This window comes from Trifolium pratense, linkage group LG7 (genome assembly GCF_020283565.1).
Source record: "Trifolium pratense cultivar HEN17-A07 linkage group LG7, ARS_RC_1.1, whole genome shotgun sequence".
Taxonomy (NCBI): Eukaryota; Viridiplantae; Streptophyta; class Magnoliopsida; order Fabales; family Fabaceae; genus Trifolium; species Trifolium pratense.
In genome coordinates this window covers 17587686-17692397 of record NC_060065.1, presented here as the reverse complement: position 1 = coordinate 17692397, position 104712 = coordinate 17587686, and the positions used below count along the sequence as shown (strand labels likewise).

Genomic DNA, 104712 nt, shown 5'->3' with positions numbered 1-104712 from the left:
TTGAGGTGTTCATTTGGTTCAAATTGACAAATCAATTTTGATCAACTATTAGTGACCAAGTCGTCAATGGTGCGAATCTAGGAGCATAAACATTACGGTCGCTTAGAGTTTATCATATTATAAGTAGGCAAAACTGTTTTGTGCTATTAAGTTAGATATTTGAGTTTGTAAGCATATTTATGTTTTTTTTTTATCTTTAGCAATGTAGAATTTGTGTTTATATTTGGTAGTAGCTCAGTGGCTAGATTCACACACTATAAGTATGGAGAAGTGAAATATTTAGAGTTTGAACTTCGTCCCCTCCAATAATGTCCCACTAGCTACTACTAACTTAGTCACCCTTATGGAAAAAATATCTTTTTATAGGATTAAATAAGTTTTTGGTCCCTGTCAATATTTCAAATTTCATTTTCAGTCCTATAAATTATTTTAGCAACTTTTGGTTCCTCAAATATTTCTGTCACGATTTTTGGTCCTTCAAATATTTTCTGTCACAATTTTTTGTCATGTTTTTCAGTCAACTCTTGTGTACTTTCAAATTTTTAAATGGTTTTTTGTATTTATGTTTATAATATTATAAGAACATTTTCCATAAAAATTTATGAATTTTTTAACAAAAGATAACTTATTTATAAATTTTTGAGTGCAAAAAATTTAAAATTTATATTTAATTCATCTCTTGATAAAAAAAATAATTGAATTTTCGCAAAAGACATTACGATAATGTACTAAACATTATCACAACAAAATTGAAAATTCCAAGGATTAAATTTTATTCGAAAAAATAATCAGTAGATGATTTGGTGTAAAATAATTACACTTTTAGTTCTTTATCTTTATTTTATGTTTCAAGTTGGTCCCTTATCTTTTATTTACTAAACAAATTTGATTAATTGTTGATAAGTGATTTGAATATGATTCTTTTAATGTTAATTTATGTGATATTATCAACGGTGTTGAAGTCATTTACCCAATTATGCCACTATAAAATGTTACCCACCGCGTAATCAATAAAGGCTATAGCTAGGTTAATTCAAAAACACGCGCAAACAGTCATCTAGTGTTGAAGTTTCATTTCACGTGTTTATGATCTTTCCAAGTTCTTAAGCTACACACTAGGTGGTAACACCGGTTGGGTAAAGCATTAATTGTGATGGTATTGTATTGCGATGCAAATGCAAAAGCCGTAAGTGGTATTTTGTGAAAGATCCTCGATATGATGCATCTTGCAAAAGTGTGGTAGTTTATGTAGAACATCTTACAAAAGAATTATTACCACTAGCTTTCCTGAATCCAAATATTCACGTTTGACATTAGGATTCAATTCGACTATATTGTCCCGCACACGAACACACGGTAAATCTCTAAAGCATACTCCCTGACATATAAACAAATCTGTGAAGCCCCGTAGTTGATACCGATACTCGTTCGATATTTTCCGATACACGTATCGGAAAAGTATCAACCAGTAATATTATTTTTCTTAAAAGTATATAACCGATACGTGTCGAATACTTCTCCGATACGCGTATCGGAAAACTATCGGGCAATTAATGATCTTTGATGATGGGAACGTAGGAAAGGAGACTGATACAATTTGTGTTTCCTCTTAAGTATTGAATATTACAGTATGACGTTACCAACTATGTCTTTTTTGGTTAGTACATAATTTTTTATAAACAAATTGTTAGTATATTATATTGTTATTTTAGTTTTTCTCCTTGCTAGGACTTGAACCTTGAATCTTCAACTCCTTAACCCTTAGCTCAACTAGCTTAACTAGTTGAGCTACCCATCTCACCCCCCTCCCCTAGGTAGTACTTAACTTAAGATATGTAATTGTCACTTGTTTGCTCAATTTGAGTAATTTGAATGTTAATTTTTTATCATTATCGATTTTAGTTATGTTTGTATATTGTGCATATATATATATATATATGAGTCAGGATCCGTTGACACCAACTAGTTTGACACCAAATGTTACACCTCTCAATAACGTTTTAACCGATATAAATTTTATAAAATCCACCGTTGGATTGAAAGTTTACATCATATAGATCATTTGTGTAAAATTTCAGACAAATCCAAAATCATTTGATATGCTATTGAGACACATAAAGATTAACGGCATTTAAAAAAATACAAAAACCGTTAATTTTGATGTATCTCAATAACATATCAAATGATTTTGGATTTATTTGAAATTTTACACAAATGATCTATATGATGTAAACTTTCAATCCAACGGTGGATTTTATAAAATTTATATCGGTTAAAACGTTATTGAGAGGTGTAACATTTGGTGTCAAACTAGTTGGTGTCAACGGATCCTGACTCTATATATATATATATATATATATATATATATATATATATATATATATATATATATATATATATATGTATAAATATAATTTTTAAATAACGTATCCTGGCTGTATCATATTGTATCGGGAATTTTGAAAATTTTCTCGTATCGTATCGGTAAAGTGTCATGTTTTAGGGCTTCGTAGTATACAATCATTGTTAAAAAATACTCCCTCCGTCCCAATTTGATTGACACAATTGACTGTTGCACACTATTCACATATGTTGCTTTGACCTTATGTTTCTACTAATAAACAAAAATAAATATTAGCGTATAAGATGTTGTTTAATTCGTTATAAGATGTTGTTCAATTCGTTTCAATGAGTATTTTCAAAATATCAAATTTTTATAATTTTTATTATTATCCAATTAAAAATATTAATCATCAAAGTTATGCATCGGCATGCGTGAAACAGTCAACTGTGTCAGACGGAGGAGTAATTCAAAAATGTTAACACACGCTCTAGTGGTTGACTTACACTATAATTACTACTATAATAAGTTGAACCATTTGAGTTTCAACAAAATCAATGTAACATGTTGGAAATACTTTTGATTCGAGATCGGGAGTTAGAGTCTAGTAGCATTTTCGTAGGTCGTGTTGATGTTGTCTTTGGTGGCCTGGAGACTGTGGAGTGCCCTCTAGCTATGGACCTCGTTTAGGTGGCGTGCTGTGGTTTATTTTGGTGTGTGGAGGCTTGTTATGGTGTGCCCTCTAGTTTTGGTGTTTTTGTGTGTTTCAGGAGGCTTGGTTCTAGCTCCTTATTTTTTATTTTGTCCCTTATGTATCATGTTCTCTCGCTTGGCATATTTCATGCATTGTTTGAGGTTTTCTAATAAAATTTGTTGTTTCAAAAAAAAAAAAAACAAATATATTTCCTTATAGTATCCGACACACGTTGATAATCATCAATAAGAACGATGATCATGAAGCAATTACTTTGAAGACTTCATCTCATTAGAAATACCCAAACATTTCTGCACATTTCTTAAATAAATCACAAATTGCTATTCACCAAAAAAAAAATCACAAATTGCTACTTTGGAGAGTAATTCATATGAAAAATTAAGTGTGCAAGAATTATCATATTTAGCCAGTTCAAAAAAAAATGTAATACAAAGCACTTGTATACATAAACAAAAGAGTTTAATTGTTGTGCACCGTCAGTGTAAAGATTTTTTACACATACATCCAATGACGCGTTGCCACATCATTTAATGAATATGACACATCATGTGTTTCTAATTACCATACATGATGTGTCGATATATTATTGGACGCATGTGTAAAATAACTTTACACTGACGGTGCATATAAATTAAATTCTAAACAAAATATTATATTACTGAAAAAATGCGGATAACATATACATCAAATTAATGAACATTCGATCTAAACCACGCTAATTTCATGTTAACAAATATTAGTTTTAGGGCTCGTTTGGTGCACAGGATAAGAGACAGGATAGGATAACTGTATCATATCATGTCTCAATCCAGTGTTTGGTGAGACAGCAGGATATGATAAATTAATCCTGAAGCTTATCCTATCATGTCTCTCTAGTTATAATTCTTATCCTGAATTTGAGCTGGGTTACCGGCAGGATAGGATAAGAAAAAAATATTACTGATTTATTTTATAAAATATATTTTAAAATACATAAAATAAAATTAATAAAATATAAATAATAAAATAATTAATTTTTAAATATATATGTGATTTTCTCATAGGGGTAATTTTGTAATTTATATATTCTAAAAAATCAAAATTTTACTAAAATTACAATATTTTAAAGTAAAATGATTATTAAAAAATTGACAAATAGGGATATTAATTTAAATTTTATAAAAAATTAAATATAATTCTTTTGCAATAGTAGTTTTATTATTTACGTATGAGATATATCATATATATTTATTTGGCTTATCTAACATGTATATATTATTGAGTTATTTATTTGATCATGATTCATAAAAAATTAAACTTGATTATTTTCTCATGATTTTTATTTTAAATTATATAAAGTTATTTGATTACTTATTTATATTTTTTATTTATAAAATTTAAAGTATTACAAAATAATTTTAAAAAAATAACAATTGTTTTACAATAGTAATTTTGTCAATTTAATATGTTATATATCTTATCATATTATTATGAGCAAGTATAATAGTTATCATGTTTGTTATCCTGTGTGCACCAAACACAGGATATGATAACTGAGTATAACTGTTATCCTGCTGTTATCATATCCTATCCTTATCCTGTTTTATATCCTATCCTGTCACTATGCTATCCTGCGCACCAAACGGGCCCTTAATAGAATTATATCAAAAGTCTTAACCAAAAAAAAAAGAATTATATCAAAAGTAATATTATAGCATAAGAACTTCTGGATAAATTATTTATTCAAAAAAATAAAATAAAGTCAAACTATTTTCATGTAACTGTAACTTATTTTCATAAGCTATCATGAAAAACTTACGAAAATAAGTTAAAAACAGCTTATGGACATGTCATAAACTTTTCATAAACTATCCCAAATAGTCTCAAAAGTACTTAAGTCCGGTAGATAAGATCAAATAAATCACATCACTCATATATGATACTTTCCTATGTATTCTCTTGTTATTGTAGGAATAGTTTTTAATTCATCTCTCATGGATAACTGATAATATTGTATTTTTTTTATTTTTTTCTAATTCAGGGAACTGATGTTCTTATTTTCCAACCAGATGAGGAAGACAACTCTTTAAAATATCTTATAATAAAAAGTTATGTTTTTTGACGCAATAATAAAAAGTTATGTTTAAAAAATGGTATACTCAACCTGTTTGAAATTTAAAAACTGTTGTTTTTTCAATACAAAATTTCTACATTTTATATGTTTAACGAGTGTCCTTGAACCACTTGTTAGTATAACCCCATCTTTAAATTGTTTGCTAGCATAACCCTATCTTTAAACCGTTTCAAGTTAGTCACTATTCAATGAGTACAATATAACTTCAAATCATTTGAATTGAATTAGTTTCCAAACTTAATTTAGTTTTTTCAGATAGCAATAAATAAACCTTGATAAACATAATAAGTTTGATAAAAGGAGATAATGCCATCAAGCTTGTTTACATTGGCTATCTATTATGTCAAAAGATACATCTACATAACTCATTATCTATTCTTCACAAGATGAGGTTGATTCAGCATGCCATGTTCTATGCATGTAAATTTTCTTCCAATAATTTGCCAAATTTGTTTACTACTTGTGAAACTTAAAAGATATCCAAAATTAATATAACCATGCATTAAAATTACAACCAAGACTAGAATGAGTAGCAATGTAGTTACTTGCAGTTCCAAAACACTAGGTTTGGATGCATAAAATCACTACATATGATTTTGATATACACAACAGGCCTAAAAGTACAACAAGTTAACATATCTTGTTACAAGAAAGATACAACAGCTTCAGAAAACATAGATAAACCGAATTAAACAAAAGGGACATTCTGAACCGAACCCTTTTTCTTCAGTCAACATAAGACAGCTAGTATATACCTGTTCTAAACTCAAAATGAGTTTTTAGCTAATCTAACCTCCTCCTCCCAAAGACTACAAGTTACCCTTCCTCGTCATAATCTTCATCATCCTCATCCATTCGCGTACCAAGCTGTGCAAGCTGCATTGAATCAATGGCCATCTTGTCAACCTCAGAAAGGGACCAGCCCGGAATTTCTTCATGATGCTTGATGTCTGTTGGAGGAGGTACAGACAATGGGGGATTAGCGGCTTCAGGATTAGTAGGTGTGAGATTAGCAACTGCACTAGCCTTTTTGTCATCATTTTCGTTCATATTGGCATTCAGATCAATATTAAGGAGTGAGTCGGAGTTATCAACAGGAAGAATAACAACACTCGGCTTTGGTAACTCATTTGACTCTGAGCCATCAAGTATAGCCACATTTGTATCTACACTATGTTGGCTAACTTGCTGAACAGAAGGACAAGGCTCAGACTCAGCGTCCTGATGATGTCCCTCTCTTGGTATAGCTCGTCCACGACCTCGACCACGTCCTCTACCTCTACCTCGGCCTCTTCCCCTACCAGTAGGGCTAGTGTGGCTCAACTCAAGCTGAAATAAAATAAGACACATGATTGTGTGATTGATGTTGACCATATTGTGCAGAGAAGTGCTTAAGAAATTAAAAGGGCTTTCATACAGATTTAAGAAAAAGTAAAATTACCATTTTGCCCCTCTTAGCTTCTTCATCGCTTTCATTACCATCGTCACCTGCAGCTTTCCTGGAAACATGGTTTAAATGCATTAATAACTACATGTAAATCAGAAAGGTAAAAAAAGACAAAATGAATACGAAGCTTTCGGACTTCAAACCTTCTTTTTGAAATGGTCTGATCATCAGCACCAGCATCAGTATGGCCATGACCATGGCCGTAGTCAGGAACCTTGCTGACTACATCCTTCAGAAAGTCAAAAACATTATAGCTTTGTACACAATGTTTTCTGCAGTTTACATTTGCCACTTGTTAGACTTGATTTTATAGCTTGTCTAAAGATAAAATGAGTTCGGAAGGAATGCACGTGAAAAACATAGTAGATCTTAATTGTATTCCATTTTCAGATGTTCAATAAAATAAATCAAATTGTCTAAAACGGAAATATTTAGAAGGAAAGACAGAATAAAGCATTATCATCCATCGTTGTAGATGTAATCTTACAAAATAATCACACTGAATGTTACTTTATCTATGCAATACAACAACGACCATTGGTTATAAAATGAGTTCATGGTCATAAAATGAGTTCACGGAGTTAATTATAGAACCTCGAAGAACTAGACAATTGAATGCAAGTGAAACCCTAACCATTGGGGATTCCATATAGGATTCCTCCACGCATTGAACTTTGTTATATTACTCTTGTTTACTTTCAATTAAATTACATATTTGTAACAAAAGTGAGTTTTAAATAATAGATAAAAACATTAAAACAAGTCCATTATAGAGATTTGAGACATTACTCTGATTTCTTGAGTTAGTTCTAACACATGAAAAGGAGAAATCGGAGAAAAGTAATAAAAAGCATACTATACTTACAAATGCAACGAGTTCATGGTTTTCGCTCCTCTTTGAAGAGTTATTTCATAAGTACGATCACAAAGATCTTGCAGAAATAGCTCTAGAGCTTTAGCTGTAACAATGAATTCAACAGCAATGTCAACAAAACAAATAAACGCCATCTTAAAATTAACAACATAGTAAATCAAATTCAAAGCAACTCACAAACTAAAACAGGCACAGCTAATGCTATCTTTCCAACATCCTCATCAGCTTGCATAATCTTCTTTATCCGAGCCTGCAAATTCATGTATACATCACATCAACTCACGCTCCTAACTTCGTTTACAAGAATCCACGACTCATAAAATAGGTTTAAGAGTACAAACATTTTAACAATGGCAACTAAAATTGAGAATTCAACATAAACCAAACATAATTCTCTCAAAACACTTCCAAAAAATCTCAACTAACGGCGGTGAGTTGGATAGCTCAACTGGTTTGAGCTAAGGGTTAAAAGAAGGTCCGGTGAAAAATACTTAACACTAACAACAATTACAAACTTTGGCCGTTTAAAAAAAAAAAAAACCTCAACTAATGCATACATCAAATAATTCAAAATCACAAAATCAAATCAATTCTAAACTAAGCTAAGCAGCTAAAAAAATTAAAAATTCACACAACTCAATAATATAATACCCACATCACTCAAAACCCATCAATTTCAACAATCAAACATCATAAAACAAAAAATTAAATTTCCATAAACTAGGTTAAATTTAATTAAGCTCAATTACCAAAAAAAAAAAAAAACAAAATCAGCAAAAATGTTACTTTGAATTGTAAAACAGCATAGAACAAGTAAAGTTAAAGATCAAAACTTTGGAGACAGAAATTGAAAATACTCACAGCAGGGAAACGGGTATCGAGCTTCTTCTTCATGGTAAGAGAAATTGAAGAGAAAAGAGTGAAAAGGAGATCAACTGAAGAATAAAAAAGAGAGCAAGAAGCTGAAATCGAAAGCTTTGAAGAGAAATATTGTTGCTAATGTCAACGCGATGAAATCAACAGAACCCATTTTCAGATCCAAAGGTACAAAACACACTTCATCGTATCTCTCTGTCTTTAGATTCGTTTCAACGTAAGATTGACACGGCTGTTACGGAAATTTGTGTGACGGCCCAATGGTTTCAGAACACCATATATATGTATATATAGTCAACAGAATATAAGAAAAATTCAATTTTTATGTTTTGATAAGCTTACTTTCTAAATTCATTGAATAATTAATGTATTTGGTCTATATTATAGACCATATTCATCAGTTATCAAATGAATCTGAAAAATTAACTTTCACTTATAATTAATACATTAATTAATTATACAATCAATTTAAAAAACAATTTTTGCTAATATTTTGTTACGAAAGAGTATATACTCCCTCGATCTTTAATACTCTCTCCGTGACAATATACAAGCAAAAATCAATTTTTTAGGTTCATTGCATATTTATTGTATTTGGTCTATATTATAGGACAGATACATTAAATATGCAATGAACTTAAAAAGTTAATTTTTGCTTATATATTGTCACAGGGGAGTATATAATAAGACAAAAAAATATTATTTTTAGATATATTGAAAGATTGGTGTATCGTCTATATTTATGTATTTAGGCAATATTATAAACTAGATACATCAATCTTTCAATGTATCTAAAAAGTACATTCTTTCTTACATTAAGGATTAAAGAATACTCTCTCTATCCTTAATTGTAAGCAAAAATGTACATTTTTAATTCATTTAAAAACGAATGTATTTGGTCTATAATATAGGCTAGATACATTAATTGTTCAATGAATCTGAAAATTTGATTGTTGCTTATAATTACGAATATGAAAGTAATTCAAAGTATTTTTTTTTTAAGAAAAATGCTAAAAAAAACTAATCTTATCTTGAAAGTTGCTACTATAAAATAATGATAAGAACATACTCCGAAAAAATGAATTTAACAAAATAAAAAATGAATTTAAAAAATCTAATATAAATACTTCAGCCCTAAAAAAATCGAAGCATTTATATATAGTTGGTTTAGTTATGTCAATTGGCTAAAGATAGAGTTGGCGATGAATCAGCCAACTTGAGTAGTATTCGAGACTCGATTCAAGAATGATTTGTTGATTTTTTGGTTCATGAATTAAATAAGCCGAATTTGCATGGAGAATCAAGTTTGTTAATTAAATGAGTTGAACTTGAGCTATATACATATGAGATAGATAAAATTTGTTGAAGTTTTTAAGGATTTTAAAAATAAATAGGCTCACGTCAGAATATATACGAAAAATGGAGAATAAGATTATCTATAATAAGAGCAACAAATGACAAATAAAGTAAAATGGAATTTCGAGGTTTCACATTAAAAATTGATATAAATTCCAATTTATTCGTGGATCTAATTTTATTTTTTTACTTTTGAGTTATGCGGTTTAAGCTAATTAACGAGCCAAACCGAGTTGTTCGTAAACTCAAATTGAGTCGAGTTTGAGCTAAAAAAATTTGTGTCGATCTCACAAGTCGAGTTACGAGAGAGAAAAATGAACAGTTGGAAAAAGAATTCGTGTCAAATTAGAATTCAAGCTCAGGGAGGTTCGTCTCGACTTGTTTCCAACCCCAAGTCGGGATATCTTATTATATACAGTATGTCGGAGTATGAGTTAGAACTCCGAACACTCTATTTATTCACTCTAAGGTGAAATTTTTAACTACTTGCTACTTAACCAAATAATAATAATAATAATAATAATAATAATAATAATAATAATAATAATAATAATAAGGCTTAAATGCAGTTTTGCCCCCTGTTTTGATTAAATCGGAATTTTACCCCCTGTTTTAAAATGCGGACTTTTACCCCCCCTGTTTTATAATTTTTTGGATTTTGCCCCACCTAAAATTCTGCTTTCGAGTCACAACTTCAAAGTTTCGCACACAACTCAAATTGGATCAATAATTCACCAAACGGATATCCAAATGACCGTAATCGAGTTATCTTTCCACAGAATCAAACCCCATTAAATTTGGAGTTACAAAGAGAGATTAATTACCGTTTTAGTGAAGGTATGTCCCCCAACAATTATGCACAAAATCTGCTTTCGAGCCACAACTTCAAAACTTCGCATAGAATTCCATTTGGATCCATAATTCACCAAACAGATATCGAAATGACCGTAATCGAGTTATATTTCCACAAAATCAAACTCCACTAAATTTGGAGTTACAAAGAGAGATTAATTATCATTTTAGTGAAAGTTTGTCCAAATCAATTATTGTATGGAACTACTACTGATATTTTTGTCATGTCTCTCACCCTGTAGCTCATTTTTCAATAGTATTTACATGTCCGGAAAGTTAACGAAATTACCCTTGTTTTCATTTAAATTTCGTCAAATTTGGAGTTACGATGTGTTTGGTAGACGATGTTGAATTTGAAGGTCATAAGTAGATTTCTGCAAAATTAGTAATTGGATAGATCTTCACTAAAACTGTAATTAATCTCTCTTTGTAACTCCAAATTTAGTGGGGTTTGATTATGTGGAAATCTAACTCGATTATGGTCATTTCGGTATCCGTTTGGTGAATTATTGTTCCAAATTGAGTTGTGTGTGAAGCTTTGAAGTCGTGACTCGAAAGCAGATTTTGTGCAAATTTTTGGGGGACATACCTTCACTAAAACGATAATTAATCTCTCTTTGTAACTCCAAATTTAGTGGGTTTTGATTCTGTGAAAAGATAACTCGAGTACAGTCATTTCGATGTCCGTTTGGTGAATTATTGATCCAAATTGAGTTGTGTGTGAAGTTTTGAAATTGTGACTCGAAAGCAGAATTTTAGGGGGGGGGGTAAAAGTCCGCATTTTAAAACAAGAGGAGTAAAATTCCGATTTAATCAAAACATAGGGGGCAAAACTGCATTTAAGTCAAGCCTAATACTAATACTAATAATAATAATGATAATGATAATAATAATAATAATAATAATAATAATAATAATAATAATAATAATAATAATAATAATAATAAGCAAGTAAGAAAATAAATAATGAGATATTTTTTTTTGTTAAAAATTAAATCTTTTGTAAGAAAAAAAAAAAACTAAACATTTATTTTATTTGTAATAAAAATATTTCGTGCGAATCTCTCAAGTCGAGTTTCAAGCTAAAAACTGAACTGAACCTAAAGATTCTAACCGAACTGCTCGTGAACTTTAAACAAGCCAATCTCGAGTTGAAAATAGAATATCGTATTATATATGTTGTAGTTCGAGTTCGAACTCTGAACACTCTATTTATTTATCTTTAGGTGAAATTTCTAAGTTCTAACTACTTGTTACTTGACCAAAAAATAATATTATAATACTCCCTCCGTTTTTTATAAGTGTCTAGTTAGAAAGATAACACAAAATTAATTAAGTGTATTTTTGCATTTTATCTTCCTATTATACATTCATCTTAATTTACCAATAAATTCATATTTTTTTGCACTCTTTCAAATAAATTTATTGTTATACAAAAAATATTATATTGGTAACAAATTCTGTTTAAATCTGAATATAACGATGAATGAACAAATTTTCCTATCATAAAAAAACTCTGTTTAAAAAAAACAAACTTTAGTACTCAAACCACTAAATATTTTTTCAAAAATAGACTAAAAAAATATGATAAAGAAAAAAGAGACTAATTTTGAGAGAAATAAAATATTATTTTTGAGAGAAATAAATTGGACTAAAATATTATTTTTTTCTTTATTTAAAAAAATATTGTTGAGAGAAATAAATTGAAAAATTAGACAGTTAATTAGAAATACTAAATATGATAAAACTGAACACTTATAAAAAAAATGCAGGGAGTATGATAAATTTTTTATTTGCAATAATAATAATAATAATAATCAGCCAATAAAAAAAAAAAGCCGGTAAGAAAATAAATAATGAGATTTTTTTGTTAACAATTAGTAAATCTTTTTTAAAGAAAAAAAAAAATTAAACATTTACTGCATGTATTGATGAATTGCCAGGTAATATTAGATATTTTTACGGAAGATTAGATTAAACATTTATTGCATTTATTAAAGAAAAATTAGATTAGATTTTTTTTTTTTTTTACGGAAGAGATTAGATATTTTTTATTCTTGAGGATTTCACATTTAATGAATTGCCAGCTAATATTATGTGAGATACTTGCTTGAAGTTCACGCATCATATAACGGTCATAAAATCCCATTCTATAAATAATCAATCAATAATAATAATTCTCTCATCACTCTTCTATCTCTCTATCTCTCTATCTCTCAATATTCCACACTTCTCTGTATCTATCTCAATTTCTCTGTCTACACTGTGAGTTCAATTTTTGCAAGAATGAATCAAGTGATTAGGGGTTTGAATGTCAGAGGCAGTACTATGATGCAGCGTTCAACAATGGTTGATGATGTTTTGATCCTTGATTCTTTTGTCGGCAACAACATCATGTCTTCTTCACGATCATCAACAACAAGGGTCAATCATCCATTGATGGTCAACAATCATGTTCCCGCTCCTGTTATGCCGCCATGGTCGATGCTTGATCACACCATTGTTTTTCATTCTAACTCTATCGCTAATATGGGTCACCACCACCAACAACAACAAAACCCTAATGTTACTCGAGTGATGAATCGTGGTGTCAATCCTCGTCAAAATTTTCAACAACTTTTAATACCCATTGATGATGATGAACCAAAGACAACAACAGGGTCTTCTGCAGATTCCGATTCAACATGTTCCATATGTCTTACCGAGTTATCCACGGTTCCTCGACTACCGTTCGGATGCCTAAACACTGTTGTTCCCATTTATTTCATCTTGATTGCATTCAAGAGTGGCTGAATGTTAAATCGACATGTCCTTTGTGTCGCCGCGATGTTTAATAGTTACAATATTTTCTATGTAGGTTGATTGATTTAGTTTAGGTGAAAATATTCATGTGTTGTGATGATAGCTTTTCTAAACACATTATTCTAAATTTTTCGATGCATTTATCTCTTTTCCTTTATTGAATGGGAAATGTAATGTGTGAGAATTAAGGCCATGTCATCAGATTTAGCATATTTTATCTTTCAATGATGTTTCAAACAGATTATTGTTCCTTAATACTCAAATATCATTTGTCTCTTTAATCATGTCATGTCTGCATAGTTTTCAGTATTTGATTTTATTCTTCCAAACCTTATAACATATGGGTATAGACCATTGTACACACACTACTAAGAAAAACCAACAAAAAACAGAACAAATATGGTAACAAAAATTCAGAGAGTAAATGTAGAAACCTTAAGAATGTAGAATCTATTTTCTTGTCACAATTACAGATTCTCTAGACTTTACTTCGATTTTTGAATTGACAAGAATAAGTAAAATATGGTAACTATTAAAATAGTGCAAACAATGTCATGTTTTATTGTTTCTTAACTGCAAACCAGAATGTTCTGTTTTCTTTGGTAAAACATCCACACATAAGCACAAAAATTAGAATAAAAAAAAGTCTACATTAGAAAAGGACTAAGAAAGTGACACCCATGGTGCTGATGTTGGTTAACCAAGTAGGAGGATGGGGTAATTATGTCATCGGTGAAATTTCGAATGCTGGTTTTTGTTTACATTGACGATGGCAAAAGCCAGGTGAAATTTCAAATGTTGGGGCGAGGAGGCAGAGGAGGCGCTGATCACGGCTAGAGTGGTTGTTGATTCAGCCATTGACAGAGGTTGAAAGCAGAAGGTGGTGTGAAGGAAGGATCTAAAACCAAGCTGATACCAATACCATATAAGAAAATAACTTAATGAATATTATTGAATAATTTGTGTTCCTAATATACAACAATGGCTATCTTCACAAACATCACCAATGAATATCAAGTCAATAAAAATTATTATTTTCTAAATATATAATTCCTTGAAGTCTTGAAATCAAACTAATTGAAGACCTTTTGTGAAGATGTATACAATTTCATAGCGCGATGGGACATGTATAACGGGTCGGGTCCAAGAGCCTCTTTTTCGCAAACAAAATGAATGTTCATTTCAATAATATGCTTCGTGGGTTGGTGCTTAACTGATTCTGCAGAGAGGTATATCGCACTAACATTATATCCAATAGACTTATATACTAATGTAGCCTTGTGGAGAGGACAATGTAACTCTAAAGGAGAGGCTTTTTCAAAAAAAAAAAAAAAAACTCCAAAAGAGAGGATTATAACTATAGGCCAAGACAATGGTCCACAAAAAATTGTATTTTGATCAAATTTATTTATTTTGCGCAAGTCAACCAAATTTTAACAAAACTTTCAAAATTTAAATGTAACATTTTTATTATTTTAGGAAAAAAAAACTGTATATTTCAATTAGGGGTATTCAAACCGATCCAAAATAACCGAAACCGTAAAAAATCAATTTTTTTATGTGTTGGGATGTCCTTTTGTGAAAACCGTTGGATCGAGTTTTTGATTGATTTTTCAAAACCTACTCAAACCAATTTATTTTTCTAAAAATTGTGATTTTTGACGTCATAAAATGTGATTTATTGTCGCTAACATTAAATCTAAAGATAAAATATTACTCAAAATTTACCTTTTTTGGCATTAAAAGTTGTCATTTTTAAGGAGAAAAAATTGATTTAAGATCAAAATTCAATAAATGTAATATAGAGGGACCAAAATGTTCAATTTTAAATTTTTGTGAGTTTATTTATTTATTTATTTATTTATTTATCATTTTACGGTTGAATTGTGTTAAGAATAATGGTGATTAGTTAGTAGTTTCTATTAGTTAGTTAGAGTTTATATGAGTTTGTTATAGTTTGTTATTAGGTGGTTAGTTAGTTAGTTAACCCCTAAATTGCTCTATATAAGAGCCATCATTGTACTATTTTCATCATCTTTTATCAAATATGAATCCTTATGATTTTTACTATCTTGAAGACTTTCTGAAGTTTTCTCCATTTTCTCCAAACCATGAAAATCTTAACATGGTATCATCGCCTCGGTTTCGATCACCGAGAATCCATCCCGCTTCCGCCATTGTACCGGTACCGAAGAATTCCTCCATTGCTTATCACAAAGAAGTTTACACTGTACTTTTTGATCCACCTTCATTTCTAATGGTTCACTCCATTTTTTGTCACCTATGGAAGAAATCAAAGATGGAAAAGAAGTTTTCGCCATTGCCGCCACTTCTTAAGCCACTGCAACAACTTCCGATGAATTTTGCAATTACTCACTACTACAAAAAATGCATTTTATAGCGCTTATTTTGAGCTTTTATAGCGTTTAAAAGCGCTATAGATGTTGGCGCTATTATATTATCTGCTGCCTATTATAGCGCTTTCAGAAAACGCTATTGTAAGTAATAAAACGCTATAATATATGTGATTAAGGCGCCTTGGCAACATTATTTAATATCGGTTTAAGGAAGAAGCGCTATTAAAGGTTCCAGCTTTAATAGCGCCCGTGAATAAAACGCTATTATATGTTATAAAGTTCAAAAGCTTCTATAGCGCCCGCGTGCAAAGCGCTATTGTAAATATGTTTTCTTCCAAACCTTTTACAGCGGTTTATTAAGAAACGCTATTGTAAGTCTTACGTTTTTTTTTAATTCAAACCTGGAGGTTTTTTTTTTATTATTCAACCTGGAGCTTTTTTTTTTAATATGTAAACATAGAGTTATTTTTTAATATGTAAACCTAGAGTTAATTTCAAATTTAAAAACTAGTAAATAACATCAACTAAATTTATAGAGAATAAAAAGTAATTTTTCAATATAACATGAAAAATATACTAGATTTGGTCTAAAACAATATTTGAGTACATCTAACCAACAAAACAAACTTATGCTAATACAAAGGTCCTTATGATCCTCAACCTTAATCAGATTAAAACAACCAACCACAAGACAACAAAATTGATTTACTACAAGCTCCCAACAGTCCATTTCCTGCAACCGGTTGATGATCGTCAGAACACCACAGCAAACAAATTAAATTTAACCTAAGCATTCCTCTGCCATTTTACAACCAAGCCAGCTCCTCTCTCATGTTTTCAAGAAGTCGCTGAAAAATTAAAAATATACTCAATATAGTCAATATGTTGTGTTCATGAGAGATTGATCCAAATTTTGTTTCAAATTAATATTATACTAAAGAGAAAATGAGTATAACATCATATGCAAATCAAGATGCAAGAAAAAGTTAACCAAGACCACGACACCTAACTCACTTAAAGCACAACCAGTTTAACACTAAAACAAAACACCAACCTATGTCTTGCATAAAGCACACCTCACAATTATAACACCACCATAAGAGCAACCACTCAAAACTATATATAAAGAGTAAAAAATAGGTCCTGCGACTAGACCAAACACAATAGCAAAGAAGAGAAGGCTGGAAGCCACTCAACACAAACAATTGTAGCAGCTTTGTGCACAAACACAATACAAATTTAAAAAATAAAAATAGCAACTGCACACTTCATGTAACTTATCCACTTTTGTTTCCTACCTTAAACTTTTTGCCTCAGGAACAATATTTGTGACCATATAATCTTTCCATTCCTCCTTCACTTCATGCAACTTATCCTTAGAGAATAAAAACTAACATAACATCAAATACTTTATAGAGAATAAAAAGTACTTTTCCAAACACATTTAATCTTGACAGAAGCATAAGGCATGTAGTATTTCAGTTGAGCAACGCACCAATAAAAAATTAAACAAACTTAGTTCAGAAGTATAGTATCTCAACTCAGCAACAAAAAATAATCCAACAACACTCGAGTTCTTCAATTAATTATAGTCAGCAGAACTATGTATGGCATATTGGTATTCATTTCTCTAGTCAAAATTACATTGTCTCTAAACTAAAGTTGCAACGTGCAATTAGTGTTATTCCTATAATCCTATAACAGACTACACTTCCATTTCAACCTACCTATGTGATTCAACTTTCAGTAACAAGTATGCTAAACTAGAAAGATAATAACTATTAAAAGTTACATATACATTTAGCCTATAGTTTCATTCAACTAGTAAAAGAAAGAAATAAACAACTCACATACCTAAGCCACTAGACCAAGAGTTGTTTTTGACTGATAAATAACTCTCATTGACAATAATCTTTGCCAATTAGTTCTTCGATAAGCCAAAAGTAAGATGAAGTAAATAAATACCACAAAAAAAAAAGAAGGAAGGCGAGGAAGAGAAGATCTGCCATCATCTTCTTTCTTCCCTCAATAGGCAAAACATTGGTAGTTTTATTACTTAGTCAAGACAATAGGCATAATGTATGAACTCATGAATATTCCAAATAGACAATTCACAAACTTAATATTGCACAGAGTATGGGAACTTACTTGATGACGTCGACGAGGATGCAAGTGATCTCTTTTTGTGGCAACAACTTCTAGCAATGTACACAACTGCATGAAAAACGGGAAAAACCAAAAAGAGATGTAAGAATTTAGAGAGAAAAAATGAAGAAAACGGAAAATCAATCAAACATTTCCAACATGAGCTACACCCAAAAACAAACACCTAATAATCATACACCACTACACACCACAATATTACCAACAAACCAAACCAGCATTACTACTCAAAGCAAACTGCAAAGTTTCGCTAGTGATGCACCTTTGATCTAAATCATGTAGAAATTTGACAAAGTGAAATTATTATTCTTTTTGACAAAAAAAAAAAAGTAAATATGATAATTACATGTCATGCCCCTGTCTAACCTTATAAAGATAGATTGGCAAAAATATGTGTAGAATATAGATACTAAGTTTTCCCTAGATATACTGAAGGTTCTTTATAATTTTAGGAGTCATTGATCTCCCACATTTCCTAATGTGGAATCTTCCTACCCAACTACTCCTCAATTCTATTTCGGTAACCAATCATTTAGCATTTGTAAAGCAAAATACGAAATGAGTCACTCAAACTGAATCACAAATTGATATCATTAAAATCTTGCTATCTTTCTACAACTATAGTTTGGCTTGAATGAGCATAAATGATCAAAAAATAAAAAAGATCAAGTGAATCAACACATCTATCTCATTGGAAGTCTCCTATATTCTCACCCTTTTCCTATCAGTAAATTTTCTCTACATTCTTTATAAAATACACCACCTCATTCTAGGCACTTGAAAGTCCCTTAGAGGAGCTCGGGTCGAAACTATTGTCCTCTTTACCACTCTTTTTACATATACAAGCCTTCCAATCTCTGATATAGGTAATTCCCTTAACCTGCAGATGTGTAAGTTCAATGGTGAGCAAAATTGATTTTCAATGAGATACAAACACAGGCACGCGCGCGCGCACACACACACAAAATCACAACTTCAAGGCCTCCAATTTCGATTAAAAATATGTTAAACTAAAATGAATGAAACACGAACGAAAATTAGAAAGGAAATGGATATACCTGACTTCAGCACCATAACAAAACACTTATAGGCATTTTGTAAATAAGGTTCAGGCAATGATCAATGTCGGCTATATTAAATAAGCAAAGAATTTCTAAACCAGAACACACAGAGTATAAGGAATATCTAAATAAGCAAAGAAAACTATATTCAATAATAAGGCATATGGAATGCTTAAACCAGAACACAGTCAATAAATATCCCAATATACAAAAGCAAACTTGAAGAAAACTACTTCACCCCAATACAAATCTATCTCCCTATGATAGAAGCAAAATCCTCCCTCTACTCCTAAAGATAGCATCTCCATAAGACAAATAAGATAAGCATTTGAGCTTCAGAATTCAGTTATCTAAGATAAGTATAATAGACAGAACCACTCTGAACATTGCCACAAAAGTGAATTTAGCATTTGATTTGTAATTACCAGCCACAAAAGTGAATTTAGCATTTGATTTGTAATTACCATGAGTAGCATATTTCTCACAGATTCATATGCTTTGGAACCTGATGGACAAAACCAAAATGACCAAAACAAGTAATGATTACACTTAATAATTCCTTATTAATTTAATCAATTATTATTCAACTGGGATGATAGATCAAGACCTGGAGCATATGCACAAAATATATTCAATTTCAATTGTAAAAATAAGTACCAAACCATATATTGTGATATAGAACTAGTTAATTTTTTAACACATGTATCTAATGGCTCTATTCCTAAAGCATGTCACAATGAAAAGGATACACATAATATTAAGATTTAAAAACATATAATTTATGACCAATTATTATATTATAATCATAAAAAACAACACAAAACTATGCATCTTACCAATGGTATCTTAGCTTTTGTGCATTAGAAAGTTCTCCAATGGTAGATACAGCCCCCGTGGGATGGTCTAAAACAAAAACTATGCATCTTACAAAAAAACCAGGAAAAAAAAACCTAAAAAAGCAACATGAAATTAATACAGAGCAAAATTGAAATTACCTTGAGCTCATGTAAAGCAACAAGTATTTCCCTAAAACCTTTCAGGTATGCCTTTCTTATAATAACCTAAAATAAGTAAAAGAAGGGCGTGAGGTGTTGAAAGCAATAATTTAGGGTTTGATAATCACGAGGATTAGGGTTCAATTGCTGGGTCGGGAGAGAAATCACGAGATTTAGGGTTCGATGATGGAGGTGTTGGGTCGAAACGAAAGAACTAGGATTGACGGAGATGGAGGTGAGGTGCTAAGTTGAAACCAAGGAACTTGATAAGGATAAAGATGGAGGTTTGATGAGATGGAAAGTAGAAGAACCAAGGGTTCGACGGTGAGTGATCAAAGAGGAACGACAGATAGTGAGAAACGAATTAGGAAAGTAAGGGATAGCAAGGACTGTTCTATTTTTGCTATATATATTTTTTAATTTATTAATCAACAACTAAGGGGTCAAAGGTTCGACACCCGGCAACCACAAATTTCTTTTATTAATTTTGACTACTATAGCGCTTGTGTCAAAAGCGTTATTATATAGTATCGGATTTAATAGCGCTTTCCTTAGAAGTGCTATTATAGTGATCCGCGTGCGCACCTTTTAATGGCGTTTTATCGAAAAGCGCTATTATATTGTCACTGCGTTTGATGTTTTAATAGCGCTTTCCATATAAGCGCTGTTAAATGGGCTCCGTTTCAGGTTTTAATAGTGCTTTTAAATAAGCGCTATTAAATGTGCGCTATAAAAGCTAATTTTTGTAGTAGTGACTTCAACCATGGATGAGGATCTTGATTCTGAAATCTTGGAGAAGAACAATTCTGAGTTCACCTTTGACAGCTTCAGTTTCGGCAATTTTTGTTCTGAAATTGTTCCGATCAAGTCGATTAAGCCCGTTAAACCAAGATTCAATGGATGCATAATCAAGATCGGGGAGATATCTTGTTTCTTGAACAACTGCACACCAGAAAAACATCATGATTCCGCATCATCATTTTCGTTCCCAATTTCAGAGATCAAAGATGAATTGATGAAATTTCCAAATGCGAGTAACGCTTCTTCAACTACAAATCTTGAATCCGTGTTCGTTGTTTCTGAATCCGTCACGGAATTGAACGGGTCTTTTCAAGAATCAATGGATCTAGTGGTGCAGAATCCTCATCGCGGTTATTTTGGAATCGCCGTGAAAAATCACTCTATCTCCTCCTTCGCTGGTCACCTTCTAGAAGGTACAGTTCTCCTTGATCTAGATTTGGTTTCGATACAAATGTGTAGCTTGCTTCACCGCATCAACAACACCATTTTCGCCGTCGAAACTGTTTTCGATCCCGGCGGTGTAGTCAAGCCTCTCCCCGACATGATAACCTTGATATCGTTCTCACCGTCAACTTTTTGTTTGATCATGGTGTTCGTTGTTGAATTTTTGGGTGAATTCGCCGTCATTGTGTTTGATCCTGGCGGGAATCGTCACCACTCGCAGTTGAAGTCTCTAACTGCCATCTTTATTTCAGAAGAAAAGCACACAAAGGTCAAGGATTCAAAATCTTCTTTGTTCATCATTGACTCTGAACTCAATTTGGCCTCTGAACACAACTTACCTTCTGAACTCAATCTGGCTTCTGGTACAAATTCTGATACATCCTTGTTCCTCATACAACTTCACACCTTTGCATCTATCTCATGTGTTATTGGATTTTATTGTAGTCTTGAGTTTGGAATTTCATCCATCATTTTGGAGTTTTTTGGGAGCAACTCTAAGAATTGAAATAGTTGATGATATTTGTTGAAGTTGATTAATCAGTTTTGGTTTTGTTTTCCAAACTCATACTAAAAATTCTCTTACTATGAGTTTGAGGGAGGCTATTACAATATAGAAGCCAATTCTACAATACTGTTCTTCAATGCTGCTTGTATGAAGATTGATGAGAGAATTTGGTTTCAATTACTTGCCATGAAGTAACTTGTGAAGGTTACTGAGATATACCCATACCTTGTTACTGCTATTTGGTGCCTATCGACTGAAGGCCTTAGTAGTTAGTGCAATTTGCTTCCTACAAGTATTGAAATTTGGTCTTGTGGGTGTCTGGAGCATGAAAATTAGCTTATGTCAATGATTGATCTAGTTGTGTTTGATACTCATTGGTCACTGAAGGTTTCGGAGAAGGCTTAAGCTTGAATTCTTTTCTTGTTTTAGCCCTGGATCGCATGCTTGTATTCCTATTGGACTTGGGCCACATGTTATTTGCTGCAATGCAATTTTAGATTGCATTTTTTTTCACAATAAATGTTGAGAATCATTGTAATTCAAACTCAAATTGGAAAATTTTCCAATGTTGGGTTTGAGGGAGGATGTTAAGAATAATGGTGATTAGTTAGTAGTTTCTATTAGTTAGTTAGAGTTTATATGAGTTTGTTATAGTTTGTTATTAGGTGGTTAGTTAGTTAGTTAACCCCTAAATTGCTCTATATAAGAGCCATCATTGTACTATTTTCATCATCTTTTATCAAATATGAATCCTTATGATTTTTACTATCTTGAAGACTTTCTGAAGTTTTCTCCATTTTCTCCAAACCATGGAAATCTTAACAAATTGGAAGGATTTTCACGGATCTTCCTTCTCAAAGCACAATGCAATAATTACCTCGCGGCTGAACTCTGGACTACTAGAATCCCTTTCCCCCAGGAAACAGAGAGTTATAAACAAAAAAAACTCAATGCAATAAAAAGCTTTTATTATATTTTTTTAAATTGAAACTTACAAATGTTTACAAAAGTGGAGATTGATGATTACATGAGCATTGAGGTCATATTTATAGTCTAAAGTTATTGTTTTTCGCAATGTTTTAAAACCCGGACCGGTGATCGACCCGGTCAAAGCACTGGGTCACTGGTTCACTGGTCAGACCAGTGGATCACTGGTCAGACCGCATGACTATTGACCCGGCTTTTATAACAAATTTAAATATATTAACTTGAATTTCATAACAATAAAATTTAATAAAAAAAACTTCTTTCAAACTTTTTTCAATAAAATTTCATATATTTAAAAAAAAAACACACAAAAGCTTTTCATTTCATCATTATTTATATTTTGATTCACATATCTATCCGTATAATATTATAATTTAGTCAATAAAAGTATTATCATATCATAATTTTTAATTAGAACAACATAAATTATAAGTCCAAAAAAAATAATACATAATTTAATATTTTATATTAAAATAAAACAGTGAATATATATTAAATTAAAAATAATAAGGAAAAAAATGATCAATGTATTTATTAATACATGCCATGATGTTTTATAACTAATATAGTAGTATAGTAGTATTAAATATATTTCAGTTATTTAGAATATCCCATAAATGTGAGTGGCCTAGTGGTAGTAGTGATGCTCCTAAATCCAAATGACCTGAGTTCAACTCTCATATACAACATATTTACAATTTTTTTGAAATAATTGATTTCCTCTTCAAACCGGTCCGGTTCACGCGTGCGGGTTAACCCGGTTCCCGGTTCAACCATCAACTCGGCCGGGTCACAGCGGTTTTCGGCGGTTTTAAAGCAGAACCGGTTCTGCATGCTAACCGAGCCGGTCACCCCACCGGTTCCCGGTCCAACCGGTCAGACCGGCCGGTCCGGTCTGGTTTTTAAAACTATGGTTTTTCGTCCAACTTAATGGTTAGTGGAATTTTTATTACGAGTCTGTTTGGTAAGACAAATAAGCTAGCTTATAGGTTATGTCTAACTTATAAGCTAAAAGACTTGTTTGGTAAAAGTCTTTTCGTAACGAGCTTATAGCTTATTTTATTGACTTATAACTTATTTTTCATACGTTATTTCAAGTAGCTTATGAGCTTATAGCTGATAACTTATATTTTTTCTTTCATTTTTACCCTTATTATTTTAACTAAAATCCTTTTTTACCTTTTATAATTTAATTTATTTTAAAAATACATAACTCTAATTTTCTTCCTTCGCATTTTTCATTGTTGCTCTAAGTTCTTTTTTTCATTGGCTGCAATTTGTGGCTTTGATGATTTCAATTTGATAACAGGGTTGAGTGTGTGTATCCGTAGCTTTCAACTCGTTTAATGTTTCAAATTTTCTTTAGGTAATATAAAAAAATAAATTTGTGACTAATCCAACTGTTGCTTCCTAATCCAAGTTTCTGAATCAAACTATTCTATCAATCAGGTCTACGTGTTGGATTTTAATTTGTACTATATGTATTCTTAAATATTATTCTATATTCTATGTTTGCAATTTTTCATTGTTAAAATATAGCGTAAATTTTCAAGTATCGTAAGTTGGCTGGTGTACGTAATGAACATTTAAAAGTGAAATGGAAAGGTAAAAAACCGCCCTGCCTTTGCTAGGTCTGCCACGAGCCCACAAGTGTGGCTAATTCCACACGAGCAGTTGCAGATCATTGAAATCATAATGTCAGCTTTTGTTTGCCCCGACACAACCATGGCTAAATCCCACAGAGTCGTGGCCTGGTTTCTAAAGGCAAAATTTTGACTTTTCAATTCCTTGATTTTTACTAACGATTTTCTTTAGTTTTTGACTATGAGTAATACTTTTGAACGATAATACTTTTTTTTTGAAGAAGTTTGAACGATAATACTTTAACGGAGTTAAATAAAAAATGATATAACAATACAAAACAAACAGATCTTTTTTATTATCTAAAAAACATTTAAAGTACCGATCTTTTACAAATTTTCTTTTTACAAAAATCTTTTACAAACTTAAAATAGGCATCTTCAACACCTCTCAAATTTTTAATTCCTATTTCATTAATAATTGGTTTTCAATGGTCGCAACTTGCATCCACCGTCAATGTTAAAGTGAGACAACACGAAACAGAGTTTTCCAATTCATGATGACGTTAGACGTAAGTCATTTTCATAGCATGGCATCCAATTCAAGTGCATTATTAAAATATAATAATAAATAAAATTGTAACAACATAGAGTTTAATCATAAATTACAAAAATACTTTCACTCTTCAACATATATGCTCCATATATATATTTTAGTCCAATATCCTGGTTAAAGAATTTCCTATTTTATTACTTCATGTAAACAAGTTTAAAATATTCTACCAAAAAAAGTTTAAAATACACTTAAATAAATTATAAAAAAACACTTAAATAAATAGTTAAGTGCATGTGCATGTCCTTTATATCAATAATAATATTAAACATAAAACTTTTCAATACTCATTTTATGATTAAAATTTATACATTTAATGTCATACTACTCATACTTGATTTTCGAATCAGATTAACAGATTTATTGAACCATATGCTGATGATGAAAACTAAAAAAAAATTATACAAAAATTATGAATAATATGTGCAATTTACATAATTTAGTTATTGATAATTGAATTTTGTTGCATAATAGACAATCTATAAAAAATTATTGATAAAATCTAACTTCCTATTTAAAAAGTAGTAGAAGATATATAAAATATCAGAAGTAACTACTAACATTTTCCATAAAAATAAAAGAATATTTATTATTTTTTCAGTAATTAGATAAGCAAAAAATTTGGATCTCAAAATCCTACTTATAATTATTATTTGATTTAATATTTTTCTAGAATTGTCGATAAAGACACAAGAAAGTGCCACGTGGACAAAAAGATAGAAGGAAAAAAAAAACAAAACTTTTTGTTGTTAAAAAAAGGTGAAACAACTTTATATTATTAGAAAATACACAGCAAAATCACAGACAAGAAAATAGAAAGAGAAAATAACAGAAGAAGCAGAACAATAAGGAGAAACAAGTTCACACATAATCGCGATTCATCATCTTCACGGTCTCTGTTCTTATTCTTAGGTTAGTTTCTTTGATCCATTTTTTCCCTTTATGCATCAATTGGTGTTCATTTTTGAAAAATTTTCATAATTGGATCTGTTTTGTTTTTTATTTTTTATTTTTTTTTGTCTTTGATCTGAATCTTTGTTGTATTGGGGGGGTTTAGTTTGATGAGTTTATGATAAAGTTTGAATTTTTGGGATGAAATTTTGGTGGGTTTTGAACCATTTATTCTGAAAATGTTATCCACTTCATGATTGATGGATATTTTCTTGTGGGGTGGGAATAGGAATTTTGTGTGAATTTCCTCAATTTTTTAATTTTTAGGGGTTTTGAATTGTTAGATTAGAAAATCTTGGCTTCAATTATTTTACCTGATTGATTTGATTTGATTAGTGCTTGGTTTCATTATGGGATTTTTTTTCTTTTCATGTTGGTGAATTAGGTCAATTTAAAATGGATTCAATTTCTATGATGTCAATCACATCTTGAAAAAATATTTATTTTTTTATTTATTGTTGTTGGTGAGGTTTCTTTTTTTGATGTGAAAGCCAGATAGAAATGGCTTCTGATCTTAATTCTGTTTCTTTTTTTGGAGATTCTTGTTAGTTTTGACCTATTTGTAGATCCATGAATTAATTTTGATTAGTGATCCTTTATGGTTTTTATTAATTAATTATATTTCTCATGGTGTCAGATTTGTGTGCTAAGGATCTTCAGTTTTCTTAATTTTATATATTTTCATCATATCTCAAATTATGAGTAAAATGATTGTTTTTGAAAAATTATTATTGTCAGTAGGAACTAGGAAGTTCTCTATATGATGTCTAATTTATGACCAAGACTAATTTTTCGATTGTACATTCATTTTTTTCAGTTTCGAGATTAAATGCATTGCAATTTATCCATTTATTTTTATTTTTATATATTTAAACTAGTTCAATTAGATAATATTTTGCTTGATAGCTTGACACTACCAATGTTAGACAATGACTGTTTTCAATTAAGATACCAATTTCATCGGGTTACAATTGTAGTGAACCTTTATAGTCGTAAATTTTGGTTATAATTTATGGAAAAAGCTAACAAGTGCCCTATGAGCATTTCTTAAGGATTCAAATATAGAAATATTATCTTGAAATTTGTGTATTCAACTTTTTGAAAATTTAGAAAAGGTTCTTTCAACACAAGATTGGTTCTAAATCATTTTTGTAAATATATATGCAGGATAAATATCGCAACAAATAGAATGTCTCCATCAATGAAATCAAAATCCAAGTCCAAGGATAAGGCTTCTGCAAAGGTTGTTAAGGAACAACACAAGACTTCTCCAAAGAATTCTGGATCTACTAATGATGAGAGTGGCATTCCTGCTAGTGTGTGTGATCCTATCACGGAAACAGTTCAAACTCTAGAAACGTCGTTGGCTGATTCTTTCGCAAAAATAAACGATACAGATGATCATTCTAGTAGTCCTCAGGGAACAGTGTCTGAGTACGATTCAGTTTCTAATAACGGAAGCTGTTCTGGTGAATCAGAAGACACTAAAGAGAAAGCTGCAAGCTCCTCTACGCGGTTGGATATTATACCTGGTTGTGATAATGACAGAAGGGATAAGATCCGACTGAAAAATGAGAGGAAGCATCAAAGGCAGAGGGAAAGGAGAGCTCATGAATTGCACGAGCGATGTGGTATGTATCTTATGTCGAGGAAGCTAGAAAAACTTTCAGAGAAGTTAGTGGCGATGGGATTCTCTTCTGAGCGAGCAACACTAGCTTTGAAGTTAAATGAAGGCAAATTAGAAGAATCAATATCTTGGTTGTTTGAAGGAAGCGAAGCGAAAGATAATACCAAGCTTGCAAGTGAAAGTAATTTGAAAATTGACATAAGTGAAGAGCTTCAACAGATTTACGCCATGGAAGTGAAGTACAATTGTTCAAAGCAAGAAGTTGAAAGAGTGGTTGTTGCCTGTGAAGGTGATCTTCAAAAGGCAGATGACACATTAAAATCTCAGAAGCAAGAATCTCCTGTGAATCAGTCAGAAGATTCTGCTCAAAATAATAGTTTGACGAGATCTCATGGATTACAACCAGCTTCAGTTTCAATACAGCAGAGAGGGAATGAAAGTGATTTCAACTATTACAATGTATGTGGTGCTGATTCCATGTTTCAAGATACTGAAAATAGGAATCCACAATCTTTACACATGAATCATCAAAATGAACCGACACAGAAAAGATGGGGTGTTAGTGTTACAGCATCAAATCCTTCTAATATGTTACAATCCATGCAAGCAATGTCACCATTTGTTAACATGGAGGCGCAGCCGAGTGCTGCCTTTAGGAACGAAGGAAGAATGATTCATCAAGGAGTAGGAAGGGAACCGGTAGTCATGATGCAGCATCCTCAATTTGCCGATGCCAAACAAAATTATCTGAATTCTATGAATGCCGCCATACCTTCAGCAACATCTGGTTGGTATGTAAACAATGTTCCGGCGTATGAAAATACAAGGTTGAATGGGAATTTACTACTACAAAATCACGGTATGGGGGGAACTGCCGGCACAGATCGCTTGCAGCAACTTTGTCAAGCTCCCTATAAAGAATATTCCCATGGATTTGGGCCGGTAGACTCATCAATCTCATCAGGTGGAATGGGAGGTTTCTATAAACCGATGGCATCGTCGCCTTCACCTGCAATGCCTTCTCACTCTCAACATCATGGTTCATGGAACACCGCCGCATCTTCACCTGCACTTACAGTTCCACCTTCACTTGGATTATTTTGTGGTCATCAGAATCCATCGGCCAGATCATTCAGCTCACATTCGCATGTGGATTGGAATACCGGGGGCATGGTGCAAGAATTCGACTACAACAATATAGATTGGAGTTTAGATTGCCCGTCGTCAACCAAATCAGGTGATGTTTGGCTAGGGTTCTCATCGTCATTGAGAAACAGTGCCGGGAATAGGATGGCTAGTTCTTACATGACAGGATCGCGAAATGTCGGCACGGCGAGGGAAACTTCGTCGTCTGCTGGCTTGCGAGATTGGACCTCGCCTTTTGCTGGGAAGGACATATTCAGTGTTCCCAGGAAGATTGTTACCTTTCCTCCTATGTAGTTATGGAAACATAAAGTGATGTCTTGATATGGTTGTTTCTGGTTTTCAGTGAAATTCATCTTTTGATTTGTGGTTTATGATTGTTTTTTCACTTGCATGTGTTTTTTAATTGAAGTTCTTTTCTAATGCTCTGGTTGTGCCTGATACTATATCAATGGCGTCCTAACTAGTTGGTGAGTTTTAATCAGGGGGTTTCAAACCTTAAAAAACCAAAAATAACCATTAATTTACTAAATTTATCCAGTAAAAAATAGAAATCGATGGCTTAAGCTTCTTAACTTTCTTAAAAGTTATTATTGTGTTGAAATTCGAAACCCTTTTTATTAATATATATTTGGGACTAAATCATCTATAACAATAATATTCTTAGTAGTTAATACAAAATAAAAAAGTCAGACCTTAATACCGAAATTTAAAAATGTAAAAAATGTCAGACCTTGATAATTAAGGGTAAAATATTGATGTAGTTGCTTCTAATCCTAAATGCAACTAAATAAACAGTAAACTTCAAAGTTGACTTTTATCCTATTTAGTCTTTTATTTATGAATTCATTTCAGTTTCTTTTATCCTTCACAAAAACAAAGGACCCAACATCCAAGTCCAAGTATGAAAAAGCAGATTGAAAAGAGAACTTCATCAAAATGCTAAAACTTGGTGAAAAGTTAAACAAAATACAACTTAAGTTGAATATAAAATTCAAGAAATTTACTTGTAACTAGAGACTCAAGATTCTCCACCAATCCCTGTCAAGTGACTATTTTCTATCTATCTTTGGAATCTATATACATTATCCTTAAAACATAATCAGTAAGTATTGAAATAAACTGAGAACACCCTTTCAACAGGGTCCCAAGATATTCGATACACCAAAATGTTCAATACACTTGGTCGCCAACACCGTCAACTCCACCACCAGAACTGTCTAAACAGATATATCTTTCAGAACTGTCTAAACAGATATATCTTTCGCATCCTAGTATTGTAAGTCAAGAAGGCTCTCGCTTTGATAGGATCAGCATTGAAATATTCAAATGCATACATCTGTTTACTCTCTTCCAACCCATCTATCTCCATCACAGCCTGTAATAGTTCTGAAGTATCAACTGAACATTTGCTTTGCTCGATCGAATCAGCCAATCGTTGGATGCTTGATGCCACTGTCATCAATGCATCCTGAAGTTCATCTGAGCTACGAGATCGTTTTAGAGGTTGCCTTAGAGGTGGGACCACTGGAGGCTCATCATAGCCATCAGGAATCTGGCCATACTCTGGAGGCCCATTGTATGACTCAGTTCCATCTGTATCACTGATGTTTTCTGAACTACGAGATGCAAAGGAGGCTGACTCATCATAATTCTTTATGTCCACCACTTGACCATTACCATCCTTCATCTTCTTTGCCCAACGACTTGCTGCTTGATTATTTCCGCAAACAATTTTAAGTTGTTCATACATCTCTATTGGTTTTCCACGAAATCCTTTTGCATTTGGGTGTGCCTATCAAATGAATTAGAGAACATTAAAATGGTGTTTTGATTTAATTTTTAGCATTCAAGATGTGAGAAAGATTAAAGATACTCACCACAACATATCTCTTCCAAAGCTCATCATGATCACACTCAATCATCTTTGTATTTGGATTCCACCTGAAACCATCCTGACTCAGAATATCTTTTAATACTCTATACCTCTTTTTAAGTGTCTTCAGACGGTTGATAACTTTCTGATTATTCAAGTTTAAGTTGAAACATGTATTTACAGCTATACAAGCTGCAGTATATGCATTTTCATTGAAACATCTTTCAATTTTGTTTCCACTTTTTGCTTGAATAACCAGAGCTTCAATTAGACACTTATCCATTGCTTTTGACCACACAACATTTCTACCCTTATTTTTCATATCCCTTCTTTGTCCTTGCAGATCACAGTGCTCCATTTCTACATGCAAACAACACAAGAATGAACACACTGTTCAATTTAATATAATATTGCAATACATATTTAATATTGCTACTCTCATTTACTTAAACATGAAGAAAAGTCTTGGCGCAGCAGTTAAAGTTGGTACGTGTGACTAGGATTTCATAGGATTGAGACTTGGAGTTGGTCTCTCTCAAATGTAAGATAAAACTACCTATAATAAAGTCCAGTTGCCATTACAGGAGCTTCAGAGCACCAGGATTCCTTATTGTCATTTTCTTATCAAAACATAAAATTAAAAGGGGAAAAAATGGTTTGAAATTTGAAGTTACAAAATTCCACCGCTGGTGTGTGCTTATTTGTGTACAAATGCATAATACTCCTCAAAGGTTGCATCAGAAATCAACAACAATTAGATTCCATCAATACAATATTTTACCTAAAAGAAAAAGAATTAAGGTTTCATAAGGGTAGTATTTTGTATGAAAATCACTGATATTCCAGAAATACTTTTTTCACTGAACAAGAAAAAAATGTTGCAATTAAAATCATATGCTAATGTGTTCTTCATCAATTGTGAACAAATAAAGCATTTTGATAGTGACGTGCAAGGTTCCAGGACCAGAATTTTATTCATAATGTTCATCGATTACTTCAAAACCAGTCAATAAAGGTACAACTCAAGGTTTTCAAACTCGTTAATATGAACTAACAAAGGGACTGAGAGGGTATACAGGTTAAGCGTGAGATCATATGTCATATAACACAACAAGAGATTCAACTAGTTTTAAAGAAATGTACATATATAAAAATAATTGAATACTTTTAAAGTCTAACTCTAGTTAGAAGTATCGATGAGCTGCCTGTAAAATATTTAAACCTGCCAATAAAACAGGCCATATACATTTAAATTTAATTTCATAAGCTCTGAATCTATCCATATATTTAATTTCATTAGATGGATGAAGTGTGAAAGAACATCATTTAAGTAGAAAAGTTGTACAGAGCAAATATAAGCATTTAATCATATTAATAATTTAATATTATAGTCAATCCTTTCCGACAATATACAAATCACAGCCACACCTCACAACGCACCTAAGGTACCCATAATTAATAACACCTTAGCACTGTTCAGGACATACAGACACAGACTCAATCTAGAAGTATATATTAGAGCCTAATGCTAACATCTTTAAGGATGATACCTATGCAATCCATAGGTGAATTTAGATACATCATAATGCTCACATATTTCAGAGTGGTTCTTTCAACCCTAAACTTGTTACAGATTTTGATTATGTTGATGAAAGTAGTGTATTATTTATTTATTTTTTTTAATGAAAAGAGACTAAGCAGCCTCCCAGTCTTATTGATCATTTTTCCTACTTTATGATATGTCAGAAATTTTCTATTTTAGAATTGGTGGCATTGTGGCTGCAGATGTGAATGCAGTCAAGGTTAAAGCCACTTAAATTGTGGGCATTGTGAATGTTGTGATACGTACTACGGCTGTTGCTACATGAAATTTTCTATATTGGCTCAAATTCATGTTTTATGCACTATCCATCATTATTATCATAAAATATCCCTAACCTTCAAAATTCCTTTTATACCTACTGTGATGACTTTAAGTCCATTGCACTTACTGTGTTGAGCCGTTAAATTGCATATTTTCTCATGAATTTCAAAAACATTAAAAATGCAGCCTGGCATTGTCATGGACACTGCTGTAATTGCAATAATGTGACCACATCAAATGCAATCTGCAATTCGAAACTATGAATCTACTCCCTAATTTTTGTATTTCCTCTTCTCTCTAATAGAATATATTATAATCAGCATAAAAAGAAGGGGGAAAACCACAAAGAAGTTTCTAAAGTTTGTAACAACGCCACAAATATACTACAGAAATCAAATATTGATTACACAGACACATCATAGGTACTCCCCTCAGGTCTCATATATAAACAAATTTTCATTTTTAGGTTCATTCAATAATTAATGTATCTGGTTCATATTTCTTAGAAGGGAAATTAAAAGCTTCGTTCGCATTCTATTAAATGAAGTAAAACATGTCCACGTGAGCTTAGCTCAGTTGGTAGGGACATCACATTATATATGCAGGATCGGGGGTTCGAACCCAATAGACTCACTTATTCACCTTGAGGGTGGAACTTCCAACCACTAGGCTACTTGACCAAAAAAAAAAATGAAGTAAAACATGCTACTCCTTTCATATTTAGTAGATTAAAAGAAGAACTACAACTACCACAAACAACAATAACACATTCCAACACTTCACAATCACATTAACCTAAATAAAACCCAAAACGGGTAAGCTGAAAATTCACTATCAACAACTTGCAACAACAAGTGTACTATACGGATTTACATTTTACAAAAACAACATAAAAAGCTAAATATAAAGTTTGAATCTGAATATCACCAACAAATTCCATTTTTAAACTCAAACTCATGAATCAAACTGAAGCATGTATGTAGGGAAAACTGAAAACAAGAACTAGTGAATGGGAGAATGTTGGGAACGGTTACCTGATTAGGAGAAATGGATCGTGGAGAGAAGCATTAGCGGCGTCAATGAAGTGAATGAGAGCGGTTGCAAAAGGTTAGATAGATATAGCAAAGGGTTTTTCATGGGAAAATATGATGGGAAAATTTCGTTTGTATTTTCTCAAACAAAGAAAAAAGAAAAAGTGGATAGGTTCACCGTGGTAAAAGATATTGATTGAAGGACCTATAATTGAAAGTCATGGGTACTATAAAAATTAAAAATAGAATGCCTCATGACATTGAGTTTAGCTTTAGCGACATCATATTATACATGTAGAATAAAAATTCGAATCTTATACATTTTACTTATTCAAATCATATTTTCTCGGAAAAATATGATGGGAAAATTTAGTTTGTATTTTCTCAAACAAAGGCTAACAAAACAAAACTACAAAAGAAAAAAAAAAATGAATCAGGTTCATCGTGATGAAAGATGTTGATTGAAGACCTATAATTGAGAGCCATGTATACCATAAAAATTTAAATAAGATGCCTAATTACAAGACACTGAGTTTAGTTTTAGCGACATCACATTATACATGTAGAATATGAGTTCAAATATGAGACACTCTACTTATTTACATCATATTTTCTCGAAAAAAATATGACGGGAAAATTTAGTTTGTATTTTCCCAAACAAAGGCTGACAAAACTACAAAAGAAGAAAGAAAAAGTGGATCAGGTTCACCGCGGTGAAAGATGTTGATTGAAGGACCTATAATTGAGAGCCACATTCTAACGCAGTGTTCTTCCTCCTCCTCCTCCATATAGTTGAGAACCAAGGTTTGGTTTGGGCACCATCTTCGTTGTTATTATTTAGCAAAGGTAACATCTAAATCATTTTTGTTGTAGGTATATTGGGCAAGTAAAGTTAGTTATTTTTTTCACCGGTAGAGTTTTCTATGTAGTAACTTTTTGTGTGTTAACCCTCCGTTTCTCGGAAAAGTAGTTATGGTACGAGAGCAGCCTTTTCTCCTTTTCTTTTCCTAGATTTAAGACATTTGGGTCTCGAGGGGTTAAGAGGGTCAAGTCAACTAAAGTCCCATGGCTTAGATAACACTTAACAAAGATATTTATATATTACCCACTAACAAGGCCTCACATCGAAAACTAGATTCAAACTCATGACATTGTGAGATTTTGGTTCATACTTTACCAACTAGACCAATCTACGTACGTTTGCGACTAACACTACTAAAATGTCTTTTACTCTTTTACCGTATGTTATAGTTGTGTTATAGTTATAGAATGCACTTGCTATTAGAGAATGCACGTACTTTTTAAACAAATACATTTGGATTGTTGTTTCTTTTTCCCAACATGATAGGGGATCCTGAAAGTGCGAGGAGAATGTCTACCGATGAAGGATATGATTTTGCGGAGAAAGTAGGTGTTGGGGGCATGACAAAGGAAGAAGAAAGTGACAGCTTTTATAATTACCATTCTGAAGAACTTAAGACTCCTATATGTTTGTCGGATGACGAAGAAGTAGATGGACCTAAACAACCTGTGTTCCCTCGATTCTGCGAAGTGGCAAAGTTTGGTTTTCTCTGTCTTGAGCTAGAGATGTTGTTCACTAACCTATCAAGTTTTAAGACAGCTGTGAAGGATTACACTATCCATTTGCAAAGGGAGATAAAATGGGTCAAAAATGACAAGACTAGAGCTAGGGCAAAATGCAAGCAACAAGATTGCAAGTGGGAGATCTTTTGTAGCTGGAGTGAGTTCTGTCAAAGTTTTCAAATTAAGACATTTGTTTCGAAACACACATGTAATGGAACAGGATTTAAAAATAAACAAGCTAATAGTAAATGGGCTGTTAAGAAACTAGAGGACAAAATCAGAACCGAACCTAGCCTTAGTCGCTGTGAAGCACGTGCCTATTTAAAGCGCGAGTTTGGGGTGCATGTAGATGATTCAAAGATTTATAGAGCTATGAAACGGGTTAGGGAATTGGTTGAAGCGAGTGAAGATACGTCACAATCTGCCACAGCTTCACAACCAGTTCAACCACAACAAGATATACCTGCAAATGTTAGTATGCTTTTGTGTTTATAGTTTCTGGTTTAATAGTCTACATTTGTTTTTATAATGACTTTTAATGCCTGCTTTAATGGCTCCAAATGCAGACTTTGGTCTAGATTTAGGAGGATTGTGGTTTGGATTTTGGTTTGATGCTTTTATTTTGCCTTATGTGATTTATAGTTTTGATTATGTCTTCTTATCTGTAGGAACTTGCTTACGCGAGTGTTGGTGATAATGTACCTGCAACTCCTTCTGAGTAATAGCACCTGTCACAGCATTGATCAAGGTTCTGAGATTCTATTTTCTGATATTAAGGGCAATTTTTTTGGATTGTATTTTCTGATTTTGATTGTGCGAAAGGTGCAAACTATGTTCAGATTTTATATCCAAACCAAACCCTCATGATGTAAATGCACATAGTAGTTGCAAAATCTTGATATGGTAGATTCCATTGGAATTTGAATTACTGTTATTTGAGTCATATAGAAGGTTGTAGCTGGTTGAAACCTGTTTGGTTTTGCCAAACCTGGTGCACTGGACCAAGGAACCAGTTTGGTTTGGGGTTGTTAAATAGTTTGATTCGTGTTCAGTTTTATTGCTTAACTGAATCATGTCCATGCCTAACTGATTTGGTAGAGTCTGTCAAATATTTTACAATAACAAGATCTTGCACAATACAACAATACCAACAGAGCCTTTTCCCACTTAATAGTGCCAGCTACATGGATAATTGACAACATGAATGCTGTTCATTTAGTATTTCCAAAACCAACATAGAGTATATGATTTTCTGCAATTTCAGAAATCCAGAGTCTTCATTGCCCTTCCTTGGCATTTGATCTTCCTGTTCGTTTACAACAAAGGAAATAGGCATTTATCCCGATACCCTTACCTTGGTAAAATGTTTGAGATAGTTACATCATTAATGGATAGAGTCTTGGAGGTCATTCTTCCAATTGAAAATGCAGGTTGTTTGGGTTTTGGAAGGGTCATTGTGTCACTAGCCAACATTACAACAACAGTTGACATGGTTCAGGTCTATCTGCCGCGTCTTCTTGAACACACAATATACCAATGTTTATGCACCTCACAACTTCATTATCTATACAGGATTTTCCTAACATTTTCCTTCACACCATTTTTTCCATGTCTGCAAGTTATTGTGAATATTATTAAGCTCAAAGCTAACACTATTGTATAAATTCTTGATCAGATAAAAATGAAAAACTCACATATAAAAGAAGACTTTGACCATGTTCTGACATATAGAATCCAGTATTCTTTTTCCCAGTAATGATTTCTAAAACTAGTACTCCAAAGCCGAATACATCAGATTTAACGGAAAATACTCCTTCCATTGCATATTTTGGTGCCATGTGTCCACTATTGGAAATCAATAGTAGTTTGTTATTTTTCTTACATCGTGGAATTTAATTAATTTTCAACTATTAGTTTGTCACTAGGTGCCCATTATTTGTCTTGTATTTGCCTGGTTTTGGCCTATTTCAAATGCCCTTGCCAATCCATAATCTGATATTTTGGGATTCATTTCATGATCTAATAGAACATTGCTAGCCTTGAGATCTCTATGAATTACCCTTAGTCTAGAGTCCTCATGGAGGTATAAAAGACCTTTTACAATTCCATTGATAATGCTCAAACTTAGTTTCCAATTGAGTTCCTTTCTTTTTTCATCATCTGACAACAAAAAGACAGAACAGATCTCAACAAAATATCCATATAGAAAACTGTAACAAAAAAAGTATCCATATAGAAAACTGGAGTTCATGTTTAATTTGAGAAATATGTTTTTATTTAGTTACAAAACTATCACTTTGTTTTCAACACGTCTCTTGTTTCCAAAATCTACATGAAAACAAATTCCCCCTTCCCCGATGTGGCTAACTGAAAACATACCAAACAGGTGAAAGTTGAGACTTGCATTCAGCATAAACTCATACACAAGTAGCTTTTCATTTCCTTCCAAGCAGCATCCCAAAAGTCTTACAAGGTTGCGATGTTGCAGTTTAGCTATAAACATTACTTCATTCTTGAACTCCTCTGAGACTTGACCAGAATTTTTGAGAGCCTTTTTACTGCTATTTGTCTTCCATCTGGCAGAATTCCCTATAGAAGTGTGAAACTAAACTAAAATACTTAATAACCTATATTAAAAATTCCGAATCATTAATACCTTGTTAACATATCCCAATCCACCTTCCCCTAATTTAGATGTCTCTGAAAAGTTATCAGTAGAATGTTGAATTGTGATAAATGGAACTGTAGGCCTAGAAAGGTCTGCATTAAGTGTTTCTTCATATGCAGGCATCTGACAATCTACAAAAAATGTTTGTTTTTATACTTGAACTAAATGACTATTTGAATGTGTGAAGTAAGCTAATATAGTAGCAGACACTCTATTGGGGCAAAGGTCAAGAACTTCTCTGGCAGCAGCAGAGACACAAAGTTGACATAAGTATCCAACTACATCGCCGCGGCAATCATAGAGACCATACACTGCATCTCCTTTGGTTGTGTTGTCCCCTATGCGGTGTAGTTATAACCTTTGCTTGTGGCTTCATCAGCTGATACATATGAGATGATGGTATTGAGATTTTTTTGGTATGCATTGCTAAGACGCTGTTATGTTGAGTAATCACGGTCATCTCTCACATAAGTGGGATATTGAGCCTTTTTAATGATTTGTTTGAAGCTTAGATATAGTTGGAAAGCAAAAACTATTGATGTCAAATTTAGTTGTGTTACTTCCATATTGAGTACAATGACCCTTCCTTGGCTCCAAAAATTTATAAGCCCCGGTGGTCTAAAATATTGGCAGTTCCATGAGCACCGCACCCACGACACAGGATTATCTACAGTTCAAAAGCGTTGTGAAAGACGCTGTCTGCAGGGGAAAAATGTTACCCTACATCCCTGAAGAAAGACTAACCGTTGCCGGAATGAACATCCATCCCAGGAAGGCCAACTCCCCATAGTGACTGTCATCATAGCATGTATCCCTACAAAGGGGCAGGATTCATACAAATCCATCAAAAGAAAAAAGAAGTCTTTCATGTGTTTCTGTTAGTATTGTTTTTCTTCGTTTCGTGTGTTTCTATTAATATGACAGAAAAATTATTTAAAATTTGTATAGGCTTAGCACAGTATCTTAGTCGTAAGGAAGAAGAAAAAGCCAGAGAGTATATATGGCTACAAGGAGTAAGAAAGTGAATAATGAGCGAGCCTATTACACTGATAAACTCAAACTTTTAATTAGTTTATGAGTATATTACTCAGAACTCATTGGATAAGTGTATTTGTTTTTTGTTTGTTAATGTTAATATATGTATCTTTCAATTTGTTAGTTAGCAGAAATTATTAGCCACTAGGTTTGGTCTAGTGATGAGGGGTTTGGTTAGTACGTTATAGGTCCTGGTCTCGATCCTCAACTCATTGTAAACCAAAAAAAAGAAAAAAGAAATCATAGACGGATGCAAGTGAAAGTAACCAATGGTATAACTTTGTTATTTTTCGCAAAACTATTGCTGGTTATAAACAGATAGAAAGATACGAAAGTTAAAACCTAAATATAGTAGAATGAAAATTTTGTATTCACCGAGAAATAGAAGAAACAAAAATAAAAATCCAGATATAATACTAGCTAGAAAGAAAATTTTACACTCACCAAGATATAAAAGAAACAAAGATTAAAACTTGTAAAGAAACTAAACTATGTGATCTAAGTCAACATATGTACAAGCATTGTTGTCAAAATTACGTTTTAACTTGTAAAATTATCCAATTTTACGTTTTTATAGGTATAGAAGAAAACATGTTAAATCGGATGCAAACTCGTTTTTTGGTAAACTAGGAAAAAAATGATTTTACATCTAGTTAACTCGGTCAAACCCGTTGAAATCGTGTAAACTCGCACGAATTTACTTGTGTTTACGAATTTAGCTTTGAAGACCCAATTTACGAGTCGAGTGTACATGTCGAGTATACCTAAGCATAACGAAACATATATAGTTGAACTCGTCAACTCGTAGAGTTTACCTCATATTAAATTAAAATAAACATATGAGTTAAGATCGATTGACACCAAATACGTCAAATTTAATTTAATTAACACCAAATTTAAACCATCTAAAGGTTTTGACTTTATCCCCAATGTCACGTGATAATAAAGATTCTGATTTTCATCAATAAATGGTCTCTATTTTCTCATTAATTTGTTTCCAAATGTAAATCCAACTTCGAAAGGCAATAGCAAAGTTTTTTTTGTTATACTAATCTTAAAAAAAAACGAGGTTTTGGAGACCCATTGGATCGAGTAAAAAAATTACTCATTGAATCTGCCATAGCACCATTTTTATGTTTTGTTTGTTCTGTTGCATGCAATTGCACCACTCATTGAAAGTTTTAGGATTTTTTATACAAAATATTAAGAGTTGTTAATTAGGAACATGTTAATTAACATAGTAGCCCTATTTTTCAGGTCCAATGATAAGAGAAAGAGAGCTTGGTGATTCAATGGCAAACTGTTTTTAATGAAATGGGTATGGCTATCATTGAAAGAGTGATATCAGGCGAGAGAATGTGAGATTTAGCAACAAATTAACGAAAAAGTTAGAGTATATTGTAAAGTAGAGAGTACATGATAATTTTTTTTATAGAGAGAGTACTTGATAATTTATAGAGTTTAATTGATATGCACCGACGGTGTAAAATAGTTTTATACGATCGTCCAATAAACAACCATCATTTTGTCATTTCATATCAATAAAGAGGGGTGAAATAAGGTGATGTGGTGGAAAACATGGTTGATATTGGTTGATAGTGTAAAATTATTTTACATCGTCGATGCATATCAATTAAATCCTAATTTATAAGTGATAATTTATAAGAGAATGATTCCGAGCCTTTGATTAAATTAAATTGGAGGGAATTTTTTCTTTTTAAGTAAAATTGAAAATATAGAAGTATAGAAGTAATATAATGATCATTTGGTGTCAAATTTAATTTGACACCAAAATTTGGTGTCAAATTTAATTTGACATCTTGGTGTCAATTGATCTTAACCGAACATATATAATATATTTTTATTTATTTATTTAATTTTGAACGTAATATGAAATTAATAATTTTATTCTTAGTTTAGAAATTTAAGTGTTATGAATAATAATTAAAGAAAATGTGACAAAATTAATACTCACTCCGTCCCACAATATAAGTAAAAATGAGTCAAGAAACTTGATATATTTGGACTAAATACATTCACTTTTATTGACCAACTTTTGCTTATATTTTGGGACGGAGGGAATATATTATTAATTTAAAAATAAATTTTAAATGTGGAATCTAGGGTTCGAACCCCGGCCCTTTAATAATGTCTTTGGTAGCTACCATTTGAGCTACATTTAAATGTGTGAGTCTAAACACTAGGCTACTTGACAAAAAAAAAATTAAATATTAGATAATTCACACTTAATTGATTTTATTTTATTTTATTTTTTATAAAAACTCAATTGATTTTATTTCATTCTCATTAGGTAAATGTGACTATAGTCATACATTTCAATAACAAATAACACAACAAATATATGTACATCAATATATTTTGTAAATAAATAATAACTCTCATTCTTTTTAATGTATTAAATACGACTCTTTTTGAATCATACATGTCAGAGATTTAATATTATATATTATTGAAATACACAATATATTTAACACCTATTGATTTATTTTATTTTGTGCAACCCCTGTTATATATCTTTTTTTAACAATATTTATGTACCTATTTTTTTTACAAGAATATTTATGTATCTATTATATATCAAAATTTTTTTTTGGAAGGAATATCAAATTACTTATTATCTTTAAATGTTCACAAATATATTTAATTGTCCACAAAACTTAGCTTAACTAAGAGAAATGTAGAAATTGCTAGGCCAAACGTCATTTCGTCTATCTACCAAATTTTATTTTATTTATATTTAAATTAATAATCGCATAAAGTTTTGCAATATTATATTATTTTATCAAAATATAATTACTTATTTGTTTGTTTTCATCTATTCTTTTTGTATTGTTTTTTTTTTTTTATTATTATTTTTTCCTGCACACGTAATAAAAATAGGAGACTTTGTTAAAAACATTACTAAAAATGTACTCCTTCTATTCCTCCATTCCCTTTTATAAGCAAAAATTGATGTTTTTTTGTCTATAATATAAACAAGATAATCAATTATTCAACCATGAATTTTTGTTTATAAAAAAGAATAGACATTTCTTCAAAAAAATTAATAAAATAGACATAGTCTACTATTATAAAAGTTTAAGTATTTCTCTAGATATGATATTATATTTATTACTAATACGTCAAGTGATTTTATTGATTTTATAGGAGTTAAATCATATAAACTCGTTTTAACTTCCGATTTTACTCAAATGATTTTTGCGATTTTAACTCAGATTTAACACAAAAATCATACCTAAAAACATAAAATTGATAGAGTTTACGATTTAAAACGAGATTATTTTAACAACCTGATTTTAACAACCCACAAAGGGCATGTGTTCGACCTATCTAACCAACTCATAATACAATCGTCGTGATAGAAGCGAACAACACAATTTAATTACTTTCGACCCAACCAAAAACTACTCCACAGATAAACAGAACACATGGCTTCAGACTCCATTCTTTCTGCTCTAAAAACCTCATACTCTGATGCGATCACCACTGTTATTGCGATTAGTGCTGGTGTAACAATGCCTAGAGAAAACGCATACCACCCATAGTAGATTTGAGCTAAGGAGACCATGATTATCCCATTCAAGAAAAGCACAAGAATGTTGAATAGCAAAGCTTCACGTTTTAAGATAAAAGGTAGAGAGGATTGTTCTTGATTGCTCTTGTACAAAGTTATGTTACTCAATTGCTCTCATGGTAAAAGTAATAATAATAAAGGATATCAAAGAATTAAGATAAGAATAGGTTTGATGTAACATAAAATTGTTTTTTATAAAAATACAAGCATAAAATTAGACACAACCCAAAAAATCATTAAATCAATAAATCAAATACCGTACAAATTACAACCAATTTATCAAATCAAATCAGTTACACAAAATTCGTCTTAAAATAGGTCTTTAATGTCCCGTGAATTTAACTCAGTTGGTCTTTAATTATTTTTTTTGCTAATTGAAAAATAAAAATAATGCTTCTGCTGTAGAATAATTAATTGCAGCAGGTTTATCCTGCAAAATTCAGAAAACGAATGATCCTATGCAAACAACTAGAGTAGAATAATTAATGGCAAAAAATGTACAGTAAAGGGTTTATGTCGCTAATTATAGCTTCCAATACTTTACCATAGAACCTGATGCTAATGTACATAATCAACTCCATATATAATCTGTCAACATATTATCCCATCCTCATTATATTTAAGCAAGTTTTTGTGTTGTGTGAAAGGAAGTGTTAGTGATTCATTCATATCAGCTAGAATTAGGTTTGCTTTAAGAAATATTATAGGACTTAATTGATAATCATTCAGTTATATATGGTTAATATTATTAAAATACTTACAGGACTAAGTAGTAGTAGTAGTTTATAGAGCTATAAACAAGAGCAACAATTTGGAACAGAAAGTTTGAATTTTAAAACTGGACAATTATAGATTTAAATCATTCACATGTCTTGTATCTGATAATCTGCAGGATAGATAGTACGAGTTATGCAGTACTATTTATTATTGAAGTTCAATACGATGAAAGGTCAAGACAATGGAAACTATTTTTTAACCGTGGTGAATGCCATATACAAGATAGCACCACCTTGGTCTATGTAAACTTTAAAGTTCTTACTCGATCCTCGACTAACTTGTATAGTTTACACGAAATGTTCTTCGAAAATAAAGTAATTACATAGAAATAAATTATCACACTCATAAAACAAAGATCGGAGAGTTTACGAACAAGACATGTTGAATCTCTTCCATTCCTATTAGCCAATTTTTTCATTCCTCTTGCTTTACAGCCTGAAGTGTTCCAGTGCAGAATTACCATCTAGCCCTTTCCCATAGTAGTGTGAAACCAATCCTTTAACCGACGTTTCCTTGTAAACTGGAGGATTCTCTGGTGTCAGCAATTCACTTATAGGTCCATATAGTTTTGAATTCTCAGGGGCAAGATGCTGCCTGAAAAAGCATGCTACTGAAACTCTTGGACCAATCTTGTGTGCCAAAACTCTGTGCTTAACGCTGAGAAACTTATCGTTTGTGATTAACTGCAGAAAATGTTTAGGCATTGAAAACCAATTTGGATTAGCTTCTATATATCTCATGATGATTTTATGTTTTGCTTCTAAAGGACTTGAGAGCTTATTTTATGAATGAAGCTGCGTAGAAATCACATTCACAGGTACTAGACGCAAAGTTATAAGGAGATGACGTGTCCACTGAATCATGTCACCGAGGTTAATAGCGCATAGACAGACAGATAGATAGATAGATAAATGTTATGTTCTACGAGAAAAATGGATAGATTTACCTGCATCATGTCACCGAGGTTAACAACCAAAGAGCCGGGAATTGGGGTGACATCAACCCATTGATTTTCATGGAAAACTTGGAGGCCACCAAGTTGATCTTGTAAGAGAACAGTGAGGAAGCTACTGTCAGAATGAGCACTGGTACCAAAAGTCAATTCTGGCTCCGGGCATGGTGGGTAATAATGGGAAATTAGGAAAAGTCCTTCTGCACAATCTATGTCCTTAAGGTAACTTGAATTGAGACCTAATGCTTCAGAAAGCAATTCAAACAGAATCATGCCCACTTTGTTCACAAGCTTAGAGTACTCAACTGTTATATCTCTGCAAGTAAATTAAGTTAAATAATGTCAGGGTGGAAAAGTTAATAATGGCTAGGATTGTGTAACATCTGATTTTTTATGCTTATGGTTAAATGCAAAGTTTGTGCCTCATTTTGAGTAAAAGTGCAAAACCAACTTTTGTACTGTAGTGATGATTAATTTAAAGCTATTAGTGTGTGCATGTAATTTGAAAGAAAATTTACAATGTTTGGGATGTTAAGTTTATGTAGGAAGTAGTGGACAAGCACTCATTTAACAAACAAATCATAAGTAGCTCATAATAGAAATCTTAAAAGGGTGGTTTGGTGCACAAGGATCCCACACCAGGTTGGTTCTCGGGTCAGGCAGATGTATGCAGTTTTAGGCTCAGAGTAGAAATCATAATGTCAAATTATCCAGCTTTGCATGACACTGTATTCATCATATATGCTATGAGATTGCTAGTGTTATTAAATATCTGCCATGGCAGCGGGTATCAATGGCAGTTTTTGGCCTCTCCGCCATGACCAATTTTGGCAGATATTGCAGGATTTTCCGCCATAGGCCAATATGACGGCGCCGCATAGCACCCGGTATGGCGGGATTTGAATGGAGGCTGCAGGATTTGAATGGGACAAACTTAGGGGAGTTTTAAACTAGTGAATAGTGATAAGGGGAGGAGGAGGAGGATGCAGGATCTGAATTTGTGGAAGACTAAAAGCTACTCCCTCTGGTTCTTAATACTCCCTGTGGTCCATTTTATAAAAGACACTAAGACAGTTCACCTTTTAAGATTCATTTAATAAACTCAGATTCATACCTGAATGCCTCAACTCCGATTAGTTGGTATATCAAAATTTAAAATTATGGACAGCATTCCTATTTATATATAGGTATTACTAGATAGCAAAATAGAGTTCAGAAGTTATATGTTTTGACAACATCATATAAATAGCCAATACTCAACAGAATTTTTAGGCATCATCTATAAACCTTGTTACTTTTGAAGGAATTTTTTATCTTTTTCTCCATACCAGGAACTTTCTGTCATTCAATTTATGTCACTTTTGCAATAAATAGTTACAAAGAATTTTGACAAAAAGAATATTTAAACTTTGAAAATAACAAATAAAAAGGAACACAATTTCTAAAAGCACCACACTTAAAAAGGAACACAGGGAATATATGATAAATATACCTGCAAACTATAGGCAGTTCCTGAGGATCAAGAGGTTGAGGGGACATAACACAAGAAAGAGAATCCCTCCAATTAACAGCTGGAGTAACATACAAATCAAAATTGGTATTATAATAAGCCCTTTTAGTAATATCACGAGAATAAAACTCTTTCTTAATTTCAGTATCTTGTTCATGAAATCTAAGCACCCCATCAATCATATCATCCAAAACAGTAGATGGAATACCATGGTTGACCACTTGAAAAAAACCCCATTTCTCACTTGCATGCTTTACTTTCTCAATTATCTCAAAACGTGAACTTGATGATGAATTACTTGTGACTAAAGGTCCAAAGTCTATGATTGGAATACTGAGTTTGGTGGAAGTGGAACTGGTTTGTTTCTTATTATCATGAATGAAAATCTTAGGGACTTTGGTAAAACCAGCATCTACAAGTCCTTTTACACCTGCTTTTGATTCATCAAGAAGCTTCAATTCTTTGTACCTATCATAAACATGTTCATGGTCTTGTTTGTTTTCTTCTAGATTTGTGTTCACCATGTTATCTTTCACTGTTTTTTCTTTAACACAACAATAACTCAATAGATGAGATATGTCTCTGGCTTTCTGGGAAAACAATCCAAATAATCCCTCCCCTCCTGTCACTATCACTGTCACTCTTGTTTGACTCTTTTTTTTGTACACCGAAAAAAGTGATTAATTTGGTTACATCAAATTACATTATTTTTTTTTCCACCCTCCGTTTAATCGGGTTCGGTGGTCAGTTCTGATATCAAGTAGTTTCAGTCCCCTCCCGATCGTAGTTGTGGGGATCGAACCACGGTCTTTCCTATAAAATTTAGCGTCAATCACCACTGAACCAACTAATGATAGGTTAAATTACTTTTTCAATTATCAAAAAAGTTAAATTTATTTATAATAGTGATCAAAGGGGAGTACTATTTTAACCGATGCAAATAGACCATGCTATTAAAGGTTAAATTAGACAATTAGTCTCTTAACTTATTTATAGATTTCATATTGATCACTTATATAATTAACGTTAAAAATTAATCCCTTAATTTGGAATTTTGTTTGTCGTATTATTCCTGTCTGTTTAATTTTTCTAAAATAAAAAAAAGTTAATTTTGCTTAAGTGACTATGTAATACAGGGAAATTAGTGGTAAAAATTCATTGCCCTACGGTACCACCCCTACTCATCCAGTGTTCCAAAAAACCAAAAATGCATAAAAACTTTGACTATTCAATCTCCGTTAATATTCATCAATCATGTTTCTGAGGACTATATCATCTTCCGTGACTATTCAATCGCTATTAGGCTATATACAATGCTTGTTTTTTTCAATATCCACCTTTTTCACTTTTTATACTTACCATGATCTTCTCTCTTCTATTTAATAATTTAAGTAATTAATACTCATTCAATTTTGTTGTCAAAAAAAAAAAAACACTCATTCAATTTTTATTCACTACAATGGATTTTGTTTAATAAAATTTAATATCCTACTCCACCACTTTTATTTCATATTTTTATTTTCTTTTATGTTTTCGTTCTTGTGATTATATATTAATGTATTTGAATTAAGAGTTCAATAATTAATTTTATTTTTTCCTAATTTAATAATGTATTTGAATTTATTTTTTTAATTTTATATTCTTAATTATTATTTTTTCTGGCGAGCTGGAGTTGAAACTTTTGCATTTGAAGTGGCTTCATGACCACCGCTCATGCCACCAAGAGCCATTTGTGTTGAAAATTCAGGAAACAAGATTTTACCCTCTCCTTTCCACTCATTTCCAGAGTTACAGGATTTTGTTTTTGTTCATTGAATTATTATTACTTCTCGTTTTACTCTTAAACAAACCACCCTCTTTAATTTTGAGTTGTGTTTCTTTTTTTTGTGCTAAAACCTTTCAGTGTTTGTTATGTGTACATGTCATTTTCAATGTGCTAGTAGTTTCCTTATGATTATGTTATCTTTATGAACTCATTCTTGTTGTTAGAGCGTGCCATTTTCTGTCTAAAGATTTGACTTTTCTTTGATTAGTAAAGTGATATGGTGATTATGTAAGTTTTAAATAGCGGTTGCGATTATAATTGCAATTAAGTATATTTTAAATAGGGTTTTAAGAGACGAGGGTTCATAGCGGTCTTTGATATTGTAGAAAATTATGACCGAATGTGATATCTGATATTACATAGAATTGCATAGATTTGCGATCAAATGCAACCGATGTAGCCTAATCGCAGTTACATTTTGGTTTCATCTACCCAAAAAACCGATATGTCGCTGGCAAGATTGCAATTTAGGGTTTTAAATAAGATTTAAGTGATGATGGTGTTTCGGCTCCAAAAAGTCCCTCATAATCAAAACTAAGATTTTTTCAAGTTATCCAAAATCTAAATTATTGAATTCTTTTGGAATTCATAATGAAAAATATAATTGAGTTTTCTAAGTTCTTCGGGTATTAAGGGCCCGTTTGACTTGACTGTTTTTCCTCTTTTTTTTACTTAAAAGTAAGAAGCTAGGTCAAACAACAATTTCTAAAAGTTATAGTAAAAAAAAAAAAAACAGTTTCTATATTTTAGAAAAAATAATAATATATTATCAAATATATATTTTAACCCTATTATAATAAAAAACAACAACTTTTAACTTTTTTTTATAAAAAATTTTAAAATTTACCAAACAATTTTAACTTTAGTTAAAAAACTATTATTTATAGCTTTATGATTAAAAGAACTTCTGCACCTAAAAAAAGCTAGGCCAAACGGACCCTAAGTTTATTGAATTAAGTTTTTGATTTTTTTTTGGTCCCTTTCTTTTTTATTTTAATTAAAAAAAATGTTAACATGTGAACCAATGACACATGTTAAGAAAGTAAAAATAGAAATAATATACTGAATTGTGTGTATTTAACTTTTTAAATATTAATTTTTTTTTAACGCAATTTTCCATATTTAAAAAAATAAATCAAAATTCTATAACTCACAATAACTCACAATGCAGAAAGAAAAAAAAAAACGAAAGTTTTGATTTTTTTTTTTGACAAAAAGGTAGTTTTGATTTGAAATCTTAATTATTCAACGTTCAAATCACAAACTCATAATTCATAAATCATTCTCCAAACTCAAAATCTCTTAATCCCCAAATTCTCTCTTTCTATCTCTCTCACACTCCTTTGAAACACAACATTCCTTTTTAACTCTAAATTCAAAGATAGTTTCTTGATTAGGGTTCTTTGTTATCACTATCGCTACTTTAATCATTCATTATCACTAACTCTTGAATTCAATTTCATCCTAATTCATAATCGATTCATTCTACCCAATTTGTTTTCTCTTTGCGCACTCTTTCCTTCTCCGTCATTCATCATAACGCAACACGACGCAACACGTTCGTGTAACTCGCTCACTCCGTAACTCGTTCTCGATTTTTTCATCATGCCGAAGGCTAAACTTGATAACAGGTAAATCTTTTCTATCCATTCTTTTCTTTTTCTTGCGATTTTCTGATTTTGATTTTTAGGGTTTAGATGAACAATTTTCACCACCAATTTGTAATGAATCGTTCCATCTGGTTTTTATTTCGATTTGAATCTTGAATTAATTTGATATATGATTTCTTTTTTTTACTTTTTGTCGTATGATATATGATTTGAATCTTGAATTAATTTGATGTCCATATATGATATATCTGCTTAATTATCATTGTGTTGTCTCACTTGTTTTTTTTACTTAAAAATCACATTTTTATTGCCATATTTTCTTACCATTGATGATAAGATTCAATTCACGTTTCTGAAAAAAAAAAGTCTTCTGATTCAAAACAATTTGAATCTTGATCTGATTGATAACCACTGCGCTGAGTTTTTTCTTTTCATTCACTTTGCTTATGTTCCTATCATCTGATTTTGGGGATGCTTTAACATTGAATTTACTTAGGATTATGAGATATAATTATAGTTGAAAGTTTTTGTCTTGTGAAAGAAAGCAAAACAACCACATTCATTGTTCATTGTTCATTGTAGCAGTGTAAAGTTTAGCATCCGATCTTGCAAATTCTATTGTTGAAATTAATGAGTTTTTTTGGAATTTTATTATTTCAGGGCACCACAATGGGCTAGTGTGAACTTAGGAATTTTCATTTGGATGCAATGTTCAGGGATTCACCGGAGTCTTGGAGTGCATATATCAAAGGTAAATACATTTTTGTTCCTTCTCAGTTTAGAAATTTTATAATGGCCGAACCTTCTGATTTTGTTACAAGGTGAGGTCCATAACTTTGGATACATGGTTGCCAGAACAAGTTTCTTTCATGCAATGTAAGAAACTATATATGGAATCTATTTCTTAATTACTTTCTTTGTGAAATGTACTATTGAGCAAATTATGAGATACAGTGAGCAACTCTTGCTTTCTCTCTTACGTAATATTGATTTGATTAGCTCTTTCTTTACTCATGGAAGATATCCCTGTTGCCAAATAGTGGCTATAGCACTACAGTGTAGCAGAATGTTAACAAACTACTATTGCTCCACGATACACGATTCAGCACAAAGTGTTTTCAAGTAATGGCTATAGCTGCATTATAAGCCTATAACACTAGCATAGCGAAATTTTAACGAACTGCTATTTTTTGCAATTGACTGTGCTAGAAGATATGATAATTGTTACAAATGTTGTTTGGCTCTTGCAAGTGCAACTTATATGGTGTGGTTTATGCAGATACGGATAATGTGAAGTCAAATAATCCCTGGGAAGCTAAACTGCCACCAAATTTTGACAGAAATGGATGTGGAATTGAGAAGTTTATCTGTGCCAAGTAAACTGTCAATATATTCTTATACATGACTATATGGTTCTAAATTGTAGTCGCGGTTGTGACTTGTGGATTATGAGATATAGTATACTTGAAAGTTTTTGTCGTGTGAAAGAGCAAAACAGCCACCTTCATTGTTCATTGTAGCAGTGTAAAGTTTAGTATTTGATCTTGCAAATTCTATTGTTGAAATTAATGAGTTTTTTGGAATTATATTATTTCAGGGTACCACGATGGGCTAGTGTGAACTTAGGAATTTTCATTTGCATGCAATGTTCAGGGATTCGCCGGAGTCTAGGAGTGCATATATCAAAGGTTTATATACATTTTTGTTCCTTCTCAGTTTAGAAATTTTATAATGGCTGAACCTTCTGATTTTGTTACAAGGTGAGGTCCACAACATTGGATACATGGTTAGCAGAACAAGTTTCTTTCATGCAATATAAGAAAATATGGAATCTATTTCTTAATTACTTTCTTTGTGAAATGTACAATTGAGCAAATTATTAGATACATGAGCAAATTATTAGATACATGAGCTAATTTGAATCTTGATCTGATTGATAACCATTGCGCTGAGCACTTAAATCCAGCTATTTAAAAGTGTTTCACTCAATTCTAAGTTTTTTCTTTTCATTCACTTTGCTTATATTTCTATCATCTGATTTTGGGGATGCTTTAACATTGAATTTACTTAGGATTATGAGATATAATTATAGTTGAAAGTTTTTGTCGTGTGAAAGAAAGCAAAACAGCCACATTCATTGTTCATTGTAGCAGTGTAAAGTTTAGCAACTGATCTTGCAAATTCTTTTGTTGAAATTAATGAGTTTTTTTGGAATTTTATTATTTCAGGGCACCACGATGGGCTAGTGTGAACTTAGGAATTTTCATTTGCATGCAATTTTCAGGGATTCACCGGAGTCTAGGAATGCATATATCAAAGGTTTATATACATTTTTGTTCCTTCTCAGTTTAGAAATTTTATAATGGCTGAACCTTCTGATTTTGTTACAAGGTGAGGTCCACAACTTTGGATACATGGTTGCCAGAACAAGTTTCTTTCATGCAATGGAAGAAACTATGGAATCTATTTCTTAATTACTTTCTTTGTGAAATCTACTATTGAGCAAATTATTAGATACACTGAGCAACTCTTTCTTTTTCTCCTAAAGGACATTAATTAATTTCGAGTTGATCGATTAGCTCTTTCTTTACTCATGGAAGATATCGGTGTTGCCAAATAGCGGCTATAGCATTATAGCGTAGCAGAATGTTAACAACTATTGCTCCACGATAAGCGATTCGATACAAACTGTTTTCAAGTAACTGCTATAGCTGCACTATAAGCCTGTAACACTAGCATAGTGAAAATTTAACGAACCGCTATTTTTTGAAATTGACAGTGCTAGAAGATATTATAATTGTTACAAATGTTGTTTGGCTAAATCTACAGACAACAATTTAGAACTATGCTAGCAACATCGATGTTCTTATATTGAGGTAATGTGCTGGATGTATCCCTCGGTGTCCCTAAATTAAGCTTATGTCCCTCGGTGTCCCTAAATTAAACATATGTCCCTCCGTGTCCCTAAATTGAGCCTATGTCCCTCGGTGTGCCTAAATTGAGCTTATATCCCTCGGTGTCCCTAAATTGAGTTTATGTCCCTCGGTGTCCGTAAATTAAGCTTATGTCCCTCGGTGTGCCTAAATTGAGCTTATGTCCCTCGGTGTGCCTAACTTGAGCTTATGTCCCTCGGTGTCCCTAAATTGAGCTTATGTCCCTCGATGTCCAAATTGAGCATATGACCCTTGATGTCACTAAATTGAGCTTATGTCCGTCGATGTCCCTAAATTGAGCTTATGACCCTCAATGTCCCTAAAATGAGCTTATGTCTCTCGATGTCCCAAAATAGAGCTTATGTCCCTCGGTGTCCAAATTAAGCATATGACCCTCGATGTCCCTAAATTGAGCTTATGTTCCTCGGTGTCCCTAAATTGAGCTTATGTCCCTCGGTGTCCCTAAATCGAGCTTATGTCCCTCGGTGTCCCCAAATTGAGCTTATGTCCCTCGATGTCCCTAAATTGAGCTTATGTCTCTCGGTGTCCCTAAATTGAGCTTATGACCCTCGCTGTCCCAAAATTGAGCTTATGTCCATCGATGTCCCAAAATTGAGCTTATGTCCCTCGGTGTCCCTAAATTGAGCTTATGTCCTTCGGCATCCCTAAATTCAGCTTATCTCTCTCGGTGTCCAAATTAAGCATATGACCCTTGATGTCCCTAAATTGAGCTTATGTCCCTCGATGTCCCTAAATTGAGCTTATGTCACTCGGTGTCCCAAAATTGAGCTTATGTCCCTCGGTGTCCCTAAATTGAACTTACGATGTCCCTAAATTGAGCTTATGTCCCTCGGTATCCCTAAATTGAGCTTATGTCCTTCGATGTCCCTAAATTGAGCTTTTGTTCCTCGGTGTCCCTAAATTGAGCTTATGTCCCTCGATGTTCCTAAATTGAGCTTATGACCCTCGTTGTCCCAAAATTGAGCTTATGTCCCTCGATGTCCCTAAATTGAACCTATGTCCCTCGGTGTCCTTAAATTGAGCTTATGTTTCTCGGTGTCCCTAAATTGAACTTATGTCCCTCGATGTCCCTAAATTGAGCTTATAACCATCGCTGTCCCTAAATTGAGCTTATAACCATCGCTGTCCCAAAATTGAGCTTCTGTCCCTCGGTGTCCCTAAATTGAGCTTATGTCCCTCGATGTCCCTAAATTGAGCTTATGTCCCTCGATGTCCAAATTGAGCATATGACCCTCGATGTCCCTAAATTGAGCTTATGTCCCTCGATGTCCCTAAATTGAGCTTATGGCCCTCAATGTCCCTAAAATAAGCTTATGTCCCTCGATGTCCCAAAATAGAGCTTATGTCCCTCGATGTCCAAATTAAGCATATGACCCTCGATGTCCCTAAATTGAGCTTATGTTCCTCGGTGTCCCTAAATTGAGCTTATGTCACTCGGTGTCCCTAAATTGAGCTTATGTCACTCGGTGTCCCTAAATTGAGCTTATGTCCCTCGGTGTCCCTAAATTGAGCTTATGTCCCTCGGTGTCCCTAAATTGAGCTTATGTCCCTAAATTGAGCTTATGTCCCTAAATTGAGCTTATGTCCCTCGACGTCCCTAAATTGAGCTTATGTCCCTCGACCTCGCTAAATTGAGCTTATGTCCCTCGATGTCCCTAAATTGATTCCAAACTCGCTGATAAAAAGTAAATCGCTTCTATAACAAGAAATTGGGAAAATGGTTGATTATATATAACGGGAAATTGGTGGAGTATATATCCCTTGATTTTTTCATACTTGAAACACAAGCTGAGGTGACCCTTGATAATGATTTTTTCATAACGGTAAATTGGGAAGATGGTTGTGTGCCATGGTGCCTTTGATGCAAAATTGAGTGCAGGTCACTCGATGTCCCTAAATTGAGCTTATGTTCCTCGGTGTCCCTAAATTGAGCTTATGTCCCTCGGTGTCCCTAAATTGAGCTTATGTCCCTCAGTGTCCCAAAATTGAGCTTATGTCCCTCGATGTCCCTAAATTGAGCTTACGATGTCCCTAAACTGAGCTTATGTCCCTCGGGGTCCCTAAATTGAGCTTATGTCCCTCAGTGTCCCTAAATTGAACTTATGTCCCTCGATGTCCAAATTCAGCATATGACCCTTAATGTCCCTAAATTGAGCTTATGTCCCTCGGTGTCCCTAAATTGAGCTTATGTCCCTCGGTGTCCCTAAATTGAGCTTATGTCCCTAAATTGAGCTTATGTCCCTCGACGTCCCTAAATTGAGCTTATGTCCCTCGATGTCCCTAAAATGAATCTAAACCCGCTGATACAAGGTAAATCGCTTCTATAACGGGAAATTGGGAAAATGGTTAATTATATATAACGGGAAATTGGGAAAATGGTTGAGTATATATCCCTTGATTTTTTCATACTTGAAACACAAGTTGAGGTGACCCTTGATAATGATTTTTTCATAACGGTAAATTGGGAAGATGGTTGTGTGCTATGGTGCCTTTGATGCAAAATTGAGTGCAGGTCATTCGTTGTCCCTAAATTGAGCATATGTCCCTCGATGTCCCTAAATTGAGCTTATGACCCTCGCTGTCCCTAAATTGAGCTTATGTCCATCGATGTCCCTAAATTGAGCTTATGTCCCTCGGTGTCCCTAAATTGACCTTATGTCCCTCGGTGTCCTAAATTGAGCATATGACCCTCGGTGTCCCTAAATTGAGCTTATGTCCCTCGGCGTCCCTAAATTGTGTTTATGTCCCTCGGTGTCCCTAAATTGAGCTTATGTCCTTCGGTGTCCCTAAATTGAGCTTATGTCCCTCGGTGTCCCTAAATTGAGCTTATGTCCCTCGGTGTCCCTAAATTGAGCTCAAGTCCCTCGGTGTCCATAAATTGAGCTTATGTCCCTCGTTGTCCCTAAATTGAGCTTATGACCCTCGTTGTCCCTTAATTGAGCTTATGTCCATCGATGTCCCAAAATTGAGCTTTTGTCCCTCGGTGTCCCTAAATTGAGCTTATCTCTCTCGGTGTCCCTAAATTCAACTTATGTCCCTCGAAGTCCCTCAATGTCCCTAAATTAAGCTTATGTCCCTCAATGTCCTGAAATTGAGCTTATGTCCCTCGGTGTCCCTAAATGTAGCTTATGTCCCTCGGTGTCCCTAAATTGAGTGTATGTCCCTCGGTGTCCCTAAATTGAGCTTATGTCCCTCGGTGTCCCTAAATTGAGCTTATGTCCCTCGGTGTCCCAAAATTGAGCTTATGTCCCTCGGTGTCCCTAAATTGAGCTTACGATGTCCCTAAACTGAGTTTATGTCCCTCTGGGTCCCTAAATTGAGCTTATGTCCCTCGGTGTCCCTAAATTGAACGTATGTCCCTCGATGTCCAAATTCAGCATATGACCCTCAATGTCCCTAAATTGAGCTTATGTTCCTCGGTGTCCCAAAATTGAGTTTATGTCCCTCGGTGTCCCTAAATTGAGCTTACGATGTCCCTAAATTGAGCTTATGTCCCTCGGTGTCTCTAAATTGAGCTTATGTCCCTCGGTGTCCCTAAATTGAACGTATGTCCCTCGATGTCCAAATTCAGCATATGACCCTCAATGTCCCTAAATTGAGCTTATGTTCCTCGGTGTCCCAAAATTGAGCTTATGTCCCTCGGTGTCCCTAAATTGAGCTTACGATGTCCCTAAACTGAGTTTATGTCCCTCGGGGTCCCTAAATTGAGCTTATGTCCCTCGGTGTCCCTAAATTGAGCTTATGTCCCTCGGTGTCCCTAAATTGAACGTATGTTCCTCGATGTCCAAATTCAGCATATGACCCTCAATGTCCCTAAATTGAGCTTATGTCCCTCGGTGTCCCTAAATTGAACGTATGTCCCTCGATGTCCAAATTCAGCATATGACCCTCAATGTCCCTAAATTGAGCTTATGTCCCTCGGTGTCCCTAAATTGAACGTATGTCCCTCGATGTCCAAATTCAGCATATGACCCTCAATGTCCCAAAATTGAGCTTATGTTTCTCGGTGTCCCAAAATTGAGCTTATGTCCCTCGGTGTCCCTAAATTGAGCTTACGATGTCCCTAAACTGAGTTTATGTCCCTCGGGGTCCCTAAATTGAGCTTATGTCCCTCGGTGTCCCTAAATTGAGCTTATGTCCCTCGGTGTCCCTAAATTGAACGTATGTCCCTCGATGTCCAAATTCAGCATATGACCCTCAATGTCCCTAAATTGAGCTTATGTCCCTCGGTGTCCCTAAATTGAGCTTATGTCCCCCGACGTCCCTAAATTGAGCTTATGTCCCTCGATGTCCCTAAATTGATTCCAAACTCGCTGATAAAAGGTAAATCGCTTCTATAACGGGAAATTGGGAAAATGGTTGATTATATATAACGGGAAATCGGGAAAATGGTTGAGTATATATCCCTTGATTTTTTCATACTTGAAACACAAGCTAAGGTGACCCTTGATTATGATTTTTTCATAACGGTAAATTGGGAAGATGGTTGTGTGCCATGGTGCCTTTGATGCAAAGTTGAGTGCAGGTCACTCGATGTCGCTAAATTGAGCTTATGTTCCTCGGTGTCCCTAAATTGAGCTTATGTCCCTCAGTGTCCCTAAATTAAGCTTATGATCCTCGATGTCCCTAAATTGAGCTTATGTCCATCGATGTCCCTAAATTGAGCTTATGTCCATCGATGTCCCTAAATTGAGCTTATGTCACTCGGTGTCCCTAAATTGAGCTTATGTCCCCTGATGTCCCTAAATTGAGCTTATGTCCCTCGGTGTCCCTAAAATGAGCTTATGTCCCTCGGTGTCCTAAATTGAGCGTAAGTCCCTCGGTGTCCCTAAATTGAGCTTATGTCCCTCGGTGTCCCTAAATTGAGCTTACAATGTCCCTAAATTGAGCTTATGTCCCTCGGTGTCCCTAAATTGAGCTTATGTCCCTCGGTGTCCCTAAATTGAGCTTTTGTCCCTTGGTGTCCCTAAATTGAGCTTATATCCCTCGGCGTACCTAAATTGAGCTTATGACCCTCGCTGTCCCTAAATTGAGCTTATGTCCATCGATGTCCCAAAATTGAGCTTATGTCCCTCGGTGTCCCTAAATTGAGCTTATCTCTCTCGGTGTCCCTAAATTGAACTTATGACCCTCGATGTCCAAATAAAGCATATAACCTTCGATGTCCCTAAATTGAGCTTATGTCCCTCGATGTCCCTAAATTGAGCTTATGTCCCTCGGTGTCCCTAAATGTAGCTTATGTCCCTCGGTGTCCCTAAATTGAGTGTATGTCCCTCGGTGTCCCAAAATTGAGCTTATGTCCCTCGGTGTCCCTAAATTGAGCTTACGATGTCCCTAAACTGAGCATATGTCCCTCGGGGTCCCTAAATTGAGCTTATGTCCCTCGGTGTCCCTAAATTGAATTTATGTCCCTCGATGTCCAAATTCAGCATATGACCCTCAATGTCCCTAAATTGAGCTTATGTCCCTCGCCCTAAATTGAGCTTATGTCCCTCGGTGTCCCTAAATTGAGCTTATGTCCCTCGGTGTCCCTAAATTGAGCTTATTTCCCTCGACGTCCCTAAATTGAGCTTATGTCCCTCGATGTCCCTAAATTGATTCCAAACCCGCTGATAAAAGGTAAACCGCTTCTATAACGGGAAATTGGGAAAATGGTTGATTATATATAACGGGAAATTGGGAAAATGGTTGAGTATATATCCCTTGATTTTTTTCATACTTGAAACACAAGTTGTGTGCCATGGTGCCTTTGATGCAAAATTGAGTGCAGGTCACTCGATGTCCCTAAATTGAGTTCATGTCTGTCGATGTCCCTAAAACTGATGGTCTGAATGCAATTTCAATGTAAATGCTTCATAACTTCAAATGTAAGTGGAGAAGACACTTGGCGCCTTAGATGGAAAATTAAATATATGTCCCTCGATGGCCTTAAACTAAATATATGTCGCTCGATGTCCCTAAATAGAATATATGCACCTCAATGTCCCTAAATTAAATTTTCATAATTCTGCTTTGTATTGTTGTCTATTATTTAGTTTATGGGAACAATATATGGGAACAAGTGCTAGACTCTAGCTTTACAGTTGAAAATTGTGTTCATTAGTTACTTTAATGTTGGAATTTAGCGCAGAGCTTGTTTTCTGTTTCAATCTGATGCAGGCAGAACCTGAACTGCTTCGGGTCTGATGCGGGCTGGTGATTTGCAGAATGCTACAAAGGCTTAGCTTGGTGCTGCACAATCATATTCGGCTTCTGTTAATTTTAAAATTCGACTCCTGGGTGATTCAAATGTAATATTGATGCATCGTTTGTGTCACATTTAAATAAAGTTGGGTTTGAAATATGTATCCGTGACAAACGTGGTCAATTTGTGATTTCAAAGAGAGAATGGATTTCCCTTCTTTGTGGAGTGGATGTGGGCGTACCTCTTGGTGAGTATATGTTCCCTAATTAATGGTATGTCTCTCGATGTCCCTAAATTGGGTTTATACCCTCGATGTTCCTATATTGAATTAATGTACTGGATGTCCCTAAATTGAACTTATGTCCCTCGATGTCCCTAAATTGAGCTTATGTCCCTCGATGTCCCTAAATTGAGCTTATGTCCCTCGGTGTCCTTATAATTGATTGTCTAAATGCAATTTCAATGTGAATGCTTCATAACTTTACATGTAAGTGGAGAAGACCCTTGGAGCCTTAGATGCAAAATTGAATATATGTCCCTGATGTCTCTAAATTGAATAATGTACCTCAATGTCCCCAAATTAGATGTTCATAATTCTGCAAAGTTTTGTTGTTTATTATGATGTTTATGGGAACAAGTGCTGACCTGAGCTTTATAGTTGAAAATTGTGTCCATTAGTTACTTTAATTTTGGAATATAGCACAAGGATTGTGTTCTGTTTCAAATCTGATGCAGGCAGAACCTGTGATTGCTTCAGGTCTGATACGATCTGAATGAAACACAAGTTGAGATGACCCTTGATAATGATTTTTTCATAACTGTTAATCGGGAAGATGGTTGTGTGCCTTGGTGCCTTCGATGCAAAATTGAGTACATGTCACTTGATGTCCCTAAATTGAGTTTGTCCCTCGATGTTCCTAAATTGAGTTTATGTCCCTCGATGTCCCTAAATTGAGTTTATGTCCCTAAATTGAGTTTATGTCCCTCGATGTCCCTAAATTGATTTTATGTCCATTGATGTCCCGAAAACTGGTGGTCTGAATGCAATTTCAATGTGAATGCTTCATAACTTAAAATGTAAGTGGAGAATTCTTAAGACAAGTATTGCGACGCTGTATTTGGATGACTCTAACGAGATGAATTTTTTATGAAAAATGTGGTTTACAATATGAATTCATTTTATGGTCTAAATGCAATTTGAATATGAACGTTTTATTCATAACTTGAAATGCAAGTCGAGATAACCCTTGATAATGATTTTTTCATAACGGTAAATTGGGAAGATGGTTGAGTATATGTCCCTCGATGTTCCTAAATTGAGTTTATGTCCCTCGATGTCCCTCAATTGAGTTTATATCCCTTGACGGTCTGAATGCAATTGCACTGTAAATGCATCATAGCTTTAAATGTAACTGGAGAAGATCCTTGGCGCCTTAGATGCAAAGTTGGATGCAAAGTTGAATATAGGTGCCTCGATGTCCCTATATTTAATATATGTTATTCGATGTCCCTAAATTAGGTATTCATAATTCTGCTCTGTTTTGTTGTCTATTATGAAGTTTATGGGAACGTATGGTAACAAGTGCTAGACTCAAGCTTTATATAGAGATGCATGTGTCCTTGAAATCAACCTTGTTGATGACAAGGATGTTGTTCCGAATTCTTGATGTAATGCTAAAGGTTCGATTGTGGATTCTTCTCGAGTAGAGGTTTCAGTAGTAAAGGCTGAAACACAGCTTCATCCTTTAGAAAAAAATGGCATTAATGTGGGTTCGTTTCAACTTGAGCGTTCTATAGATAAAACTGAAACTAGACCATAGATATCACAAGATATTGAAACAAAGTTGGGTGATACGTTCTGTTCTGTTATTACAGGAATGAAACTGTTATTACAGGAATGAAACTAAGTTCCCTGGACGATAAAAATTCTGTATCCACTGAGTCTAGGAATCTTTTAGCTGGAAGTGATCTGGTATATTTTGATACAACAGATTTGATAGCTTTTGTACCAGGAATTAGTAATGGTGGAACAGAGAAACTTTTGGCTACTCCGGAAAGTGATCTGAGACAGCGGTTTAAGGGAAACTTTGACTTTGTGATTGGTCAAGTGAGTTATTGATATTTTTTGCCTCCTGCTTTCTGTTTTTGACCTGTAGCATGTTTCTATTTGATGATGAAATATTCCAATTATTCAATTAACAGTCGTTAGCTTAAACATCAAAACTTTCAAAATATGAAGACCCGATGATCCAGTTTTGACTTTTGAAATGATTCTTAGTTTAGCATTTTGACTTTAGTGAAATGGTCATTGTCTTTGTCAATTCCAATTTTTTATTTATCAAACTCATCACCCCTTCATTCATATTTTGTTACCGAAGTTTATTAAATTGGCGATGATCATGAATTTACTCACATCTTACTCACATCTTCATTCATAGTGATTACTTGTCCTTCGTATTACAAACCTAAAGTTATGTGGTGTTTTAGTTAACTATGCGAATTAAATATTTGCACTGTATGTAAGTTTTATAAACTTTTCTGGTTTTCATTGGTGTCAATTGAATAATTCAATATTTGTGCAATATTTGAATTGACAAAAGCTTTCTCCAATATTTGTGCTAGATAATGTCTGAACTTCAAAATTCATACCATGTGGAATTTGGTAAAGTCCTGTGTGGAAAGCATGGCATAATTTGTGAGAGTGTTCTTTCAGAATTTAAGGAGTTGGTACTAATGTGTGGAGGGCCCAATGAGAAACTTAGAGCTAACAAGTTAATAAATTGTCTCAGGTGAGTTTAATGAATTATTTTTTCTCTATTAACCACCTGGATTTATTCTGCAAATGAAAAATCAATTTTTTTTGACAGTGTTAGTATGTTTAACCTGATTTTGAACTGTCGAAAACCGGTTCAGCACCAAACAACATTAGTTTTGTTCATACAGTAGAAGTTGGTGTCATATAGTAGCTGTTCATTTGATGATATTACATGGATAATTGACACCATAGTGTATGATATATGAATATGAATTTTTCTAATTTCTCAAGTCCTGAGAGTCTTCATTTCCTTCATTACCTTGGTAAGATGTTTGAGACTGTTACATCATTAATGGAAGGCGTCTTGGAACTTTTCGAGGCAGAATTGTCATCAGAGGTCATTCTTCCAATTGAAAATGCAGGTTGTTTCGGTTTCGGAAGGGCCATTGTGTCACTAGCCAACATTACAACAACAGTTGACATGGTTGGTCTATCTGCCGCGTCTTCTTGAACACACAATAGACCAATGTTTATGCACCTCACAACTTCATTGTCTATACAGGTTTTTCCAACTACCGAATGCATAATATCCAAACAGTTACCTTCACACCATTTTTTCCATGTCTGCAAGTTATTGTGAATATTGTTAAGTTTTAGATAACACGTTAACACTATTCTATAAATACTTGGTCAGATAAGAATGAAAAACTCACATATACAAGAAGACTTTGACCATGTTCTGACAGATAGAATCCGGTATTCTTTTTCCCACTAATGATTTCTAAAACTAGTACTCCAAAGCTGAATACATCAGATTTCACAGAAAATACTCCTTCCATTGCGTACTCTGGTGCCATGTATCCACTATTCGAAATTAATAGAAGTTTGTTATTTTTCTTGCACATCAAGGAATATATGAGAAGTAATTTCATTTCTTTTTCCAATCAAATTGTTTAAAAAACATGATTGGGATAAGTAAACTCACTAGGTGCCCATTATTCGTCTTGTATTCGCCTGGTTCTGACCTATTTCAAATGCCCTTGCCATTCCAAAATCCGATATTTTGGGATTCATTTCATGATCTAGTAAAACATTGCTAGCTTTCAGATCTCTATGAATTACCCTTAGTCTAGAGTCCTCGTGGAGATATAAAAGACCTTTTGCTATTCCACTGATAATACTTAAACTTAGTTTCCAATTAAGTTCCTTTCTTTTTTCATCATCTGTCAACAAAATGACAGAGAAGACATCTCAGCAAAATATCAGTATCTGGTATAGTTTAGTTAGAAAAATAAGTTTTCTATTTTCATTTTTTAATTATAAAAGTGCCACCTAATCTTTACTTTTAATTGCAAATAGTTTCTTTTAATTTAGTTTCACATAAAGAATTTTGAAAAAAAATGAGCCGTAACTTTCTTGGGGATTATTACTTGAGTTGTTGCTTTCATTCTCCAAGTCAAGAGATATCAATATCATATATTCAATCCGTGATACCACCTACCTACCCAACTACTTCATAGCCCACAACATTAATATTAACAATTGACTAGTCTCAAGATAGGCCTTAGAGTAACTCTGTTGCAAGTTCACAAAATCAAGGTATTCTACGGACTCAACTGTAGAGACTAATCCCTAGAGGTACCTGAAATCCGTTTCCTTCTTTGGTTTTAGTATTGGAGCTGGTCTATATGGAACTGGAAGTAGTTAAAATGTAATCAATATTCCTTAATTTTAATAAACCATTACTTAACATTAGTTTTTTTTTTTTTGACACTAAAAATCAACAGAAATGGAGAGAAACAAGAGTGAAGTGGGGCCTTATAGCTTAAAAGTGTCGGTTGTTTGAGGGTCGGTTAAATGTATATCATTAGAGTAAAAGACTAAAAGATGGGTGTAGCTCGCTTATATGTGATGTGTCATAGTCGGACTGATTTAGCTCCTATAACGTGAGAAAATCGATAGTTGATATTTTAACCATGCATTCTCTATTATCCATATTCCATATGCATAACCATCAATTTTTTTTATGAATGATTGATATTATTCACTTTACTCTTTAAAGTTTAGAGGAGCCTAATGTTTGCAGGTCTATTTAATGGTGAGGTAAAAGATCAATGTGGGTTGCTCAATGTTTGTTTTGGTATGTTTTATGCAACACAGTAATTAAGTATAACTCATGAAAATCAAAATAAACATTGTATTAAGTAAAAACTTAAAAGTTGCCATCAACACAATTCAATGGAGCTATATGAAAACATACCAAACAGGTGAAAGTCGAGACTTGCATTCGGCATAAACTCATACACAAGTAGCTTTTCATTTCCTTCCAAGCAGCATGCCAAAAGTCTTACAAGATTGCGATGTTGCAGTTTAGCTATAAACATTACTTCATTCTTGAACTCCTCTGAGCCTTGACCAGAATTTTTTGAGAGCCTTTTTACTGCTATTTGTCTTCCATCTGGCAGAATACCCTATAGAAGTTTGAAATCATACTAAAATCTTAAAGAAAAGTAACCATATTTAATAACCTATATTAAAAATCCCAAATCATTAATACCTTATAAACAGATCCAAATCCACCTTCCCCTAATTTAGATGTTTCTGAAAAGTTATCAGTAGAATGTTGAATTGTGATCAGTGGAATTGTAGGCAAATCTGCATTAAGTGTTTCCTCATATGCAGGTGTCAGCCAATCTACAAAAAATGTTTGTTTAATATATACTCAAACTAAATCACCATATTTGAATATGTAAGTTAGCTACCAGACAAATTCTAACATTTTACCTTTTCTAACTCTTTTCTTGTACCAGAAGTAATATAGAGTGGAACATAGTAGAATTACTATACCAACAACACTAAAGCCAATGATCAACTTTCTTGACTTACTAGTACTCTTCTTATTTGCTGTAATAGAATAAAAGAGGAATATGATTTATATCTATTCATTGAAAATGGAGTGAAAATGGAAGGTAATTAGTGAGAATGCAGTTCAGGAAACACTGAAAACATTGTTTAGTTTCTTCTTCTTCTTCTTCTAATGTTCAATTTATCAGTGAAAATGGAAATAGGAAACACCACAAGTAAACATGCCCTAAAAGTATGTTTTACCTGTTTGTGGATTAGGCACAAGTACCGAAGGTGATTGATCGTGGAGCAGATAGAACATATAATCATCATACCTAATCAGACAACTAGCAGATGAAACCTGCCATCCCAACTTATGTTCGCAACATGTGCGAACCTTTGCTAACATAAACTCTAAACACTGTCTGCACCTTTCATTTGTAAGATCTCTACTGCATTGAACCAGTCCGTACCTACTCTCCGTAGAACTCAAATTGAAACCATCCATATAGTACAACTGGTTGGTCTCATTAGTTGCTTTTCTGATCAAACGTTTCATAAAATCACCGCCTTTCTGAATCTCTATCGCACTAGAGACGTTTTTGGTTCCTAAATGATTCCACCAAGGGTCTGTTGTTACTTTCCCAAAGAAGTTCTCATTTGAGTACCTAAAAATGCAGAAGCTATAAAATATAGTAGCAGATTCTCTATCCGGGCAGCGCCCAAGAACTTCTCTGGAAGCAGAAGAGACACAAAATTCACAAAAGTATCCAACCACATCGCCGCGGCAATCATAGAGACCATACACTGCATCACCTTTAGTCGTGTTGTCCCCTATTCTGGTATAGTTATAACCTTTGCTTGTGGCTGAATCATTAGACAGATATGAAAGGATGCTATTGAGATTTTTTTGGTATGCATTGCTAAGAGGCTGTTGTTTTGAGTAATTACAGTCATCTCCCACATATGTTGGAGATTGAGCTTTGGTAATGATTTGTTTTAAGCTTAGATATAGTAGGAAAGCAAAAAATATTGATGCCAAATTTAGTTGTGTTCCTTCCATATTGAGGACTATCATACTATTGTGCTTGCTTGGCTCCAAATTTTAATTTATAAGTCCTAAGCAAATGATGTTGAAATGATAATAAATATTGTTGAGTCATGAATATTCTTCATGTGCTGTCAAAAAAAAGGGTCCACTTTTCACGTATATTTATTAATATGAAAGAGAAATAATTTAATAGTTTGTATGACAAGTAAACCCCAACTACTTTGTTTGCCGGCCTCAAGTTTCCATTGAATTGTTGACCTCCCTAGTAAAATTGACCTGGAGTGACATGCTTTGTAAAAGACAACATAGCAGTAAATAATACAAAATGTTGTCAATTTTTGACTAATGATTTGTCTACCAACTAGACTTTGTTTAGTAAATTTTGTTTAATACAAGATGAATTTGGGAACTAGTATACAAAAATGAAGTTCATACTAACAAATGAGCCACATTGTTTGCTTGTCTCATAATGAAACTTATCTTAAAGTTTTGTAATTTACTAAGAGAAACTCTGCAAGTATGTAATATGCTTGAAAAATGTCAATACATGATTATAATAAGGGATGGAGGGAGTACTATATTTTCTCCGATTTCTTCTTTGATGACATTCTAATGGCGAGTTTCATTTCATCATTCTGAGGCTTACGATATAAACCCCAATTTTGAGTTGCAGCAAATTGAAGTTTCTGATCCATAGCCAACCAGCAACTCACTGTGATTCCAATGTCATTCTTAATGTTGATGAACAGGTTTGTCTCTAAATCCATATCCGCTTACATATTCTTAAGATCATATTCTTATTCTATCAATCGATTCATTCACAATAATATTGCTGTTGATAATGCTGTTTCCTCATTCCATCGCATGCTCAAAATGCACCATACTCCATCCATCATTCATTTTACCAAGATTTTAGGATCCCTTGTTAAGACTAAGCATTACACCACTGCCATATATCCCTTTATCATCAAATGGAATTCAAGGGGATTAACCCTGACTTATATACTTTGAATATGTTGATCAGTTGTTATTGTAACCTAGGTGGTGAAATTACTTTTTCTTTTTCTGTATTGGGAAAGATTTTCAAGATGGGTTATCAACCCAATGCCATAACCTTCAATACTCTTATGAAAAGTCTCTGTCTTAGTGGCGATGTTAAAAAAGTACTGCATTTTCATGACCATGTTGTGGCAAAGGGATTTCAATTGGACCATGTTAGTTACGGGACTTTGATTAACGGGTTGTGTAAAATGGGGGAAACTAGAGCCGCCATGCAAATGTTGAGACAAATTGAAGGGAAATGGTCAACACCAATGTGGTAATGTGATAAATTTGTAACCGAGGCTTATGAGTTATATTCTGAAATGATCGCAAAGAAAATTTCACCTAATGTTGTCACTTTCAATTCTCTAATCTATGGATTTTGTATTGTTGGTCAATTGAAAGAAGCATTTGGTTTGTTTCATGAAATGGTATTGAGAAACATCAACACAAATGATTATACTTTTAATATATTGGTTGATGCATTTTGCAAGGAAGGAAATGTTAAAGAAGCTATCAATGTATTGGCTATGATGATGAAAGAAGGTGTAAAACCGGATGTTTTTACTTATAATGCTTTAATGGATGGGTATTGCTTAGTTTATCAAGTGAACAAGGCCTTAGATATATTCAACCCTATGTCCGATAAGGGAGTGACTCCTAGTGTTTGGAGCTACAGTATCATAATTAATGGATTATGCAAGATCAAAATGGTGGATGAAGACATGAATCTCTTTGAAGAAATGCAAAGCAAGAAGATTACACCTTACAGTTCTCTTATTGATAGTTTGTGCAAATCAGGGAAAATCTCTTTTGCATTGGAGCTTGTTAATGAGATGCATGGTATAGGCCAACCTGCCAATGTAACCACTTACACTTCCTTATTACATGCTTGATGTAAAAACCATCATGTTGACAAGGCAATTGCATTAGTCAAGAAATTTAAAGACCAAGGCATTCAACCAAATATGCACACATACAATATACTTATTGATGGACTATGCCAAGAAGGAAGACTTAAGGACGCACAAGTGATTTTTCAAGATCTTTTGATTAAAGGCTATAAGGTAACAATCTGGACATATACTATTATGATCAATGGTCTTTGTTTAGAGGGCTTGTTTGATGAAGCTATGGCCCTGCTGTCAAAATTGAAAGACAATGGTTGCATTCCTGATGCTGTAACTTATGAAACAATTATCTGTGCTCTCTTTGAAAATGATTAGATAAAGCAAAGAAACTTTTTCGTGAAATGATTGTTAGAGGTCTATTGTAAGAGAAGTACTGGTTAAGATTATTTCTTGTAACTTATTAGGCTAATTTGAATTTTGATGACAATGGTCTAATGTTTATTATTTGTTTAAATATATACTTGATAGTTACATATAAAAAGGATGATTGACTACAAAATGAGCTCATTACCAGTTTAGTTTTAATGAAAATCATGTGTTATGTTCATTTTGTTATTAAAACTAGACCTATGGTAGAGCTTGAATTGAGAGAGTTACATTGACTTCAAACAACTTTCTGTTCTTTGAATGTCAATTAGACTTCTCATCAGTTTGGCATAGTCAATACATATCACGCTATTTTTTCTCATCAGTTTTTGGAAACTTCTTGATGCAAAACAGAAAGTAGGGAGTGTTGACAGATTTTATGAATCTTGGTAATATGGACAATCTTGCTGTCTAGAAACTAAAGAAGGGTTAGATATTGGCCACTGGTCTGCTGTCATAATTCTTCTTGATTGCTGCCAATTTTGAATAAGTTCTGTCACTGAGATATTGGTATTGGATGAAAAGTAGGGAGTGTCTTGTTTTTGATGTGGCGTTTTGCTGCTATTGGTATTCGATGGAAATATGTTGTTCGCTATTCTCTAGTGCTACTCTTGGTGTTGATAGTCTATGTAGTTTGTTTGGTGTTCATGGATCTTGCTGCTGGCTAGCTTAGATTAGGTGGTTCTTTGTAATACTTCTTGGTGTCTTGATAGATTTTGTAGTACGTTGAATTTGGTGTACCTAGTTGAATTCAATATAATGGACTATTTATCAACAAAAAAAGTTGTATTATAAACAGTTTGACATAGTCTATTGAGAAATGTCATTGTGTACTGGCCTTGAGAAATGAATCTTGGTCGTGTTGTATCTTTTTCTTTATTTTTTAAAATGCCACATATGTTCGTATCCGTATCGTAATCGTACTATGTATCGGGCTTCTTTGCTCATTTCTTTAAGCTCATATTTCTGCTTCTTTACTTGCTCCACTTGATCTTCAAGATCTTTGTCCCAAATCTTCTCTTTCTTCATTGACTTGAGCAATGCTAAGAGGATTACAAATACATCGAATAAATAGAAAGATAAAGTTCACAATTTGATCGCCAAAGTGCCTTTGCAGGTACTTATAGCCGCATCCCGTTGTGAACAACCATTCGGGAGGATTAGTTAACTTTGGAGCTTGGATATCCAACCTTAGTATGGATCTCAGACACACCCTATTATCCAATGATGGTGGCAGAGGTAATATACTTTTTCCTTTATTACTTTTCGATTCGTAGTCTTCAATTTTTTACCACAATCTTTGGCATTGCTTGGCATTATGTCACTTCTGAAACATAACTGCAAATGCTATGTGAGATTCAATTCTCAACTAACAAGGTACTCTTAGTTTAAGAAACCTTTTGGATCCCGAATAAAATCATAAAACCAAAATGCTTGACATTTACGGCGATACTATCTTCTTTCTTAGTAATAACTTTTACACAAACATTTACAATTTTTTTTTAAAAGAATCAATTATCTAGCTGAAACAATAGTTATAGGTACTTCATCAACATAATTAGAACTATTTGAACTTGGATCTTCTTCGGACATTCTTCCAACTGAAAATGCCGGTTGCTTGGGTTTTGGAAGGGGCATTGTGTCACTGCCTAACATGAGAACAACCGTGGACATGGTCGGTCGATCTGCAGCATCTTGTTGTACACACAATAAACCAATATGTATGCACTTCATAACCTCACTTTCAATGTATGATTCTTTGTGGATTGGATCAATTGATTCCAAACTTTTCCCTTCACACCAAAGTTTCCAAGTCTGCATACAGATATGAATATTTAGACACTTGTGTTGAAACATTGCTAGAAAAATGTAAAAATACATCTATATGTCATCAAAGTATAGTTAGGTCATTAGGATTTTTCACCATCTAATATCAATTTATTGATAAGATGTGATAAGAAAAACTCACATATAATAGAAGACTTTGCCTATGTTCTGAAAGAATGAATCGACCATTCCTTTTTCCATAAACGATTTCTAATAAAAGAACTCCAAAGCTGAATACATCAGATTTTACTGAAAATAATCCAGCCATAGCATATTCTGGCGCCATGTATCCGCTGTTTAATATCAAAAGAACAATGTCAGTCGTGAAATTTTATAATATTTATTTGAAAGAAAAAAAAGTTGCTAATAAACGCTTACTAGGTGCCAATAACTCTTCTTGTTTGTGTCTGACTTTGGCCTTTTTCGAATTTCCTTGCCAATCCAAAATCTGATATTTTTGGAATCATTTCATCATCAAGAAGAACATTGCTGGCTTTCAGATCTCTATGGATAACTCTGAGTCGAGAATCTTGGTGAAGGTATAACAATCCTCTTGCGATTCCGTTGATAATGCTTAGTCGTAATGTCCAATCTAGTTGTTTATTTTTTTCTTCATCTGCCATGAAAAGGAACATTGTATATTTGTATTCATGTTTTTGAACATATATTTGTTTTATAGAAAAACTGACATGTCTTTCAATATATTTCCAATATGTAAAATGCGCCCATTTAAGATTATTCCTTATAATGTTACAATCTTTATGTTTAGTCCAAAATCCTTTTAAATTGGAGCAAGTAAAAAGACTATAATCATAAAAGCAAATAGGTTGAATAAACCATACCGAAAAGGTGAAAGTCAAGGCTTGAATTTGGCATGTACTCATATACTAGTATCTTTTCGTCATCTTCAATGCAGCAACCTAATAGTTTCACAAGATTCCTATGTTGCAGTTTTGCTATGAAGATTACTTCATTCTTGAACTCCTCGGAACCTTGATCAGACGTATCTGCAAGCCTTTTGACTGCAATTTCTGTCCCATCAGGTAAAGTACCCTAACAAAAGATAGAAAATAAATTAAAGAGATCAGCAATGTGTCAAAGTTTTGAAGCAAAGTTATACATATGCATAAGAAGTTTAGCTTCTTGATCCATTTCATTCATACCTTGTAGACAGGACCAAATCCACCTTCTCCTAACTTAGATGATATTGAAAAGTAATTAGTGGCTTGTTGAATTACATTAAAAGGGATCATAGGAAGGTCGCCATTCAATGTATCATCTCTTTGGACATTATCATTAAAAGCTATAGGAGTAGTCTTCTTCAACAGAAATCCACCTATCAAGGAAGATAGTAAGTTTGAATAAAGACTTAATATCATAGTTAAATTTGTGAAATGTACTTAGAGAACTTTCAAAGTTAAGTAACTTGTTATAGACTTTACCTTTACGCAACCCGTTCTTTCTCCAGTAGTAGTAGATACAGCAACATAGAAGGGCTACTGCCACCAGTGCACTTACTAAGGCGATGACCAAGGTTTTTTTGTTACTTGAATCTTCTTGATTGGCTGCAATAATGACATGGATTAGTATGTTGCATTTACTTTTTTCAATTTATATGTCAATTGCATTTTACATGCATGTGAATATACGAAAAAAGTTCTAATTTTAAAGTTCATCGGTGATTATTAATCTTCCTTGATTTGTAAAACTAAAGTCAGTTTCCAAAATATATAGTTTCAAAATCAAGTAGGTGAACCTACACCAAACAATCTCATCAAATATTTGATCGATTGCCTCGATCTGAATCAGGTCAAACCGTCAAAATCAAAAGTTTTAACTTCATTACAAACAAAGATATTTCCATTGACCACTTTGTTTTTGAATTTACAGTACAAAGAACAAATGAAGCACTAAGGTCAACAAGGTTTTAATAAAGACTTTTGCAGTCTCTTGGTGATCAGGGTTTCAAATAAAGGTCTGCGAGACTGCGACTTCAATTTGGGCTGCAACATAACGGTTTTTTATGTTGACAAATTACGATTGAGGCTACACCTGCTCACAATTATTTACACTATACAAAGTTGCAGCACGATCACAACCGTTAAGTACTGCTATATAAAACCATTCTACGATGACAACATCAACTGTATTAACCATAATTTTCTGTAATCTAAACCTGGATATTGATGTTACCTGGATTTGGTTTAGAAGATGATCCTGTTTTCCCATTTAACATGAAGAACGTTTGATCATCAAATTTGATCCCACAACTTGGAGCCACAACTTCCCATGACACCCTATTCCCACAACACTTGGGAAATATTTCCAACATAGCTTCCAAACACTGTCTGCAACCGTCATTATCCACGTCTCTACCACACTGAGCAAAACCATACCTTTTCTCCGTATTACTCAAATTAAACTCGCCCATTGCCCATGATTGGTTAGTCTCTATAGTCATTTTTCTAATCAAAATCCTGATGTAACCCTCTACTTTTGTAAGATAAGTTGAGTCCTTAATAATTTTGGTTCCAGTAACATTCCATGTTGGTGTCATAGAAACTTTTCCAAAGAAATTCTCGTTAGAGTAACGGATAATACATACATCATAAAATATAACAGACGTGACACTGTTTGGACAATGTTGAACAAGATCTCTTGTAGCAGTGCTGACACAGAATTGACAGAAACTTTGTGAAATGTCAAACCGGCAATCGTAGTTTCCATAAACATCATCACTAGTGTTACTGTTGCTGCTGCTGCTGCTGCTGCTGCTGCCTATGATGGTTTGGTTAAATGTTGTTCCTTTGGCAGAATCAGAGGCTATCCATGAAACGAAGTTGTTTACGTTGGATTTGTATGAACTGCTTAGAGATTTTGCTGTTGAGTTTTCACAAAAATTGTACAAGTAAATTGGAACTTGTGCACTTGTTGGTGTGAAGTGGAAGACAAGGAAAAGAAGGAGGAGCTTGAAGCTAAGAAATTTCATATATGTCATGGTGTGTTCTGAGTGAGTTATGGTGCCTGCATAGCATAGTAGTGAATGTTATTATTATTATTATTATTTATTTATTTATATATTTATTATATCTTCAATTTTAGGTGACAAAAGACAGCACAATTCTTTGAAATTCAACCATTTAATTTAATGTATGAACATTCTATAGCAGTCTTTGATGATAAAAAAAATTCTACTGTGTCTTTACGCGCAACAAGTTCATACTATACCTAAAATTCAAACTTATTTATGTGACACTTGATGTGTTTTTATGAAAAGGAGAATGTTAACTTGTGCCCTTAAGGCACATGTTAAGGAAGCAAAAATAGAAATTATTTTGAATATTCTCTCTCCTTTCAATTTTCAATACAACATTAATTATTGGTTTGTTAATAATATCCTTAATTATGAGTCGCAGGTTATAACACATGCCTTTATAAGGGTGTAGTCGGTGATCGCGTACAGGCAGGCGTTTCTGACCACCTGATCTAGATCAGATGATTTAAAATTTAAATACTGGAATTTTGATTTTTATAATATCAAAATATATCTTTATCATGGACCGTCTGATCGAGATCAGACGGTTAGAAACGCGTGACTGCGTGCAATTACTAACGGCACAGAATCCGGATCCATTTATAAGAGAAAATGTTTTAATGCTCCAGCTGAAGAAAAAGATGAATTGATTTGTAACTAATATCTTCAATTATTGGAGCTAGTTGCTTGCCCAAAATCCATCCGTGGAATTCAAATAAAAATGATCATAACTAATCAGAGGCGGCCTCATCTGCGACGGCATCGGGTCTTAAAATTTTGAGTGCTTCAACTCAAAATTTTGAGGTTCTATAATATTACTTATATATTATTTATACCAATAAAATATTAAATGTATATTAATAGATTAATTTTTAGGCACTAAAATAATAGTTATATATTGTTAATGTTCATAAAATATCATATGAGTATCAATAGATTAGTTATCTATACTCTTAAATATAGTTCTAGTCCATTTTAATCTTTGCATAAAATTTAATCTTAGATTATGATGTTCCTTTTTGACGTTATATACAAAAATAATTATTTTGTATTTCTTGTACCATTTGATTTAATGCAATTAGTTTAATATTGACAATTTATATGTTTACAACAAGAATGATTTTTTTTTTTTTTTATATATTAAGGGGCTACTTTTATATTTTGCACAGAGCCTTCAAAAACTCGGAGACGCCTCTGTAACTAATACATTTGACTAAGGGTCGATTCTTGATGGGATCAAATCTTGGTCGGACTTTATTTATTTTATCGTCGAACTTTGAATGACTGAGTTCTCATTCTCCTTGAAACTAGAGGTTAATACAATTTTTTTTATCAATGTGGGTCCTTCACTGTCCTACAAATTCAATGCTTGTTCTAAATGTTACTACTACCATTAATGGGAGCCACCAAGATATGTAGATCAAATATTTTTGTAATCTTTGACAATATTTATTTTTAATGAGAGAGGAATATAATACTTCTTCGGTCATACTCCCTCCGGTCTTATTTATAAGCAAAAATTATTTTTTAAATTCATTGAAAATGTATTTAGTCTATATCTAAGTTAGATAATTGTTTAACGAATCTAAAAAGTAACTTTTGTTTATAAATAAGGTCGGAGGGAGTATTATGTCAGGAAGACAATACATATCAGTCTGTTTTAGTTTTCACTAACCGGTACATTTAACCTGTTTTAAGTTGGACAAGTCGACCTGAATGATCAGGTTGATACTTTCACCATACGTACTCTACATTTAACCTGTCTAAAGTTGGACATACTACTCCTTTCGCCTTTATTTATAAGCAAAAGTCAACAAAAAAGTTTGGCCTCAAATATAAGCAAAAATTACTAAAAGTAACTATATTTAATGTTATTCTTCCAAAAGTATGCATAATTAATTGTTCTACGTACTTTTAACATCTTTGTATAATTTCAATGCAAATTTAATGTATCCATAATTAAGGGTAGTTTAGTAAAAATAAGAACTTTCTCAATAAGCATGAAACAAGAGAAAGGCTGGGGGGAGTAACTTGATTGATCAAGTTGAAACTCTCACCCCGCCTCTCGGTTGGCCCGTGGGTAGGCCTCTCAAAACAAAATATTTTTTGCCATATCTTATAAAAGTAATATTCTCTCCATTTCAAAATGTAAGTCACTTTGACATTTTAGATATATTAAAGAATTGCTAACTTTTATGAATGTTGCCAAAAATTATAATGTTTTTCCTCTTTTACCCTTCACATGACATTTAAAGTTTTGTAAAAGAAAAAAAAAACCTTAATAACTTCTCCTTTCTCTTTCATTGGAAAAAGAGAATAAAAAGGGTAATTTAGGAAGATCAACGATAATTATACATTGATATTGTAAAATGACCTACATCTTAGTACAAATTTTTTCCCTAAAGTGACTTAGATTTTGAAACGAAGGGAGTAACACGAATGACCGACCATCATGAATTTTAGAAAGGATTGGCTTTTAATACTCCAGCTGGAGAAACAGATGGATTGATTCATTGGTAATATGTTCATTCAATCTTCAATTATTGGAGCTAAAAATGAGAGAAATGGGTCCATCATTGATGCCTAGCCAATCAATGCTTGTTGAAGATACTATTATTACCATTAATGGATAGGCATAGACATGAAGGTCAAATAGTTGTTGCATGCATTTCATGACTAAAGATGGAAGAATAATTTTGCTTATATATGACACCGGAGGGAGTATGTCGCTTAACTACTCATTTCTACTACATTTCTCTAGATTTTTCTTCAGACTAATTTCTTACTCCTTTTGTCCATTATTATAAACAAATATTCATTTTTTAGGTTCATTAAACAACTGAGATCAGTTGCTCACTAATTTGGTCTATCACTTGACTAGTCCAATGGACAAAATCACCTTGTTTATAATCCAACAAGAAGTATTTAATTACTTGGTTGTTTTATTATTTGTTTCAAAAGTATACAAAATGTGTTGATATTAGTTTCAGAGTTAAAACACGTCAGTTAATAGTTATGGCCATGTTAAGTTCCTTGTGGTCCAGAACATGTGAAAAAGAACATGTGAATTATCACAGTTCAATTTGAAGAAGAAACACATCAACAACCTTCTCTTCTATACCAATGGGAATCTTAACATGGCATAAGGAAATTATAATTATTTGCATCCATGACAGGAAGAAAAATTTAGACAGTTGAGAAAAAGAAACATTTTACTAAATAACCATATATTTTCTTCTAGATCAATACTTCTAACAATTCAAAAGTATATATGAAACTATATAGCAAGCCAAAAATGTTTATGAGTTACTTTTTAACTCCATAATCTCATTCCAATTACCTAATTTACTCTAGAATGAAGTGATTGACAAGTTCAAGGCATGTTGTTGGGCCGAGAGCAGGGAGCCTCACTGGATTGGATCGGCACATCGGGCATTAAGCAACTCACACTTATGTTAGTTTCCAAGATTCGAAGGATTCGAAGACTGAAGCTCCGTTTTAAATTTCCTTTAGTGTCCCTTAACTTACATACCGAGTTACATATGCTGTAAGGCACCATATACTATTAGGCTCGCGATTGATTTGGCGGCACAAAACTCATGGCCTATTCTCCAAGCAAATTGTAGGAAAGAAAATTGCTTAGCTTTACGGCTAGTGATTATGATGGAGATGTTTATCAGAAAAGCATTTTAGGATATGTTTTGACTTTTGATGCTTGGTTTTGGAGTGTTTCATGGTATTCAAAATAGCAATAAGTTAGTACTTTATCAATACATAAAGCAGAGCTTTTTGCTCCAACAACATGTGATTGTTTTAAGGTGCAATCAATTTGTCACTTTGTAAACTCCTGTAATGTGACCAAGTTACTGTCACTACAGGAAAATAAAAGGGCTATTTCTGCTGCAAAGGAAACAATGAATGGCTCTCTTAGTTGCATTATTTACTTCTAAAATAAAACCATTATATAATCGGTTCAATTCCTGGATAAAATAATTTTTTATCAGACTTTACTTATCTCCTCAGTTTGATTCCTGAATATTAAAGGATATAATGGATAGTTTGAAGCGCCATAGGATATTTTTAAACCGTCTCAAAAGTTTTTTGATTTAATTTCTTCATCAATATCTATTTTACAATGACTTTGTTATTTGAGAAAGTTCCTACAAACTACAACATAAGATCAACTATCTAGGTGTAAAACTAGTTACCGTAAGTTCGTTAAAACTTTTTGAAGTTGAATCTTCATTGGGCAGTCTTCCGACAGAAAATGCTGGTTTTTCGGGTTTTGGAAGGACCATCGTGTTGCTCCCTAGCATGAGAACAACAGTGGACATAGTTGGTCGATCTGCAGCATCTTCTTGCACGCACAATAAACCAATGTGTACGCACTTTAAAACTTCACGTTCGATGTATGTTTTTCTTTGGATCGGATCAACAAATTCCCAACTTTTTCCTTCACACCAGAGTTTCCAAATCTGCATACAAATATGAATATTTAGAAACTTGAGTTGCAAGATTTTGTTAGAAAATGTTGTGAAATCAAAATTTTCATTAATGTTTTTTGATAGTTTCCTCCTCCTCATCATTAATTAGCATATTAGAGCTAATCTCAATTATATATTACCTATGTTTTATATCCAAGATATGTGATTAAAAAAACTTACATATAAGAGAAGACTTTGCCCATGTTCCGAAAAGAAGAATTCACCATTCCTTTTACCATAAACGATTTCCAATACGAGCACTCCAAAGCTGAAAACATCAGATTTTACCGAAAACAATCCAGCCATAGCATATTCTGGAGCCATGTAACCGCTGTTCAAAATCAATACAACAGTGTCAGTCGTGAATCATACGACATTTTTTATTATTTGCTTTAAAAAAAAAAAAGTTTCCATTAACACTTACTAAGTTCCCATAACTCTTTTTGTTTCTGTCTGACTTTGGCCTTTTTCGAACCTTCTTGCCAATCCGAAATCTGATATCTTTGGATTCATTTCATCGTCCAAAAGAACATTGCTGGCTTTCAAATCTCTATGGATAACTCTAAGTCGAGAATCCTCGTGAAGGTATAACAGTCCTCTTGCGATTCCATTTATAATGTTTAGACGTTTATTCCAATCTAGTTGATTATGATTTTCCAAATCTGCCAAGCAAATGGACATAGCAAAATTTATCACTTTGCATTAAATTGGAATCAAAGAAGATGAGATGAATAAAGTTTTTGTTAAGTCGTACTGAAAAGGTGAAAGTCGAGGCCTGAATTTGGCATGTACTCATACACTAGTATCTTTTCATTTTCTTCGAAGCAACAACCCAAAAGTTTCACAAGGTTTCTATGTTGTAGTTTAGCTATGAATAGCACTTCATTCTTGAACTCCTCTAAACCTTGACCGGACGTTTCTGAAAGCCTTTTGGCCGCAATTTCTGTCCCATCCGGTAAAGTACCCTGATGAAAAGATCGAAACGAAAGAAATGAGAATATGAACTATTTAAATTTTTTAAGAAAAACTACATATATGCATTGATTGGATTCTTGATTCAAAATTCTTTCAAACCTTGTAAACAGAACCAAATCCTCCTTCTCCTAATTTAGAAGACAGCGAAAAGTAATTAGTGCTTTGTTGAATAACAATTAAAGGGATAATTGGAAGGTCTCCATTCAATGATGAATCATATGTTTGAATATGATCACGTCGAAAAGCTGTAGGAATGTTCCTCGACATCAATTCGCCTATACCAAAGAAGCTAGTAAGTTTGAATAATGACTTGCTATAAAAAATAAAGTTTGTGAAATGAGGTTGAAGAACTTAAAATATGTGTCACTTTTCAAAATTACCTTGACTTAACCTATTATTCCTTCTCCATGAGTAGTAGACACCACAAGTTAGTAGAACTACTACAATTAGTACACTTACTAAGCTTATGGTTAAGGTTTTTTTGTTACTTGAACCTTCTTGCTTGCCTGCAACAATGACATGGATTTAAATTTCTACTAATTAATCATATGCACCATATGAAATAAATAAAGTGATTGCAATTAAACAATTATTCAAATATATTTTAGACCTTTAATTCCATGACCTCTATAATTAAAATCTAGTCTTTATATGAACCAATTTGTATACAATATACAATTTTCTTCCTTCACAGGACTAAAATGGGTGTCTATGACGGCCTACAGCCGAATTCAGGGTGATCTGAGACTTCTGAGTTAAGAGTAGCCTATTACAGCAGTTACGGTAGCACACACACACACACACACGCACACACGCACACACTCATGCCCTTCAACTGAATCAGGTCAAAAATCTAAACCAAAATATTTTCATTATTACTACTAGCATGATCTTGAATTAGCACACTTTCAATACACAGTTTGAAGAACAAAACAAGATCAACAAAGGTTATTGCAGTCTCAAAGGAGTCCTACAACAACATAAAATTAGATTCCTTAAAAGCATACAAAGTCATCATCATAGAGAGTAAGAAATTGAAGAGTCCAAATTAACAAACCAAAAGTATACATTCGGACAAATCCCGTTCGACAACATGATCTCAAATGTACAAATCTATTAAACAAACACAAATTTTATACCGTCCAAAAGTATACTTTTAAACAAATCATCCGTTCGGAACATATCTTACCTTGATTTGGTGAAGAAGTAGACCATGTTTGGTAAAAATTCTTATCATCAAATCTAATCCCACAACTTGGAGCAACAATAGCCCACATAACTTTTCTCCCACAACACATACCAACCCTATTTATCAATTCCTCCAAACACTCTCTACACACAGAAATATTAAGATCTCCAGCACACTGAACCAAACCATATCTTTTCTCCCTATCACTCCAATCAAATTCGCTTGTCGCCCACATTCGATTAGCATCTGTCGTCTTCCTTGCCAAATTCCTCAGCAAATCCTGAGCTTTCACAAGCTCTGATGAGTCCTTTATGAACTTTGGTCCAGTTACATTAAATGATGGAGTTAAGTGAATTTCTCCAAAGAAATTCACGTTAGAGTAACGTAGTATGCACATGTCATAGAATATAATAGCTGAGATACCATTTGTACAACCTTGTAAAATTTCTTTGGAAGCAATGCTAACACAGAATTGACAGACATTTGAAGCTATGTCACCGCGACAGTCGTAGTTTCCGTAAACTGTATCATTATTATTGTTGCTTCCTATGGAGGTTTGGTTAGCTTGGTCTGTTAAAGAAATAGTTGTCATCCATGTGAGGACTTTGTTTATGTTGGTTTTGTATGAAGTTGTGAGAGACTTTGTAGTTGAGTTGTTGCAGAATTTGTACAGTGAAATTGGAGATTGTGAATTTGTTGGTGTGAAGAGGAAGAGAAGGAGCAAGATGAAGCTAAGAAAAAACTTCATAATGCTCATGTTGGTAATGAATAGTAAATTTATCTTTATATAAGAAGAAACACTCTTTTGTTTTTTTTTTTTTTGTTTCTATACATTTGTGAGGTCCCGAATTCGAAGATTTGGATCTTTTCCACTACTATTTTCTTTCATGCTGGTCATGTTGGACTTCGTCTGTCCTATTTTATAAGACTCATTTTCATTAAATGCACTATTTATATATGTTGTTTTGACGGTATTTTTCTAAAAAGTATATAAATGTAAATATAATAATATAAAATCTTGTTTGATTTGTTTCGATGAATATTTTTAAAATATCAAATTTTTATAATTTTTACTAATAGAGAATTAAAGATATTCGTAATCAAAATTATATATTGACATACGTGCTGTGTCAAAAGAGTTATTATATTTTGGGACGAAGGGAGTAGTATTTTTCGTCTATCTCATTATTATGATCTAACCAACCATTGAATTAAAAAAAAGAAAAAAGATAGAGATACCATGAGAGAGAAAATTGGAGAGTAGCAAAATCCGAATTTGAATAGTTAGTTAAATTAGAACTTATAAGGACCTGAATTGGGTTCAATCAACATTCATTTATTTATCTTAAACGTGAAATTTTTAGTCATTAGTCTACTTATAAAAAAAACTAGAATGACAGTTTAAAGTTGAACCATTTTATGTACTCCCTTCGTCTCAAAATTATTGTTACAATTTGACTGTGTGCATTATTCATACAAACTATTTTGACCATATTTTTTTACTAATGTATAAAGATAAATATTAGCATATGAGATCTTGTTAGATTTGTCTCGATGAGTATTATCAAAATATCAATTTTTTCATAATTTTTAATAATACACAACTAAAAATATTGATGATCAAAATTATGTATCAGCAAGTGTGCAATAGTAAAATGTGACGATTATTTTGGGATGGAGGGAGTTCTATTATGGCAGGAGTCATTACTTCTTAGCTAGTTCATCCCCTCTAGCCTATTTATATCTCATGACAACTAGGTTGAACAACTTTCACGAGTCATACCCAAAACTTGTGGCTAATGTGTTTTCTATATAAAAATAAATAAATTTTAAAATTAATACGATCATCTTTATAACTACTCATCTTTATTAAAAATAAATAATTTTTTTTTGTTTTCTGAATTGGCAAAATTTATTGAGCTAATTCCATAACAAGAAGTACAAGAGAAGCAATGGAAGAGGTAACCGGAAAATAAAAGCTCCCAAAGGAAATCCTAACAAAACTTGTTTAGAATTAAAAATTGACTTGGTTAGATCTTGATTTTCTTTTTTCTCTTTATTTTTTTGTAAACTCTTTTTGTTAAGCATATCTTGGCTTAACTCCCCTTTTAATATACATATATTTATTTGACTTGTTATAAAAGGATATTTTAAATTCGTCAAAAAAAAAGGATATTTTAAAAATATTTAAAATTTTATTGATTTAGTAATCATATTAATTTTTATGGTTGCAATAATAACTTAATTAATATTGGTTCAGTTAAAATAATAGAAAATAAATATGTAAATTGTATTTTTTTTTATTTTTACAATGAGCTGAGAATCTAACACAGTACCTATAGTGTACTACATAAACCCCTCACCATTAGATCAAACCTAGTGGCTTATATGTAAATTGTATTGAATCAAGATTAATTATTTTACTATTTTAACCATAAAATAAAATAAAATAAAAGTCATAAGTGTTTTGTTAAGTATTTTAGTGGTTAGAATTTCACCGTGAATAAGTGGGAGTACCAGGGTTCAAACCTAGTCCTACCAACTAAACTATACTCATAGTGAATAAAAAGTCATAAATTTTTATTTCTAAAGAAATGTATCGACGGATAAATTTTTAAATAAAACAAATGAATACCAACAAATTATAAAACAAATATCTACAAAGTTTTTTTTTTAAATTAAAATATCTTCAAATTTATAATTGTCTATTTAAGCCACTTATTTAGTTGAGCAGCATCCAAATTATACCACACTGTTTTAGTCTACTAAAAAATATATAGTATTATATAGAAAAGATCAATTCAAATTTTTAAACGAGTTTTAATTTTTTTTTTTCAAACAGCTTAATACTAGGAATTTTATTTTAAAGTTGAATAAGTGAAATGTTCAGATTTCAAACTCTGACTCCTATATATAATAATACAATATTACTATCAACTGAGTTAAGATCACAAGTGTTTTAAGTATTTTTTAAAATTAATTTGTGCAATGGTGCGCGGTATATAATTTGGTTTGGCATATATAAATAAATTGGATTGATCTATCATACTGTAGTATGTTTATGTACTAGACAGTACCAAATTAACTTCAATCATCTAGAATATTTGAAGTCCGGAAACAAGTCCTTTTGTGGTTGGGTTTTGATTACAACCAACAAGAGGGGATGAAAACATTTCATGAGGTTTGGATCATTAGTTTTTTTTTTTTTTTTTTATAAGCGGTTTGGATCATTAGTTCAAGCGAAGAAGAGAGTGAAAACTAGACATTTGATTTGGGAAAATTTTTTTTCCTACCCCAACAATCTTCACTTTACCCCAACAATCCTATTTGAAATGACAAATATACCCTCATATATAATGTAAAACTGAAAAAAAAAAAATCATTATTTACCCTAGTCAAAAAAGTGTTCCGGTGTGAGTTTGGCGAATTTGAGAGAGTAAGTGCAATTTTACATACCGGTACACTTTTTCGAAGTGTGCCGGTTTGATTTCTTTACCGGTACACTCGAAAAAAAGTGTACCGGTATGAATATTCATACCTTCACTTTTTTTCAAGTGTACCGGTATGAATATGCATACCGGTACACTTTTTTTCAAGTGTACCGGTATGCATATTCATACCGGTACACTTGAAAAAAAGTGTACCGGTATGCATTCGACGTCTGAGTTTCATATTACATACCGGTACACTTTTAAAAAAGTGTACCGGTTCACAGTGATTTTTTTTTTTTTTAATTTTTTTTTTCCAGTGGTGCGTACAAGAGAAGGAGACGGTAGAATTAGGCATAACAGAGGACGCGGAGAGTCTCGGCCACATCAGGAGGAGCCGGAAGACGATGAGATGCCGCCAGTGCATCAGGAGCAGGTTAAGGAGCAGGTTGAGGAGCAGGCTGAGCAGCAGGCTGTGCAGCAGGCTTGGCCTGGAGGGCCGATCGATACGAGTCTTTTGACTCGATACGAGCATCATGTTGCTCGTCATGTATGGTTTGGTCAGGTACTACTTTGTTTTTTTTGTTATTATTTGTTAAGTTATATTGATCATTTTTTTTAATTTGTATTGTTTATACTCTCGTTACAACTGTTAAATCCTTATTTTACATACAAATTTAGTGTTAAAATATTATTATAGTTCATTTTCAATGTCTTATGATATGCATCCAATTATCCGGTCTAATTTATTATTCACAATGTTTTTTTATTAAATATATGTAGGAACGTGTCGAAGGTGACAAAATTGAGCTACGAATAGTATCTTTAGGAAGAAAGTTAGCTGACAGGATTCCTGATCACCATCCTGAAGTTATTCAAGGGTGGTTGAATATTTCGGGGTTGTGCTGGCTTGAGCGGACTAGCTTGAAACTTACCGATCCGCAGCTTATATCCGCATTTGTTGAGAGGTGGCACCCTGAGACATCGTCATTTCACATGCCGTTCGGCGAGATGACTATTACTTTGGACGATGTGGCATGTCTTCTGCATCTACCTGTTAGGGGTCAGTTTTATACTCATGTATCAGTTTCTCAAGAACAAGCTGCGGAACTTGCAGTTGAGTTGTTAGGAGAGGAGTATGAATTTGCATTGCGAGAGACTGTAGCGCAGAGGGGTGGTTATTTTTCACAGCAGTGGCTATATGAGAGTTATAATAGGAATGCCAATTTCTACGGGAAATATGACTGCGCAGCTAGGGCATGGATGTTGATGTTGGTGGGATCTACCATTCTGGCCGATAAGAGTTATACACGTGTGGATGCCAAATGGCTACTTCTGTTTAGTGATTTGTCTGCAGTCCATACATATGTTGGAACAAAATTGATTTAAAAATGTTTGCCCCTAAATCTATAAAGGTTTTGATGATAACAAAGTATTAATAAACAATTGGAAGGACTAAAAATTTAATTTAAGTGTGCAGGACTTAGAGTTAAATTAAGCTCAGAGGATGTGAATTCAGAAGTTCATAAGCGCTCAGAAGATGTTGAACTTCAGAAGTTACAACCTTCAGATGATGAAGTCTTCAGAACTTCTTGAGTGACTAAAGCTTCATCAACCTCTGAAGATCTTTTTGAAAGCTGTGAAGATTCTCTTTGCAAGTCAACTCTTCTACCAATGAAGAAAAGGACCTTTCAAGCCTGATTAGTTCAGCTACTCTCGTTTTGTCTGTCCTCACTTGAGAACGTGGGTCTTCAGACTTGTTAGCTGAATAAGGAAAGTCTACTCTGCAGTAGTCAAAGTATCTGAAACTCTTACTCAGTTTAGATACAAACAAACTGCATCAAGACAGACTGCTTGAAGACAAAAGATTATCAACTCCAACGGTTCTTTTTGCAACGACTCTTTTCTGGTGGTATATATACTAGAAGGATCAGTTGCATTAAATATAACAATTATTAAGGATTGAACGTGCGCTGAACAAACTCTGAATTTTGTGTATACAAGCTCTGAACCTCTTATCAAGTGTTTTTGCACTTTAGTCAAATACTCTGTACTCTTTGTATTTGCTCTCTTTAGGTTCTTCTAAGAGCATCTGTATACTTTCATATACTTTACTATTACTTGAGGAAACTTAAGCTTGTGTGCTTAAGTGTGAAGTCTTAAGCTTGTGTGCTTGAGCATTGTTGTGAAGTCTCTTGCTTGTGTGCTTGAGCAGGTGTAATCTTGTGTGATTATAGTGAAATCCCTTGGAAGTGCAAGGGGACTGGACTACTCTCGTTTTGTGAGAGGAACCAGTATAAATTGCTTGTGTGATCTCTCTCTCTCTCTCTCTTAACTTGTTGTATTGTGTTATTTATCCGCTGCTGTTGTAGTTAAGTTAAGAACTTGAAAAAGTTTTAAACTTGACCAAAACACAATTCAACCCCCCCTTCTTGTGTTTTCACACCTTCAACATATTCGTGGGCCAGTATTGCATTAGTTTGTTTATACGATAACTTGAACGATGCATCCATGTTTTCTACGAGGGCCCTTGCAGGGTATGCGACACTTCTTCAGGTATGCGACACTCACTACAAAGACATAATTTAAATATTGCGTAATTAAATTTTTTTTCTCTTTGCTGTGCAATTAAATTTTGTTTTTATCTTTGTTGCGTAATTTAATTTTCTTTTCTCTTTGTTGCGTTGTTAACAATTTTCTTTTTTTTCTTTTTTGTAACAGTGTTGGATCCACGAGTATTTTCCTACCCTTGGTAGGCGGGCTCAGTCGGATCTTAATTGTGATAATCCTGGATTTCCTCGAGCTATGCGGTGGATGTATAAGCAAGGGAAGACCAAGCTCCCCGATTATCGGCCTATATTGGATGCACTGACCCCTGATGACGTGATATGGCGTCCGTTTGAGACTCACAGAGGTAGCATTCCTTTTGATCTGATTACTCTGTATAGTGGTCATCTGCGTGGATCCACGGTAGTTCCTTACTTGCCCGAGAGGTGTATTAGGCAATTTGGATTTGTACAGTATATACCACCACCACCACCTCTAGCTCCTGCCTACTCTGATATTGATAGCGACTGGATTGGTTATCACGCGTCCGTTGATCGGATCCTTCAGCCGACACGTCCAGTGACATATGCTAGTGAGACTGTACCTGATTACATGTCCTGGTACTATAGGGTATCACATCCTAGACTGTGTCGCCCTGTTGATGGACCACATGGAGCACCACCAGTTCCGCACTATGCACCTGCACCTGCACCAGATGCCCCAGTAGATGATGCACCAGCAGATGATGCACCACAAGAAACTGCACTACAGCGTGAGCGGAGATGGAGAGGTATGGCTCGAGGCGCGCTTGAGACAATTCTTACGAGGATAGACGCTGATAGGGATGATGAGGATTTTGAGGAGCTTTTTTTTTGCACTAGATGTATGTCGTGGTGCATACCCATGACTAGTTTTTTATTGTTATGTTTTTTTGAACACTGGTTTATGTACTTTTATTTTTGGATTGTGTATTTTGTTGAACTATTTTTACTATATCGTGTACTTTATTTAGATTATGAACTTTATCGATCAAATGTTTTTTATACTTCAATACATTATTTTTTGACACAAATAACGTTGCTAAAGTAGGCACTGCATTTTATTGACATAAAATATTTTTTAACACAATAAACGTTACTAATGAATTTAGATATTTGATAAAACATAAGTAATATAAATATTCGACATAAAATAAACAATTAAAAATTATTCAACAGACATAACACCACTAAGAGGTTTCACCGGAGGATTTAGAAGGTTCCAATATTGTAGGCGTCCGTTTAAGTTTGACATCCAAGACCTTGCTTCATGTGAACAAAATTTCTTCCAATCAGCTGTAACTTCGGGCAACGGAAACCCCTTTGACATGTTTACCGGAACCCAATGATTTCCATTGACAAAACCAATACAAAAAAACCTTGCTGAAGAGGAATATGAAGTCATCATAGGAAAGAAAGTCTTACTAGGTTTACCCAACGTGACGAGAACGACATTATACCTATTTGCTACCAAGTAACCCATAGCAGGTATGGTGAACCATCTAGTTGCTACCAACGAATCTCTCACAACCTGCAAATCTTGTCTGAATAATTTCTCATACAAATTGTTATTATTTCTAAGCTCTTCATCTAACTCCCGGCGGACGATGGACCAACCTTCCTCTGTGTAACCAAGTAAAGATGCAACAGCTCTAAAACCACAATTTCCATCTTCAAGCACATCAGCAATGTCAACAATATGTGGATGCATATGATCAGGAAATTGCCCCAAATATTTCTGAGATGTCAGTTTTTTAGACATCTGAGATAGTTGTTTCTGAGATGGTTGAGATTGTTGCTTCTGAGAGGGTTGAGATAGTTCCTTCTGAGATGACTGTGATTGTTGTGTACACAACCTCTTCGATGTACCTAGATTTATGTAAAAACAAAAAAAGTTGAATATATAATAATAGAATATAGACATAAAAATATAAGCAATAACTATATTATCAAAAAAATAAATTAGTCACCTTGTGAATCACCATATTCTCTTTCAACGTGTTCAAAGTATGATGGATCACGATACACATCATAACCTTTTGGTGCTTTGCCTTTATATTTGTTCTTCACTCCTCCTCTGGTTTTTATTTTTTCAGGTGGTGGACACAATGAACTTGAGGCTGGATAAGCAAGTTCAAACACTTTACTCTTCAACGCTCTTTTACCAACAATATCAAGTGACCGAAATCGAGTCCATATGGCCTCCATTGCATTACTCATGTCCAACTCATATCCATCCTCTGTGTCATCCTCCAATGGTTCTTCCATAGTTAATTTCTTCCAGTGACCGTGAACTGAATTTAACGGTATCGGTACACCGCTGGTTGTATATCCACTCAATTCACAAGCACAAGGCAACTCACATGTTGACCTAAGTTTGCAACCACACAAGTTTTTATTTGTTCCAACAATGCCAATTCTCTCCATCTCATCAGAAATTAGTGTCATAGCGGCCCTGGAGACAAAGTTTCTCAAATATTGAAAAAATGGACTGCTATGTGTCTTTTCTGTATAGTAAAAACTTTTTTGAAAAGACTTCTTTATTTTGTCAACTTCTAGTCTTATGTTGTCATTCATGCCTTCCAAACACTTGCATAAGTCTCCTTTGCTGTGTTCCAACATTTTCTTCAGTCTCCAATGTGCAGACTCAACTCTAAATATCAAATTGCAAACAATAGTCAATTAAACGCCAAAAAAAGAAAAATATAATTTCAATTTTAAAATAAAAAAATTATACCTATTAGTCGTTGTGTTTCCTAAATGCATCACTCGATTGGTCCATGCTTCAACAAATTGTTCTTTGTGAGGGGCCAACCAGGTGTTATTGACATATTCGACAAAATTGCTTGAATTAACACATGCTTGCTGAAACGCATTCAACCGTTGCTGATACTCCACCTCATCCGGACTTTCAACAACATCTCTCCACAAATTTTTCACCTTCTGTTTCATATCCTTAGGTATTTGCACGGTGCATCTCGCATTCACATTTTTGATTATGTGCCACGTACAAAGCATATTAGTAGTATGTGGAAATATATCTTTAATTGCATTCATCAAAACAAACTCCCTATCAGTCAAAATTACTCTAGGAAAAATATCTTTGCTTTGTAATCAATTGCTTCAGCTTACCTAACGCCCAATGATAATTGTCCGTCTTCTCAGATTCCATGTAAGCAAATCCAACAGCAAATGTCATGTTAGTTGACGTTATGCCAGTAATTTCAAGTAGTGGCTGTCTATATTTATTAGTTTTGTATGTGCAGTGTTGGAACAAAATTGATTTAAAAAATGTTTGCCCCTAAATCTATAAAGGTTTTGATGATAACAAAGTATTAATAAACAATTGGAAGGACTAAAAATTTATTTTAAGTGCGCAGATATAAGCATCAGATAAGCTCTGAGTGAAGCTCAGAGGATGTGAATTCAGAAGTTCACAAGCGCTCAGAAGATGTTGGACTTCAGAAGTTACAACCTTCAGATGATGAAGTCTTCAGAACTTCTTGAGTGACTAAAGCTTCATCAACATCTGAAGATCTTTTTGAAAGCTGTAAAGATTCCCTTTGCAAGTCAACTCTTCTACCAATGAAGAAAAGGACCTTTCAAGCCTGATCAGTCAGCTACTCTCGTTTTGTCTGTCCTCACTTGAGAACGTGGGTCTTCAGACTTGTTAGCTGAATAAGGAAAGTCTACTCTGCAGTAGTCAAAGTATCTGAAACCCTTACTCAATTTAGATACAAACAAACTGCATCAAGACAGACTGCTTGAAGACAAAAGATTATCAACTCCAACGGCTCTTTTTGCAACGACTCTTTTCTGGTGGTATATATACTAGAAGGATCAGCTGCATTAAAGATAACAATTATTAAGGATTGAACGTGCGCTGAACAAACTCTGAATTCTGTTTATACAAGCTCTGAACCTCTTATCAAGTGTTTTTGCACTTTAGTCAAATACTCTGTACTCTTTGTATTTGCTATCTTTAGGTTCTTCTAAGAGCATTTGTATATCTTCATATACTTTTCTATTACTTGAGGAAACTTAAGCTTGTGTGCTTAAGTGTGAAGTCTTAAGCTTGTGTGCTTGAGCATTATTGAGAAGTCTCTTGCTTGTGTGCTTGAGCAGGTGTAATCTTGTGTGATTATAGTGAAATCCCTTGGAAGTGCAAGGGGACTGGACTACTCTCGTTTTGTGAGAGGAACCAGTATAAATTGCCTGTGTGATCTCTCTCTCTCTCTTAACTTGTTTTATTGTGTTATTTATCCGCTGCTGTTGTAGTTAAGTTAAGAACTTGAAAAAGTTTTAAACTTGACTAAAACACAATTCAACCCCCCCTTCTTGTGTTTTCACACCTTCAATTGGTATCAGAGCTTGGTCTGTTACTTTCACTTAACAGTGAGACAGTAAAGATCTTGTGAGAACACTATGTCTGGAGGAGACGATAGTAGTACTAGAATAACCGGTGAAGCCGGTGAGGCCAGTGGTGCTGGTGGTGGTCCTAGAAATGCTTTTGGTTTTGACTACTTAAGTAATGAATCACATGAACATAGTGGCAATAGAAAAGCCCCTATATTCAATGGTGATGCATCTTTATTTGAGTGGTGGAAGGAAAGACTGTATAGCAATATTACTACTATTGATCATGAGTTGTGGGATTTGGTTGAGCTGGGAGTAACTTTTGAAAACTTAAATGAACATGGAAGATTGTCCATTGAGCATAGAAAGTTACTCACACCAGCTAACTTAAAAACCTACACTAAGCATCATAGAGTAAAGGACATTGTTGTTGGTGCTATTAGACATGAGGATTATGTCAGAATAGAGAATAAGTCTACTGCTAAATCTATCTTTGACTCTATGTGTGCTACCTATGATGGTAATGAAAAGGTTCAAGAGGCTAAGGCTAGTCTCTTGATAAGGCAATATGAACTATTCACTATGCAACAAGATGAAAACATTGAGACTATGTTTACAAGGTTTCAAATCCTTGTATCTGGTCTTAAAGCTCTTAAGAGAAGTTATTCCACCTATGACCATGTTCAGAAGATTCTGAGAAGTCTTCCTATTGCTTGGAGACCTAAGGTCACTGCAATAGAGGAAGCTCAAAATCTCAAGACTCTGAGTCTTGAGGCTCTGATAAGCAATCTCAGAAGCCATGAGATGGTTCTGAATGCTGATTCAGAAGCTAAGAAGAAGTCCAAGTCTGTGGCTTTACAGTCAACTAGGACTCCTTCTAAAGCTCTTAAGACTCAGCTTCTTGACATTGAAGAGGAATCTTCTGCAGATGGTCAAGAGGAGGAAATGGGTGAAGATGAGTTTGCTTTATTCACCAAGTTTCAGCAATGGAACAGATTTAACAAAAGAAATTTCAGAGGTAACAGCTCCAGAAATTTTGTCAGCAAAAAGGATGATCAGAAGAACTGCTTCAACTGTAAGAAGCCAGGACACTTTGTTGGGTTTTTGTATATTGGCTACATTTTGCAAAAACATATTTTAGCCAAGTGTTGAGACAAGTGTGCTGACCCCAAGTGTTGTGACAAATGTTGTGACACTTTGGAACAACACCTGACTCTGTTCCTGCGCGCGCCAGCTAAGATGTTATTATTTTCTACTCAATCTTTTGAAGATCTGTTTGAAGAATTGTTTCAAGGTTTCTTACAGAAGAAGGCGCACGTGTTTAATGTGTTTCATGAGGCAGCTAAACCCTAGTTTTATTTTCCAAAAGAATTATATTTTTGGAAAATATATTTTTGCGGTTTCAAAAATATAACTATTGTTTTCAAAAATATATCACTGCTGCCGTAATTCTAGAAGCCCTAATTTTGTCTTGAAGCCCAAGTCGTTCTACTACTATAAATACGAAGGCAAGCATATGGTTTCAAGCATCTAAAATCGTGTTTTACAAAGCGTGTGTTTTTTAGGATTTTAGAGTGTTAATTGTGAGCCTTTCTTGTGTCTCATTGATCAGTGCATTTTAATGCACATTCTTCTACTATTGTACTAGTGTATTCCTATGGTTTAATTTACTATTTTCACTATTTTAAGGTGTTTTTATATTTAAGTTTATTTCTAACTCTATTTTATTTTCGCACTTAATTTATGAATAAATAGCACTTTGACACCCTTCCGGTCCGCAGGTCATAACTGGAGTTACAAATATCGGATTAAGGCGCGGGAAGATGCGTTGGAAAGCTGAGATCAAGAGCTACGACTTTCATGTTGAGGCCAAAACCCAGTTCGGAGCGCAAGTGTGTCAAATAATTGCGTTTATGTTCCAGACGAATTTAATTCAGCACAACTTTATATTTTTCGGCCCAATTGTTTTAAGGCCCGTTCCATGTATTATTTAAACCGAAAAAAAGGCAGCTAGGGTGATTCATTCACTGTTCACGAAATATTCAAACCCTAGAGCAGCCGTCATCTTCCATGGAGAACTAAACTTCTATTGATCCATTGGTGTAAGGAACTTTGTTCTCGAATCTTGAGGTTCGGTTTTAATAGCAAATCGTTATGTTTATGCTTATCATATATCAATTTTCTTGTCTCTCTTTTGTGTATGAGTTGATGCAATTGATGCTTAATTATTTTGTTTCACGTTCATAACATTGAGACTATTCAAATTAATTCACGCTTGTTCAAATTAATCTGAATAGGAAATTGTTATATTATTTTCGCTTGCAAAATAGGGCTGCCGAATTATTGTTATGATTTTTAACTGTGTTATTGGTGACGCTTGATCATCGTCATAGTTAGTCGAACACGCTGGTGCTTAATCAACGAATTCGTTATAAAACTGATTTTCGCTTGTTAAATTAGTTCTATAATCAGCCGAAGCATAAACTGTATGAATATTCATATAAGAACCTATGATAGATGATAAACAAAGTTGCCTAAAACCAATGGATTGATTACTTTTATATTAATTCCACAAACAAAAAAACCCCAAATTGCAACCTTTAAATTCATTCTAATATTGTTAAACCGATCGTGAGTCCTTGCGAAACGACCAAGGTCACTACCTTGTACTACTTATTTTAAAATTATTTTGATCACGAAACGACCGTGATCACTCATTGATGCAAGCTTAGGACCTGAGTGTTATTGAGTTGTAAGTGTGAACTTCTCCTAAGCTTTGAAGTACGGAGATTGTTCTATTGTGTTGTGTGGTTTACTCGCAAGCTTTTAAGCAAGAGTGAATCCTAGTTTTTAGGAGTGTGTCTCCACCTGTTGTAATTGTGGAATTGAATAGCAGCGCTGTCTGTGTTGCTAAGGTGGGAATTGGGACGGGGTCTCATATCTAGGAGTTCCTAGGTAGAAGTGTCATTGGGTAGTGATTAAGTGAGAAGTTGTAAACGGGTGAGTTTAGCTTCGAAGTAATACTGCTGATAGTGGACTTCATTCCTGGATTGGTATCCCCCAGAGTAGGCTTTAGGCTGAACTGGGTTAACAACTCTCGTGTGTTATTTACTTTACTGTTTGTATTGTTTTATGTTATTTACTCTGTTTATAGACAAGTGTTGGCGCACTAGTAACAACATCTGTCTACAACAGACAAGTGTTGCTACACCTTGAGCAACACCTGTCCACTGTGGGCCAGGAATTTCAATTGGTATCAGAGCAGGCACCCTGTTCTGAATTTTAGGGTGAGCTCCAGGGAAACTTTTTCTGGCAAGGATGGACAAAGAAGGAGGTTTTGTTACCAGACCACCTCTTCTGGTTGGTGCTTCAAACTATGACTATTGGAAGTCCCGCATGATGGCCTTTCTAAAACAAATTGATAGCAAGACTTGGAAGGCAGTTCTGAGAGGGTGGACTCCACCTGTGAAGATGGACAAAGATGGCAAACCAACTCTTGAGTTGAAATCTGCTGAAGAATGGTCCAAAGAAGAGGATGAGCTTGCTCTTGCAAACTCAAAAGCATTATATGCACTATATAATGGTGTTGACAAACACATATTCAGACTCATCAAAAAGTGTGTTTGTGCTAAGGAAGCTTGGACAATTCTTGAGACTGTTCATGAAGGTACCTCTAAAGTGAAGTTGTCTAAGCTACAACTCCTAACAACTAAGTTTGAGAATCTTAGAATGAATGATGATGAAACCATTCAGGATTTTCACATGACCATACTTGACTTTGACAATCAATTTGATGCCTTGGGTGAAAAGATACCTGAAGAAAAGCTGGTAAGAAAAATGCTCAGGTCTCTACCTAAGAAGTTTGACATGAAAGTCACAGCTATAGAAGAAGCAAAGGATATCACAGATATGAAGCTAGATGAACTGGTTGGTTCACTACAAACCTATGAGGTAGCTGCAAATGAAAAGATGGATAAGAAAAACAAAAGTATTGCCTTTGTTTCAAATGCTGAGGAAGAAGATCAACTGAGTGACACAGAGTCTGAACAAAGCATCTCTGATGCAATGGTTCTTTTGGGAAAACAATTTAATAAAGTACTGAAGAGAATGGACAAACGCCCTAAGACAGGTGCAGCTGACATTGGGCGCAACACTTACAGGAACTTCAGAAAACCTGTAACAGATGAAAAATCAGCTCCAAATAAAGGTGTTCAATGCCATGAATGTGAGGGGTTTGGTCACATTAGAAGTGAATGTGGTACCTTTCTAAAGAAACAAAAGAAGGGGTTAACTGTAACTTGGTCAGATGAAGATTCTGAAGGAGAAACTGATACTGCAAAGGCTATACATGTATTGACAAGTGTTTGCACATCTGACACTGAATCATGTGAAGAAGAACTGACCTTTGATGAACTGGCTGAATCATATAAAAAGCTGTGTCTGAAGAGTGCAGAAGTCTGCAGAGTCTCTGAAGAACAAAAAGAAACAATCACTAAGTTGCAAACTGAGAGAGCTGCTAATATGTCAAGAATCTCTGAATTTAGTACTAAATGGGAAGATAGTTTAAAGATCATTGAGGAACAGAAGGCAACTATCATCAACTTAGAAGCTGACAAGATCAAACAACTGACTGAAATAGCCCATCTAAATGAAGAGGTAACTGAATTAAACTCTCATCTTGAGAATTTAAAGAAGCATGTTCTTAGGCTATTCAAAGGAAGTGATCTAGATGAAATCCTGGAAACTCTGCCTGTTCCTAGCAAATCCAAAACTGGTATTGGGTATGAATACAAAAATGTTAATAGGATTATGGATTACAACAAAGAGGGGAAATATATGCCTGAGATAAGTAAACAACCACCTCCAAAAATGCATGACAGGATGTCGCCACACCTGTCTCCCAGACAGCAGAGACAAGTGTTGCCACATGTGGCACCACATCAGCAAAGATGGCAGAGACCTAGGTTTATACCTAGACCAAGAAGCAGGTACCATTCATGGAGATGTCATCACTGTGGAAGAAAGGGGCACATAAGGCCTTACTGCTACAAACTATATGGATATCCAAGTGAAATTCCACAAGAATCTGATCAATCCATCACTAAAACAAAGATGGAATGGAAGCAAAAAGATGATACAACAAATACCAAGGAGTATACAGCTGAAAGCAGTGGGAAAAGTTTGATTGCTCATACATCTCTCAGAGCATCATCAAAAGAAGATTGGTACTTTGATAGTGGTTGTTCCAGACACATGACTGGTGTTGAAAAGTATTTGAAAGAGGTAAAATCCTATGCCACAAGCTTTGTGACATTTGGAGATGGAGCAAAGGGGGAAATCAAAGGTATTGGAAGACTGATTGACCATGGTCTACCAAAACTTGAAAATGTTCTCCTTGTAAAAGGACTAACTGCCAATCTAATTAGTATAAGCCAACTATGTGATCAAGGCATGAGAGTCAACTTTACAAAAAATGAATGTCTAGTCAGCAATAATGAAGGAAACATCCTTATGAAGGGTGTTAGATCAAAAGATAATTGCTACTTGTGGACCCCCCTTGAAAAAGGTAATGTATCTACATGTCTCTTAACTAAAAATGAAGAGGTTAAGCTGTGGCATCAAAAATTAGGACACCTTAACCTGAAGAGCATGAAGAGAGTCATATCAGAAGAAGCTGTCAGAGGACTACCAATCTTACAGATACAGGAAGGCAATATCTGTGGTGAATGTCAGATTGGGAAGCAAACCAAAGTGTCGCACCAAAAGTTGCAACACTTGTCCACCTCTAGAGTTCTTGAGTTACTACATATGGATCTGATGGGTCCCATACAAGTTGAGAGTCTTGGAGGTAAGAAATATGTTCTTGTTATTGTTGATGACTTCTCTAGGTATACTTGGGTGAATTTCATTAGGGAAAAATCTGAGACTTTTGAAGAATTCAAAAATCTTTGTGTACAACTTCAAAAAGAGAAAGACTGTGGTATTGTAAGAATCAGAAGTGACCATGGTAAGGAATTTGAAAACTCTAAATTTGCTGATTTTTGTGCTACTGAAGGAATAATTCATGAATTCTCTTCACCAATTACACCTCAACAAAATGGTGTGGTTGAAAGAAAGAATAGAACCTTACAGGAATCTGCAAGAGTAATGTTGCATGCCAAAAATGTTCCTTACAAGTTCTGGGCTGAAGCCATGAATACAGCATGTTACATTCACAATAGAGTAACATTAAGGAAAGGTACTGCTACAACATTGTATGAACTATGGAAGAATAGGAAGCCTACTGTGAAGTACTTCCATGTGTTTGGGTCAAAATGTTATATTTTAGCAGATAGAGAACCTAGGAGAAAATTGGATCCCAAAAGTGATGAGGGGATATTTTTAGGTTACTCAACCAACAGCAGAGCGTACAGGGTTTTTAACTCCAGAACAAGAACTATGATGGAATCAATTAATGTTGTTGTTGATGACAGTGATACAACAAGTGCAGATCCAGCTGAAGAGACAGATGTCATAACACCTGTCCCAACACCTGATGATGATCAAACTGAACCTGAACCTGATCAACACTCTGAGTCTACTACAGAGGTTCCTAGACCAAACAAGGGACCATCTACTAGAACACAGAAGAATCATCCTCTGGAACTTGTCATTGGAAATCCAAATCAAGGAATTGCAACAAGAAGATCAAAAGAAGCAATCTCAAATTCATGTTTCATATCAAAGATTGAACCAAAGAATGTTAAAGAAGCTTTGACTGATGAATACTGGATCAATGCTATGCAGGAAGAACTAACTCAGTTCAAAAGAAGTGAGGTATGGGATCTAGTACCTAGACCAGATGGTATAAATGTTATTGGTACAAAGTGGGTGTACAAAAACAAAACTGATGAAAATGGTGATATTACTAGAAATAAAGCCAGACTTGTAGCACAAGGATACACCCAGATAGAAGGAGTAGATTTTGATGAAACTTTTGCTCCAGTTGCTCGCTTGGAGTCCATAAGATTACTCTTGGCTGTGGCATGCATCTTAAAATTCAAGCTATATCAAATGGATGTAAAAAGTGCATTCCTAAATGGCTATCTAAATGAAGAGGTATATGTTGAGCAACCAAAAGGGTTTGTAGATCCAAGCTTTCCTAACCATGTTTACAAACTAAAGAAAGCACCCTATGGTTTGAAACAAGCCCCTAGAGCATGGTATGAAAGATTGACTGAATTCCTCGTCAGCCATGGATACAAGAAGGGTGGTAATGATAAAACCCTGTTTGTTAGAGAAGAGAAAGGGAAGCTAATGATAGCTCAGATATATGTGGATGATATTGTATTTGGTGGAATGTCGCGACAAATGGTGGAACATTTTGTGCATCAAATGCAATCTGAATTTGAAATGAGTCTTGTAGGTGAGCTAACTTATTCTTTAGGTCTTCAGGTCAAACAAATGGAAGACACCATATTTATCTCTCAAGAAAAATATGCAAGAAATATTGTGAAGAAATTTGGAATGGAGGGTGGTAGTCACAAAAGGACACCTGCACCTACACACTTGAAGCTTACCAAAGATGAGAAAGGGGTTAATGTGGATCAAAGTCTCTATAGAAGTATGATTGGGAGCTTACTATATCTCACAGCTAGCAGGCCTGATATCATGTTTGCAGTTGGAGTTTGTGCTAGATATCAATCTGAACCCAAGATGAGTCATCTGACTCAAGTAAAGAGGATCTTCAAATATGTCAATGGCACATGTGGCTATGGAATTCTATACTCTCATGGTAATGATTCCACCTTAATTGGATATTGTGATGCAGATTGGGCTGGAAGTGCTGATGATAGAAAGAGCACCTCTGGTGCATGTTTCTTCTTGGGAAACAATCTAGTATCTTGGTTTAGTAAGAAGCAAAATAATGTGTCTCTATCAACAGCTGAGGCAGAATATATAGCAGCTGGGAGTAGTTGCTCTCAATTGTTATGGATGAGACAAATGTTGAAAGAGTATAGTGTGGAGCAAGATGTCATGACACTTTACTGTGACAATCTGAGTGCTATAAACATTTCTAAAAATCCTATTCAACATAGTAGGACTAAGCACATTGATATACGTCATCATTTTATAAGGGAGCTTGTAGAAGAAAAAATTGTTACACTTGAGCACATTGCATCGGAAGAACAATTAGCAGACATTTTTACTAAAGCGTTGGATGCAAGTCAATTTGAAAATTTAAGAGGCAAACTTGGAATTTGCCTTTTTGAAGACAAATAGCAGTTACAGCATGCAATGCGTGTAACTACCTCTCGTCACTTTAAGTTACACGCTAATCAAGGAAGTTCTCATTCAACTTCCCACAACCTCCATCAACCACAATCATTACTTATCATCTATTCTCTCTCTCACGCTCAAAAACTCTCTATCTTCCTCATCAACATTTCTCTGACTTCTCCTCTTCTCAGAAAACTTCAATTCCAAATCATGTCTAACTCCGCCAAATCTTCACCAACAAAGACAGATGCTACTCCATCACTACAAAAGGTGGTAATCGATGCTGTTCCTCTCACCACCATACCTTCCATAAGTCCAACTATGAGGAGAAAATCAGTTGCGAAGAAGGAAAAATCATCACGAACAAGCCCAAATCCTTCATCTCCCTCCTCTTCAATTAAGAAAACGAAGAAGAAGAGCAAGAAATCGCGAACTGAATCGAGAAGGGCCTATACAATGTCTGAACTGTATAATGATCCACTGCCATCGAGTGATGCTCCTACACCTGTCATTAATCCTGCAGAAGAGAATGTTGACACATCTGGTAAGACTTCTGTTAATTTAGGTCTTAATGTTGAAAATCCTACTGAAACCCTAGGTTTAAAGGACCCTGCTATGTCTGAAAAATTGGGGAAAACTGTTCCTAACCCCCCTACTGTTGTTGATACTAATATTGGTGCTTCCACTGAGACCAATGAGGCTGTTGCTGATGAGTCTCTCAAGAAAACTGCTCCTGAGACTCATGTTGCGCCGAATGTTGCAACACATGGCGCTGCGTCAAATGTGGTGCCAGATGTTACCACATCTTTGGCACAAGAAAACCTTGTGGACTATTCTGAGTCTGATGAGAGTCCCCCACCTAAGGCTACTGATAAAGAAACTGTTCCTGATAAAGCTGTGAATGATAATCCAGAGGTTATACTTGTTAATGAAACTACTACCAGTGATAAGGCTGTCCCTACAAACTCTGAGGCTAGTGTGGCTAGGAGGACTAGAAGTAGGGTTAATAAAGGTGTAGAGACTGCTAGTACACCTGTCCAAACAACCAAACCCTCTAAGGCTGGAAAGGGTACTGGTAAAAAGCCTGTGTATGGACCTCCAAAACCTGTCAGTAAAGTGGTCCCTAGGTCAGAGACCAAGAAAAGAAAAGCTCCACCAACTAGTGATTCTGATTTTGAACCTGAGACAGATGTTGCTGCATCTGGCAGCACATCTAGGAAGAGTATAGGAAGGAAGAAGATCCCTCAAACAGTTCCCTATGCTCCTTTAGACAATATATCATTTCATCTGGAAAATGGTTCTGCAAGATGGAAATTTGTGTATCACAGGAGGCTGACTCTAGAAAGAAATTTGAAAGATGATATTCTTGAATGCCCTCTTGTTGTTGAAGCTCTTGAGTATGCAGGTTTGATGAAAACAGTGGTTGGTCTGGACAAGTGCTATGACAGGCTTGTCAAGGAATTTTTGATTAATGTGGCTGCAAACTGTAATGACCCAGCAAGTCCTGAATACAGGCAAGTGTTTGTACGTGGAAAGTGTGTAAGTTTCTCACCAATTGTGATTAATCAATATCTGCAAAGAAGTTCTGATGAAGTGGCTCCTCTAAAAGCCACAGATAATGAGGTCTGCAAAGTCCTCACTGGAGGAAGAATTAAAGCATGGCCAAGCAAGGCTAAGTTGTCTGCAACTTCCCTCTCTCCATTTTATGCTGTTTTAAATAGGATTGCTGCCCATAATTGGGTACCTACAACTCACTCAGGAGATGTGGCAAGAGGATTGGGTAGGTTCATCTATGCTGTGGGTACCAAGGCCAATTTTGACTATGGAGCTTATTTCTTTCAAGAAACTTTAAGTCATGCTCTGACATATGCTGTTGAAAAGCCAGTTGCTCTCCCCACTCTGCTATGCAATATCATTCTTGAGCAACACCCAGATATACTAAGGAGTACTGATGTTCCTTGTAAAAGGAAAGGGGTGTTGGTGATTGAACAGAGGCTGCTGGATGGGACAAATGTTGCAGCAGGTGTTGGCACATCTGTCCAGGGTGGTGTACTTTCAAGGAAACAGATGATTGCTGATCTTACTGAAACTAGCAAAGCTCTTGAGGCCAGGAAGCTGAAAATAGACCGTGTAATTGAGGCACTCAAGGCTGAGGAAGCTGCTGAGATGGCTGAGGGTGAGCCAAATGGACAAGAAGGAGAAGAGGCTAGTGAGTCTGAGGATGGTTCTGAGGATGTGATGGAGGACTCTGATGAAAGTTCTTCACTCTGATTTCTGATGTTTCCTTATATTTGTTTCTGATGTACTTTTGGTGTTTCTTTTGTTATTCCTTTATGGGCTAGGCCCTGAATTTCTAGCACCTGTGTGTGCTCTATGGTCTGTAATAACTGCACACTGATATTCTCTATGCTCTGGTACACTATGATTTCCTATTCCTGATGTTTGTCTAAATTGTGGCTAAAAAGGGGGAGTAGTGTGTGTGTGTGACAAGTGTGTGGTCAGATGTTCTCACATCTGGATCTGGTGACTGTGCTTGCATGAAATTGTTTCGTATGCTCGTATTGAGGGGGAGTGTGAGTAATATGCATGTACTGAGGGGGAGTAGTGATTATTCTTTCTTTATCTGGTGTTTGTATGCATAAATTCAGGGGGAGTGTGAGTGATATTATCTCTTGATCGCCTGAATACGTTTGATGACAAATGTTGTGCCAAGTGTTATGGCACCTGACTATTGAGTCCACTATCCACTATGACTGAGAATTTATTTTTCTCAGATGTTTATGGGAATTTATTTTTCCCTGTTGTTCTTATGATGAATGGATGCGCGTTAAACTATTAGGAGTTTATCTCTCCTACTTAGCATCTACTATGGGAGTTTATTTCTCCCTTGTGTTGTTCCATGAGGCTAGTTGTTTTATTCCGCTGTTGCATTGCCTCTGATACTACTTATTTCTTCTGGAAGTAGTTTTTATTATGTGTTACTTTCTTTCCTAGTTGTGTGATCATGTTGACTCGAAGGAAAGGTAATACTGTATCTCTCTATATACTGGTCTAATATTGTTTTAGCCAAAATTTGCCAAAGGGGGAGATTGTTGGGTTTTTGTATATTGGCTACATTTTGCAAAAACATATTTTAGCCAAGTGTTGAGACAAGTGTGCTGACCCCAAGTGTTGTGACAAATGTTGTGACACTTTGGAACAACACCTGACTCTGTTCCTGCGCGCTCCAGCTAAGATGTTATTATTTTCTACTCAATCTTTTGAAGATCTGTTTGAAGAATTGTTTCAAGGTTTCTTACAGAAGAAGGCGCACGTGTTTAATGTGTTTCATGAGGCAGCTAAACCCTAGTTTTATTTTCCAAAAGAATTATATTTTTGGAAAATATATTTTTGCGGTTTCAAAAATATAACTATTGTTTTCAAAAATATATCACTGCTGCCGTAATTCTAGAAGCCCTAATTTTGTCTTGAAGCCCAAGTCGTTCTACTACTATAAATACGAAGGCAAGCATATGGTTTCAAGCATCTAAAATCGTGTTTTACAAAGCGTGTGTTTTTTAGGATTTTAGAGTGTTAATTGTGAGCCTTTCTTGTGTCTCATTGATGCAAGCTTAGGACCTGAGTGTTATTGAGTTGTAAGTGTGAACTTCTCCTAAGCTTTGAAGTACGGAGATTGTTCTATTGTGTTGTGTGGTTTACTCGCAAGCTTTTAAGCAAGAGTGAATCCTAGTTTTTAGGAGTGTGTCTCCACCTGTTGTAATTGTGGAATTGAATAGCAGCGCTGTCTGTGTTGCTAAGGTGGGAATTGGGACGGGGTCTCATATCTAGGAGTTCCTAGGTAGAAGTGTCATTGGGTAGTGATTAAGTGAGAAGTTGTAAACGGGTGAGTTTAGCTTCGAAGTAATACTGCTGATAGTGGACTTCATTCCTGGATTGGTATCCCCCAGAGTAGGCTTTAGGCTGAACTGGGTTAACAACTCTCGTGTGTTATTTACTTTACTGTTTGTATTGTTTTATGTTATTTACTCTGTTTATAGACAAGTGTTGGCGCACTAGTAACAACATCTGTCTACAACAGACAAGTGTTGCTACACCTTGAGCAACACCTGTCCACTGTGGGCCAGGAATTTCACACTTTATTGCTGATTGTCCAGAAATGTCTGCTAAAGACAAAAGCAAAAGATACAGCTCAAAGAAGCAACAATTTAAGAGCAAATTGAAAAAGAGTCTGATGGCTACTTTTGAAGAGCTATCATCTGAGGAAGAAGTTGAGGAAGAAGAAGAGGCAAATCTAGCCCTGATGGCTTCAGCTGACTCAGATGCAGACTCAGAGGATGAATCAGAATCAGAATCAGATTCAGAAGTAACAGATGAGGTATTTTCTGACTGTTCTAAATCTCAACTTATAACTGCACTTAACAAGGTCATTGAGAAACATCTCAGAGTATTAAGTAAACAAAAAGTTTTTCAAGAAAAACTTAACACTCTGACTGAACAAGCAGAACGTTTTCAAGGTCTATATCAAGAAACTCTGAATAGAGTAAATGACTTTGAAAAGGGTTGTGCTGTTTGTCACAAACCTATTGATGAGCAGGAAATAGCTCTTCAACAGTTTGTGCATCTCAACCTTGGGAAGAGCAAAGCTGCTAATAGAATTTATAATGTTTTGAGACATAGAGGAGAAGGACTTGGCTATGAATATGGTAGAACATATTCAAAGCTAAAGACCTTTGCCAAAAAGGTTGGAAAATCTTGGGTTTATTATGTTGTTCCACAAAGTGAAGAGGGAAAGAATCCTGGTATTGTTGAAAATGACAATGATGATCTGAGTGATTTAGAAGCTGACAGCTCAGAGGAACCCAGTTCCTCAGGATCTGGAGAAAGAAGTTCAGAAGATAGAAGTTGTTCAGAACCTGAGAACATCAGTTCAGAAGTTCTGAAAGCTTCAACATCTGAGACTTCAAATTCTGGATCCAAAGGAACTTCAGTACCTGAAGCTAGTAAATCTAAAAGATCAGAAGTTTTTAAAAGAAAAAATTCTAAATCTCAGATGAAGTACAGGACTCAGATTATTTATGATTCTAGAGTCAGTAGATATAATCAATCAGAACATGGGATTGGTGATAAATACAAACCCTGGAATCATAAACAATCCAAATCCTGGAATAATAACAGATTTCAAAAGAAAAGGTTTCAAAAAGGTCATTATTCCAAACCAAGATCTTTCTCTAACACTAGACAACATAGTAAGCATTTATGGACTAACAAGCGTGGACCCAGAAGATGGGTACCAAAAGCTGAAATAATGTATCATTCAGATTTACCAACTAGGAAAGGATATGTCCTACCTAGAGTATGGAAACAAGTTCTATGCAAAGGAAGAAGGGCTTATGTCCTAGACAAATGGCTGACAAGTTCTCAAGTTAACAATCAGAACTTGATAAATGAAGAGGAAGAATACTGAGATGACTTTATCATTAACCTTGATGAAGAGTTCTATCGCAATGATTAAAGTTGTTTCTCATACAGCCTGCCACTCAAAGAAGTATCATGAAACACTCATGGTATCTGGATAGTGGATGTTCAAGGCATATGACTGGTGACAAACAACTATTTTCTAAGCTGACTATGAAAGAAGGAGGATCTGTTGGCTTTGGAGGCAATCAAAAAGGAAAGATAATAGGTACAGGTACAGTAGGTAATTCTTCCCTATCTATTAATGATGTTTGGTTAGTAGATGGACTCAAACATAACTTATTGAGCATAAGTCAATTTTGCGACAATGGTTATGTAGTTGTCTTTAATAAGGAATCATGTACTGTATCTAAACAATCTGATAACTCCATTATATTCAAAGGTCTGAGAAAGAACAATGTTTATAAAATTAATCTTTCTGATTTGAATGAACAAAAAGTGTTGTGTCTTTTGACCTTGAGTGAAGAAAAATGGATCTGGCATAAGAGGTTAGGCCATGCTAACTGGAGGTTAATCTCTAAGCTTAGTAAGCTTGACCTTGTCAGAGGTTTACCAAAAATCAAATATCACTCAAACACACTTTGTGGTTCTTGTCAAAAAGGAAAAATTACAAAATCATCTTTTAAACCTAAAAATATTGTTTCTACTTCAAGACCATTGGAACTTCTTCACATTGATCTTTTTGGGCCAGTTCACACTGCCTCTATCAATGGAAAGAAGTATGGATTAGTAATTGTTGATGATTACAGTAGATGGACTTGGGTAAAATTCTTAAGAACAAAAGATGAAGCTTATGATGAGTTTAGCATCTTCTGCAAACAAATTCAAAATGAAAAAGGCTACACTATTTTAAAAGTTAGAAGTGATCATGGTGGAGAATTTGAAAATGAACCTTTTGAAAACTTTTGTGAAAAATATGGCATCTTGCATGAATTCTCTTCTCCTAGAACTCCTCAACAAAATGGGGTTGTAGAAAGGAAGAATAGAACTCTGCAAGAAATGGCCAGAACCATGATGCATGAAACTAATGTAGCAAAATTTTTATGGGCAGAAGCTGTAAACACAGCATGTTATGTTCAAAATAGAATCTATATCAGATCTAAATTGAACAAAACTGCTTATGAATTGTTCAAAGGAAGAAAGCCTGACATTTCTTATTTTCATCAGTTTGGATGTACATGTTATATCTTAAACAACAAAGTTCATCTAAAGAAATTTGATGCTAGAGGTTATAAGGGTATCTTTATAGGATACTCTGAACGCTCAAAAGCATACAGACTGTATATTTCTGAAACACACACTGTGGAAGAAACTATGCATGTCAAATTTGATGACAAAGAGCCTGACCAAGTGTCAGAGCTTGTGGAAGGTTTGTCTAGATTTCAGGTATCAGAGGATCAATATTCAGATATTCCAAACTACTCAGAACATCCATTCTCTGAAGAACCTCTGAACATAACAGTTCCTACAGACTCTGAACAACAAAGAACTGAAGCAACTGCTGAACCTGATGTTGATGAGTCTGAAGATGATGAGCCCCCAAGAAATACCTTCAAATACAAATCATCACATCCAGAGGAACTGATATTAGGCAACAAGGATAGTCCAAGGAAGACAAGATCTCAACTGAGAAATGAGGAATCTTTAGTTGGTCTTATCTCAATGATGGAACCTTCAAAGATTGATGAAGCTCTGAAAGATGATGCTTGGATTGTAGCAATGCAAGAAGAGCTGAATCAATTTCAAAGGAATGATGTATGGACTCTAGTGCCCAAACCTTCACACAAGAACATTATTGGAACAAAATGGGTATTCAGAAACAAGCTGAATGAACAAGGTGAAGTGGTAAGAAACAAGGCTAGATTGGTTGCACAAGGTTATAGTCAACAAGAGGGGATTGACTATACTGAAACCTTTGCACCAGTTGCTAGACTTGAAGCAATCAGGTTACTTCTATCTTATGCTGTTAATCATGGAATAACTTTGTATCAAATGGATGTTAAGAGTGCCTTCTTAAATGGTTTTATTTCTGAAGAAGTGTATGTTAAGCAACCTCCTGGTTTT

The 104712-nt window shown here is 34.1% G+C and overlaps 11 protein-coding genes, 1 long non-coding RNA gene and 2 pseudogenes across 17 annotated transcripts; 5 read left to right on the top strand and 9 right to left on the bottom strand.

Moving 5' to 3' along the window:
* Positions 1–5646: 5646 nt before the first annotated feature.
* Positions 5647–8662, bottom strand: LOC123894557 (dr1-associated corepressor-like). The gene is made up of 6 exons (XM_045944576.1): positions 8352–8662; positions 7668–7740; positions 7482–7575; positions 6760–6888; positions 6611–6668; positions 5647–6498 (listed from the first exon to the last, which is right to left on the bottom strand). Exons 1-6 carry the CDS (start codon positions 8382–8384, stop codon positions 5986–5988), a joined length of 900 nt encoding a protein of 299 aa, XP_045800532.1. The 5' UTR covers positions 8385–8662; the 3' UTR covers positions 5647–5985.
* Positions 8663–12782: 4120 nt separating this feature from the next.
* Positions 12783–13595, top strand: LOC123894556. The gene has a single exon (XM_045944575.1). The coding sequence runs from the start codon at positions 12861–12863 to the stop codon at positions 13365–13367; it is 507 nt and encodes a 168-aa protein (XP_045800531.1). The 5' UTR covers positions 12783–12860; the 3' UTR covers positions 13368–13595.
* A 2667-nt stretch (positions 13596–16262) lies between these two features.
* On the bottom strand, positions 16263–20482 carry LOC123894555. Of its 4 annotated transcripts, XR_006803864.1 has the most exons (7): positions 19953–20471; positions 19794–19860; positions 19422–19462; positions 18611–18776; positions 17882–17947; positions 17032–17108; positions 16263–16581 (listed from the first exon to the last, which is right to left on the bottom strand). It is a non-coding gene; the product is annotated as an uncharacterized LOC123894555 (long non-coding RNA). The 4 variants fall into 4 exon arrangements; XR_006803862.1 differs by having other exon boundaries at positions 18611–19462; positions 19953–20482; XR_006803863.1 differs by lacking the exon at positions 19422–19462 and having other exon boundaries at positions 18660–18776; positions 19953–20462.
* A 5151-nt stretch (positions 20483–25633) lies between these two features.
* LOC123894550 lies at positions 25634–28977 on the top strand. Its single transcript, XM_045944569.1, has 2 exons — positions 25634–25794; positions 27001–28977. The coding sequence occupies exon 2, from the start codon at positions 27023–27025 to the stop codon at positions 28898–28900; it is 1878 nt and encodes a 625-aa protein (XP_045800525.1). The 5' UTR covers positions 25634–25794; positions 27001–27022; the 3' UTR covers positions 28901–28977.
* Positions 28978–29573: 596 nt separating this feature from the next.
* On the bottom strand, positions 29574–34089 carry LOC123894552. 2 transcript variants are annotated; one of them, XM_045944571.1, is made up of 3 exons: positions 33378–34089; positions 30484–30839; positions 29574–30398 (listed from the first exon to the last, which is right to left on the bottom strand). In XM_045944571.1, the coding sequence occupies exons 2-3, from the start codon at positions 30835–30837 to the stop codon at positions 29841–29843; spliced, it is 912 nt and encodes a 303-aa protein (XP_045800527.1). In that variant the 5' UTR covers positions 30838–30839; positions 33378–34089; the 3' UTR covers positions 29574–29840. The 2 variants fall into 2 exon arrangements, with proteins under 2 accessions (XP_045800527.1, XP_045800528.1); XM_045944572.1 differs by lacking the exon at positions 33378–34089 and adding an exon at positions 31036–31234.
* LOC123894553 lies at positions 34087–35928 on the top strand. The gene is made up of 3 exons (XM_045944573.1): positions 34087–34220; positions 34723–35429; positions 35627–35928. The coding sequence occupies exons 2-3, from the start codon at positions 34746–34748 to the stop codon at positions 35678–35680; spliced, it is 738 nt and encodes a 245-aa protein (XP_045800529.1). The 5' UTR covers positions 34087–34220; positions 34723–34745; the 3' UTR covers positions 35681–35928.
* Positions 35929–36027: 99 nt separating this feature from the next.
* On the bottom strand, positions 36028–37749 carry LOC123895977 (annotated as a pseudogene).
* Positions 37750–43131: 5382 nt separating this feature from the next.
* On the bottom strand, positions 43132–46120 carry LOC123894551 (1-aminocyclopropane-1-carboxylate oxidase homolog 1-like). Its single transcript, XM_045944570.1, has 3 exons — positions 45478–46120; positions 43980–44301; positions 43132–43716 (listed from the first exon to the last, which is right to left on the bottom strand). Exons 1-3 carry the CDS (start codon positions 46017–46019, stop codon positions 43462–43464), a joined length of 1119 nt encoding a protein of 372 aa, XP_045800526.1. The 5' UTR covers positions 46020–46120; the 3' UTR covers positions 43132–43461.
* Positions 46121–48586: 2466 nt separating this feature from the next.
* Positions 48587–67095, top strand: LOC123894554. Its single transcript, XM_045944574.1, has 10 exons — positions 48587–48951; positions 49591–49681; positions 50210–50306; positions 50528–50618; positions 51159–51249; positions 58044–58315; positions 59944–60175; positions 60691–60857; positions 65392–65467; positions 65760–67095. The coding sequence occupies exons 6-10, from the start codon at positions 58272–58274 to the stop codon at positions 65829–65831; spliced, it is 591 nt and encodes a 196-aa protein (XP_045800530.1). The 5' UTR covers positions 48587–48951; positions 49591–49681; positions 50210–50306; positions 50528–50618; positions 51159–51249; positions 58044–58271; the 3' UTR covers positions 65832–67095.
* On the bottom strand, positions 60956–64787 carry LOC123894549 (cysteine-rich receptor-like protein kinase 10). Of its 2 annotated transcripts, XM_045944567.1 has the most exons (7): positions 63932–64787; positions 63608–63727; positions 63381–63517; positions 63084–63294; positions 61809–62046; positions 61537–61687; positions 60956–61447 (listed from the first exon to the last, which is right to left on the bottom strand). In XM_045944567.1, the coding sequence occupies exons 1-7, from the start codon at positions 64743–64745 to the stop codon at positions 61139–61141; spliced, it is 1980 nt and encodes a 659-aa protein (XP_045800523.1). In that variant the 5' UTR covers positions 64746–64787; the 3' UTR covers positions 60956–61138. The 2 variants fall into 2 exon arrangements, with proteins under 2 accessions (XP_045800523.1, XP_045800524.1); XM_045944568.1 differs by lacking the exons at positions 63608–63727; positions 63932–64787 and having other exon boundaries at positions 63084–63281; positions 63381–63519.
* A 1303-nt stretch (positions 67096–68398) lies between the features above and the next one.
* Positions 68399–79380, bottom strand: LOC123895976 (annotated as a pseudogene).
* A 3005-nt stretch (positions 79381–82385) lies between these two features.
* On the top strand, positions 82386–85609 carry LOC123895975 (protein MAIN-LIKE 1-like). Its single transcript, XM_045946438.1, has 4 exons — positions 82386–82538; positions 82757–83337; positions 84427–84529; positions 84695–85609. The coding sequence occupies exons 1-4, from the start codon at positions 82386–82388 to the stop codon at positions 85607–85609; spliced, it is 1752 nt and encodes a 583-aa protein (XP_045802394.1).
* Positions 85610–85682: 73 nt separating this feature from the next.
* On the bottom strand, positions 85683–86852 carry LOC123894548. The gene is made up of 2 exons (XM_045944565.1): positions 86529–86852; positions 85683–86427 (listed from the first exon to the last, which is right to left on the bottom strand). Exons 1-2 carry the CDS (start codon positions 86824–86826, stop codon positions 85727–85729), a joined length of 999 nt encoding a protein of 332 aa, XP_045800521.1. The 5' UTR covers positions 86827–86852; the 3' UTR covers positions 85683–85726.
* A 6-nt stretch (positions 86853–86858) lies between these two features.
* Positions 86859–87757, bottom strand: LOC123895974. Its single transcript, XM_045946437.1, has 4 exons — positions 87691–87757; positions 87296–87599; positions 86922–87211; positions 86859–86878 (listed from the first exon to the last, which is right to left on the bottom strand). Exons 1-4 carry the CDS (start codon positions 87755–87757, stop codon positions 86859–86861), a joined length of 681 nt encoding a protein of 226 aa, XP_045802393.1.
* Positions 87758–104712: the final 16955 nt, after the last annotated feature.

Excerpts from the sequence above, each read along its gene's own strand:
- LOC123894552 (XM_045944571.1), bottom strand. The coding sequence starts at position 30,837 with ATGGAGCACTGTGATCTGCAAGGACAAAGAAGGGATATGAAAAATAAG. Across the intron at positions 30,399-30,483 it reads TTTGGAAGAGATATGTTGTG|GCACACCCAAATGCAAAAGG; the intron begins GTGAGTATCTTT and ends TTCATTTGATAG.
- LOC123894553 (XM_045944573.1), top strand. The coding sequence starts at position 34,746 with ATGTCTACCGATGAAGGATATGATTTTGCGGAGAAAGTAGGTGTTGGG. Across the intron at positions 35,430-35,626 it reads AACAAGATATACCTGCAAAT|GAACTTGCTTACGCGAGTGT; the intron begins GTTAGTATGCTT and ends TCTTATCTGTAG.
- LOC123894557 (XM_045944576.1), bottom strand. The coding sequence starts at position 8,384 with ATGAAGAAGAAGCTCGATACCCGTTTCCCTGCT. Across the intron at positions 6,889-7,481 it reads ACCATGAACTCGTTGCATTT|AAAACATTGTGTACAAAGCT; the intron begins GTAAGTATAGTA and ends TGTAAACTGCAG. Across the intron at positions 6,669-6,759 it reads CAGACCATTTCAAAAAGAAG|GAAAGCTGCAGGTGACGATG; the intron begins GTTTGAAGTCCG and ends CCATGTTTCCAG.
- LOC123894551 (XM_045944570.1), bottom strand. The coding sequence starts at position 46,019 with ATGGTGAACACAAATCTAGAAGAAAACAAACAAGACCATGAACATGTT. Across the intron at positions 44,302-45,477 it reads GAACTGCCTATAGTTTGCAG|AGATATAACAGTTGAGTACT; the intron begins GTATATTTATCA and ends ATTTACTTGCAG. Across the intron at positions 43,717-43,979 it reads ACCTCGGTGACATGATGCAG|TTAATCACAAACGATAAGTT; the intron begins GTAAATCTATCC and ends CATTTTCTGCAG.
- LOC123894554 (XM_045944574.1), top strand. The coding sequence starts at position 58,272 with ATGGATTTCCCTTCTTTGTGGAGTGGATGTGGGCGTACCTCTTG. Across the intron at positions 60,176-60,690 it reads TTGACTTTGTGATTGGTCAA|ATAATGTCTGAACTTCAAAA; the intron begins GTGAGTTATTGA and ends TATTTGTGCTAG. Across the intron at positions 65,468-65,759 it reads TTCTTAATGTTGATGAACAG|GTGGTGAAATTACTTTTTCT; the intron begins GTTTGTCTCTAA and ends ATTGTAACCTAG.
- LOC123894549 (XM_045944567.1), bottom strand. The coding sequence starts at position 64,745 with ATGATAGTCCTCAATATGGAAGGAACACAACTAAATTTGGCATCAATA. Across the intron at positions 62,047-63,083 it reads TCTCGACTTTCACCTGTTTG|ATGATGAAAAAAGAAAGGAA; the intron begins GTATGTTTTCAT and ends TTTTGTTGACAG. Across the intron at positions 61,448-61,536 it reads GTCAAAGTCTTCTTGTATAT|ACATGGAAAAAATGGTGTGA; the intron begins GTGAGTTTTTCA and ends AATAACTTGCAG.
- LOC123895974 (XM_045946437.1), bottom strand. The coding sequence starts at position 87,757 with ATGACATTTGCTGTTGGATTTGCTTACATGGAATCTGAGAAGACGGAC. Across the intron at positions 87,212-87,295 it reads GGAAACACAACGACTAATAG|AGTTGAGTCTGCACATTGGA; the intron begins GTATAATTTTTT and ends TTTGATATTTAG. Across the intron at positions 86,879-86,921 it reads TTGCAAACTTAGGTCAACAT|CGGTGTACCGATACCGTTAA; the intron begins GTGAGTTGCCTT and ends ATATACAACCAG.
- LOC123894556 (XM_045944575.1), top strand. The coding sequence starts at position 12,861 with ATGAATCAAGTGATTAGGGGTTTGAATGTCAGAGGCAGTACTATGATG.
- LOC123894550 (XM_045944569.1), top strand. The coding sequence starts at position 27,023 with ATGTCTCCATCAATGAAATCAAAATCCAAGTCCAAGGATAAGGCTTCT.
- LOC123895975 (XM_045946438.1), top strand. The coding sequence starts at position 82,386 with ATGCCGCCAGTGCATCAGGAGCAGGTTAAGGAGCAGGTTGAGGAGCAG. Across the intron at positions 82,539-82,756 it reads GTCATGTATGGTTTGGTCAG|GAACGTGTCGAAGGTGACAA; the intron begins GTACTACTTTGT and ends AAATATATGTAG. Across the intron at positions 84,530-84,694 it reads GGTATGCGACACTTCTTCAG|TGTTGGATCCACGAGTATTT; the intron begins GTATGCGACACT and ends TTTTTGTAACAG.
- LOC123894548 (XM_045944565.1), bottom strand. The coding sequence starts at position 86,826 with ATGGAAGAACCATTGGAGGATGACACAGAGGATGGATATGAGTTGGAC. Across the intron at positions 86,428-86,528 it reads AGAATATGGTGATTCACAAG|GTACATCGAAGAGGTTGTGT; the intron begins GTGACTAATTTA and ends ACATAAATCTAG.